At 42.9% G+C, this 142986-nt stretch overlaps 7 protein-coding genes across 14 annotated transcripts; 5 read left to right on the top strand and 2 right to left on the bottom strand.

Annotated features, from left to right (window-relative positions):
- Positions 1-15303: 15303 nt before the first annotated feature.
- Positions 15304-44608, bottom strand: LOC127602479 (transducin-like enhancer protein 1). 6 transcript variants are annotated; one of them, XM_052068620.1, is made up of 21 exons: positions 44249-44607; positions 43888-44131; positions 42157-42257; positions 38856-38919; positions 37132-37176; positions 31967-32029; positions 31747-31851; positions 28233-28449; positions 28072-28088; positions 25218-25331; positions 25021-25074; positions 24651-24800; positions 24419-24557; positions 22889-23091; positions 21091-21167; positions 20719-20968; positions 19773-20020; positions 18668-18815; positions 18413-18563; positions 17498-17574; positions 15304-17043 (listed from the first exon to the last, which is right to left on the bottom strand). In XM_052068620.1, exons 2-21 carry the CDS (start codon positions 43909-43911, stop codon positions 16936-16938), a joined length of 2355 nt encoding a protein of 784 aa, XP_051924580.1. In that variant the 5' UTR covers positions 43912-44131; positions 44249-44607; the 3' UTR covers positions 15304-16935. The 6 variants fall into 6 exon arrangements, with proteins under 6 accessions (XP_051924580.1, XP_051924582.1, XP_051924581.1 ...); XM_052068622.1 differs by having other exon boundaries at positions 43888-44137; positions 44407-44607; XM_052068621.1 differs by having other exon boundaries at positions 44407-44607.
- Positions 44609-74646: 30038 nt separating this feature from the next.
- On the top strand, positions 74647-82590 carry LOC127602489 (mothers against decapentaplegic homolog 4-like). Its single transcript, XM_052068641.1, has 10 exons — positions 74647-74883; positions 75842-76152; positions 77947-78121; positions 78206-78460; positions 78934-79041; positions 79124-79174; positions 79253-79436; positions 79985-80153; positions 80891-81029; positions 82063-82590. The coding sequence occupies exons 2-10, from the start codon at positions 75913-75915 to the stop codon at positions 82272-82274; spliced, it is 1533 nt and encodes a 510-aa protein (XP_051924601.1). The 5' UTR covers positions 74647-74883; positions 75842-75912; the 3' UTR covers positions 82275-82590.
- Positions 82591-83455: 865 nt separating this feature from the next.
- On the bottom strand, positions 83456-89926 carry LOC127602481 (RNA-binding protein MEX3B-like). Its single transcript, XM_052068626.1, has 5 exons — positions 89188-89926; positions 87657-87895; positions 87136-87181; positions 86225-86901; positions 83456-85778 (listed from the first exon to the last, which is right to left on the bottom strand). The coding sequence occupies exons 1-5, from the start codon at positions 89756-89758 to the stop codon at positions 85377-85379; spliced, it is 1935 nt and encodes a 644-aa protein (XP_051924586.1). The 5' UTR covers positions 89759-89926; the 3' UTR covers positions 83456-85376.
- Positions 89927-91880: 1954 nt separating this feature from the next.
- On the top strand, positions 91881-96136 carry tmed7 (transmembrane p24 trafficking protein 7). Of its 2 annotated transcripts, none has more exons than XM_052068658.1 (4): positions 91881-92006; positions 92268-92480; positions 94051-94296; positions 94893-96136. In XM_052068658.1, exons 2-4 carry the CDS (start codon positions 92319-92321, stop codon positions 95127-95129), a joined length of 645 nt encoding a protein of 214 aa, XP_051924618.1. In that variant the 5' UTR covers positions 91881-92006; positions 92268-92318; the 3' UTR covers positions 95130-96136. The 2 variants fall into 2 exon arrangements, with proteins under 2 accessions (XP_051924618.1, XP_051924619.1); XM_052068659.1 differs by lacking the exon at positions 91881-92006 and adding an exon at positions 92032-92055.
- Positions 96137-97896: 1760 nt separating this feature from the next.
- fem1c (fem-1 homolog c) lies at positions 97897-113214 on the top strand. The gene is made up of 6 exons (XM_052068631.1): positions 97897-99120; positions 107690-107859; positions 107949-108137; positions 110195-110706; positions 111375-111551; positions 112010-113214. Exons 1-6 carry the CDS (start codon positions 98577-98579, stop codon positions 112272-112274), a joined length of 1857 nt encoding a protein of 618 aa, XP_051924591.1. The 5' UTR covers positions 97897-98576; the 3' UTR covers positions 112275-113214.
- An 11500-nt stretch (positions 113215-124714) lies between these two features.
- On the top strand, positions 124715-130770 carry LOC127602490 (coiled-coil domain-containing protein 112). The gene is made up of 14 exons (XM_052068642.1): positions 124715-124765; positions 125247-125359; positions 125747-125868; positions 125963-126052; positions 126789-126864; positions 126977-127103; positions 127175-127294; positions 127391-127528; positions 127737-127837; positions 127924-128047; positions 128111-128245; positions 129205-129303; positions 129380-129469; positions 130072-130770. The coding sequence occupies exons 1-14, from the start codon at positions 124715-124717 to the stop codon at positions 130108-130110; spliced, it is 1425 nt and encodes a 474-aa protein (XP_051924602.1). The 3' UTR covers positions 130111-130770.
- Positions 130771-131074: 304 nt separating this feature from the next.
- pggt1b (protein geranylgeranyltransferase type I, beta subunit) lies at positions 131075-138956 on the top strand. 2 transcript variants are annotated; one of them, XM_052068648.1, is made up of 9 exons: positions 131075-131243; positions 131600-131718; positions 131932-131996; positions 132484-132635; positions 132967-133099; positions 133402-133447; positions 133879-134063; positions 135641-135749; positions 137848-138955. In XM_052068648.1, exons 1-9 carry the CDS (start codon positions 131116-131118, stop codon positions 137988-137990), a joined length of 1080 nt encoding a protein of 359 aa, XP_051924608.1. In that variant the 5' UTR covers positions 131075-131115; the 3' UTR covers positions 137991-138955. The 2 variants fall into 2 exon arrangements, with proteins under 2 accessions (XP_051924608.1, XP_051924609.1); XM_052068649.1 differs by having other exon boundaries at positions 131077-131243; positions 131653-131718; positions 137848-138956.
- The last annotated feature ends 4030 nt before the right edge of the window (positions 138957-142986 follow it).

Here is a 142986-nt window from a genome sequence, read left to right as displayed (position 1 = left end):
CGCCACTTTCGTCACATTTTATCGCCTAGCTCAGTGTGTGGTGGCGCTTCCAACCTAGAATTTAGAATCAGGAGTTCGGGTCGGAGTAAACTTGAGGGTGGCTGGGGATTAGAAATTCACATGGGGATGAAGTTGGAATCGTAGAAAAGTAAATCATCAAAAGAAGGGGTTCAGCCTGCAGGAAGCAGATGTCCAGATGGTTGTGTTGTGAGCATATGTGTTGTCATACGCTATCTTCAAGCCAGCCAAGCAGAAACTATTGAATAGAACGCGGCCTCTAACTGAAGGGTCACCGGCTCACAACCCCAACCAAATGATCCCCTTTGTAGCAGCGTGCCTCTCATGAGCACATAATACTTGTAAAATGGAACAGTAAAACTAAAACAGGAGTGAATGGTGAAAAGTGCGTGTGAATTTGAAATGTCTTTCAGTGCATTGAAAAGACAAATGAACACATCATCTTTTTTTTCTCCCTGACTGCTTTCTTGTTAGCATCATCAAGGCTTTTTTTTTCAATAACATATGTTCTTCATATTACACCAGTAGATGAAGATGCGAGGGTGTCTGCGTGAGTGTGTGTGTGTGTGTGTGTGCGTGTGCGTGTGCGTGTGTGTGTGCGTGTGTATGTGTGTGTGTGTGTGTGTGTGTGTGTGCCCGCCTGTCCCCCATCTGTTGACATTGTCACGCGAGCGGTGAGGCGAGACCGTTCATTTGTCAGACAACAGGTGGGGCAGCAGAATGGTGGCAAGTGGGGGGGTAGTAATTAGATAAACGGAGGACGCTGCAGCACGAAGGTTAATGACAGTCATGAATATATTAGTGTACGGTAATGAATATATTAGTGTGAGGGATGAGGAGTTTCGCAAGACCATCAAGACACTTCTCTGAATTGAAACATTTTGAACCATTTTCACAAAAAGATGGATCATGGATGGATGGATGTCTACAAATCTACTCAAGTAAAATATATCCATTTTACTCGTTATTCATTTTTTTTAACCAAAAGTAAAATGTCTGCATTTTAGCCACAGGAGGCGGATTTTTTTCAACTCCTAACATTTAAATATACTGTAATTTATATGGTTTTGTTGTAAAGTGAGAAAATGTGTATCTGTGGGTAACAAAGCGGTGATGCCCACATGATATCCAAAATGAAAAAAAAGTAAAATAATAAGACAATAAGCCTACGAAATGAAATCAACAAAATGACTGTGTAAAGTGACAACATCAAAAATGTTTTCCCTTCAAAGTTACATAAAAATTCACAAATATTATGGAAAAATTATAATACCAAAAATTAACATCATAATTGCCTTAAGAAAAATAAATGACAACAAGATAAATTTGCAAAAAAATGCCTCACTATTATTTTGTAAAATATTAGCCAAAATCTTTTCTTCCTGTTTTAAACCACAAAATGTTGAGTTTACAGGTAAATCAGAACAATATTGTAAAATAAACCCCCAAAATATCAACTAAATTATTTTGGAAAATACCAACCAAAACAGATTTAATATCAGCATTTTAAAAACACGAACCAAGTAAATTAACATCCCAAAAATAAATACAGTAAAAAAAACATTTTTGTGTGAGTGTTCACATAATTGTATATGGTTTTTCAATGCAAACATAGTTATATGGTACATAATGTGTGATCAACTCAATTGTGATTGTGTGTTAAGCAAAGTACACCATAGAAATAAAGACGTAAAAGCTCATTTGCATTTGTTTACTGTATGAAGCATTGCACGCAATTCCCCCTTCTAACGCTAGAGGGCAGCATCTGCCACTTTCTCGACGTGACAAGTCTTACTGCTTGACTTTAAACACGTGCCACAGCTACAGAGGGGAAACCAAAGCATTACATTTTGTTCAAAAACAAGGTTGCGGCGACAGTTAGCTTCCCACGGTTCGTTGTAACGAAGGACTGGTCGTTATCATGAAGTTTACGTCACCACAAATTAGGCATTTTGGTCACCTGCTCTCATCACATCAATGCAAATGAATCTGCCCAAGGCAGCATTGAATGTTCTATTTTCTTCACATCATTTTATTTTTTGATTTTTTGTTTTTGTTTTTAAAAAAAATATTTTAAAATAATAAATTTGTAATATTAAAATAAAGCAAATTGTCACTCCAACAGAAAAAGTAATCACGTGCACACACACACACACACACACACACACACACACACACAAGCATAAGTGTTATCATTGCTTCTCTCATTATTTGGTAACTTTGAGTTTTTCTATACCGAATGGCACTAAATGACCAACAATAGATGCATATACACATGAAGATTTGGGTGTGCGAGCACGCACGCACACACACACACACACAAAGACAGACAGACTCATGATCACCATGGTAACACCAAGTGCTCATGCACACACAACAGCAGCACACACACACACACACACACGCTCCTAATAGGACTCTCCATCTGTCTATGTAAATCAATAGCAACCTCTGAAGACCTCTTGGGCTGTGCAGTTTGACAGTTAATCACTTCATAACTCGTGTGTGTGTGTTATGTGTGTGTGTGTGTGTGTGTGTGTGTACGCAATGTGCGAAAATTCCAAAGTTGGATGCAAGCAATTTGATGCAATGGACTAGAAGTAATATGGCAGCATGTATCGCTAGAAGCAACACTCAGCAGCAACAATTCTTTAAGGCTTCAAGCCCCAGGTGTAGTTTGCTGTCAATGTAAACATAAAACAAAAATAATTATGCATTGTTTATTTAAAACAAACACATAGGTTTGCTTTAAAAAAAAACATTTATCTTAATGCTAACAAACTGTCAAAGATGGGCTAATGAATAGCATCATGGTTGTAGGGTCAACCCTTCAAGGTATGGATGTTGAGAGACTATTCGACATTACCGACAAGCAGGTTTTCTTTATCTAATGCAAAGCATAACTCATTTTACTGTGGTTTACTTATTAACCACCTTCATTTGTATCTGTATGCATGTATTACACGGCCCCAAGTTGGCCAAGCTGCACAAACCAGAAGAAGCAGCACAATATCCATTGAATAGAAGTTTAAAAAAGATGCGGCACAAACTTATAAAGCCTTGATTAAACCATGTTTAGACAACCAGTTTTTATGTTCATAAATCATCCCTCTGCATCTAATTGTTTGCTGACAATCCCTGACATGTACACGTATGCTAATGAGTAACTTAATTAGGCCAATCAGGTGTGTCAGACTGGCAGTCATTAGCGCTAATTGCCCTGCTAATAACTTAACACAAGTGTGTGTATGTCTACTTATACAAGGCATGTGTGACCTACTTGTTCAAGTCCCCCCCAACCCAAGAATGAGTGTGTGTGCGTATGTGTGTGTGTGTCACTTGTTGTCCATCACATCCATTAGCGTCCTCCCTGAGCGGGAGCCTTGCCAACCAATCAGGCGGAGGCGTGCTTGTCAGCAGGTGTCGTCAAATGGCGGGCCAGATTTATCAAAGTGACAGAGCTCGCCGCACAGCGTGACAGCGGCATTTATCTCTCTCCATCTCACTCTCTCACATACGCACACACACGCACGCACACACACACACACACACACACACACGCCACATGAAAGTCACATCAGCTTGACTTTATTTAGCGCAGGATGCAAAGGATGCTCTCGCCTCAGGACAGAGTGTGATGGGGAGAGAGAGAGAGAGGGCGAGAGATGTGGGATTGGGGGGGGGCTGCTTGAATTACGTTAAAATACTGAAATAAAAGCCAAAGATATAAATAGGTAGACACGAACGACATGCTCGAGCTGTGGTGATGCTAAGCTAATGTTGTGGCTTTCCATTGCTTTCCTTTGATGGGATTGTCGCCCCTGCCAACATGGCCGCCACCGAGACATTAACTGTGAGCCTGTTCCAGTCTGGAGCTGTATACCCGTGACCACAGCGTAACCAGTATTGAATAGGCCACACTTGGCTGCAAATCTTTAACGAACTGACTTTGACAGCTACTGTACAAACGGGCATTTTGAGAGGAGTGGACACCATTTTCTCTCCGTGAAATCCGGAATCCATTGGTTCCAGCTCCATGAAATTGAGATTTCTCTGAAAATACTGTGTTGGAAGTCTGTCTTTAATGGTGGAGGCAATGGGAGCTGAATTCGGGGTCACTCCTTGTAAGCGTTCACGTTTTGTATTCAGGAATTGGAATTTTTTTCCCATTCACTCAACGTTGCATTAATGACAATGGCTCCTTTTTTGCATTGCAGTACCTTACAGGGAGCAACAAAAAATTATTATTATTATTATTATTTTTAAGTCTGGTTCCAAATTCTGTTGTTTGGCAGAAAAACAACGACTGAGTGATTATTTTTGCTGATTATTTTCGAATACTGTATACATGTCATGAATAAAATGAATTCTTTTTTCGGTTTACTCATGCTATGCTAGACATGCCGACCAAATTTCACGTGAAGGGGCTGGGGGTGAATTTTCAAATTTGAAGCAATTTGGCAAAATTTCACTTTGAAGCAAAATGGGAACGCTACACTACGACTTCCTGTGTCTTTTTTTTTTTTGGGCCGTGGTCTGGTGATACTTAACACTCTGATAGCCACCCAAGTTTAATGTTGCCAAGTGATAAATTCTTGTTTTGGGATGGGAATAATGTTGATCCTCCTCTCTATGTAGTGCATGTGTATGGTGCTATCTTGCATTTTTTTTCTGTGTGTGTGTGTTTTTGTGCATTCAGAAGAGACAGTGATATACGATTTGCTGCGACTCCAGCTGTCAGACAACATCACATCACACACTCGTGTCACTGCCCACATACACACACACACACACACACACACACACACACACACACACACACACACACACACACACACACACAAGGAGTCTGAGGCGATAAGCGAGTCTTTGAAGGTGGAAATGAGTTTTGGCGCCTGGCTGCTCCTGTCTTGCGGGTCATGTGACTAAATCCTCCGACATAACATGATAAGACAGCTACTCCTGTCCATCTCACTGTATGACTAACTAGGTCTCAGAATACTCTTTTTTTTTTTTTTTTTTTTTTTTTACAAAATTGAGTTTTATCAGCATTAAGTCATAATAAAGTGGGGTAAATAAATGTTCTTTTAGAATAAGTTCACCAATATTTCCATTTAAAAAATTACACTTCAGAGCTGATGACATTAACTCCCTGCCTACAAAGGTATTATACAAATAGTCTTGCACACAATACTGCAACACTAACTGCATTTGTTTTGCTCACATACTGCACACTACTAAAATACTTCCATGCGCACGACTGAAACGATCTTATGACATAACTCCTCATACCTTACACACACACATACATATGCACAACAAAACGAGTGTGTGAGAATGTCTTAGTAATGCGTATGAGAGCGTTTGAGTAGTGTGTGTGAGTGCTTCAGTACCGTGTATAAGAGCGTTTCAGTTGTGTGTGAGAGGCAATCCTGAATTATGTCCCTGACAGCCACTCATAGGAATGAGGTTATTATTTTTTTTTTCCGGATTGCCTCTCTTGTGGCACGGAAATGTGTGGCAGATAAACAGCCTTTAGCGTGAACGCTCACCCACCCCCACACACACACACACACACACACGCTTGTATGCATACACAGACACACGGTAATCAGGGGATTTACAATGTGTAGTTTGGACCCTAATTGCTCTTCAGGTCCCTGTGAGAACGTTGCCAAAGCCATTAGCTGCTGCTCTTCTCAGTGTGTGTGTGTGTGTCCTATAAATGCTAATGCACGCGCATGAATGTGTGTGTATCTCGGTTAGTTTGGCTCCCCTCCAAGCCTTAAGAGCTAATTGGAATTAGAATAACATTCCTCAAAGGCTTCGCTGGCTTTCGTGCTAACGACTGAGGGGGAGAGAAGTGGCTCGGGGTGTGGATGAGGGAAAGGAGGGAGAAGAGCGCGCCCTAACGATCGGCGCTAACAATGTTTGATTGGGATTTTTAATGAGGGGTAATCACTCAGTTGGAGAAGGGGAAATAGGGGCGGGGGGGGGGGGGAGGGGTGGTCGTGAGAAGGAGAAGGGTGAGGGAAACAGGAATTATCTCCTCTTTGAGCTATGAGTCACACAAAGTGCTTTCGTGTGTGTGTGTGTGTGTGTGTCTGTATTGATGATGTTGTGAGGACAGAATAGAAATGTTTCCACATTCAGTCATGTCGACCTCTCATGGCAAAGGAATCATACAAGGGAACCCGCATCATGGTTTATCATACTGGTTTCAAAACGACAAAAAAAGGAAAATCCATATATATATACTGTATATACAGTATATATCCATCCATTTTCCAAACCGCTTGATCCTCACTAGGGTCGCGGGGGGCGCTGGAGCCTATCCCAGCTGTCTTCGGGCAGTAGGCGGGGGACACCCTGAATCGGTTGCCAGCCAATCGCAGGGCACACAGAGACGAACAACCATCCACGCTCACATTTACACCTAGGGACAATTTAGAGTGTATATAGTATATATATATATTTTTTTCCAGATGTATTAGCAAATTTAAAGTGTTGACATTAAATGAAGTAGTGTAGCTCCTTTGGACTCTTGAAATGTTTGACAAGTGCCAAACTCAGTCCTTTGTTCACTCTGTGGGAGCTACGGGGCATTATGTCGCCTCAAGATGGAAAGTTTGGATGTTTTTGGACAGTAGTGAGTGAAATTATAGTGAGTTATGATAATTCATTCAGTCATTTTGTTAATCCGTTTTCCCCAGGAGGGTCGTGGGCAGTTCTGATAATAAGGGATTATATGATAATAAAAAATTAAAACAAAAATGGCATCCCATGGACACCAAACGTTTTCACGTGCCTGTAATTGGTTGTTGAACATTTCAGAGTGCAGCCTGTCCGAGGATAAGCGGGACAGAAAATGGATGCATGGCCAATAAAGTTTAGGAAGGTTAACTTCTTTTAAGGCAGAAATGAGAACATCTTTTGGCATCTTTGAGGGTTGGACAAAGAGCAAAAAAAAACCAGTCAATATGAGAGTTATTCAATTATTGGCTAAAATAAATAACAATTGAAGAATGTATATGTAAAAAGATTCATCCATCCATTTTCCGATCCGCTTACCCTCACAAGGGTCGCGGGGGGTGCTGGAACCACTGGGCCACCCTATGTAAAAAGATTCCTAACTAATTTGTAAATGTATTCACAGTTTGAAAGTGGGAAAGATGATTTCAACAATGTTGAAATCGGATTGTGTGTCTCTCTTCCTCCTCATCATTATAAGTGGACTAGATTAGCCAGTACGTGACCTACTAGGCTCGCAACAAGCCGACAATCAATACGGTCCGTTTGGGTTTTTTTTATTCCCCACCCAATCGATTCAAACTGAGCAGCAATCAATAACAAGACAACAGCCACGGAGAAAAGTCAGTGTGGGAGGTATCAGGCCAATGGAGCTTGGAGAATGCTTATACGGGGTTGTGTCTGTGTGTGTGGGTGTGTGAGGAGTGGAAAAAACGATGGAGGAGTTTAGTGATGGTGTCAGGGGAGAAATAGCTGTGGAGACGGATCGACAGAGAGATGGAGACTGATTACAGCCCACCACTGACACAGTCAAGGCCCTGGGGAGGAGGTGCTACAACCCCCCTGCCCCCATGAACTGGTTGTCAGCCAATCGCAGGGCACACATGGACAAAACACCGTCCGCGCTCACACTCACACCAAGGGACACATTTTAAGTGTTCAATCAGCCTGCCATGCATGTTTTTGGAATGTGGGAGGAAGCTGGAGTACCCGGAGAAAACCCACTCAGGCCCGAGAGAACATGCAAACTCCACACAGGAAGGCCGGAGCTGGAGTCGAACCCAGTACCTCAGCACTGTGAGGTCGACGCGCTACCCCCTAGCTCACCGGGCCGCCCTAAATGAAATAATGATTCAATGAAATTATGTTGCACATAAAAGTTAAAAATTGCACAACCCTTTCAGGCACCAATAATGATAACCTGGAACCTGACAACATGATCAGCTCCTCCACTGTAGTGACCGCTATACCTGAAAGGGTTCATGGTTAGAAATGAATCGTTCGTAAAGATTAAACGAAACTGAAAAACACGTTAGACTACAAACAAAAACAAAAGTTGAAGCCACTGCAACATTTTGTTGAGTTTGAACATTCATTTGTTGAGTGAGTCTCGTGCGCACCACTAGACGCAGCCTGCAGACCACTTGTGGTATTGCATGCGTCCCACGCTTTCAGTATCCTTGCATCATGAAATAGACGAGCACAAATACTTTTGCAATCTGACATTTAGACTCGGTTGTTATTATTATTATGATTACTTTTATACTATTATATTGAGCGGCTTAGCATATGTTGACCAACAGCATATTTCCCCAAACACGACTACCCTTTTCTTTCCATTTTCTGGTAGGTGGCCCCTGGTGGAACTTTCAACCATCACCCTGCGGGTTGACAGCAAATTTCGTGACACTTGGAAGCAGTACGCATCCAAAAGAATTTTTTAAAAACAATAATTCCAATTAAAAACGATAAAGAAACCCAAAACCATTTGTGTTTGTCTTTTTTTTGTTGTTGTCATATTTAAAATATTTCCTGTCCCGACAGTAGTACTGTGATTATTATCCTGTTTTTCATTGTCACTATAATGTTCTGACTGCAATGGTTTAAAGGTTTGATGAAAATAAAAAGTCAAATAAGATTTCTAACCTTTTTTTATTTATTTTTTGCCCTGGGTTGAATGTGCCCCTCTATCAAAACCCCTGGCCCTAGCCAAGCCCCCTCAGTGAAATTGATCCAGAACCGCCACTGTGTATAAGCTTTGATGATGTTGATTTCTTCTGTTTACTATGTGGAGCAAAAAAAATAATAATTGTGTTGAACTTTGGTCTTCTTCTTTCCCCCTTTTCCATCCCCCCCCCTAACCCCAAAATACATATTCTCCTTCTGCTCGTGTCCAAGCTATACACTTTATCATAGCTTCTTCCCCATGAGGGGATTCTCCGGACCCTTGGAGCAGAAAATGGAGACTGGTGGACAGGCAAAGTGAGTTGGAGGGGGTGGGTGGGAAAATGGAAGGGGAAAGAAATTGTATGCATTCTCAGGTCAGAATATTAGGTATACCTGCCCAATCCCATGACCACAACATTTTTTAAAACATAACATGCATTTTAACAGCTATTAAAAAACAAAGTTGCGACTGCGACACAAGCAATGGAACCAAATATGGGGGACAAACAGAGGATTATGGATTATGGAAATCAGGTTGTGATCTGTGAGGCGCTAATCCTCGCCGCAGTGAACAAACCATAAACCATAAAAATAAAAAAGAAATAAATAAGAGTGTTAGCCAGATTAACCAGCAGATTAGCCACGTAGCCACGCTCAGATATATTTTTTTAACCCTTTGCAAAAATTAAATTCATACTCTCGGGCAGAAAAACGTCGGCCTAAAGTGTACCTAATATTAGTGTGTGTGTGTGTGTGTGTGTGTGTGTGTGTGTGTGTGTGTGTGTGTGTGTGTGTGTGTGTGTGTGTGTGTGTGTGTAAGACAGGAGATTAGCATGATGACCCAGAGTGTTCAAAACACTTTTAGTTGCCTTTTTTCAGCCCATTTCTTCGCCAATAAGAGAAATTCAATATAAATGAATTAAGTGAGAACATTTTAATCGTAGCACAGAAAACAAATCTAGTCAACATGATATGAATCATAACATTTCATTTCTTTTCTTTTTTTTTTCACTTACTAGCATTCCTATTCACAGTCAAATTGTTGTCCAAGTGGGCAAAAATATCACACAAATATCCGTTTTGTTGCTTTACTCAACTGCAGGGGGTACAAAGTGTCAAGTCTATTTGGCGTCAGAGATTTACTAGAAAGGAGGCTTCAAATTTGGCATCATGAAAGTCTGAGAAACGGTTCCTGTACCTCCGTGGGTGCTGCTGTTTTGATTCGCAACAGTGTTCAAATGGCCTCAGCAGTGAAGTCTTGTCCATGTGTGAACAAATGAGATAACTATGATTCCGATTTCTTTTTTAAATGTATTTTCGTGACAGGGAAAGGGAAAGGGGAGGCATTTGCAGTGTGTGAGCAATTCATTACATGCTCCAATAGGTGCTGCTGTTCTGGTTAGCAACAAGGTTTAAAGAGGCTCAGCGGTTAAATCTTTCACGTGTGCGTGAAAATGATAAAGTCGATGAACTGAGATAATTGCGCGTGATAATCTCTCTTTCCTTTTGCGTTAAACACCGTCGTATAGCGTCAGCTCTTCTGAATTTCGGGCATTACAAAAGTATTTCTCGCAGGAAATACGGCGTAACGGGGTGCGGCGGGAGAGGGGGGGGTTATTATGAAATGGAATTAATCAGGTGACATTCTTATTGCTGCTCCCACTTAACGAGGCGTCTAGCGTTAACGAAGCGGAGGGTATCTGTGCGAGCGGCCGCATGTCTTCACTATGTGACAGTCAGCCTCAGGTGAAGATGTTAAAGATGGAAAATCCTCAGTGACACACGCACGCGCACGCCCATTTATCTCCATCCTATTGAATAACTCTGTGATGCTTTCCATATTCCATGTGAAGGATTATTACAGCTTACCCACAATCCCCAGCAGCTGATTATCCTCCGTGTTGACAGGACAGAGCTGCGCTATCGGCGTTGTGCAGCAGCCTGTGCCTGCCCGCGCGTGTGCGCGTGCACGTGTGTGTGTGTGTGTGTGTGTGTGTGTGTGTGTGTGTGTGTGTGTGTGTGTGTGTGTGTGTGTGTGTGTGTGTGTGTGTGTTGTATGTTAATGCGGCAAACGGGCAGGTGTTTGCAGTTGATACCTGCAGCTCCAGCGGGGCTTGATCACCTCAGCATGGGAGCTCACCTTGGGGAGGGGGAAACACAGCACACAAAGCTCATTAGTTAGTGCCTGTGCACACACACACACACACACACACACACACACACACACACACACACACACACACAAACTCTACGTGCACAGCAGAGTAGCCTGTCTGGGGTGAATTTTCGGCTACAGATTGCTAAGAGAAAATTGGGCCAATAAAGAAGACACAGATGATGCAGAAAGTCACGGCCAATAATTGTTGGTCATTTAAGATTTGAGACTTTATCATCTAAGTCGGAGTGCGACAAAAGTATGGCCCAATCATTTACATTATCAAGAGCAGTGTCATAAAATTGTTATTTATTTAGTATTTTTTTTAGCCTGTTAATGAATTTGAAATCTAAATTTGACCTTTATATGTATATTCATTCATTCATTCATTCATCTTCCGAGCCGCTTGATCCTCACTAGGGTCGCGGAGGGTGCTGCAGCCTATCCCAGCTGTCTTCGGGCAGTAGGCGGGGGACAACCTGAATCGGTTGCCAGCCAATCACAGGGCACACAGAAACAAACAACCATTCACACTCACACTCACACCTAGGGACATGGTAGAGCAGGCATGTCCAAAGTCAGGCCCGGGGGCCAAATCCGGCCCGCGGCCGAATTTCATCCGGCCCTCGGCCCCTGTCATAAAATCAGTGCCGTCTGGCCCGCAGTTTGGGTGCAATGGAACACGTGTTGCATTGACTGAGGTCTCGTAGACTGGTGAGTGATGTTTCATAGAGTACTGCTTCCCTCTAGTGGCTAAATGAGTAATAGCATTCACTAAATGAGTAGCATTTAGACACTAGAGGGCATCACTCACAAGTTAACAAGACATCACTCCGTGTTTATTCATTCATTCATTCATCTTCCGAACCGCTTGATCCTCACTAGGGTGGCGGGGGGTGCTGGAGCCTATCCCAGCTGTCTCCGGGCAGTAGGCGGGGGACACCCTGAATCAGTTGCCAGCCAATCGCAGGGCACACAGAAACGAACAACCACTCACACTCACACCCAGGGACAATTTGGACTGTTCAATCAGCCTGCCACGCATGTTTTTGGAATGTGGGAGGAAACCGGAGCACCCGGGGAAAACCCACGCAGGCCTTGGGGGAAAACATGCGAACTCCACCCAGGGAGGCCGGAGCTGGAATCGAACCCGGTACCTCTGCACTGTGAAGCCGACGTGCTAACCACTGGACTACCGGGCCGCCCCATTATATCTATAAAACTAACAAATTTTCGTATGAAGTGGACCTCAACGTGTTTGTGGTTTGGCACTCACAGACTCGTAGTTGCAGATTTTTTTTCTCTATATATATATAATTCTTTAATTATAATTTTGGGAACCGACCCAGATTTTTCATGAAAATCGCATATTGCCCGTAGACATCCCCATTTATTCAAGAATTATTTAGGTTAAACAAACAAAAATAAATGTTCAATGCAATTGTAATGGGTGTCAGTGCTAAGCAGATTTTCGCTATTTGCGGCTATTTGCCTATCCCCCACAAATAATGGGCATAGACTGCACATGTAACATTAATTATTTATTCATTGATTCCACTGCCGGTGATACCAGTCAACCAGTGATGGCAAAAAAACAAAACAAAGATAACACGTGATGATAACCTGAGAACAGGAAGTTGGAGACTTAAATCAAAAACCTGTGTCAGTGCTTTGTGCGTTCTGTCCTGCATGCCTATTCAGTATAACAGGACTAAAATTACAATAAATTGACGATATTCAGAATTGGAAAAAAATAACTGACAAAAAATAAATAAACAAAGTGATTTAACACAAAGTGAGTCATCTCTGAGGCGTCCACATGCTTCATGATTTTGTTGTGCTTTATTTAACATTCATTCATTCATTCATCTTCCAAGCCGCTTGATCCTCATTAGGGTCGCGGGGGGTGCTGGAGCCTATCCCAGCTGTCTTCGGGCAGTAGGCGGGGGACACCCTGAATCGGTTGCCAGCCAATCGCAGCTTTATTTAACATTTTGTTGTTTTTTTTTTTGCTTGATTTTTGTGGATTTTTTTTTAGAACCATATATCTGAAAACTGCAAAAGGGTCTACCTGCTCAGAACAATAAGAGCAATACAAGTAATTATTGGTTGGTGAATAGACTCATGACACACTACAGTGATATCTATGAAAGGCTATCTTCCTCTTCTCTTTTACAGGTCTTCAAAGTGTGACTAATGTTACTGTATTTTAGTTTTAATGTATTTTTAATCACCCAAAGGTCAACCTATTGCAATACTACTTTAAAACATTGCCTGTACAGTTAATTAAGCTTTTATCATGTCCACAGTTGGACCCAGGAACGGATTTCTATTTCCAATGCTTGTGATGAGAAAAACGTTTGAGGATGTTTTCCTTTTCATAACGTTACATAGCCCTTAATCGTTTAATACCGCGTTAAGTATAACCATTCCAAGCCTTTAATATTTACAATGGGGCAATTGGGGGGGGGGGGGGGGGGGACGTGCACCCACGTCCCACTTTGTGCATAGTCGTGGGAGAGCTTTTTTTTGTTATTGTTTTTTGTTTTTGTGTGTGTGTGTTTTTTTAATATATTTTTTTTACACGTGGTGCTGAGTTAAATAGGATTAGGGATTTGGGAGATTTAGGGGGGAATAATCCGCCACTGTATCAGGGAGAGAGGGTGGGGTGGAGGGGGGGAGAAAGAGCGCGAGGAGATGATGATGAAAAGAGAACGCTGTCATTCACTGCGCCCCATTCTGAGCGTGCAATGACATTGTCTCCCTTTTTTTTCCTCCTAGGGATCAGCTTTCATTTTGTCACCGCCGCTGCTGTAATTGCCTCCTAATCGCCTCATACTGCCTGTGCGTGCGCGTGGGTGTGTGCGTGCCTACGCGCGTGCATATATGAGACCGGGGATGGAGAATTAAACATTCACCGTAATTGATCAGATTTACAGTTTACACGGGAGGGAGCGGGATCTGAGAGTCTGTTTGTTGTGGGTGTTAGTATTCAACAGCGGATTGGGCTCGTGTGTTATTTAACACGCGGTTGATTTGAACAGCTGCTGCAATGTGGTTTTATCGACACGCATCGTGTGCGTGCCACGTGTACATGCGCCAAAAGAATAAAACCAGCAAACAATTCAGAGAGTAACACTGCCGGACTGGCCAACAAAAGACCTGAGAAGTGGTACAGTGATCCCTCGCTACTTCGTGGTTGGTTTATCGTGGGTTCAGTTCGTCATGGATTTTTTCAGACATATTAAAAAAATAATAATTTAAAAAATTGTATAATTTTTTAACATATACATGGAGTACAGTACTGTATATGGTGCTCTATGTGCCTTGCTGTTGTTTTGCAGCTTCTCGCGGACCGTTTGTGGACTTTAACACACACAAAAAAATTACCTGTTTATGTTAATTGGACGCTACTTCACGGATTTTCGTTTATCGCGGGTGGTTTTGGTCCCCATTCACCGCGATAAACGAGGGATTAGTGTATTGTTTTTCTAAAGCCAAACGAGACTTCAAGAGACAAATCTCGTGAGGCTTCAGTTCGGCAATTAACTCCTCCAGTCTGGTTTACTAGCATAAAAGTTTACATTTGCTAGTCGTCTTAATCCACCTGTTAAAGCTGCCCACCAGATATGCTGATTATTAAAAGTGTTAGTGTGTACACATTACTCAAGATGCGTTTTACTGGTGGTCTCATTTGTCTTTAAACATTTTGCTCTGACGGACTAAATAAGAGAATGGAAAAATGCGGACATCAGCAACGATAGCCTTGAGCATCCAAATAACTAGCTGTGCCCCTGGACTGAGTCAGCCGAAGTTTGCTCATTCGCTCTCGTGCATTGATGACAAACATTTCATGTGAGAAAAACAAACTAACAGAAAAAACTGATTGCGGTTTCACTGTAGTTGTGATTCACGTTTGTTGATGTTTATGAGCGGTGAAAAGGGATATGACATTGAGGTGAATATATGTAGAGAGAGAGAGGCCTATTTTACAAGCTAAACAGCTAAAATAAAAAAAATACAAGCATTATAATAAAAATACAGCATCATCAATATGGAATAAAAAATAATAGTCAAGTCAAGTCAATAGTATTTATAGAGTAATGAATATATCTTTAAAAAAGATGCTACCAACTGTTTTTTTTTTTTGTGAGAACACATCTGAGAATAAACACTGACAAAGTGTTGTCCGTGCCAATATTAACACGAGAGGTGCCTTGGCTAGTTGAACACTGTAAAAAAATAAAATCACTTAATTATGTGAAAACTGCAACAACGGGCTGCTATTCTCTTTATTACAATTTTGGGCTGCTGCTGCATTAAAGGATAGTTTGTAACTTGAAAGTTTAAACCAAAACTATCTATAAGGTATAGTGTATTCTAATCATTTTTGGTGTCCCCCCCAAAAAAAGATCAATAACAACAGAAAGTCATTTACAAAAAAAACACAATTTATTATCTAAACATGTCAGATTAGCTGTTAAGACCATTTAGTCGTTCTTCAAGATTTCTTTTCCATGTAAAAGATGTACAAAAAAACACTTTCTTTCTAAACAACATTCCATAAGAAACCAACCAAAAAAAAGGAAAGACTTATATACATTTTTACAAACATTCAACGGACAAAAATAGATTTAAAAAAACAACAACAAAAGCGTACAGTCAGGAATTCTTGTGATTTTAAATGATGCACAAATATAACAAACACTGATGCTATGATTCTTCGTGTGGGGATGCAGTTTGAGCCTTGTTCATCCAGACCGATTATCAATCATCCATCGATCGCTAAGACTTGTTGATTAACTAGCATCTTGAAGCAACTGAGTTGTCACTATGGCAGGCAGCTTGGAAACGGAAGTTCGGAACATTCAGACTCTTTCATCCTACTATTTTTGTGAATAAAGGATGAATTAATTGACTTCAGATGCCCGTCTCTAATGAAAAAAAAAGCTTTAAAAAGAAGGGTTTAGGTAAGGTCCTGCATAAATAAAGGGTCTGTTATGGATTCTTATTTGGTTTGCTATTTAGTTTCTTTCATTTAGTGTAAGATCAGTGGTGGACGAACCTTTGGAAAAAGGCCCCCCCAAGTCATCGATTCATCCATCCATTTATTTTCTGTAGGGTTTGTTCTCATTAAGCCGAATTGATCTTGACTGACTTTGGGCGAGAGCCTGTGGTTCACCCTGGACTGGATGCTAGTAAGTTGCAGGACAAATACAGACTTACATCAATCTGTCTTTTTTTTTGTTTTGTTTGAATAGAATTTGTCGTCATTTGTGTCACGGGCGACCTAGAGCTTATTTTAGTTGACTGAGGGTAAGAGGTGACGGAAACAACTCTCATTCCCACTGGTGGACAATTTACATTTGGAATAAAAAGCATCTGTTAGGAATGTTGCAAGAAGCACCTGGAGAAACTCAACAGGAGCCTGAGAGCCGAGATGTGAACGGGGAACCTCTCGACTGTGAGATGTTGTGAAACTTAAAATATTTTTCCTCACAAATGCTCATCATATATATTTGTTCCATTATTTTCTTTTTCAAGGCTCGATAGAAAGTGGAATAAGGTCCCCCGCCCTGCTATTAAATGGTAAAATGTTGCATGTGCCTCAGGACAATCGATGGCAGGAATGGATCCGATTGTGTCAATGCAGCGTGTGTGTGTGTGTGTGTGTGTAGGTGGACTCGCTGTAAGGATAGCAGAGGTCACGGTGAGATAGCGTGGGCGTCCCCGAGCAGGGAGCTGAGGTTCAGAGGGCAGAAGAGCCAACAGGCTGTGAGCACTCTCCGCCTGCAAGATTCTTCTTGGCTCACGTCCACCTTTTTCGTTAGCGGTCGGCATTTTCCAGCAATGCTTGTTGGCTTCAGTGTTTACTCCGTTTCGTTTTCATAAAAAAATCTGTGGTTCCCGTTGCCCGTTCAATGATCCAGCGAAAATAGGGCAAAGAAACGCTTCTGCCTGTCTTGTTCTCTTTTTCCAAGTTGCGACAAAGAAGGGGGGGGGGGGGGGGTGCGCGTTTTCAAGCTCTAAAAATGGACGGTACAGACAAGCCTTTCATCGCAGTGTTAGTAGATGACCTCATAGACAGTGGCCTTCTTGTCCCCGGAACCAGTGACGATGTACTTGTCGTCCACAGATATGTCACAGCTGAGCACCGAAGATGATTCTTTAGACTGCAGGGGGGGGGAACGAAAAAAGGCACAGACAGCTTTTGAAAAATGAAGAGAAAAGGAGGTGAAAAGCCACAAAAGAGAAAGACCATATACGGACCTCACGCACCGTTTTGACACCTTGTAAAAGTATTTGAACGGTCACAAAAATGCAAGGAGGAAATACTGTATGTATTATAGTATCTGTGCCTTTAAGAGGTGGAGCCTGGTGGGTTGGTATGTGATGTGATGAGCTAGAGGGGCATTTGTCCTGCATGCTGCCCGAGTGTCAGATACAGTCGTCTGCAGCTCTTGCGGTTGCGTGTTCGCTGTATTCATTCACAATGTAGTGGGGGCTGGGGGCGGGGGGCGCGGCATGTTAGCGAGGGGCACGTCACATGTTATAAGCAGTATCTGTTCTGCGGTCACGTTTCATGCATTGATTAACTCGGGTACGCAAAGTACGAGTAGCGCCTACCTGGAATATGCTGGCGCCATAGGGAGTTCTCCATGCGTTTAGCAAGTTGTCTTTCCCGGTGCTCACGAACCATTTACCTGCATAGCAAAAACGGACAGCCCATCAATATGGTGCATTAGGGCCACCAAATTGTCACAGCAATTTTTTAAATGAGATATTGTGTTCCGAAAAGTAGATGATTTAACACAGAAGACTGGTTCCCGATCAAGTCTAATGCACTTTTGTTATCCTAACAGCATGGCAATCGCCAGACATTGCTTTGAGTCATTTTTAACGGTCAAAATATCAATGAGTTAGCAATGGGATTGAAAGTCATCCAAGTCATGGTAATCGGCAACGGGACTGTAATTAAGCAAAACCACATTCTCAGTTGAGCACTGAACAGGTGGCAGATGCTAAGTTTTTGATAACTTGAGCGAGTTTTGGGAGTCCATGTTGGGGAACCTTCAAATGTGCACATTTTCCCTCGGATATGCATTCTTGTTTTTTGACACGCTGAGGCCCACCAGAAAGGGGCTTCATTCGTCAGAAAAATAAACGCAACAATTCCCTAATTAAAGAGAGACCATGTTTTTCCACGCGGTGATTCCCGACACCATGACGATCATCCACTTTCACTTAAGTGGACCGACAATTTTTCCTTCATGCTTTCTTTCAAGTAATGCATATCTTTCTTCATCTATCTTTACTAGTCAGCACAATGATAGATTCCGTTTGATGGCAGAAGGCACAATCAACCTGCACCGTCATCTGCTGCCATTCATACAACGCTATGATGCAGAATAGCTTTGTCAGTCCGGCATCACGTGAGCTTTGTTTCCAATCATTTGTGTTCAGAGCAAGTCTTTCGAGATATTGCTTCACGCGAAACCGACCTGACCTATAGTAGCGGAAGAGAAACAGCTCGTCTCTTACCGCAATAGGCAAACTGCAGGGAGAGCACGCAGCTCTCATGGAGATGCAGCTGGTATTTGTCCGGCTTGGTCACGTGGAGAACCTCCACATTGCTGCTCTCCATGCCCACGGCCAGCCACTCTCCGGTGGGACAGTAGCCAAGAGAGAAGATCTGGACAGAGAAAGGAGAGCTGGCGTTACTGGCGAGTATGCGAGCGAGTGCGTTGGAGGGCGGCCCCTGGTCTGCAGTGCATGTTTTGGAGCCACGGCGCGCACCTGCGACGTGAAGTCGTGCTGCTGCAGTTGACGTCCCTCTCGCAGGTCCCACGAGCGGACGGTGTTATCCAGGCCTCCGGTCCACAGCTTGGTGCCATCGTTGGAAATGTCAATACAGCTGGCTCCATCTGTGTGGCCCTGGAACTGCCTGCGGTGAGGTTTTCAACACACGCATAGCTTAAATGTGGACACCGACTAGTGGATGCAAAAAAAAAAATCAGTATGGACATCCGCCTGTGCCTTTGATATATCTTCAAAGGCGGAATATTGATAATCGCCCATTCCATGTTCTGTCCGTTTAAACAGAACAGAGACTTGGGGAGGGGGGGTTCCATGTTTTTCATCCTGTTTTTTTTTGTCTTTGCTATTACTAGTACATTTTCTTTCACCACAGAAGTGGAAAACGGGTGGTGAAATGCATGAATTAATGAGGTGTTTACAAGGTGCCACTAAGTTTTATGTAGTTACGTTTGGACTACCTATTTTTGACAAATGATCTCCCAATGAGAAGTCCTGAAAATAGACTGACAACTTTAATTACACAATATAAGGGTTATCTTAATAACTCCAAAAAGGTACAATTTCCTGAAAAACGATGGCTTTGGAGATGCAAGGATTCCACCCCACAGCGACAATGTTTTGTCTTTGCCACCATTGGTACTAAAGGCTCTCGACAATTTTTTTTTTACTGGTTGCACTGGTGCGTCAAACTTTATTTCTTGGTTGCACTGGTGCTAGAATTTGTTGTACGAACATTTTGACCACCTCACATTCACAAAGCTGCCAACCTAAAGGCGTTTATTTCCAGAACACTTTATTTTCATGTTCCTAATTTGAAAATTATGTCAAGGACACTATCACAGGGCTGTGCAAACGCCAATATGGTGACACCGTGTGACATTTGTGGCCCTGACTGACGTGGCATACTGTTGCGTTACATAGTAGTCCAGTGAATGTGCACACTAAGGATAAGCCTAAAAATCGGAAATCCAGCCGGCCGCACAAATAATAAATCGTCAGACTAGATGCATTGTTCCCACAACGTCAAAACGCCGTAAATGTTATGACCCAATGATGCAATGTGGGTACGTGTGCGTGGTCTTACCTGACCAGTGTCTGATTGTGCAAGTCCCACACAGCGATGTTGCCGTCGCTGCAGCACGAGAAGCACACCTTGGAATCCGGGCTGATGGCCAGAGCGTAGCACGCCGGCGCCGATGACGTGAGCTCAGCCTTGATCCTGGGGGTGGGCGTGGCCAAGTCCCAGATGGACAGCGTGCTGGCCTCGCCGCCCACGATCAGCGTGCGGCCGTCGGGAAGGAGGCGGCAGGAGCGGATGTAGTTGTCCCGGTTCTGAGGGGCAGGTGAATAAATCGTAATTTTGTCACTTTGTTTAAACTACTTCCTGTCTTTATGTTCCACGCGCCTGTCGCAATGCCAGGGTCCAACTGAAAAGCAGCCTGGAGGTATTTGCGGCAGTGTGGAAGGAGTTCAAATTACCCTAACTGACATGATGTCCATTTTTCGAATGGAAACGAGTTGAATGGCCCAAATGCTCCTCCGCTGAAACTTGGTCCACAAATTTGGACAATTTGGCCAAATTTTCTAGTTTTCGGACAACCATTTAAGGATGCTCGCACCGTTGCCAGACAAAAATAGTGGAGCACCTGGTTGTATTGCGTGTTTGTATCACGTGTCTCATTCACACCAATAAAAATAACAAGGAGAACAGTTTGAAACTACATAGTAATTATCAGATAAGCTAACAGTCTCTGATTCTTTCATATTATGCTGCCTCTCACATGTTAGTCTGAGTTCTAGGACAGACACTGTTATGTGTGTAGTGTATTGTATTGCTCATCTAGAGTACACCACACAATACAAGCATGTGTGAGGTCTCCCACATCTCTCACATCTTAAAAATAGGTTTGTTAAATCAAGTTAGGAAAATGTGTGTGTGTGTGTGTGTGTGTGTGTGTGTGTGTGTGTGTGTGTCCCGCTTTTACCAAGTAGTGCACTCCATTTTGTCTCAATGGCCTCAATATGCTCACCAAACAGTCAAGCTGCGACACCGGGCTCTTGTTGCCGGGGTGACTGATGTCCCACACCTTGACGCAGCCCTTCCCGCCCGTGTAGACGTGCCGCGTGGGGTTACTGATTGTGACGGCGCAGACCACCTCGCCGTGGTTGAGCGTGTTGATTTGGCGGGCGTGGCGGGGGATACCTGGGCCCACCAGGGCGTCGGGAGGGAACGGAACCGGCTGCATCTGACCATCGGCCGCTACGTGGAAAGAATAGGCACTGGGCAACAAAAGCCAGGAAAAAAAGAAGCACACCATTGATTGTTGATAAATAACAGACATGCGACCAACGACTTCATATGTTCTCGCCCTAATCCAACAAGCTGCTGCAAAGTCACTTACGGCTTGCCACCAGGGATTCCGGTCAGACTGGGAGGCATTCCGGGAACCCGCATGTGAGGGTGCGGATCAAAGCCGACCTTGATGAGAGACAGCACACACTTTATGAGCACAGTGCAAACACACGCAGGCACTGACAATATTTTGGGACATAATAGAGTGCATTAGTAAGTCTGGTGAGCACTAAGCAAACAAGCGCACACAATCTGAAAATGAACGACAAGTGTTCAGAGTCTGGCGACACACACACACACACACACACACACACACACACACTAACTACCCTCCCAATATACACGCACACACAACCGCATGCCTCCCAACCTGACACACAAACAGCTGCTGAGTACACAGTTAGGGCAAACTGTTGCTCAGACGCAGGCGCCACTTGACTGAACCTATTTAAACAGCGTAATGAACACTACGCAAATACAGCAATGAGTGATGAGCTCGTTGGAAAATAAACGTCCTCACCCCCCGATACTGACTGAACAAATACAGCGAGTTCTCATTGAACAATGTAACCAAATTTGTACACGAGTCAAAATACGGTGTACTTTCTCTTTAAGTTACGCTAACGTAGTAGTGAAGACATCTTTTTTTTTTAACTCTGTTGTCTACTGCCAGCCTGGCATTGCAAATGAGAATCTGTTCTCAATTGTATTACCTGGATAAATTAAGATGGAGTGAATTTAAAAAGTAATCATAATTACGGTAAATATTTGTATGAAAAACACTTTCAGGCCGTAAATATTTAACAATCAAATAAAAAGTATGAGCTTGGCAGTAAGTAAACACGCCTTCATGCAGCGTTAACATATTCTTACACCACTGCTAGTTAGGTTGAAGAGTTTTGCTTATTTTAGGGGGCAGGAGGGTTTGTCCTGATAAATGTTACTTGCAACACTTTCCTAATTCTCCTAAAATGGGACAACTTGGAGGTCAAACAGCCTTACGGAACAGATTGCCTTTTACTTTGAAGGTTCCACACTACGGCAGCACCATGTTCGAGTCTGCCGTTACGACCCTTCCACACGGTGGCAACAGAGGAGGGCTCTAGCATGACACAAGACAACAGGATGAGGATGGAGTAAACACTCCCAGGTCCCACTGCCTTAAGCACAACATGAATGAATAAAGTGGCAAAATCAATGACCCAAAAGTAATTATGGCGACTTTTCCTAAATAACAAATAAAGGCCATGAAATATTGAGGACCGTAACGCATCCCCCTAAAAAAAATACAAACCAAAAAGAGTTTGTACAAACAAATAAAACCACAAAAGAAAACATGTGCTCGACATACCAAGAAAACAATCACAGTTGACTCCGCAAAAAAACAAAACGAAAAACAAAACTGTGCTATCTTCAAGGACTTGCCGAACTCAAGGCCTGCGGCCCTCACCAGAGACTCCACTCTGCCCAGGATTTGTCCCCCAAAACAGACGAAAATAAGAAAGTGGCAACCGGTGGAATGGCTACAAAGGCAGCCAAGACGGACACCGCCGACATTAAACTGGAAAAGCAAAAAGTTAGCACCCAAAAAATAAAATAAAATACAACTTCACATCGAATAGACCAAGCCACAGCACACCGCTAAAAACTCTCACCAATGCGCACGCGCACACTCAAATTGCGGAGCAATCCCCAATTATGTTACGACCCTTCCACATGATGGCAACACAGGAAGGGTCTAGAATAGGGGTCGGGAACCTATGGCTCGCGAGCTGTATGTGGCTCTTTTGATGATTGCATCTGGCTCGCAGATAAAACTTGAGCTAGTCACAACAGTCCTTACTCACCATTGGCGAGCGGCCATAAGCTGCCACTGCCGCCGCGGCGGCGGCGGCACTCATCTGAGGCGAAATGTTGTGCAGTCCGGCAGCGTAGGCGGCGGCGCTGGCTGCCCCGGCCAGCTCGCCGTTCATCCCCGCCGCGTGAGGCAACATGCTGAATGCCCCCGGGTATGGGCCGGGCACCGCCAGAGGAGTCCTGAGACCTGCAGCTGAGAGGAGGCCAAGAACGCTGAGATGTGAAATTAAAGGGCCGGATATTTAAAGTCAAATGTCATGTGACACGATTGAAAGGTTGGCTATTGACACGTTTCCTTTTCACTGTATCAGCAGGGAGGTACAAGCTCAATAAATATTCCTAATGCTTCAGTGGGAAGCCTTTCGTCCATCCATTTTCTATTGCGCATAAGGGTCGAGTTTGGGGGTGGGGCCCAAGGCAATGGACAATTTAGAGTCTTCAGTGAACCGAACACGCATGTGTTCAGGATGTGGGGAGGAAGTCGGAGTACCAGGAGGAAACATACACACAAGACGACCCAGAACTGAGATTTGAACCCTGAATCTCAGAACAGCGAGACGCATGCTACCCTCTAGTACCGAGGTGCCAACAAGGTGAGGCCTTGATCTGGATAAACACATTTTTATATTCATATGCAATTATATTAAAACTATTTTGGGGCATAAACATCAGCTTTACTGATGCCGCCTCTGCTGCAAAGACGCTGCGGTCCTGCTGTTTTATCACCATGCATGGTAGCTGGTGAATCAGTGTTACCTGGTAACGCCACCTGTTAGTTGCAGGTGTTTATTCCAGGGACGGCGTGCATTTTATTCAAGCGTACCCGACAAACGATTGGAGTCAAGTTATACAGTCAAACCTCGGTTTTCGAAGGTCTCTGTTCTCGACCTAATCGGTTTTCGAACAAAAATGTCGAGTTTTTCATGCCTCGGATTACGACCGAAAATCGGTTCTCGACCAAACTGAGCGCACTTGAATGCGCCACTTGACTCCTCTCACCTTCCTTACACGAAGAAGTGACCCTTCCACGTGTAGCGTTCCATTGTGAGCAGACGTTTTCAATAAAGATTTGTTTGTTTTTTTTTAAAAAAGAGAGTGGTTTCGGTTTTTGAACAAATCGGTTTTCGAACAGCCTTCTGGAACGGATTATGGTCGAAAACCGAGGTATGACTGTAGCTGTAAAGTGTGAAGGTGTTGGGTTTAAGGTTGAAGACCTATGGCAGTTTTGAAAGATCGGCTTGACCAAATTTAAGACCTCTCATTCACTCAACATGACTACTCAGGATGGGCGACATAGATATTGTGATGACATTTAAGCAGACTGCTACCTAAATTTAGACTTAAAACCTAATTAACAAATTTAAAAGATTACACGTGTTGTATTTTTAAGCCCTTTGAACAGCAACGTAAAAGTTTAAATGCCATTATTTAATGGTATCTTCATTGAGTGAAACCTAATACAAGACTATTGAAGCATTCGCAGACACTGAGTAATAGCTTAGCTTTAAGGAGAGACATACTAGGTGGATGGGGGATCTCCATGGAGGGGGGTTTTGACAGACTGGGTCGCACACCAGGTGTGGAGCTCGGCCCTGGGGTGGAATCCCCTCGCGGCGTGGGCGTGCTTGACTTGAGCCCCGGGGTGCCTGCTTTGTCTCGCTGCCGCACAGACAAAACACAAACGTTCCGTTAACCTTCGCGGGTTGTGATAACTGACCCCCAAAACAAGAAGAATGAAAACAAGTTCCGAACCATTGCCATCTCTTTGGATTTGAGGGAGGAGGAGCTAGCCGACGATGCGGTGGAAGCGGGACTGCAGGGGTCCTTCTTGAGCAGGCGCGCTTTATCCAAGCCGTTCTCTCTTGGGGAGGGGAGGGGCGTTCCGCGAGGCGAGGGCTGCTCCTGCCCGAGAGATAACCATCCGGGTAATTAATTACCGGCGAGCAGAATTCCTGTAATAAACCTGTTAGCATTCAAGGAAGATTCCCACGTGGGCCTCAATGAATGTCAGTCAAGCAAGGGCCATGTCTCCACAGGCTTGTAATGAAGTTTTGCATAAATCGACTTTAGGAGAAAAAAAAAAAAGAGCTTTGATGAAATGGAGTCGTGCAGACGAGCTGACCTCATTTGAGACATCCACCACTAAATTGTCATCGCTTTTCTCCCCGTCGCTATCCTGCAAGGATAAACAATCCATTAGCACTTCATTTAATAATCCAAGGATAAAATGATGAATTTGGTTTTCATGAGGATTAGGGTGAGGTAAGTGAACAGAGGAAAGGCGTCATTGTGTCCCATTCAATGACAAGTGCGTCTTACATAGTGGCTTGAATCCTTGTCCTCCAATTTGCGCTTCTTGCTGTCGTTTGAAAAGTCGGGACCGTTCCGTCGCTTATCTGAGTTGCGGAGGCTTTCGGGCAGCAGCGAGTTACTCTGCACCGGAGGAGAAAAATCTGAGGTTAAGACAACACGGGCATTGAAGGCGACTTCGCATTTCAACTCACCAATATCATGTTTGGTATTCATAACATTTTATCAACTCATTTTGAAGCGTTAAAACAAATCCTTCGGATCGCTATGCTCAAGCGCACACTCTCGTCATACGCAAAGCACTACACATAATGCCTACTGTGCAACCTTGAAGTTGAAAATAATCGAGCGGGCTCGCTTCCATTTTGGTTTTATTTTATTCAGTACGGTGTGTTGATTTTGTTTTCGCTCATATTTGGATGCTTAACTCATTCAACTCCCAAAGATGTTTTTAAGCGTCTTTTCAGACTTGGTCTAGAATTGGCTGGTACTGAATTTAATATGCGCTGCTTCTATTTTTTTAGTGGGTGCGGCTTGTTTTCCAAATTGTACCTGCTTTTACCAGGAAGTGTCAACAAAAAGCAGTTGTGTTGAGCTGAACTGTAACTGTGCCTTGAAAATAACTTGCGAGTCCCCTAGCCCCCAGAAGCACAAGAAAAATAACAAAAGACTTGCGTTTTAAAGGATAAATTACTCACGTCTTCGATATTTGTGATGTTTTTCAGCAGAACTCGCCATTCAATGGTCACTTTGGGACTCTGTGTTTTGAAGGGCTCCTGCAACCCTGTCAAATTGCGCAACCCCCACTCCCTTTTTTTAAGGATTTCCCACCATAACCTGGAGGGAATACGTCGTAGTAGACCACACTTTCCTTCTAATGACAGCCACTCTGCTCGTGTGTGTGGAGCAGGTTAGAAAAACAGAGCTGACTTATTAGCAAATAGGTTAAGAGCTCACAGGAGCGCAAATTAAGCGGCCGCACTCGCACGCACACCTCTGAAGTTGATGATTATATTAAGTGGCTCTTAAAATCTAACCGCGTAGCTTCTCCTGCCGTGTGTGCGTGTGTGTATGTGTGTTGAGATGTTTGCGCAATGTGTAATTGACTGTGAAAGCCTATGTGTGTATTGCTTGCATAGCACTTGTGTGTCACTAACGCGTGCACACACACACACACACACACGCACACACACGCACACACACGCACACACACGCACACACTAGGCACCGCCCCCCCCACCACCAACTGCCTCCTGACCAACAGCTCCTATTGTTAATGGATTAAAGCTTCATGTCGAGTCCATTATAGTCTCAGCTTGTCAATGAAATGTGCATCCAGCATACACAAACACACATGCGCGTGCACACATCGAGCAGCACGGTGTAACCGCTGACAGAGAGGGGCGAGGTGCGGGGGAGGGGGATAAATGAAAGAGGAAGGGAGGGGGGTGAGAAAAAAACGGGGGGGGAGTGGATGAGGAGATTAGAGGACAGAGAAGATGGAGGAAGGGTGTGAGTGTGTGGAGGAGAAAAAAACCGTGACAAGGGGAGGGGGATGATGGGCAGAAAATCTGCATTCGACCAAAGCCCCCAGTAGTACCCCCACTCCTGTCCCGCCTACACCTTTATAATAGAGCCTTAGTGGGCTGAGCACAGAGCGCTGACCCGCAAAACATCAGAGACCCCCCTCCCACCCTTTTTTTCCCCTCTTTTCCTTTAGCATGACAGACAAACACACACACACACACGCACGCTCATGCTCAAGTGTCATATGACTGCTGCACCGTCACCCCTCCCCTTGCCCAAGCCCTCCCCTATGAGCGGTGGCAATATTAAACACAATGAGAGTCTTTAAGGTCGGGATCAGGGGCGGTGGGGAGAGGGACAGAGGGAGGAGGGTGGGGGGTGTTATGAGGCGGGGGTAATCTGCTCACTGAGGTGTTAAATAGGCACAACAATGCAGGCTAGTCTGGGTTTAGGGAGTGAGTGTGTGTGTGTGTGTGTGTGTGAGGGAGAGAGAATGAGAGAGAGTGGGGGGGAGACAGAGCAAGAGAGAGGGAGCGAGAGAGTGTGTGCTAAAAGGCTCATTTGGCAGAGAAAGGAGTTCAGAGTGGCTCCAGGGCAGAACTAAGCAAGCAACCAACCCCCCACCCCCAATTCCCTCTCCTTCCCCAAGAGAATACATAAATGCTAACACGTGTGTTTATACACACACACACACACACACACACACACACACACACACACACACACACACACACACACACACACACACACACAAGGTTTGGATGTCAAGCATAGCCACAGATGCCATTTAGGTGTGAACGTGTGGTTAAAACAATTACGAGGCATTGGCATGCTTATTGTCACAGTGAGGCGAGCTTCAATAATCTCACGAGGGGAAAAATGAGGAGGAGGAAGTTAAAACCTGACAAAGCAACAGGTGCACTTCAGCTAGAGTGCTCGAAAGTCCCAGTTTTCACTTGGAAAAGGGATGTTTGGAATTTTGTTCTTTAATTACCGGTAGTTGGATCGCTGGAGTCCTTGGTCACCCATCAAATGTGAAATTAAACAAACAAGGCATCTGTTTTGACATATATTTTTGTGAGCTGCCAAGGCAAATTGACACATTTGAGTTGCTTCTCCCACGACCAGCTATTTCCATGTAGCAGCTGGATATCACAGCACCACCATCATGACAAAGCCACAAGGTAAGCACCAATTGCATGGTCATTAAGGTCACTGCAATTCTTCATCCACTGCGTATTCTGACCAACGAACTTTTAATATAGAGACCAGAGAACTTATTTTCTCACATTGGTTGTCGAATTATTTTTAAAGGATCGTGAGCAAAAGTACTTACTGTGCCAGGTTCCCGATCTGCCGAATATGCGATGTCATGGAGTAAAAAAAAAAAAAAAAAAAGAGAAAACGAGTTAAAGATGAATAACAGTGAAACATACACATATTCCCAATTAATCCACAGTGGACCTTATGTAACATTAAGGAATAATCAAGTAAGACCTCTCGAGTTCTCCGGTCCTCCGGGGTGCGAGTCAGGCCCGGAAAGGTGTGGCTTTTTATCAGAACCGTCTTTCCCCGAAAGATGTGGCGGCATGGCGCCGAGCGCACCCGAGAGCGCCAGCAGGCTGGCCGAACCGCCCAGCTGAGACGGGTGCAGGCCAGCAGGGTGAGGTGTCAGGGGCACGGGGGTGCCACCGTGGTTGTGGGATAGATGCTGCTGTTGACAGAGACGGACAGAGACGAAGAAATAGTATGCATATATAAGTGTTTATTTATAATTGTTTCATGAAACGCGAAAAACGGAAGTGAGAAAGCCACACATTTGTTGACATGACACTGTTGGAATCCGACTCACTGACTTACAGTGTGTTTCGATCACACTTGGTAGAATTTTGTGATGAAATCAGAATGAACACTTCGAAGCTTACAAGTCAGGGTAATTTGTGGTTCATTGGCCTTTATTTTAGTGGAAGGCCTAACCTCTAACAACAAAATGTTTATGTATAATAAAGCTCGGATTTGGTTTTGAAATACAGGTTAATTCATTGCTTGCTTGTTAAAAAAAAAAATCAATAAGTGGGAAGTGGACCGTGGAAAAAGAATTATCGCACGTTAAATTGCAATTGCAATATTGAAAAGGCGGGGGGGACAATTAGATTCTGTTTCAAAATTGTGCAGCTCTCGTAGATATGCCAGGCCAGCAGCTGCTGATGGCGACGATAGCTTGGAAGCCAAAGCATTGCATTCATACTGTACAAGAAATCGGTGTAATGAAAGCGCCGATGGCCTTTTTTTTGCCACATGATTTTAATCCGTGTGAAATCAATCCGCTTTGGTTGAGTGAAATTACAACGTTAGTGTCCGTTGTCAGCTCAAAACAATCAGATCATTAAAAAACTTGGCTTGATAAAACAAGATAATTATAATCCGCTTTTGTTTCAACCGAGTCATTGCCGTCTTAAAAAATAAATAAATAAATAAACAACAACAACAAATTGATTTTCTAAATTGAACATAACCAAATAGAAACAGATATGTGTTTGCAGCCTTCTACATAGAACCCCTTAAAACTGGGTTTGCGTGCAGTGGACGCTTTCAAACGGCAACCCCCAGCCAGGCAATCATCAGGTGTGATATACTAAAAGCTTGCCGCTGTTAACACAAAAGCACAAGATATGCGAGTGTCAGGGTGCTACACTTCACACAAGCTCTGATATGATCTCCAAAGGTGGGAAACTGCCAAAGTGACTTCAATCCAATCACTCCATTCCGCGCTAATTTCTTTCAGACGGAAAAAGATACATGTGCAAACTCCGCACAGGAAGCACAGAGCGAAGTGTGACAGCACGAAGCTCAGAACGGTGAGGAGGATGTGTTAACCACTACCGCACTGCCGTACTTGTTAAATACGTGCCTCAATAAAAAGGAGAACGACATTCGCACATTTGCATGGTTTTCATTGCTCTGCCCGAAAAACAAAATCTCGGTTAGCCACGAGGTAAAAATCAATCAATCAATCAATGGGACTGTGTCACCTAATCAACAGCCCTTTTGTAGCCCAGAACAGATGGCACTGTTTCTTGTGTGTCTGGACTTACAGCATCTCAACAAGCTGCTGCAGTCGACAAGGAGGTGAACACATTCTCTACCCCCACCCTGCTCCTTCCTCCTCTATCAACCCCCTTCCTCCTCCTCCTCCTCATCATCATCATCCCTCTGGGGTCAAACACTAAACAATACTGACAGCTGGGATCAGAGTCTCTGAGCAGGAGGATGTGGTGGGGGCAAGGAAGGAATGATGGAGGGGCGGGGGGGAAAGGTGGTGGAGAAGCAGGGCGGGGGTGGGGGGGGGGGGGTCGCAGCTGCTGCTTACACTGTCAGGTCTTGTGAGGGAGTGATGGTGGAAGGGGGGAACTGAAGGAGAAGAGTTTGGCTGGCAGCGCAGCTCCTCTCTTTCACACCAAATCAGGCGCTCGTCTGAGCGTGAAATTCCTTTGTGTTCCAAAACATCATTATTGCCTCCTCAGACAGTAGCCGCGAGAATCCAAGCTCACTGATTCGCCGCGGGGGAGGCGGGGTGGGATGAGGAAGGGTAGAGAGGGTTTAGGGTTTGGGGTCGGGGGACTTCGGGGACGACACAGGAGGTTGCTTTGTAGGGGTGGAAGGAGAGCTGAAGGTCAAACCGACTTTTGTCTCACCTAATTGACTAAACTACCCTCCCACACAGAACCACGACATCAACTGCTGTACTTCTTCTCTATTCTGTGCCCAAAATAACGAAATGGTATTTTTACCCTCCACCCCCATCCACACACACACGTGCACGCAGAGAATGCCAAACAACCCGACACAAGCGCACACACACGTCACACTTGATCAGCCAAACGTCCACACACACAGCGAGTCTTGATAAACAAGGCAGGCACACATCTAACCCCCCCAGTGCCTGTTGTTTCCACAAACACACGCACACACATGCACAGATGCAAAAACACAGTGACGCAGGAAAACAAATAGGACCCCTGATGGGCGCAAATGGAGGGGAAGCACTGTCGTTTTGTCATGGGATGTTAGCGTGAGCATATGCACGTATGTGTCTCCCTCTTTATGTGTGTGCATGTGAGGGGGAGGGTTGATGGGGGGGAGGCAGAGCCAACACGCTTCATTACACACATTTAACTCGCAAACAGGGTGAATGACAGGCTGGCGTGGGAGACGAAAGGAGGGGAAGAAGGGAGCGCGGGAGGGAGGAGAGCATGACCCCTCCCGCAAACGCCCCCCCCCCTTTTACAAACACTAAAATCCTACAATTAAGACTCAAAGAGCAACTGCCCGATCTAGCTCCAACCCCCTCAGCCCTCCATTTCACCTCTTTAGGTACTCATACATCTATCAGTCCACACTAACTCGCAAGCCAACACACGTATCTTAGTATCAGAAGACAACCTTTGTTAAGCTAAAGCTTGGACGACCTGTCACTTCAGCACATTTCCCTGAATGTCAACACCCCTGGCTGCCCCCACCCGGTCCTTCAGTAGGTTCCCCCCCCCTCTCCCCATGAAGCTGAGAGTCCTCTCCCTCCGAGACGAAAGCTGGAGTTTCTTCACAACTGGTTAAACGCAGAATTTATGCGGAAAGGGGGTTCCAATGTTCATTCCCCGCGCCCCAAAAATTAAGGCTGTGGATAATAAATTAGTTATTGTGTTTGGGGAATGGATTGTTGATTTTTACATTGCTGATTCACGTCGCAAAGATTTTGCAAAGAAATGCTTCCCCTCACAATAATGGAAGATTTAAATGAGATTTAAAAAAATGTCTTGAGGAGAGGGCATCGGGATAAGAACAAGACGATTATAAAACTGAGTTGGAGCATACAAAGGTCTGTAAGTGGTCATGTCTTTAAGATTGTTGAGTAACAATGGTCAAAAAATATGGTCCATTCAATTGGAGATTTTTGGGGTGTAAGGACATGTATGGAGATGGAGTTGAAGCAAGCAAGGAAATGGAGACACACCGTAGGTGGAAGGCCGGGCAGTCCCCGCACCCCGATGACAGCATTGAGCTCGGCCATGGTCACCTGCTTGGCCCGCTCCACCGCTTGGACAACCTGCTGCTGATGCTGCAAAGCAGATCCGCACGGCACGCACACAAAATACGGTGTTTACCTTCGAGGACTGTTGGACAGCAGCCTTGCAGACATACGGTAGGACGAGAAACGGGGGAGGCGGGATTACCTCCTGCGAGAGGAAGGGGATGACTTGTGCACAGATTGTGTTGAGTCTCTTGGCGATCTCGGTCTGTGGGAAAGGAAGAGGCGCGACAAGAATTTAATAACATAATCAGGAGATGTCGCTAACAATAGTAAAGCCACACAACATGAGGGATGACTACAATCTTTTACGTCAAACATGGGTAGCTTTTCACCTTTTTATCCGCATACAAACTTACTGAAACATTTGTGCGGGAAAAAAAATGTTGAAACTATAGTTCCCTGTGGGTTTGTACTCTTACTCAACTGCGGAGAGTACCTGGAATCTATTAGGGGGAAGCATGATTGTTATAGAAACTTTGATATCATGGAAAATGTCATTTATTTTGTTACTTCAATGCCTAAAAAATAAAACTGCTCTCGTAAAAAGATTTACTGCAGAACACAGAGTAAAATGCATGCTTGAACTGCGACTAAATTGGTCACATTTGTGAGACTTTTTGTTCTAGGAAAAAGCACTGGCCCTGTTGCAACAAGTGCATGTGTTTTAATGCTCCCACCAACACAGGCACAACATTCGACATTGCAGTTAAAAGGCACCCTTCGACAGTTTAAGCACTGCGCGTGTGCCGGCCGGTTTGGACTTGCACGCGGGCCACAGACTTACACACTGTTCCAGTCATAAAACATTTCAGGACATAAATATACATTCCACGCATGCACAAAATATATCTCGGTCAAAAAAATAAGGGGGGGGGGGGGGAAGACTAACTGAGACCAACTAAGTTGGCAACACCAGCCAGTGTTACCAGGTAAAAAGTTATTCTTCAGAACAAAATATTTCATGATTGCATCTTAATTACCTTGATCATTCTGATGATTACAGCGACTGAAAACTCCAAATTCACCATTTCAATCAATTCGAATAGCTTTCTCATCGGTACACTTTATCAGTTCAACTACTGAATAAACCAAAAAAAATAAATAAATGAATTTGCAATATTCTAATTCATGCGAATGCACCTGTGGATTTATCGAGATGCAAAAAAACTCTGCAAAATTGTTTTATGAGATTTTTTTAAAAATAATATCCATGCAGCAGTTTCAAGGCGGCGAAAGCACACAAACCCGAGAGCTTTTCTCTCCAATTATCAAGAGGCGGCTTGGGTTTCTCATGCTTCCCTCCATCCATTCGGCTCTTGTCCCCCCTGCCCCCACCCGTTCGCTAACAGCACTTAAACATAATCTCATCAGCTCCTAACTTTATTTGCTGGGCCCCGAGTATCCATGCCAACACATCCGCCCTCTGCGCCCTGATCCCCCCCCCCCCTACCCCCTCTTCACCCGGAGGCGGCTACAATCGTCTGAAAGCAGATATCCCCTGAGCAGCGTCGAATCAGATAAGTGGGCTCGTATTACACGTCATCCAATCAAAGCGATATGAAGGAGGTCGGGTTGAAGAGGGAATCGTCGGGGCCATGACACACCACCATGGCTCACCGCTACACGCCAGTAGTCGCATACGCAAAAGCTGCATGTCACATTCAGGGCCTATGGAAGCTTCTGCCGTTTTTCCACTGTATGGTAGCCAAATCGGACCACGACATTCGTGTGAAACTTAAAAGTCACATTTTACTGAACACAAATACGACACGCCCAACAGCAATAAACGATAATGAAAGTCGCTCCTGGATTCGCTTCTCCTTTTCCCTGGCAAACGTAACTAATGTTAAGTTTTCGTCAGGGCCCGTAAAAATGTTGCAAAGATGTTAGCAAACAGTTTTTACTCGTCGCAAACAATTTTTCTTGTCACAAAGAAATGTTGACGATGTTTGCATTTCAGAGATCAAAACAATGTCAATATTAATGTTTGTGTATCAGTACGGTGCCATAAGCGACAATGATCCAGACTATATATTGATATTTTGTCCCACCAATAAATCATCGGTTAGCTCAACTGATGCCGCAAGAAACTTTGACTCACTTTCTTTAGCGCTTACCCTCATTAGCATCACGCCTGGGCTGGAGGCAAGCCAGCCAAGTTTGGTTGAGGGGCAGGGTGCATCCTGGGCTGGTTGCAAGTCAATCTCAGTTGGCACAATTAAACAAATAAACACTCACATTCGTACCTATAAACAATTTAGGGTGTTAACGTAACATAAATGTTTTTGACTGAGGCAGGCGTGCTGCTACTTAAACACAACAACAAGAAAAAAAAACGTAAAGCCACAAATGTAAAACCTCAAGTCCATTGTGTTTGTTCTGGAGCTTATTTGGGTGTGATAATAACACCACTGAGCTCACGAGGACACGCATATCGGCTCGCCAAAGCCCTAACCCCGCCGCCATTCAGCCAATTATGCACTTGGGCGAGCTAAATAAAGTGTGAGCCTGGTTGGGACAACCTCTGAACTATGCTAAATGATTATCTGCAACTCCAACTGTATTTTTTTTTAATGGAGGTGTGGGGGGGGAGTGAATACGTAATATGAGCCAAGAGACTTGCATGCAAAATGACGCAGAAGCAGTGAAAAAAAATGGGAGTCACTATGAACTACAGCAGTACGCACACGAGATGATGGTAAATAATTGACAATGAACGCGATGCAAGATGAGAGACAATGACAGGCTGTTTGCCAAAAGCTATCTGGATACGGTTCGCAGCGGGAACAATCCAAGCAACATCAGTAAACGCAACATGACGCCGTCTGGGTAGTTCAGAACGTATACTTGCCAGTTCTGCATTTACAAGCAATATGCAAATTAAACACACCCCAGCTCAATTTAGCCTGCCTTTTCCTGCAAACTTCAGTGATGCTGTTCTGTAAGAATGACAATAACATAGAATGACAGAGGTTTCTTATTACTTTAGAGGATTAGAAGTACATGCTGTCTATTGCGCACCATTTTTGTGCACTTCAGTTCGATATAAACAGCATGGGAGGACGAAGTACACCAATTTCTTGCCCTCAGAGAAGGAAAAAAATGCCCTCTACAAAATATTTTGTGAAAGAAACTATTTCCATGTTATTGTTGTGTCTAAATCGCGCCGACACGGAATCGGGGAGGGACACAGCCAACATGGCAAGTTCCAACTTCTTCGTTGTATGAAAGCCCCCCTTTTTACAATGCATGTTACAAAAAAAGTTCCTTTGCTCTTTTACTGCGCTGCAGCCAATTTGTTATTGCCAAGATTGGAAGTGTTGACTCTGTCTGACAAGTACTTTGTCACACCTGATAGTCATGTGATGGTGGGCTGCCACCTCCCAGTGTGAAAGTGCTCGGGTGCGTCAAAATCACGCCTTCCCGGGAGTTGAAGTCAAAAGCAGCTGCATCGCCTGTATGGGCTGCGAGACAACAATTTTGAAGGCTCTCTGCGTGAAAGAGGCCGTAAACAACATTCCTCCCCTCAAAACAGCTTGCAAGCAGCTGACCTCGGCGTGCTGTAAATCGGTCTTACGGCTAATTGGCGGCGTGTCGTGAAAGCTCAGAGAGAGCTAATTTTAGGCCGGCTATACCTGCGCAGCCCTTTCTCAGAAACCCGTGCTACGCGCCTATAATTAGCATCGTATCACGGCTCCCCCGATTAGGCCGACTGAGAATAGTCTTACTAAAGACTATCAGGGCATCTTACCTTAATGAGGATCAAACAAACCGGGTTACCTGCATTCCCTCATGTAAAAGGGTAATTGCACACGAGGAAACATGTGCACGGTGAGTCGAAGAGTCACGGGACGTTTGGCTGGGGTCGTTATTGACTCGATATTTGTCAACAAAGGCCTTTTAATGTGGCTCTTCTGTGACTGGAACAGCCATCCAAGCAATCTCATTACTGCTGCTCATCGGAGAGCCCAAACGGACTGAGGTTGGTAAACCCTAGACTGGTCGCAGAGTCAATCGCAGGACATAGACAAACAACCATTCACGCTCATTTACAGCGATGGCCAATTTAGAGCCCTCAATGGTTTTGGAATTTGGAAGGAAGCCCACGCAAGCACGGTTGTGGGGGGAACACAAGAGGGCACAAAGCGAGATTCACAGTCGGTCGGGCCTTCTCAACTAAGCCGCTGTGCTGACCTGATTGGAACAAAACACTTTCATCTCCAACCGGTCTTAATGAGAAACTGAGTTCTGAAGTTCGACCAGCGAAGCACCACAATGCACTAACTATGAACAGACATCCTGCCACACACACACGTTCGTACACAGCGGGGAGTGGTTTGTTAATCTGTATACCCCACGCCACCCGCCTACAGAAGCCTGTTGCTCCGACAACTAAAGCCCCAAGCTAATGACCTCCCCTGGAGCTGTGTGCGCGTGTGCGTGTGCTCGTGTGTGTCTGTGTGTATAATTGGCAGAAATGCATCTCCTCGCAAGGAAGGAACAGGAGCTTCAAATGGACAAAATGAAAGCCGACCCGGTTGGAAAGGAGGGGTGCGTGTTTGGTGGGGGTGCGGGGGGATTGTTTGTAAAAGGCCTCACCAAAGAGTAGCAAGAAGTTGGGGTGTAAAATGGGAGAAAAGCCCTCGAGGTGGATAAGGAAGAGGTAGGAAGAGGAGACAACAAGAAGGTGAGACTCTTCATGGAAGCAGCCCCGGCCAATCCGCCTCCAATTTCCTCAGGTGTGACTGATCGATAGCCGGGGTAATTACTGCTAAACGCCGCGAGCTTCCCAACACTCCGCTGGGGGAACCCCCCCCCTCCCTTGTGATTGTGTCTGCGCACTCTACAATTTTAAGCCTTTTGTTTGTGCATTCATTTGCCTCTTCGTTTGTTTTTTGGCGGCACGCAAATGTCCGCAAGGGGCCCGTTTGGCATGTCTGCCTTCCCAAGGTTTGCGTCAAAGCACACTTCTTTGCCTGCAAAAAGTGGAGCCGGCTGTCTCTAACTCTGCTGATGATCGATTCCTCTGACCCCCCCCCCCCCCCCCCACCACCCACTCCTTCCCACAGCCCCTCCTCTCTAATGTAATAAAGCAGGCCGCTCCCCTAGACAGCACCAATCAATCTACAGAGCCATTCATCCTGCCTCCGGGCTCAGCCGGCCGACGCTAACGCAGGAATTGGAGACAGAGCTCCATCGATCACGGATAAACACACGTGCGCGCGCACACAAACATAAACGGACACACACAGAGAAGGTAACAGTAAGGCAGTCGCGCGGACGAAATACAACGTACACAACTATTACCTGTTTGTGCATTTCGATGTTGAGGCCGTAAGACATCTCGTAGTACTGAAAAGGGACACGAAGCACAATGGTTAAATGACATCACAAATAAGACTCAGTTCACATGCATAACGCAATTACAACTAAGGCAGTGAAAGCCTTCCTAAATACACGGTCAAATGTCCTTTTCCCAACAAAGCTGCTGCTTTGTCCTCCATTGTTTGTTTACCGTGTCACCCAAGTTGCTTCCGAGAAACAGAACCCACGTGAAAACAATCCAGATCAATGTTTGCCATTCTAACTCTGAACCAAAGTGGAAACACCGAATTAATGCAGTAGATCCCATTCCTACTCTCTATCCAGAAAAGGACTCAGAAATGAACAAAGACTTTTGTGAAAAGATGCACGCAATCAGAAATTTGTTATACATGAGCGCTTGGATCTGAACTGGAAACGGTTCAAATCGGTGTTGTTTTGGAGCCAGACAAAGGCTCTCAAAGGCTTTGCTAACAACAGTGTCACTGTTTCCATGTAGAAGCTGAAAACGGCGGCCTGCGAAAACGGAAAACAGAAGCGTGCCGCTTGAGCGGCCATTTGTGTCCATCACCTCACCACTGTCTCATAAACGTTCCCCTTCATCCTTGCAGACTCTTGGACCACATAACACTTTCCTCTACCCGGTCCAACCTGCCTTCTCTTCACCACCTTACTTCACACTCAAGGCTCTGCCTAGGTATGGAACCATACCGTTGCTCACAAATCATTACTTCTGTCCTGAGGTTTAACCTCCACTACCTGGCAATGTGCTGAAAAAAATGGAAAGTGAGAGAGAAGGCTGAGTAAAGGAGACAATTTTGTTAGACCAGGAAGTAACAATGATTAACAAGGGGGAAATTAGAAAGGGATTAAGATGAAAAATAGAAATTCAGTTGATCCTGATGACATCCCCGTGGTGGTGTGGAGGCATTTACTTTGTAGAGGTTGTTCAATAGAGTTCTAGGAAATGTTTTTGTCCACATTTGAAAATAGAGCGCGGGGGACTGCTGGAGCGTCTGAAACATTACCAATTTAAAAAACAAAAGTAGAGCAGAGCTGCGGTGAGTTTGTCTGGACGCACAGAGTGAACAGCATTTGCTTCTGATCAGCTGCATTTACTGGATTGCTTGTCAAGTTGTCCACGCGGTGGGCGTGTGGCGTGTTTGCTGATGTTTCCGCACACACGTGGGTCATAATAACTGACAAGTGTCATTCGGCTGTTTGGTGACAAAGTGCTGCTTCCGCGAATGAAAATATATTGTATGCTGCCAATGTCCCTCACAACGTAAGGGAGGGTGGGCTGAGCAGTGGCCTATTTGCATCAGACGGGCACCTCAAAACAGACTCATTTCAGCCCAAATATGAACAGATGGTGTAAAGTTTTCTATAATTCTTGATTCTTTGCGGGGTTTGACAAAAGAATGTCCGACATGCTATTAGGACACCTGGGAAATGTTTTGTGGGGGGGAAAAATGCATGATGCGTCTCCTATAATAACTCGTAGGTATGTGAGAACGCCTTTGAAAATGACAGCGCTGGCTCCCACTTATTCTGTTATTAACACGCACACAAAGTGAATCATCGCTCGAGGCAAGACGAAAGTTCAGCAAGATCAGAACACACAGAGGGCCGACGAGGACACGGCACCTTTCTCAAGAGCGCTCATGTTGGAGAACAAAAAAGAAAAGAACACCGTAAATGTATCTCACCATGACATAGTGTCTCTGCATCTCCGTCTTTTCGCCAGCCAACTTCTCACACTCCAGCTTGAGACTGAAACACAAGTGCCACAGGTCGTCACAGTGAGAAGAGCCTTGAGATTCTTACGGCAGTATTGATATGCACATGCAGCACATGTTTTTAACATAGCGCCAACCTCCCAAGTCAAAGGCCGCAAAAGTGAAATCATTAGGTGTTCCACCAACGTTTTCGGGAAGTATGCCAGGCAACCTTGGCGTTCATTGTTGGACTCGTGAGAACTTAATCTCAGGCAGCAACTAAAGGGTTATGCCCACAAGTGTTTGGCTTTTTCTTTGGCTTTCTGTGATGCCGCCACAGCACAGTACAGCAAAGAGGAAGAAGTGCAAACCTGAATTGTAACTTGTCTGTATGGACGTTAGCAACATGTAGCAAAAGCACAATAATAACCAGAGAAGCTTGCCAACAAAACGGCAAACTGTTATTGCGAGTTACGCATTTGTCTGGCGGCTTCAGAGGGCGAATTGTTCTACTTGCTTTATTTCCGTTTTATGTAGTTCTCCTCTCATACCTTACTGGGTGCCTAATTAAATGACTCAGCACGCTGGAGCAGTGGCGTAATATGGGGCTTTTCAAATATTTGAGCCTCCTAACCCATGAACTTGTAGTATTCCATCAGTCTTGATTTGAGCCTTTTTCCCCTTCTCAGCCATCATATTTCAAATAAATGACTTAAAAGCGTCACATTTTTGCAAGGTTCGGGCTGATTTTGATCATTTTTCTTGACAGATTTTTTTCTCGATTTTTTGGCAAGATCCCGTGAGATTTTTGTCAGGTTTTGGACAAATTTTTCTTGTGAATCCACGACGATATTTTGAATCCTATTTTTCCAACAGCACTCTGCTCCTTTGGCAGCAATATAAGCAAAATGTATATGTAATTTGGAAAGCACCGTAGTAAATTGCTAAACTACGTGAATGCACTAGTCATAGATAGATAGATAGATAGATAGATAGATAGATAGATAGATAGATAGATAGATAGATAGATAGATAGATAGATAGATAGATAGATAGATAGATAGATAGATAGATAGATAGATAGATAGATAGATAGATAGATAGATAGATAGATAGATAGATAGATAGATAGATAGATAGATAGATAGATAGATAGATAGATAATAAAATAATATTAACTGTAAAAAATAATTTTTAAAAATGTATTGATTTTTATCAGGCTTGTCAGTTTTTATGTCATATTTTTGTCATTTTGTAATTTATTGTCTAGTGTTTGAGATTTTTGTACGGTTGTTGACATTTTGGCTTGTTTGTTGTTAGATTTTTGTCAAAATGTTGTCGGTCTATTTTTTAAAAATGTATTCATATTTTTCTTCTCGTTACTTTTTGTTGACCTAAGTCAAATTATTTTGAAGTCTATTATTAATCTATGCTAATGCAGTAGTAATGTCATAATTACAGTGCATATTTGTATAAAATTCTAGGCCAATACTATTAAACAAAATACAAAAATACTACCGGTAAATACAGCACCAATCAAGCATGCCCTGACGGCAAATTCTTGTGTAACTTTGTCAACTAATTCATTGCACGGCATTTGTAATCCTCAAAAGTCAGAAGTTGGTACCTCGTAGGCCGATGAGGCCCTGTATAGGTAATGAAGACCTTTTAATCCTGGAATGAGTTAATTCTTTTTACTAGACATTATTTGCCATGTAAAAATGTGTTTCAATATATGGAACTCAACAGCCATTATGAAACTGAATCTGTTTGACAACAGTGGTTGCACTGTATGACGGTCTATTTTGATTATTGACAGATGTGTGGTTGTGTCTGCAGCCTCACAAGCCCTTTGTTGGATTAAAAAGAAGTTCTCGCAAAACAAACACGCAATTTGCGTCTCCTCTGGCAGTTGCCGCTGACGAAAGATAACAAGACGAGCAAAGGATGCAAATGTCTAATCGCAGCTTTTTTGTTTACTCCCTGATTAAGGGAATCCACAAGTTGCTGGGAGAAGCCCTGCACCGTCTGTTGAAATAGAGACCATGAATCTTCCTGTTGAGCCGTGACAACCGCGATGTGTGCGCCTGTGGGCTGTTTATATGCGTTTGCACATCAGCGTGTCTCAACTATCGACACCACCTAACGCAAATACATTAATGCAAAAGACACACACGTGTCACGGGTGAAAATAAGGCACGCTTTGCAAAAGGCCACACGCTAGCTATTACCTCGACTCGGACCTACCGCAGCTTCAGAAGAGGGGGGAAAAAAAACAGCCCGGATGTCTCAGTGTACTGCACGGTCTTGTGAACCCGATCCGTGTTTATGGGTAAGTCTGAGTCCAGTTTGTTATGCTAACAGGGGTGATTGCGGATAGCTGGGAATAGCATTGAGACCAAGGGTGGACCAAGTATGACCCGCAGGCCACATACAGCCGGCTCCATTCTTTGTTCCAGTCCACATTATCAGGAACCTTTTTTTTCACTAAAATGGGCAATAAAAAAGATTAAATTGATTTTATGTTGTTATTTATTCATCTTTCCCATTAAAAAACATATACATTCATTGTAAATGTTCTCATCTGCTTATCCTCACGAGGGTTGCAGGCTAGCTGCACCCTTAACTGGATGCGAGCCAATCGCAGGGCACACAGACAAATAACCATTCACACTCACAATCAGATCTAAGGACAATTTAGAGTGTCCCATTAACCTGTCATGCAGGTTTTTTGAATGTGGGAGGAAACCAGAGTACCCGGAAAAAAACCACAAAGGCACGGGGAGAACATGCAAACTCCACACACGAAGGCTGGAGCCGGAATCTAATCCTGCACCTCTGCACTGACCACCATGCTGCCAAATTTAGCGTCAAAGGAAAAAATAAAATAAAAACATTATTTTACATGCATTCCACTTTTGAATCGCATAATTGGCTGATTAATTCTAATTGGGTTAATAATAAATTCCAGTAATATTTTCAAATATATGACATCATCAAATAACTGGTTATTGAATTATCAAATACATTTTAAAATTAGCATGAATTAGTATTTTATTGTTGAAATAAACTGTATGTTTTTAAAAGAAACAATTTTAATCACTTTCTGCTTATCCAAGGTCAGGTTGCAGGCATATAATTATTATCAAAGTAACGATTTTACATCGAGTTTAACTGTATTTTTTTCTTACCTCCTCTACAAATGGTGCGGGTAGTTTAAGCCTTTGAGCACACAAGTTTGCCGAACCCTAATTTAGACAATACAGATGACAGCGAGACTTTAAAAATCTACCTGTGGTACTGGGCCTGCAGGAACTGAAACTCCTCCTTGATGCGGTCCAGGGATTCTGGGATGGTGAATTTAAAGGGCTGACCCGGAGCCTGATGGGGCGTCTAAAACAAAAACACACAACCATTATTATAAACGCCATGCTGCCGGCCTCAACGTGCATGGAATCCAGCCCAGACTCAAATATTAATGACCACCATTTTGTCTTGAACGCAAAAACAATGGTATGAAACCCGAGTCACCGGGTCTATAAACGGCCGGCGAGAGCAATTGATGGAGTCCGCCTTACAATTCTCAAGACAAATAAAACCTCACCAGAACAGCCTCAAAATATGTCAGGACAAAGATGAATGAATGTGTTTTTTCATTGCTTTCGTATGGCCGCCAGGACTGTGACTGCCGTGTGATGCGTTTCTGGATTAATTGCAAAATTATCATTTGTGTTCAATAAAATGTGATTGTTGCTCTCCATTTGTATGTGCATTACCAGCCAATGAAATATGAATTTTGTTCTGTATTTGTATCTGCAATTCAGCATGAGGAGTCGATGGGAAATGGGAGTCACTATTCGCAATGTCACTGTCATGTGGTTGTTGCAATTTATTTACATGAGTAGGTTAGCTTGAGTGGTCAACAAAATATAGTTCTTGCTATATGTATTAGAAATGTTGCATTATCAGTCAATGCAATACGGATGTTGCAACCTACTGCATTTTTAGCAGTTGTTTTGCATTACCAGTCAATGGAATACAGGTGTTGCCATTTGCGTGAGCAATTTGGTTTCAGCAGTCAATTGAATACGTTTGCTGCTTTTTAGCATTAGCACTTAATGAAATGTGGAGGCTTTACACAATCAGGAATTTACAGCCAATCACCGAGTAGCGAGTTATTAAAAAAAAATCAATAACCGATCACTAAGCTAATTACAAGATGGACCAATCTGTTTTAACAACCTGATTATTTGCTGTACGTTTGACCCCCTATTGACAGGGGATTGGCACGAGCTCGGCCAATGAAAAGCCAGCATTTGTGTATAACCGACCACCATTGAAATGCATTGGTAGAAAATCCATAACAATTAAACCCCAAAAGTTCTCTCCAGAGCACAGATAAACAGTCAATACAGAGAAAATGGGAGAGTGGTCGTCACCCCCCCCAAATATATATAATTGTTAAAGATTTTAAAATTTTGAAAAAAGAATCGACTATCTACTGAGAAACCTGAGATTGTTGACGATGGAAGCACAGAACATGTTTGAACGAGATTTTGCTTGCTATATGTTCTATTTTGCGGATCCGATCAAATGTGTCATTGATTGATGAGTGAATTATGACATTACAACCGAACACCAATTTTGCATTCAATGCAAAATACCTGCAGATAAGAGCCAGACAATCAGATTTGAGTAAAGTCTAGAAATGTGGCTGCTGCAATTTGTAGTAACCGGTTTGCATTAGAAGTCAATGAAATGTGACTCTTGTTATTCATCCATCAATCTTGCAATTTAGCATTAAGATGTAAGATAATTAAATATGGTCGTAGCTATGGACTGTACATTAGCAATTTAACATTGGCAGTCAATTAAATAGGGTTGCAACTATTTCTATTAGCAATTTAGCATGAGTAGTCAATGAAATATGGTTGCAATCTATGTCAGGATGTTACAGGCAAGTGATGAACTGCAATGTCACAAAGGGAGCGGGGGAGGGTTGGGGGAGTTATAGGGGTCTTACCGGGTGTCGCCCCTGGGGGAACATCGTTATCTCCGGACGAGGAGTGGGGCGGGGGTTCTTCCCGCTTCCGTCACGATGCTTCCCTTGAGAAGCACCAAACCGGAGGGGGGTGGGGGTGAGATTGGTGCTGCCGATGTGCTGCTCCGGTTCACCAAGCCATCCGTCGGTCCTTTCCACACGACGACCGGCACTTGGGAGCCAACCAAGCCGTTAAACGCGCACCTCCTGCGGCCGTTTCGAGCCCCTAAAACTCCCGCGGGCAGTGGGGCCGTAAATCAGGCAGAGAAGCACGGGGGAGCGGCTCATTAAGCTCCAGGCGGTAAAAGAACCAGGTGAGCAATGAAAAGAGATGGGTAGTCACCGCGCTTTGTTGTTGTCGTTTTTTGCTCCGATATATTCCGAGTCAAGGAGGAAAAAGTATCCGTAAATTTCAAAATCCTCGCCGAGTTAATTGCTCTGAAGAAGAACCACTTGACTCAATCCGGCCGTCCGGCAAATTGTTAATTTTGATATATTTACCTCTGCGTGACTTATGGTGAACACATTGCAGTGAAGCCAAAAAAAGAGGAAATATGATGTCAGTTTGGATAACTACTTCCAAAGAGGCAGTGGTGGTGGCGGCGGCCGGAGTAGTCCACCGTCCGGCTGCAGTTCCTCCTTCAATGGCAACTTTCTCACGCGGTTTCACGCACCAAGCTAACCGAAACTGGAGGACTGCCCATCGAGCGGCCACGGCAGCCAATCGGAGGTGCCGTTCCACGTGGGACTCGCGAGGGTGGACCGCGCCTGGGACCAATCGCCGCGCCGCACAGCGCCCGCCTTGTGGCCGTTGACCCGCTTGAGCTCTACCGGCGGTGGCCAATCGGAGCGCAGGCACTTCGTGCTGCGCGAGAGGCTGGCGAGAAGGGAGGGTGGAAGTCCTGGCTGTCAATCAAAGTAACGTGGCTCAACCACCTAATCGGGCCAAACAGGCGCGCGCGCGAGCACACGCACACACACACACACACACACACACACACACACTCGCACACGCACACACGTACGCGCGCACACAAGGAGACTTTCTTGAAATCTTCCTAACAAGTGTCAAGACAAATCAACTCTCCCCTTCCCATATCTATATCTATGTAATGTTCTGTTTTACACTATACATTTATTCTCGTTCAAACAGCTAATCTGCATTGGTACAAACGACAGCACTCAGTGAAATGTCACGGTCCCTTGGGAGAAGATCACCATCCTCACCTGGGAGGTCAAAGAAAAGCCGTTTTCCTCCCCCTTTATAGGAAAAAAAACAAAAACATTAAGATGGTCCAGGGTCAAACTCTCACCACCTGAAAAGCTTTTGTTGCCATGCAGGCGAGTGCTAGTACAGTGTGTTCAATTTGGGGGTAAATACAACTGAGTTCTGGTAAGAGTACAATTTTTTTTTCCTTTGGATAAACTTTTCTTTTTCCGAATAACATAAAAATATTATTAGTTGTTGTCATTATTGCAAAAACACTTAAAAAATAGGACTATTCTTGTAATATTACTCTTTTTTATTGTGAAATGATGTCTTTATTCCTCTAATATGAATCCTTTGTTTTTTAAATCGACCAATTTATTCTAATCAGTTATTGTACGACACATTTTTATTATTTTTCGAGTACTTTTCGCTTGGGGAAAAAAAGTGACTTAAATGTTTGCATTCCTATGCGATTTTATATTTATTGTTTTTCCTCAGAAAGAGACAACCGAAACTCAGAAGACAGACATTGTTTTGTTTATATTCTTGAGAGTGTGGCTAGGTTACAAACAAGAGTGGTAAAAGTGGTCACCATATGTGCATGTGTGTGACGTAAAAAAGGCGTGCCATGTTCCGCTTATCCCATCTAAGCATTTGGTGTGTGTGTGGGAGGAGGGCGAAGCCCCTCGGGCCGACTTCGACTTGTGATTGGCTCGGAGGGCCTTGACCCCTGACCTCTGCCGTGGCTGATCCAGTTCATATGAGCGACTCCTGACTGCGACCTTTTTTTCTCACAGATCTCACGACACACACACACACACAAACACACACAAACACACAGACACAGGTGCTGTGCTGTGGGTGGTAGCGTTAGACACAGCAATGACCTGCATGCAAAGCTAATGTCAGTGTGCGTGTTTTTGCATCCTTGATACCATTTTGTCTCTCTGGGTGTTCCCTAAGCAGGACGAGCTGATTCTCTTGTAATGTTATATACACTTGAGAAGTTGTGACGACTTGCTGCATTTCAAGGCTAAAGGCACACTGTTTTTTTTGTTTTATTCCAAATACAGGGAGTGGAAAATAGCCATTCCAACATAAAACAAATACAGTGATGCCTTTGCTTACAAATGTTTTTTTTTCCGTGATCAAATCGCAACTCAAAATGTTTGTATCTGAAATCATCTTTCCCCAGTGAAATGAATGGAAATGCCTTTAATTTGTTACAGCCCCACAAAAACATGGACAGTATTATGGTCTCGTATTTTTAATCTGAAAAATAGCACTCTACAGTAGTAATGTAATAAATCTACATATGATTCATCAATATGTTTGTACCACAATATGTCCGTATTTAGCAAACAAATTTAGAACCGAGCCAGATCATGCGTATATGCAAATAATTAATTTTTTTAAAAATGTCACATATCTTTTACCCAACATGCGCAGCACATGAAAATTAAGTAATTCATAAAATCGATAATAATAATTTTCACACCAGTAACTTCAAACGTAAATTTGCGTGAATATCCGAAAGGACCGCGCATAGGATACTTCTCATCACTTTTACTCTCGGTCTTTTCAAATGGTGCTCGTGTGTGTGTGTGTGTGTGTGTGTGTGTACATGTGCATGTGTGTGCCGCTGTCTGTGTGTCTGTGAGTTGTCTCTTCACAGGCAAATTGCACGATTTCATGCTGTGATCAAGCAACTGGAAAAGTGATCGCACTGCTCGCATGACTCCAAGGCTTCAGTTTTTTTATCGATCAATTCCACATGCAAGCCACAAGTCTCGAACAACATTTCCTGAAATTTACAGTTCATAAACGACTCTCAGAATGATCAAAGCTGCCTCGCTTGTGACATAACTGCGGCCGTCATGTCTTGTTTCATCTTTAAACCTGTGCACATCGCTGACATACATCAAACAAATGCCCTTTTATCAAGAAATCAAGGCATGACTTATGCATCTTTCAGGTCCGTCATGAGGACGAGATTTATGATGCATTAACAGACGCGCGGTGGTGCGATGAAAAGTGGCCCTTTCTCGCTTTCTCCACATCTGTGTAAACCGCAGTAATATTATTTCACAGAGGATTAAGAATATCTTCCGTACCGCTTGATCCTCACTAGGGTCGCGGGGGGTGCTGGAGCCTATCTCAGCCGTCTTCGGGCAGTAGGCGGGGGACACCCTGAATCGGTTGCCAGCCAATCGCAGGGCACACATAGACGAACAACCATTCGCACTCACACCTAGGGACAATTTAGAGTGTTCAATCAGCCTGCCACGCATGTTTTTGGAATGTGGGAGGAAACCGGAGCACCCGGAGAAAACCCACGCAGGCCCGGGGAGAACATGGATTAAGAATCTATGCATGCAAATATTGTTATATTGTCTCTCTACAGGTGTTGCTGTACCACCTATGTTCAAATATCCATTGCAAAAGGGGTTTTAACAACACAACATTGTGCTAGCTTCCTTAGCCAGTTTATGGCATTTTACGTTACGTGTTAGCAAAAACCTGGCGTACGTTCGCAAGTTTGGTAGTTTGGTTAACTGCACAACATGTAATTCTTTGATTTAATTAGCAGACGGAATAAACAGATCAAAGCATGCAGGGAGCTTCTTTTTTGAAGAATTGTTCACTATTTGCCACTTGCTGTGAAGGTTACTGCCACCACAGTTTGTCATTGCAATTCCAACTTCTGCTCCCAATTTGAGACCCCCCAAAAACTTTCCAAGTGATAGGTCATATCTTGAAACATGGGAAATCAAGGCGCCACTGTGCTGTAAAACAAGCAAATCATGATGCTTTTAAGTGTCTTTGCATCACTTCAGAGACGCTATTGCTTTAAAAGCAACAAGTGCTCAAACTCCACACTTGAATTCATCCAAGAGCATGTTTATGGGAGTTGGTAGATGCTCTTGTTTTGGTTTGCGACAAAGTCCTAAAGCAGGCATGTCCAAAGTCCGGCCCGCGGGCCAAATCCGGCCCGCGGTCGAATTTCATCCGGCCCTCGGCCCCTGTCATAAAATCAGTGCCGTCTGGCCCGCAGGTTGGGCGCAATGGAACACGTGTTGCATTGACTGAGGTCTCGTAGACTGGGGAGTGATGTTTCATAGAGTACTGCTTCCCTCTAGTGGCTAAATGAGTAATAGCATTCACTAAATGAGTACCGGTAATAGCATTTAGACACTACAGGGCATCACTCACGAGTTAACAAGACATCACTCCGTGTTTATATTGACTGATATGTCATATTTCAAATGATCCTTGCAGTTGTGGATATGTGTATTGCTATGTTGTTCGAGTCAAAGGTTTTGTGACTATTGAAAAGTCATGGTGATACATTTTATGTTTCAAATCAATCAATTTGCACTCAGGAGACTTCTGTTTAAGAAAAAGTCAAGTGAATAAGCAGTTGCATGTGATATACCTGTTTCAAATGAACCAAAAGAAATTCTTAAGATTGTTGAAATTAAAATAAAAATGGAAATGTGAAACAGACTGGCTTACTAAAATGTGTTGAACAATATTGTTGTTCAATGTAAAGAATGTCAGCCAAGGTCGGCCCCCCGACATTTTACCACATAAAATCTGGCCCCCTTGGCAAAAAGTTTGGACACCCCTGTCCTAAAGTGACCAGAAGTAAATAATAACCAAAAGCCCCTATGACCTGACATTAATACATGTGCTACCTGATTGTCTTTTTTTTAAGACAAATGTTTGCACACTTGGGATTCTTGAAAGGTGCTGCTGTCTAAGTTAGCAACACAGCTCCTCAGTTAACTCTCTAATATCATTGTCTGAGCATTATGGACTGAGATAATAACGCTTAATACTTGCTGTTTTTTTGACAGAAAAAACAAGCCGTCGATCAGAACGCATTTCCGAGTGCTGCGTTTGGCTGCATATGGCCGACGAGCCACAGGTTGCCCACCCGTTATGTACAGTATGCCATTCACGCTTATCTTGATGTCTTAATCCCGTAATCTTAATCGTATCGTATTTACCTCTCAGGCCATTAACGATTTAACTAAATGTGTCGCTGAGCTGACCTTAAAGAAACACCGTAGAAAGATCTTTAGCTACATAACGTCCACTAACACAGAGACCTTGCGATTCATATTTGATTGCCTCTTTTTTTTTTCCTTTTTAAAATGAATTCACAAGGTCTGGTTGCATGGCTTCGACTTAACTGGATCTCAGTGAGAGACATCAAATAAGATAGTGTCTTGTAATAATATTATGAGCACAGAATGCTTATTCTAAAGTTACAGCGCACACCACATACATAGTTTCTGTGCTCAATATCCATGTACCACAAGCAAAACGTTTGCTTTAAGATATCGCTCGATACGGTTAAATTGCACCATCCGCCTCCAGTTTAGGTCAGCTATACAAATGTCGGTCCACAAAATGTATGCATAATTTAACAGCTGGAAGCTCAACTGGTGTTTTAGGTGAGGTCATGGAGACATCCATCTGTTTTCTGTAGCGCTCGTTGGTTTGAAGGTGAGCTGGACTTGAGAATAGCAAAGTATACCCTGAACTGGTCGTCCGTCAATAGGTGAGAGGCAGACCATCTGACCACCAGGTCACTGTACTGCCTTCTTTGTCGTAGTCATATTGGTTTTGTTTTTCACACATGTGCAGTCCCATTGGCCACTGCATAGATTCAGTGAACAAAGGCAGAAAAATGCAAACAATTGACACCCTGGCTACATTGTTTCAACCATAAATATATCACAAACTACAATCCCAAAAACCATTTAATATAATTCCAAACTCATCTTATAGCATTACCTTTAACAATGAATGGCTTACAGTGGGTGTATTCATGCGGCGAAGACTCCCCGTCACTTCCACGAACAACCTGCTGAACTTCACTCTTCCCAACATACAGTATATAGGGACTGTAGTTGCACTGTATCACTTCACCAAACTTCCTTAACAGCTATTTCTATGCATACTTTCTGAAGGTGTTCTTAGAAAGGGAACAAAAAAATATCAGAAATCGCTGACATTTTCAATGAATAGCTAAGGATTGGTTCCACAGAAAAAAACAGGGATGGGTTCGCTGCCTTTTAAATCAGAATCATCTTTATTGGCTAAGTATGTAGAGCACACAAAGAATTGCTCTCCGATAGTACAAGCTACACGATTATTGCAATAACAAGCAACTACAATCAACAAAGACATGACTTTTATGTATCGAAAGACTTTCCGTAATGTAAGGGCACCATTGTGCAATACTACCCTACTACCCAATGACGGCTGCGCCGCATTGTGCAGAGTCATCTAGCAGAGATAAAATGATCAGTGGTGCAGTGCGAGACAGTGACGGTTGTGCAGTTGATGCAGATATTCATTGCACCAATAGTGACCAGTAGTAATAATTGTAGTACAACTTTAGGCTTGAAAGTGTCTGAAGTGGTTTGAATATTGATCAATGACAATCGTTCAAATATGCAAAGAGCAGGAACTACAATGATCATTGCGAGAATATTGTTCCGCAGGGGTGTGCAAAAATGCAAAGAGTCACAATAGATTTGAGTTCCTGTTTAGGGAGGTAATAGCGAGACGGAAGAAGCTATTTGAATGTGTGATGGTTTTGGTGCGCATGGTTCGGTAGCGCTTGCCTGAAGGGAGTAGCTGGAAAAGGTGGTGGGCAGGATATCGGGGGTCCAGTAGAATTTTCCATGCCCTTGTCTTGGTTTTTGAGAACCGTTGCCACAGAAAGACTATTTCCAGCCAGACAGTCACGACACTGTAGTGAATTGTGATCAAGCTTGCACAATTTCCTTCACAAACAGCTCATCCCTTTTATTCATTCCAGGAGTGTTTCGCTCTCCAGCTTTGGAGTCATTTGTTTTTGGAGTGGGAGAAGCACACAATTAGCCCCTGCTTTGGATGAGGGACAACAAGCCATACGAGCCTCATTTGGTTTGCAAATGATGCCCCCACATTTCGTTGAGATTTAGCGAGCTGAAAAATAAATGGTGGTGGGGGGGCGGGGGGGGGGGGGGGTGGGGTGGGGGCTTTTGTTTTTACAGAGGAGGAGGAGGAGAAGAAGTGTCTGATTTAACACTGACCCACTCATCGGGCCTAGAGTGGACATAAGAGGCTCTAACAGATAATGACTGAACGAGCTGCTTAGCAGAGTGATCCCAGTGTTTGAGTGTGAACCCCTCTCTGCAAATGTGTGTGTGTGTGTGTGTGTGTGTGTGTGTGTGTGTGTGTGTGTGTCAACAGACGGTGATTTGCATGGAGGGTGAAGCTGAGCCTCTTTTTGTTTTGTTGTGACTCTTGAGTTGTTTTTTTTCTTTTTTAATGGACGTCATTTGAATAGCTTAAGCTCCGCCCACATCTGCAACTCTCTTTGCATGCATGTATGCCGAGTGGGCAGGCTGGCAGCGGTGCTTTTTTTCTTGAAACTTGAGTGGCTTTGGAAGTTAATGTGCAAACTCCATCATTGTGCCACACAGGCAGTGTTAAGAAGGATCCTTCCGCCCCACCACACCATTCTGTAAGGGTGCAGAGTTAAAGAGAAAAAAAGGCAGAGTTTTACGGGAAGTCTAAAAGTTGTCGATGGGACCCTAAAGATTGAAATTAGTTGTAAGGTAAAAATGCGCCAAGATGACTTCCAGACCCCACTTCTGTGACTCAAATACGACATAAAAATTCAGATTCTGTTTTTTATGCCGTTTTTTTTTTGTTTTTGTTTTTTTAACACTACCTGCAGTGGTGTAACATTGCTTCGTTCCACCATTCAGTGTCAATGCTGTTCATACATAACAGCAACCAGGAAAATAAGGTGGAGAATCCCGTCTTTTACCGGAAGTTTTAAAAGGCTTTCTGATATTTTTTCCCAATATTATCTCCAAGGGCAGAACATTTGAAGAATAAATGAAACTTTTATAGGGAATATAAAGGGAGCTTGTGATACTCTACCACATAGTGGAAAACTGACTTATTTCACAGATCAATTCTGTGATACCAAATAAATACAAAAAAAAATGGTGGTGTAAAAGCGGCTTTTGATGACTTCAGGAGCTGGAAAAAAAGTCGAATTTGTCCCTCAGTTCTATGTCAATATTTTCTAAGAATGCAGAAATGGCGCCTGGACTTCACAGAGCGATTCCGATGCCTGCTTGGGCAGGTAGTTGACTGGTTAGCACGTCACCCTCACAATGCGGAGGTGCAGGCTTTGGATCCGGCCTCCCTGTGTGGAGTTTGCATGTTCTCCCTCTGTGCCAGCGTGGCACTCCGGTTTCCTCCCATATTCCTAAAACATGCACGGCAGGTTAATGGGACACTCTAAATTGTCCCTAGGTGTGAGTGAGCATGGATGGTTGTTCAACTATGTGTGCCCTGCGAATGTCTAGTTCAGGGTGTAACCCGAACCCGCCGACTGCCGAAGACAACTAGGATAGGCTTCTGCACGCCCCGCGACCCTTGTGAGGATAAAGCGGATCAGAGGATAGATAGATAGATAGATAGATAGATAGATAGATAGATAGATAGATAGATAGATAGATAGATAGATAGATAGATAGATAGATAGATAGATAGATAGATAGATAGATAGATAGATAGATAGATAGATAGATAGATAGATAGATAGATAGATAGATAGATAGATAGATAGATAGATAGATAGATAGATAGATAGATAGATAGATAGATAGATAGATAGATATGGCCACACCAAGGATAAAAGTCTCCTCCACTGTCCTATCATGTGAGTTACTACATCACACACTACACCCTGCAATATCTTAGCGGTAAGATGGCCGTGTCATGTGGCCATGTCTGATTTCACTGCAGTGTTACGGAGGACATCAGCTTCACGCTTTCCAGTTTCACGCAGAATCTCCTGACACGCATGAATTACACTTTGCATTACATGCTCTTGTCACGTCTCACTGTTTTCAGTAAAAATATCGCTAAATTATGTGAATAATGTGAATACTGGTACACAGCGAATGCATTCACATCGATTTGTGGTGGTCAAGCTTCTCAAAGTGGTGATGATTCTTTTTTCACCACTTTTTATGAGATACTGTGATGTCAGAGTGTAGAAATGATCCATTGCGGGGCAAACACATTTTTCTTATAATACCTCCTGATTGTGAAAAATTGGGTGATCGACTTCATAGCACCGTGTTGTGTCGTGGTATTTACAAAGAATTGTGAGGTGGACATATGGTGGATAAGGCTAGCTTTACCAGGCAATGTAAAAGGGGTTTGCGAGACTACTCCAAAAATGGAACCTGGTCGGAGCAACTACATAACCCCATTTCCATATTGGTGACATTTTCTGTACCTAGAAGAATGAGTTGGAAAAATACTTGCTTTACAGAGAATCTAAAGGGAGCTTTTGAAACCACCTCTGAAGCAATTCTGTAACAGTTTTGGAATTTTCATTTGAGTCCGTTTTTATTTCAATTTCAGTTTTGATTTTTTTTAAAGTGGTTAATTTTACTTGTTTCCTTGATTTAAAGTTTTCAAGGCAGCTTTATTAGTTTTTATGAGTTTTACTTTTATATTTTATTTATTTATTTTATGTTACATTTAAAATGAGTTTTAGTATTAGTTTCAGATTTTTCTTTTAGTTGACGTCGTTTTTACAGAATGATGTACGGTGTAAAAAAGCCGAAAATTTCCCATTTTTACAAACTGTAAAGAATAAAAGGGCACCTGACATGACCTGAGGTGGAAAAATTGCTAATTCAATGACAATTATCCATTCCGTGTTTGAGACATTTCAACAGAACAACAGAATAAGCATGAAAACAGAAAAATGGCAGCCATTGTGATGCCTACCTCCAAATGTGGCAAGTTCCTGGGTCAATTTCTTCCCCCAATCTGTGTCGACTCAATTTCTATAGAATAGCAACGACATAACAGGTGGAAAATGTCGAGTTACACAAGAGGTGTAAATGGGGCATGTGATATCAGATTTAAAGTTGTCAGGTTAACGTCATCCCGTCAATCCATGTTGGTGCAGTTCATGCAGAACTGCAACGGTGCGGGGGGGGGGGGGGGGGGGGGTGTAAAATGCTTTGTTTTACATTGCGTCTTTTTTTCCAGGCAGTGTAAAAGGACATTCTCACTTCTTCAAATGTGAAAAATTGCAGGGTTGACTTTGTCCATTCCATGTTCATACCTTTCATACAAAACAGTGAGAAGTGATAAGGTGAAAAAAAGGAATTTACAGCATGTGTTAAAGGCGCTTTTGATACACCCTCCAAAGGTGAAATAAATGCCGGCTTGAAATTTCTGGCGATGTCACATTGGAACGATTATGGCCATGCAACAAAGTGCATGTGTTATTTTTGCTAACCCCGTGGAAGTGTGACCTTAAAAAACAAATTAAATGCTTGATGTTGCTTATCTAAATCTATGCCCAATCTAATTATAATTTCAGCCCCCCCCCCACCCCCAGAAAAGGGGTGTTAAAAAATTTCAAGGAATGTGACGTTGGGTGAAATTTTTATTACTTTATTTCCATGTGAGCGAAGTGAAACCAAAGAGATTAACATTGGTTGAGAAAGGGATTCCAAATAACTACTGCCAAGCGGCTGATATTTGAAGCACATTTTAAGTAATGTGAGCCCTACAGGTTTCCAGGAAGGAAAAACAACAAGACATGTGGTTTTTATCACATGAAAACAGTCTATCACACTTTATACACACGTATGCACGCACACATACACACACACACACACACGCGCGCGCACAAGACACACAGTCTACTTTCAAACAAATGCTTTAAAATACATCAACTTTAAAGTACTTTTAATCACCTATGAAGTACCTTTTCAAAAATATTGCCGTATATTTAATGTAGACATTTTTGCAGGACTTTATCGAACTTTTTTAATCACATTTAAAAATACACTCTTGTGAGGATTTTAAAAAAAATTACTGGTTTAAATATATGTCACAGTTTAAACCTGAACTTCACCTATGGGGATATAATTTAGTTGTATATTGATAGTAAATATTTTTTTCAAATATGTTTTACTTTAAAATACTTTGAAAAGGGGATTTTAAAAAACCTATGAAATATTATTTTTTTATTTATTTTAAATGCAGCGCTTAATAGTTATACTACAGGGAATAACAGTCTAAGTCCCGTATCAGATCCCGTAGCTATGCAAAACTGGTTTTCTGATGTGGGTCGAAGGCCTGGCGTGGTTCTCATTCAAACCCAGCATGCTGAGAGTTCTTGTATAATTTATGAGACTACATTAAACAGCCTCGCACCGGGCAGCCTATCATGTAAACAGATCAGGGCTTTTACAGGCTGCTCGCCGGCTGTTTAAACAGCCGAGAGGAAGAGAGTAGAAGGAGGGAAATTAAAAAGCTTAATGGGAAACACGTGTGTGTGTGTGTGTGTGTCTGTGTGTGTCTGTGTGTGTGTGTTGGTTTTGTAAGAAGTCAACATGGAAGTGATACGGTGTGGAGCTCAAATACACACATAAAAAAGGGGCCTAACACATCTTATCACTCAGACACGCACACACACACACACACACACACACACACACACACACACACACACACACACACACATATAAACCACAAAACCTGACTTTGATCAGGTCCAGCTGTGAGCGTATCAAAGGCAACATGTGAAGCAGAACCGCTGCACACACCATCGAGTCCAGATGGAGCCTGCTGGCCGCTTTTCTTACTTGATATATTGCTCCTGATATGACATACACCCCCCGCCCCCATAGCCCCATCCTATTATCTGTTTTATTTGGGATAAGACCACGTGAGCTCTACGTGTTGGTGAAGTGTAGAAGTGTAGAATTGTAGAAATAAATTCATTGATTGAATTATAATTATAAACATTTAAAAAAACATTTTAATACCACCCCCACCCCCACTCACAATTAATTGGGAGTGCGGGGGTGGGGGGGGTGTTGTTAATGTCCACATAAATGCACGGTCCTGGGTGCCAACCGGTCTCCAACACAGGTAGACAGACACTATCACAATAATAGCAAGCATATATTATTTATCCTCTGTGAAAAGCAATTATTATGACTCAGTGCCTGAGTCAGTTTCAGTAGTGTAGTTGTGAAAGTCTTCTTCATTTGTGTCTGTATAAAGTACTAGACTGCCCCCTGGTGGCTAGGTTGTACACACCACTAGTAGCCACAAGGAATTAATCACGTGGCAAAAAATGTTGTCGTAAATGCCATTTAATGGTGTAATTACAATACTGTATGTTTTTATACAGTACAATACTATAGCTTATTATTTTCATCCGCAAAAATGTTACTTTTTGGGAAGCTGGAATAATTAAAAGTCATATCACTATTTGTTCTTCTAAGATGATTATCTTCTTCCAAACTAAATGAAAGTGGTCAATTTCTCGCAGCACATCTGGTGATCGCAACAAGTCAACACATAAGACAACAGTGTGCCACAGCACATTGGTGTTTGGAATCACTGGGATAAGATGTGAGAAAAGAACTAACCATAACTGCAAAATCCCAAATGTGGGTGAGTCAAACTTGATAACATTTTCCTTGTTTTTCTCCATTTTCATTCCCTCCATCACTCCGTTTCCTTTGAAGCGACCTCTCTTGTCCTCGCTTTCAGTGAGGATGAAACAGAAAGTAAAATGGCAGCAGCTCTCAAGCGCACTCGATGCTTCTTTTATGTTCAGAAAGTCGGTAGAAAAGTCACCCCTGATTTGTAGCTTCTGCATTTTACAGTACAACACCGCCTCTTGAAACGCATTCTCTTTGTTCTTGGTGCTTTGTATTATCTCACTTGTTGTCCAGTTGATGCGCAACTGCATGCTTTTCACAGTCATCAGAAGTGTGTGTGTGTGCACGCGTGCATGTCAAAAAAGGGGAACAAAGAGATCTGTTGGGAGCAGGGATGGGCAAAGTACAGCCTGTTCTTCAATCAGGCTCACTGAGCATGTACATTATCAGGAGTCCCATAATATTTGTTGCCTTCACTGATTTGTTTTCGTTAAATTGGTCAATTAAAATCTATTTACGGCAACTTTTTTAAATTCATCTATTCCATCAGATAAATAATGGATTTTAATTTAAAAAAAAGAAAAGAAACTCAGTGGAACTTTGGTTTTTCGATGCCTGAGTATAAATGCTATTTTTTTTCTTTATTTCATTTTTGGAATGTGTGACCCATATAATAATTTTCCAGAATCAACATGAGTGTGTCTTTGTTTCACGTTGTGTGAGCATCATCCTGTGCGGTCTTTCTAAACATTTTGTAAAAAGTGTTCAACCGACGGCAATGTGTTTCCCACAATGCAAACTTTCAGGGAATAAAAAGCAACCTGGTCTGCTCAGAAACATCTGCAATCTTTCAAAACACCTTCAAAATAAAAGTACACATAGTACAATAACAGTTTCACCACAATTTTGGGGGGGCAGCCCCGTGGTGGCTTATTTAGCAGTCACTCTCTCACTAAACACTCAGAGAAACATTTGCGTGTGACTGTTAAGCAATTTGCATCATGAAAAGATATTCTTTTACCATTTTAGTTTTACCGTACTTGTAGTTTTTTTTTAAATATTTGTTCCAAGAAGAGCTCTATGTAAAGCCACTTTATCCATACATCCATTTTCTGATTCGCTTATCCTCACAAGGGTCACAGGGGTGTGCAATTTAGAGTCCATTAGTCCATTAGTCTTCCACGCATGTTTTTGGGATGTGGGAGGAAACCAGAGTACCCGGAGAAAACCCATGCACAGAGAATATGCAACCTTTACACAGGGAGTTCGGAGCCGGAATCGAAACCCGCACCACTGCACTGTGAGGCCGATGCACTAACCAGTCAACCACAGGGCCGGCAGACTCTTATTATTACTGTAATAGTTGTTGATGATGATAATATGGTCGTTTAAAGCCCCCACTAATGATTGTGCCTATGTTTGTGCTCCAAATGTGTGTGTGCGTGCGTGTGTACATTCTCCTCAGCTGCGTTGCTAATCCAAGAGACTGGCTTAGACAGTGAGACTCTTGTGACCCCGTTGAAGTAATCACTAATGCTGTTAAATCACAACTGAGCTCCCACACGTATTCAAGATAAAGATAGACAGACACACGCGCACACGCACACACACATGAACACACACCCACACACACGTAACCATAATTAAGTAGCAAATGTAATGGGTTGACCTTCCTGCATTTGTGCACATACCTTTTAGTTGTGTGGTGGTTCCGTTATAAGGAAGTGAGTCTAATGCTCCTTTCGCAGCCGCTGGGATCCATCCAAGAGATAAAGAGTGTTTGAATGTAAATAAAAAGCATTGCCGCATTAGCACAAAAAAAAAGAAATGTGATAGCACTCCACCCTTTAATTCATCTGAGGCACTGTTTGTACTATAGGTGCTGCCAGTTTGGGTAGCAACAGAGCTCAAATGGAATATAAACATGGATGAACACAAGATTGTGGAACGACCGGACAATAATGTCTGCTGGATCGCTAATTGTCCTTCGAGACACCATCTCCATGTGGGATAAGATGATTTCTAAAACTGCACAGAAAAGTTGTTTACAACATGTGGTAAAAGCTGCAAGGCACTTTGGTTGAGCCACTGAGAATGAGATTGGGCTCACTCCATTTTTTTTTCATTTTTAAGTTACGTACAGAAAAAAGCAAGCCTTCGTTTTTCAGGGGTCACCAATATTTTTGAAATTAAGACCTCCTTCTTGACTACTGATTAATGCGGAGGACTACCGGTTTGATAGTATGCACGTTTGAAATAAAAATATTTATAATTTATATTTAATAATATTCATTTGTGAGAAGACATTTATCATATTCTGGCTCCTGAAGAGTCATATATCTTTAGTTTTATGTTTCTATATTTACAGAGCTGCTTTATTTTGTAAAGCATATTTGTTATTGTGACAACACCGGATGTTGTTTCGTGAGACACATCCTCTTTTACGTTCTATGGAGAAGTTCCGAAAAGATGGACTGCATCTTCATGTTCTAAGCCAAACAGCCCGTACTTTTGTATTATGTAAATTCATGCAATATTATTAATTAATGGGGTGTATTCATCGTGAATTTACATTTGAAATACATTGCAATTATTTACAGTTAGCATTTACTACAGCGATTAGCTCACGAACGTGAGTAATACTAGCGTCGTCACGCGTTCATCATGTACCAGACAAATGGGGCACATTATTTTGCCACGTTTTATGTTGCAACAGCATGTAAGTGTTTTCTTGCGTGTATTACAATTTTACACCGCCTCTATGGTGAATAAATTGCAAGGGATATCAACAAGAGTGTTCATTGAAGGAGTTGTCTCTGTAGCCGCAGCGGGGACGTGGCAAGGCCAAAACAGATCACATTAGCGATTTCTGAGAATAATGATGAAACAGATAAATATCAATTGGCCGCACTTAATCATAAATATCTGCCAGTGATCACATTTTGATATGATATGCTTCTACAATATTACTGGAGAGTCACATTGTCTCATTGCTGGTGAGCTAATTTTGTAATAGGCCTGCAAGCTACACATGTTGTCATTGAGGGCTCCCTGGTTCCCGCGGGTACGACGGTAGTGACCCTTGTTTTCTCTGGATACTTGTGTAAGTCAAGGTTTAGTTCCAATTTTTAAATGTCAGGGGAAGTTCTTTGAAATTTTCCTCATTCATTGGGCAAACTTCCATTTCCAGGCAAGATGGTTGCACCTTATAACGGGGCTTTATTTTGTGCAAAAAACTACCAGAAAGTGAGCTTTAGAGACTGATAAAAAATTCAGGGCCAAATTCACAAAGAATTAACTGGGGCAGCTGTGACACCTCCACTTGCACTTCATTTGCACCCACAGTTTGCTCCGTCTTAACATCCTATTCACAAAGGATATTGTGCTAATGACATTCCAGCACGTATACTGCCACAAGATATGACAGCTGAGTGCAGTTTGCATCTGACTTCTCCTTGGTTACAATAAGCTACACGTGGTAAAGTATAAATGCTGGCTTTGCACTTCGGACACCTTGGCAGAACAACGGCAGTTTAGAAGAGAAAAACGAAATCATCAAAACACGAGCTTGGGTTCCTGACCGAGGAGATGCGATCAGGAATGTCAGAAAACTATTAATAAATCCACAAACCCATGTTTTGTGAATTAGATTTGTTGTCTCCATTTTCACCCGTTAACGCCACGCAAAAGCCACACAATCCTTTCGTGAATTCGCCTCTCAGAGAGTAAATTGAGCTTTCGCGTTGGCTGCTATTAGAATTAAATGTTATTTATAATCTCTCGTGAGATCTTGACAAGGTTGATGGATATTTTGATTTTGACCACTATTACACCTTATCTCATGTCAGTTTTATTTTCCTTTTTTTTTTTTTTAAGGCGACCGAGATGATACTGACCTGGAGCCAACCTCTAAAATTGGATATATGAAAGCCTACCTCAGTTGTGGATAAAAGTGTAAGCAATATGAGCTGATATAAACATCCAATTTTTGTTTCATCCACTTCTCCCCCCCGCCCCCCCCCCCAAAAAATCATACCATTCTTAATATTATGAAAACAACAATTGCTGTTCAAACAAATATGCAGACCAAGTAATCATTGCCATATAAATCATCAAGAGGGAAATGAAAATTTTATTGCAGCCATGAAAAAATGTCAACCTCTCTCCTGCAAAATGACAAAAATGGACTTGGCCCACTTTAGTTCTTCGTGGCTAAAGTCGGCTCAGAGTTTGTGAACAATAACACCCACTTTAATACTGCTTGATAACATACAGTAATGCCACACATTCATTTCAGAGACTGTTTATGGATTGCTGTTTTGGTTAGCAACATAGATCAAATGGGCTCAGCAAGTAATCTTTATTATTATTATTATTATTTATTCTTTTTTGGGTGACCCTTCAAACCACTTGGAGGAGCTTGGTGTGTGATGGATAGCTTCCTATCTGCTCGCGGGAATCTCTGGCCGTTGAAATACGGACTTATGTGGGATTCAGCATGGGATCCCTCCCGAGCTTGAAACCCTGATGTATTTAACAAGGTCCGAGGACGCCGGCCAATCAGGATGTTCCAGGAAATGGTCGCGTGACGGCAGCGATTAGGCATGAAACGGAGCGATGCTCTTTATGGCTCAAACAGGATATTGAGCCATGCGGCAGGCGGGAATTGAAAGCAGAAAAGGGGAAGAATCCAGCATGGGCAAGCACACATGGATGCGGAAAGAGGAGAACACATTTGTTGTATACAGTGGTATAAATACTTTGTAAGTATGCTTAGTCCAATTATTCTGTACTTTAAATTATGATGATTATCATTTTATTTTTTTACTCAATACATTTGAACGTTTTTCTTCACTCTTTTCAAAACATGAAACCAAATATTTTGGGGGACTCTTTAAAAATGAAAATGAACTGTAAACAAACATTATTATTATTATTATTTTAAACAAGGCAATATCTTTTTACTACAGTGGTACCTCTACTTGGGAAATTAATTGGTTCTGGAAGACATTGCTACACTAGAAAATTTTGTAAGTAGAGACACGTTTTCCATGTAAATGCCCTAATTCGTTCCAAGGCGCCCCAAAATTCAGACAGAAATGTTTCCTAAATGTAAAAAAAACAAAGACTATAGTAAAGAATAAAAACAATGGTCATTTAACTTTTAACTGCGTCCTCATCATTTTTTTCCCCTCTTTATTCCATGTTCTCTCTCAGAAGTGGTTTTTGCCTGGAGATTTGTCAAGAACTGATCAAAGGACGTTTGCTTTTGTCAGCTTTTAACAATCCTTTGAAAATGTCCAAGGCAAACATCATCACACTTTTTCTGGGTGATTCACATTTACGTAAAACTATTGGAACGCCTCGTGGACCGAGAGGGGCGAATAACAAGGACGCAGCATTGACACACATGTATCTATTTATCTATCTGCACACATAGACACGTATAGTAGAAGTCCCTCTTAGCCAATGGAATGCCAGGATGCTGCTTGGTAATAGCCAATGGCAGAGCAGCTATAAATATGTTGCGTTCTGGGAACTCGGAGCTGTGACTAGCAGACCATACTGTATTTTTACCTTTCGTCGCTTGAAATGTTTTCGTAGCAAGAGGCAATATTTTCCTGTTAAGACATTTCGTAACTTGAACGTTTCGTATGAAGAGACATTCGTAAGTAAAGGTACCACTGTTCATGCCCACCCTGTAGCTTGCCCTCTCAAACGCTGCAAAGAGCGCCTGGCACAGGTAGAAAAAGTATCAGTAAAACTGCAACATGGCTGGGAAAGTTCTAGAAGACTTATGCAACGCAAGCGACTAAACTATCGAGGGCTGAACAAATAGCCCTCGTGTTTACCTTGAGGAGGGTGGGGGTCGGGGGGTCTTCGAGGAGAGTAACGATAAGAGCCGTGTCTGTGGCTTGCAAAATTGATTCACAATTTTCCTTTGGCCCAAGAATGTTCTTGCTCTGCTTCTTCAAACTGTGAGAATCCCAATCATGACCATAAACTAGCTGCAAATCAGCATTGAAACACATGACAGCATGTCTGATGAGTTTTACTTTCAAAGAGAGTAGCCGGTACATTAGTTCTATAACTGCCTTCTGAAATGTTTTTTGCTTCTTGTTAGTCATATTCCAGCAACTAAATCGAGTTGTGGAGTACTTTGACATTCTCGGAAATGTGTCCAATTTGCTACCCCATGCATCCTGGTGACAATTTACATATTTAAGGGTATCACGCAAGCCACTTAACCTTTCATGCACCTTGTAACCATGACAAGGGCTGAATTGGCAATATACAGCAGTTGAAAAGTCAACCTTGTCAGGAAAGTCCTGGATTTACCGACATGCCATCCTCCCACTGATTCTGTGGCCCCTACTTTGTCCACAGCCGAGGGCCAAGAAGGTCACCCGATACTTCCGCGGGTGGCTTGGTCTCCCCACAAGTCTGTGCAGCAGGGGGAAGAACAAACTTACGCTCCCATTCAACAGTGTGAAAGAGGAGTCTACCGAGCCCAAGGTGTCAGGAGTTGGAATTGAGGTGAGGACAGTGAGGAAAAGTCGTGTCAAAAGTTTGGTGGGGCAGGCAGAGTCCAACCAAAGTGGTTGTCCTGCCACAAGGAATAAGATGGAAGTGAGTCATGTATGCTGAGCAAGTGGAGGATTACCGCAGGCAGGGGTGGAAGACTTTGGTGCCTGCCTTTTGAAGTTGACTGGAGCCGGTTTGCTGGTCGGACCCTCAGCGGAGTCGACTGTCTCTTGGACATTACAGATGGCCACAAAAGGCAGGCCATTAGACATTGAGGCAACAAGAAAAGGTCTCAGCGGTTGTGGCTAAGTACGAATACTCTGGGGAGTAGTGTGACGCAGATAAGTCTTACGCCAAATATATAATTTACTTTCATGTAAAATTGTTCTACTTATGTGCCGTTTTTGCCTTCATTTAAAAAAAAAATAATGAAATTGTTTTCCTCTTAAAATAATGGCCTTTTTCTTCGCCCAAAAAATATTAAATTTTTTCCTTCAAAATTTGTTTTTTTACCAAAAAAATTGCACCATTTTTGAAAAAAGTAAACTTTTCTTGAAATATGTACCTGTTTACCTGCTTCTTAAATATATATATATTTATATATTTTTTTTAAAATATATATTATCCATTCATTCATCTTCCGAAGTGCTTGATCCTCACTAGGGTCGCGGGGGGTGCTGGGGCCTATCCCAGCTGTCTTCGGGCAGCAGGCGGGGGACACCCTGAATCGGTTGCCAGCCAATCACAGGGCACACAGAGACGAACAACCATCCACGCTCACACTCACACCTAGGGACAATTTAGAGTGTTCAATCAGCCTGCCACGCATGTTTTTGGAATGTGCGAGGAAACCCACGCAGGCCCGGGGAGAACATGCAAACTCCACACAGGGAGGCCGGAGCTGGAATCAAACCCGGTATCTCTGCACTGTGAAGCCGACGTGCTAACGACTGGAGTACCGGGCCGCCCATATATATCATTATATCTTATATAATTTTCTATTTTTTTTCATTGGTTTTCTTCAAAAACTTTTTTTTTAAAAAAGAATTCTTTCCTAAAATGGGAACAAAGCGCAACAGTGGCTACAAAATGTCTGCAAACACTGCTGACGCATTTAGTGTGCGTGTGAGCCTGTCTGTGTGTTTTGTGTCTGTGTGTGTCTGTGTGTCTGTGTCACACTTCCTCGGGAATTAGTGCCTACTGAAAGGCAGACAGACTTAAGTCCTGGCCAAACTGGCGTGGCGTGACAACGTGCCACTGACTTTTGTTACCCTTCAGTATGTTTCAAAGCTCATCCTAGGCTACAAGGATGCAGGACACTGGGACAAAATTGTCTATGTGCAATGTGTGGGGGTGGGCGAGGGTGTGGGGGGTGCATGTGTTGTGTCGAAACCCACAATTGTCAGGCCCCGGTATGGTAGCTTTAAGTGCTTTAGCAGGTAGCTGGATGCTTGAGTAGTTAGCAATGATGCATGTGGCACCAGTGGTGCAGATTTTGAAGCTCATATCAGTGAAATTGCTTTTCCACAAGCCAAAGACGAGCAGACAGGAATCCCCCGGAACAAAGCTTTAATAAAAAAACTTCAAAAAAAGTGCAGAGGTACCGGGTTCAATCCCCGCTCTCTTGCGTGTTCTCCACGGGCCTGTGTGGGTTTTCTCCGGGTAGTCCGGTTTCCTCCACATTCCAAATGTAGCATGGCAGCCTGATGGAACACTCAAAATTGTCCCGAGATGTGAGTGTGAGCATGGATGGTTGTTCGCCTCTGTGTGCCCTGCGATTGGCTGGCAACTGGTTCAGAGTGTCCCCCGTCCTCCAACTACACCACCACCATGCAAACCGTGACACTTTTTTTCCATATATCCATATAAAAAGAAACAAAAGAAACAAATACTAAAACTATTAAAAACAAACTGAAACAAAGCACTATTGAAAACAATGAGAAAATTAACAAAACAAGGTATAAGCAAAATAAAAACTATAATGAAAAATCTAAAAAAAATTAGAACTCTCGTGTGTGTGTGTGTGTGTGTGTGTGTGTAAACACAGATGGAAGCACAACATTGGTCATGATGCAGGCATGCCTGTGTGTGTGTGTGTGTGTGTGTGTGTGTGTGTGTGTGTGTGTGTGTGTGTGTGTGTGTGTGTGTGTGTGTGTGTGTGTGTGTGTGTATATTTCCTTATTGTGGGTGGGCCCATTAGCCCGACCCCCTCATAGTTTAGGGGTCAGCGGTTGGGGGGAGAAAAGAAAAATGTTCCGAACCACAACTGCCTGCCTACGCTTGAATCCAGACTCTCACCACAATGACCACAACGTAGTGCCAAACTCTCCAAGCATATATATACACACACACTCAGCAAACACCCTGCTCATGTGACACCCTTCATAACAAACATTTTTCACGTAAAACAAACACCCTGATGTGCGGGTGTGTGGCTTGCACTATTGAAACTTGACCCTAATTCAAAGCATATGATGAGACAACTGTTTGATCTCTGCATGCGTGTGTGTATGTGCGTGTGGTCAAACAATTACTTAACACATGTGATAGGTTAATGGTCACATGCACACTTTTTTTTACCGTCTTTATGAAAATATTTGAAAGAATTGGCCACCGTCTTGCAACTTAGAGAGTTTTTGAGGCGGCTCACTAACATCCAGAAAAGGATTACTCCGCCGAGGACCAAAATCTTGCCAAGTATTTCATTGTGTGCGATTGAGTGTGAGGTCAAGAGGTATTTATTTTAATCTCGGACATGACCTTTTATGTGGTCTGGGAATTTTACACTTTGTCAAGGGGGTTAGTAAATGCATCAGCATGTGACAGAACTTGATTTTTTAAGTCCAATATCACATTATTCAGTTAGACTGTATCGGTACAGTGAGGCCAATTCATTTTAGTGTTGTTGTAGGATTATTAAAAAATCATTTTCAACATGTGGTGAAAATGATTTTTTTAAAGAAATATATATGAGATGAGAAAAGTATTTGGTGCATATTACTAGAATTAAAAGGGGACTGTTTTAGATGTTTCCCTCCTCTTGATTCAAACCATCAGCTCATCAGCAAACACTGCAAAAGCATCACTTTGTAGCCAATGGAAGTGGCTTCCATCATACCATTTAAATTCAGTGCAACACAGATTACGAATGTAAAGTGGGAACTTGGAGACCGCCCTCCTACCAGCCTTCCAACGATAATCAGGATGATAATCATAATAATGTGTTCAGTGAATTGATCTCAACAATGATTCAGAGGGGTTCAACGTACGCTGTTGTCATATTTCCGAATGAATTACGATGGTACCACTTTTGGGAGCGCATTTGCAACTCATTTGAATGTACACGTTTATGGTCGTGTATGTTGTTCCTGTTGATGTCAAGACACTTTCATTTTTGGCTCACGTGAAATATTGCCATCCTCCAACAGACTTCAAACACACAGATGGAAGCACAACATCGGCCATTATGCAGGTGTGTGTGTGGGGGGTGTGGGGGGGTGTTGCATGTGGTTCGCCCTGGGCTGACCTGGGGATGCATGTGGTGGCCATTTAGAAGGATTCGAACTGTCAGAGACATCAAGCACAACTAATTATTCTGTTAGCACACTATACTGCACTGGAATGTATGTGTGTGTGTTATACATGTTATAAATAAGGGATTGAAGAAGAAAGAGGACGGAAAATCGGAAGAACAAAATTGTCAATGTCTGACGACACCCGTGAATGTCGCACCTTTTTGCCAAGCAAAAAAAAAAGAGGTTTTACGAACTCTTTCCTAATAATAATGTCAATGCATATCATCTGCATCTGTTTAATAACATCTCTCTGTGACAGTGATAATTTGAAGATTACCGGTATGTTCATTTTCCTTTTGGTTGGTTACAACGTGCTACATTACATTGATACTTCACACACTTAGAAAAAGTACTTGATTGTCGGTCGCACATAATTAAAATGTGTTGAACATAACATTTGTTGATTTTTTTAGGAAAACACAAGAATATAACATTAGGTTGCCACATTTTTGTCATGTGAAAGATAACGTTCCACCATGACATTGATATTTCGTCCACATGCATACCAGGCAAACTCATCAGACTTCAAATCTTTCATTATCCAAGCCTTACGATAATCAGCTGCTCAACCGCAACGTGAATTGGTTGTACATAATTTTGCAATCAAAACAAAATGTCAATAGTCAGCTCTGTACTCGAACACCATTGCAAGTGAAATATTTCAAAGATAACGTAATGAAACATGTTATGTGGTAATTGACATCAATTTTAATAGTCCTGACCAGGGGTGCTCATTACCTCGATCGCAATCGAGCGTGATATTAAAAAAAAATTATGAAATAGATGTCAGCCTATTATCCATCCTGTCACTTGATTGATAATATATACATCAAAAATCGACACCGCAGGCAATCATCTGCTTGAAACATTGCATTTATTATTCACGGTTGCCACTCCTATGCTTTTATTTTGGGAAAAAAAGACAGTTCTCCAACACAAAGTGAATGGAGGTGTGATTTCAAGTGGAAATACGTGATTTGAAGACAGCTCTAGCAGCCAATGGCGATACGTGTTATATACGGCACAGAACGTGATAAACACTGCTTTCATTGGTTATTTGACGACATTAGATCAGAAAATGGTTCCGTCAAAAGAATCGCAAAGCGGAGATACAAAGTTTTCATCGGACGACGACATGCAGTGAAGGTTGAGTTGATCTGGTGAAGTGCAAAGCGAGTTTAAAAGAGGAAGAGCAAAGGGAATGACCTACAGACGCTCATGTGCGCACGGATGAACGCATTTGAATCCAAACATCTCCTACATGCACTGCTCGGGTAGTCCGAGGCCGAATAAGCCTACGGCGTCCAATCAGCCGTGGCCTTTTACCAACTCGCCGCGGGCACTTCGAGTGTGCGTGTGTGTGTGTTTGCGCACACACATCTGTTTATGTGTTTACAGACAGCTCCCCTCCTCACTACACTATACTGCCACCCCGATTTAGCTTCAAACAGACAGCTCACCTCCACCATCTCCCATCTCCTCCCTTTTGCTCACCGCCTCGTCCGCCCCGTCCATTTCTCTTCCATCTGCGTTTGCTTCCCCGCCGGCTTTGACAGTTTCCCCCGACTCGCACTCGAGTGGAAAGATTTCAAGATCACGTGATGAACTCCGGTTTTAGCGGAAAAAAGCTGAGGGGTTCAGACGGTGCGATGAAAAATTTAGACGGAAGACACGCATGAATGAAGATCCTTGCACGTTTGGTTAAGCAAGTTTGGCCACGACTAGGTTTGAGTGTATGTGACTCGTGAGGGGCAAACAAGGCAAAGACTGCTGTTTGACAAGAGGAAAAGCCATACTGGTGCACAGAGATAACATGCATCCATCCATTTTTCATGTCGCTTTACCCTATTCGGTGTCACTGCAAAGCAGCTTAGGTTAGGCACTGTAAAAAAATTTTGAGGTGTTAAAGGATATATTTGATAGAAATTTCAAGCGACGGTCATACGAAACTGAAACAAGTTTGAAGCCAAAAGGGAAGCACAGGTGCGGCAAGTTTTGTTAAATGCGCATATCACGGGTGTCAAAGTCAAGCCCTGGGGGCCAAATCCGGCCCGCCATGTCATTTTATATGATCCGCGGGAGCAAGTCATGTGTGTCAACTTTCATGATCCTTGCCGAAATCTGTACCAAAATGTCAAATCGTCATGGGGAATAAATAAAGTTGCGATTTTACATCAGCCCTCCAAGGAAAACTGGAACTCCAAAGTGGCCCGTGACAAAAAACGAGTTTGACACCCTTGGTCTACACATTAACAGCGGAAGAAAATTTGTTAACATCGACAATTTTTGGGGGGTATTACGCGATTGGTTAATTTGCTGTGACAGTTCACGAAATGTATGTTGATCATTATGTAAAGTAGTGTTTGTGCTTTGATACATTTGTTTGGAAAATGTGTTGTTTAATGCTTTTCAGAATTTTTGCTTGATTTTCCACATGCAACATGATTCTTAAGAAGGCGGCTCTGGGACAATTGCAATTTTTCACGCTGCCGCCTCAAAAATGAAAGAGTGACGCATGGTTATGATTTAAAAAAAAAACTGTTACAGCCTCATAGTTAGAGCATAAAGAAAATACTAATGTTACTATTTGCATATGGTGGGCACAATTTTTTTAGCAAAATGCGGAATATCTCAAAAGCGGGAGCCAATTTTGACATCAGAAATATCCTAAAGCTGTTGAAACCTCCTTGGCACCAAACTGTGCACCGACTAGCGTAATCCATGCTGCTCAGACAATTTAGTCTTCAATGAGTCTGATGGACGTTTTGAAACCATCAAAGACGGTTTAATCGCCACTGAACTCAACAAACCATGTTTTGAAAACATATACAGTAGTAGCAATTTAGAGACATAAAATACACGATTTTGAAAAGCTTGACCTCAATTTCGTCAGCACTAAAGGTAGCATACCTCTTTTGCGAACATCAAAGACACTTTTTGTCCTCAACTAACCTGAAATACATGTTTTTGTCAACAATGAAGTACTTTAGCTGTTTTTTGGGTGAACATTAAGACAGTATTGCCGTGGGTAAACACACACGCACGTTTTTGTCATCCAAGGACACCCAACATGTTTTTTGTCAACAATTGAAACAATACTGAGAACCACTTAAATCATAGATGTCAAACTCAGGTCCTGGAGTGCCGCTGTCCTCCTTGTTTTCCAAGTCTCCCTGTTGCAACACACCTGATTCAAATGATCAGATCATCAGCAAGCTCTGCGCAAACCTAGCATTGAACCTGTTCATTTGAATCAGGTGTGTTGCAACAGGAAGACTTAGAAAACATGCAGGACAGCGGCCCTAGGACCCGAGTTTGACACCTATGAGTCTTAAATGAACCTAACATACCGGTACATCTTTTTGTAAACATAAGATGGCGGTTGAGGTTTTGCCAAGCTGCTTTATAAATAAAAAGTCAAAAGGAGGAAGCATGAGGAGGAGGCTGCGCAGAGTGGAAGAGATTAGAAGCGAGTGACCTGTATGCGCTGTCACTCTTCCAGTGTTTCCAGGCCTGATGGAGCGAGACAGTCGCATCACATCACCGACACTCCTCTCCAGCTTGTCCATTTGCATTAGCCTTTGCGACTGGCTCCACTCACGCTACGCAAAAGACATCATTGACACGCACACGCACGCACACACAAAGTGGCCATACTCACCTCTCCATCAGCAGTACTGACGCGGTGAAAACATCCTGTTTGTGTTTTCTTGTTGTGCTGCTAACACGGCATGCAGTTTTACTTGCAGGCACGCCGCCAGCTGCTCCACGTGATAAAACCTCACTGCTGTTGCTGAGATGTGCATAAACAGCTTGGCACCTGGGAGGCATCTACTTGTTAATTTGTGCCAGGTAATCATTATCAGGGGCAATCATTCCTTTTTTTCACGAAGGTAAAATGAGAACATTATGATCAATCAATATTTCAGCAATTTTAGAAAAACAGTCAGATGTTTCAAACAAAGTATTGTTTTCTTCATAAATCAGTTGCTTTTTATGTTTTTAAGCTTTTTTAAAACACGTTAAAAGCACAAATTGTGGGGAAATGCTTCCCCCTGATGGCCAATACAAGTATCTACAGTATATGATCTGATGCACACACCAGAGTGCAATTCTCATTTATTTGCTTTTTTGTTTGTTTTTCTACAGAATAAAATAACTACTTAGTGTTATTGGCATGACTTATGTTTACAATTTAGAATATGTTGTTTATTAAGGGTGGTGTTTGTAATGTTCAATATTCCTATATCAGTTGTGATTTAGTACTAAAAACACCTTAGCTTAGCATCTTGCAGTGTAGTTCTAAATAATTCTTCACACAAGTCACAACGTAAAATTACCAGAAAATCAATATGATAAAATTATTAAACATACAATGACAACACATAGCCCATCCACCCATTTTCACCCATTATTTGCTACAAAATTGCAAACTCTGTGTTTGTGCTCTTAGTTTTGCAAGGCCTGTGAGATAATAATAGTTTTAGATATTGTGCTACAACTGTATCGATTCGGTTTAGGGACCAACAGGTGGCACTGTAGAGCTCCCCTGGCAGCTGCACACCTGTTGGTCATAGGTAATCAGGCCTATAAAAGGACTCCTGCCCGCACACTCGGTGTCGGGTCATTGTTGCTTTTGCTACTGTTAGTGATGGGTCCAGCGACACCGATGCATTGACACATGCGCCGGGCTCACAGAGCAAAGCACGTGTCGATGCATGTGCTGCTACATTACGTCACGTGATTGACACGTGAACTGCATTGACACAGTCCAGGCTTCTAATTGACACACCGGCTGCGTTGACACAGTCCAGGCTGCTAATTGACACATCGACTGTGTTGACAGTCCAGGCTGCTAATTGACACATCGGCTGCGTTGACACAGTCCAGGCTGCTAATTGACACGTGAACTGCACCGGTGCAGTTTAGACCGCATCGGCTGCTTGGCACCGTACAGGCTGCGCCACTTAGTCCAGGGGGCGTCGACTCAGTGCAGAGGGCGTTGACGCAGCAAAAGCCCGCCGCACAGTGTTTATAAGGAAGTGGGTTTGGCGACACAATGCCACTTGCCGAAACAAGCCAGACCTTACTCACTCACGCTCGCTTGTCGAAGTTCGTGTCAGTGCAGACTTCGTGTTCGTGCCTTGCCTTCCTTGCCGATTATGGAGCAGAGACGCAAATCATCCGCCGTGTGGGACCATTTTGATGTCCCGGAGAATAAGGTATTATTTATTTATTTATTCAAATCGCCTTCTGTCGCCGAGAGCTTCTCGGCGAGAGGCACTCGCCGAGTGCCTCTCAGATTATTGACATGTGTTGTACCATTCTAATCCGAATACATTTCAAGGTAACTCTTAGTTACTTCTTATTCACATTTCATTACAGGTGAAATGTCGAATTTGCCGGGTCGAATTGTCATACACCAACAGAAGCACCTCCACCATGCTGAGGCATTATCGGGCCAAGCATGAGAATGAAGTTCGCCATACACCCAGTATTACGCCAGGTATACAAACGTTCACTCATCTTTTCACGGTTGCTATGTTGATGATTTAATTGACAATCAGTAATTGACTCTCCACTCCATGTTTGACAATCAAGGTTCCAGGAAGCAGCTGTACTGGAAGGACCAACACACTTCTTTCCCAAACCTCCCACCTCGCAAAGGAGTTCCTTTGTACGCCAGCCTCATCCGTCCCTTGTGAGCGTGTGTTCTCCACAGCAGGAGAAATCGCTTGTAAAAGACGCAACAGGCTGAAGTTTAAAACATTGGAGCATCTTATTTTTCTCAATAAAAATTTGTGAAATAAAAGACCGCAAGCATCATCATTCAAATGATCTTCACATTATTTGAACACATTGAATGTTGCAAAATGAATGAATGCATGGATGTGAATGATATTGTATACAATTCATCATCAAATCGATGAATGACCTTATGAAAATGTTTTGGAACAGTTGTAGATGCAAAACCGTGCTGGCAGCTACATAATAGATAATAAAAGAAAAATATCCCAAACCAGAGGGATCCTCCCAAAAATGTGCTGAATAAGAGATCCTTGTACATACTTTTATTACTTCCATATTTGACCTATTGTGTGGGAATATGGGGAAATGCCAGTAAAACACTGTTTTAAAACTACAATACAAAGCAATCGGAACAATCACTGGCTCCAAATAGACGGAACCCACAAATCCACTGTTTATCAAATTAAACAATGAAATCTCATGACCTGATTGACTTCAAATTCGCCCAATTAATGTACAAAGCACACAATAATAACCTTTGCCAAAAGATCCAGAAGCTTTTTAAAATTCGAGAAAGTTGTCATAATTTAGGGGGTACTAATCTATACAAGGGCGGCCCGTAGTCCAGTGGTTAGCACGTCGGCTTCACAGTGCAGAGGTACTGGGTTCGATTCCAGCTCCGGCCTCCCTGTGTGGAGTTTGCATGTTCTCCCCGGGCCTGCGTGGGCTTTCTCCGGGTGCTCCGGTTTCCTCCCACATTCCAAAAACATGCATGGCAGGCTGATTGAACACTCTAAATTGTCCCTAGGTGTGAGTGTGAGTGCGAATGGTTGTTTGTTTCTGTGTGCCCTGCGATTGGCTGGCAACCGATTCAGGGTGTCCCCCGCCTACTGCCCGGAGACAGCTGGGATAGGCTCCAGCACCCCCCGCGACCCTAGTGAGGATCAAGCGGCACGGAAGATGAATGAATGAATGAATAATCTATACAAAAAAATCCAAAACACGAACGAACATCACACAAAGTGTATCTGTTATAGGTGTAAATCTGTGGAATGATTCTGAAACGGACCAGTAAAATGAGTAAGTCTCTTGCTGAGATTAAAAATGAATTCGAGAGTAGTACAAGACAACTACACAAATCAGAATTAAGATGATATATTCGATACACTCATGAAATATAGCAGTACATCAGAAATACATTGATGAGATTATTTAATATATTAATGAAATGTAGCATCCATTATGAATATGAGAAAATCGACATATACATGTGCTCTAAAGAGTATGTACTGTATTTACAAACCTAATGTTGTAAAAATGTATTAGTACAGCATACATAAGGGTAAAAGCATTTGTTGATATTTAGACTTTCTTTCCTATTTTGAAAAATTATCAATTCATATATAAGAAGGGGTAGGACTCGGGGTAGGTTTTTTGCTTCTTTCTACTCCTTTGAACACATATTTGTGATGATGACTATTTTCTTTTCCTTTTTTTATATCTTACCTTCACCTTTTGCCAATTTATTACCAAATTGTATATTTTATATGTTCAATATACAAAACAATTTATCAGTCAGTTCAGTCTGTTAAGTGGGTTGGCTGCAGGGATCTTGAAGGTCCAGCAAGTGGCAGTGGTCAGTGACACAGTATCAGCACAGTATCAACACAGTGTGTCAGTGTGTCAACACGCCTCATGAGGCCTCATGGACCCATCACTAGCTACTGTCATGTTTGTTTGAGTCCTGCGTTGGTTGCTGTTTTTGTTTGCTACTTTGTTTAGGAATTAGTTTTCTGTGTTTTATCAATACACGTCTTCAAATACACCATGCTCCTCTCTCCTGCCTGCTTTTTCTGGGTCCACCACCACCATGCAACGTGACAGCAACAATCAGTACGAGAATTTATGCACGTGTGACGGAAAATTGGTTAGGACTGCACGACTGTCCGTGTTTTGTTATATGTTTTGTTTATTATTTTACTTTATGTAAAACTGTTTGGTTAAGCGCTTTGTTACAGCTGCCGCTGTTGTGAAAGCGCTATATAAATCAGCTTATATTGTATTGTACTGTATTGTAATTACAATTCAAGTTGTCATTTACCTCCTATCCACACGGGGCGCTGTTTGATTATATGCACTGACTACTAAAAGCCTAGCACAAAACAAAGACGAAGAAGTGAATGCACTGGATGAGAACTTACCAGAGGAGAGCTGTGATTTTTTTTCTCCCCCTTCTTACCATCCGGTTTAAAGGAAGGATTGTGCTTTTCCTTTTATGTTATTTTTGAACTGAGAACACTTGGTTGGCCGTGTGAATCTTAAACATCAATTCAGCCGAAGAAGGAAGCGACCTATACGACGAAAAAAAGGAGCTGCCATAGCAGCTAGCGCCAGGTTGCGGAAAGTAAGTGTTGGCCTAATGCACTGATAAAGATAACACGGTACGATCAATAAAACGGGCATCATTCAAGTGAACCAATAATGCGTTGCGTCAATGTGATGTAAAGCTTGAGCGAGCCTGAACAAGGAGTAGCTAAGCTAGTGGGGTTTTTTTTAAGCAGGCGTTGGTCAAAATATGCTAATGAATATGCCTCCTTCCGGTCAGTTACTTTTTAAAACGCTTGGAAATACATTGAGGCCGATGTTTACACAGTTTAAAATATTGTACATCTATCTTTACATTAATCTCATTAATCTTTAAATGTCAGCTGACGCCCTCTAGTATGGGGTTCGTGTTGTACGAGTGAAAGGCATTTATTTTGAAGTGTAGGAGCAAGCTTTTCCTTATAATGTTGCGGCTTTCGGCGGATGCATTTCTTCTGTAAATTCGGCTAAAACTGGCCTTCTTTTTCCAACGTTATATCCATTGGTCTTGCGTTTTTAACAACTTTGCGTTAATGTGGGATGACAAACGGGTTTTGTAACTTCTAAGACTGCTGCAAATTGTTCATATTTTCCCTCCTTAATCAACGTGGCGACGATTCATTAGAATCGGCGACGTCATAGTGTGCCCGGATGTTCGGCTTCTGCCTGTAGTTTGGTGTTTATTTTCCTGCTATTGGCACATCTGCTTCTAAGATACTTACACATACAGGTTCATATTGCAGCATAGCGACTTCATAGATAGCACCGCTGCCTCGTGGTATTGAGGTTCTGGGTTCCAATCTCAGCTCTGGCCTTCTTGTGTGTATTTCTATTTTCCAGCTTCATCCCACATACCAAAAACATGCATCTTACATTCAGTGAAGGCTTTAAAGTGTACATGGGTGTGAGTTTGAGTGTGATTGGCCTTTGTGCCCTGCAATTAGCTGGCGACCATTGGAGATGACTCATAGAATCTGATGTGTCCTATCTCCCATCAGCGTCCTGATGGTGTGTTTCTCGAGTTGAAGAAGCCCACCTGTCGCAGTGTGTCTCATCTTCCAAAGCCGACATGTCCATCGCGAACACGCCCACTAGCAACGATGCCTGCCTCAGCATCGTGCACAGCCTTATGTGCCACCGGCAGGGTGGCGAGAGTGAGAGCTTTGCCAAGAGGGCCATCGAGAGCCTGGTGAAGAAACTTAAGGAGAAGAAGGATGAGCTGGACTCGCTCATCACCGCCATCACCACCAACGGCGCCCATCCCAGCAAGTGTGTCACCATCCCTAGAACGCTGGATGGACGACTGCAGGTGGGTTCAATGGACCACGACGATAAAGTAGCTTCATATAGGTCAAATAATAAATCACAACAATTTACCCTGTAGACACACAGCAAATTTCATTCAGATTGGATAAGGTTTTAAAGTGGATAATTCATCTCTTTTTGGATACAGAGATAAATAGATACATAGATCGAATTCATATAAATTCAATTTTTAATAACTTTGCCACCTATTAAGATTTGTCTGTTTTTAAATCATGGGCGGCCCGGTAGTCCAGTGGTTAGCACGTTGGCTTCACAGTGCAGAGGTACCGGGTTCGATTCCAGCTCCGGCCTCCCTGTGTGGAGTTTGCATGTTCTCCCCGGGCCTGCGTGGGTTTTCTCCGGGTGCTCCGGTTTCCTCCCACATTCCAAAAACATGCGTGGCAGGCTGATTGAACACTCTAAATTGTCCCTAGGTGTGAGTGTGAGTGCGAATGGTTGTTCGTTTCTGTGTACCCTGCGATTGGCTGGCAACCGATTCAGGGTGTCCCCCGCCTACTGCCCGAAGACAGCTGGGATAGGCTCCGGCACCCCCCGCGACCCTAGTGAGGATCAAGCGGCTCGGAAGATGAATGAATGTTTTTAAATCAAACTTAAAAAACTTGACATTTGATTTATTGTGTGTAACATACAATACTGTATATTCATTTTGTTAGGGACATATTTCCCTTTTTTTTTGGGCCCATCAAATCATGTTTTTATGAACGGTTGCATTGGATGTTACGGCCAAGACTAATTTTTCATTTGGGTTGTGATAACTCTACTTCTAAATACCATTAGGACTTTCTTAATATAACAGGTACTGTATGTACTTGTAAATTGTATGACAATTTTTTGACAGCATTTTCCCCATGATAGTTCCAAATTGTTTTTTATGATTGAGTAATTTGGATAATAGAGGTTTATTTTTCTTTGTGTTATTATAAATATTGGTTTTAATGCATCTCAATAGTTTCTTCATATAATGGTCAGACTTTTCTAATGAGAGAGATAGAGATCACTCTTGAGCGGAGTTGGTCTCTCTTCCACTCTAGACTTGCTCAAGGGGGAAAGACGCAGAGGAGATATGGGAGTACTACTTAATTTGTCTTTGAATTGTCTTTTGCAAACACTATTTTCAATCATAAGCAGGTCCCTATGTGCACTTGGCACAAGCACACTCAAGGCCACAGTTTGATGATCGACTTTGTGGTCGTGTCATCGAATTTGCGGCCACGTGTTTTGGACACTTGGGTGAGCAGAGGGGCAGAGCTGTCAACCGATCACCACCTGGTGGTGTGTTGGCTCCAATAGTGGGGGAAGATGCTATTGTGAGGCTTCTTCAAGCCGTGATTTCCAATCCTCACTGGAGCGGTCCGCAGCCGAGTGTGAAGAAGTTGGGATAAAAATTAACGCCTCCAAATCTGAGACTATGGTCCTCAGTTGGAAATGGGTCGGTTCCCTCTCCGAGTCGGGGATGAGATTTTACCCCAAGTGGAGGAGTTCAAGTATCTTGGGGACTCGAATGAGGGCAAGATGGAGCGTGAGATGGACAGGCGGATTGGTGCAGAGTCTGTATCATCTGTCATGGTGAAGAAGGAGCTTCCTCGATTTACCAGAAGTCTAAAAAATTAAAGTCATATCATTTGATTGAAAGAAAGTGATTTTATACTAAACATGAGGCAAAAATAGCATTTATACTTGGAAGATGTCAATTCAAATGTCATCTGATGATCCCATGAATTATTATTGTTATAATTTTTTATTTATTGATGTAGTTTGTGTGTACCTTTCCTTCCAGGTGGCTGGACGCAAGGGGTTCCCACATGTGGTCTATGCCAAGCTGTGGCGCTGGCCGGACCTGCACAAGAATGAACTGAAGCATGTCAAATACTGTCAGTATGCGTTCGACCTCAAGGCCGACAGCGTCTGCGTCAATCCCTATCACTACGAGCGAGTGGTCTCACCCGGCATAGGTGAGACTGTTCATGTTTTTCAATATCATCACTTAGTCTGTGCTCTGAGTGACTCATGATTTCTTGCTAAAACTCCCCCATCAGACATATCAGGACTCAATCTAACCAGCTCCAGGCCTGGCTCAGCGCTGATGGTCAAAGATGAGCATGATTTTGATGGCCCCCAGAGCCTGCCCGCCATGGATGAGGGCCGTTCAATGCAGACCATCCAGCACCCTCCGTCAGGGGGCCGCCCGGGACCCTCCGACCTATTCGCCCCCACCAACATGCTTCCGCCCGCCGAGGCATCCACTTCTGCCTCCACGTCATCGTTTCCCACTGTCGCCACAGGATCAGCTAGTAAGGCTCTCTTTCTCCCTCAAGATACATCTCCTCTTTTGGGATCATCTCTTTAATATTTCCAACTTTGCATTTGTTCAGCAGTTTATATTAGTGCCTCAACATCAATATGTACTGTAAATGCTTTTCATACCTGGAGAAACTGATAAACCATCAATTTCGCTGAATTTATTTTATCAGATTATTTTTGAATGTTTTTTATTTTCGACTGAGTCAGCTGCAGTACATTTTTTTAAAATTCACTGTGGTCACTGTCATCATTGTTGATTTTTTTTTTTTCACCGTTCAAAATGGCATTATTATTGTTTTAGAATTTAGTTTTTTAATGAAAGAAAATAAGATTTAATTTTAACAGGTTCAATAAAGCTTCAGTATGTCATGTTGAATAAGAAGTGTTTCATAAAATACAGAATAAATATTCGTGGTATCAACAAAATATCTTTTGGGCTCTCTGTCCCCCCCCGCAACTTCAGGTGGCAACACCGTCTGGTCAAGGAACAACAGCTTCACCCCCAACACGCCGCACCACAGCAACGGTCATCTGCAGCACCACCCTCCCATGCCTCAGCCGGCACACTACTGTGAGTCGGACAACACGGAAACCGTGCACAGTACGTTTTTTCCAAAGATGGTGATAGTCCATTGCTTGGCTCTCATCCTCAGGGTCAGTCCATGACGAGTTTGCCTTTCAGCCGCCCATTTCCAACCATCCTGGTGAGAACAAAACAATGAATGTAGACTATGACTTTGGTGGCGTTAGTGCCTTAGTTAATAGGTTTATCTGTGTTGCAGCTCCAGACTACTGGTGTTCCATCGCCTACTTCGAGATGGACCTACAGGTGGGCGAGACCTTCAAGGTGCCGTCGTCGTGTCCCATCGTGACCGTGGACGGCTACGTCGACCCGTCGGGCGGGGACCGCTTCTGTCTAGGCCAGCTCAGCAATGTCCATCGCACGGAGGCCATAGAGCGAGCCAGGTAACACCCACTGGCCATCACGCAACCTTTTTTAACCGTACAGGTCATATTTGAAGTAACATTAATAGTATAGTGCTACTTTGACTTGATTCGTTCTCTGACCAAACTCAAATTATTCGCAAGTCAAATCAACTCTCCCCATTTAAATAAATGGAAATGTCAAGGAACATTGCACTCTATGGTATTGTTCTATTTGAAAGCGTACAGTTATAACATAAAAAAGAGTTTTAGCTATAATTTAATGGACTGCTCCTTCTGGCGTGTGCACCCTTCCCACCAGGGGGCAGTGTAATGCCTACATTCATGCATCCTGTTTAATGAAGATTTGATGACCGATCATGGAGACAGTTTGTGTCTACATATTAGGAGAAGTGGGCATTCCGTCAGTCTGTCACTGTTACTCTATTGCATGGACTTCTGTATATGTGCGTGGTAAATTGGATCAGGAGTTTGGTCAGGAATGAATGAAGCTGAGAGATCAAGGGTTACCACTGCACAAGTGGAAATGGACAGTTCAGACCATCAAGTAAATTTGGCTCATCTGTCAGGCTTCACATCGGCAAAGGCGTGCAGCTGGAGTGCAAAGGCGAGGGTGACGTGTGGGTGCGCTGCCTCAGCGACCACGCCGTCTTCGTGCAGAGCTATTACTTGGATCGCGAGGCCGGCCGGGCGCCCGGAGACGCCGTCCACAAGATCTACCCCAGCGCTTACATTAAGGTAAGCACTTCACAACTGATGCTTTCAATTAAAACTTTTTTTTTTACAAGCAGAGTGGGGCGATAGCATTGTGTATACATAAACCTAATTCCAATAAACTTGGGAAGTTCTGTTAAACATGAATAAAAACACAATACAGTGATTTGCAATGTAGTACAAACTGGATTTACTGATAATGTTTTTCTGAAGGGTTACTGAGCCCACGTGGTGATATCCTTTCCATATTTAGGTTGGTTTTTGATGCATTGCTGCCTGAGGGATTCTCTCACACAGCTGTTCACAAAGAGGTGAACCTCACCCCATCTTTGATTGTGAATGACTGAGCAAATTGTGATAGGCCATTCATGGCACCCGCCTGTTCTCAGTTAGCCCGTTCACTTGTGAGATGTTCCAAACCGGTGTTTAATTTTTTTTCCCTTCTCCCTCACTAAACTGCTGCGCATTCAGAAGTAGAAGACAATTCAAATAAATTATGGCGACAACCAAATTTCATTCTTTGCACTTGGTTGCAAGTGGTTTTGACTTCCCCTAAAGCGAGAAACGTGTGATTAGCAACATGACGATCTAAACATCACTGTGCTGTTGTAAAGTCACCTAGGAAAGTAATTTCATCTGTGCCATATGTTACACATAGAGCATATACGACAATAAAAGCTAACTTGACTCGTGGACTGATCATGACAACCGTTGGTGAGCATGAATCTTTTGTCTAACATTGTTGACATATATTGTGCCAGGTGTTCGACTTGCGTCAATGTCACAGGCAGATGCAGCAACAGGCGGCGACTGCTCAGGCGGCAGCTGCAGCGCAGGCAGCAGCCGTGGCGGGCAATATCCCTGGACCCGGCTCAGTCGGAGGCATTGCACCCGCCATCAGTAAGTCTGTACCAGGGTATCTGTAAAAATTCAATTTCACGATCCATCCACAAACTAAAAACATAGTTGTTTTTTTTTAATGCAGAAATAATTTCAGGTGGGTTTTTTTTGCATGTTTGCGTGCATTTATTTAAATCAATACTGATGCTCAAAATCAATACTGATGCTCAAATCAAATGTTCTGTGAAGACAAGCCACCAAATAAATACATTCAGATACCGGTCGTGGGACAGCTGTACGCTCTTAGCAGCGTCCTCGAGGGTACATGGTTGCTCGCCCAACGAGTCTCCATGTTCTTTGTGGGCTTGGAGAAAGCGTTCAACCGTGTCCCTCGGGGAGACCTCTGGAAGGGGATTCGGAAGTATGGGCTACTGAACCCTCTCTTACCGTCTTCTTCGGTCCCTATATCATCAATGTCAGAGTTTGGTTCGCATTGCCGGCAGTAAGTCGGGTTTCCGGGCATGTCCCACCGGCAGGGACGACCCAGTACACTTAAATACGGTTTTAAAGTGCAAACCAATCTGAATAACTCATGTCTTTACTGCAATTTCTGGGAAGGTTTTTATTTGAGAAAGTCTCCAATCGGGTAACTCGGGCTACAATAAAATCTGGGAGATTTATCGTTTAGAGATTTATATGGTAATGAGTAATTCTTCTAGCTACTCGTTTTTACAGATTTTTATTGATTCATGTCTTTTTTTATTCCAAGGATGATAAATAAGAAATTTATTCTTACTTGCAGATCCACTGGCACCTATGCTAAATCATGACTTAACTGTACAATACTTTCTGAAGCTCACATACGGCGTTGATGCTTTGGCGAGACGAGAGGCCTCCATTCATGAAAGTGGCCATTTTAGAAAGGGGAGCTTGCCCAGCGCTGCACTGATGAGTCAGGAAAATTGCTGAGTACAATAATGAACTACCCACTATACACCCTTCCCCACTTCATTGCAGCATTTTACATAAAAAGCTGCGCGGTTAGCCTCCCTCAATTCTCAATGGCTCAATTGTGGCGCACATTTGCCCGCAGGTCTGTCGGCGGCAGCCGGCATCGGTGTGGATGACCTCCGCCGCCTCTGCATCCTGCGTATGAGCTTTGTGAAGGGCTGGGGGCCCGACTACCCTCGGCAGAGCATCAAGGAGACGCCATGCTGGATCGAGATCCACCTGCACCGCGCCCTGCAGCTGCTGGACGAGGTGCTGCACACCATGCCCATCGCTGACCCCCAGCCACTCGACTGAACTCCTCACAACCGAGGGACTCATTTTGCTTGTTGGTGTTCTCGTCGTTCTCGTCAGGTGGGTTTTGACGGTGCTGTAGTGTGAACCCAAAATGACACATTTCATTTGAAAGGACAAACAGGATCGGTCAGACTACTGGACTAGACCAGAGTGCTGTGTTTTCCACATGATGAACATTCGTGCCCCCGCCCCCTTGTATTTACCAGCCACTTCATTAGGTACACATGCATAAATAGCTAATATAGTTTAAAGATATTTTCACAAGTATTGGGGAGTATTAGGGCCACATTGTAAAGAGAAGAAAAACATTTTTTTTTACAAAAGGTGGATATTCCCCTCCCAAGATGTTTGTCCAAGTATGACGTGATTTTAATTAAGTCGATAAAGTAATATGAGGATAAAGTTTGACTTTTAATGGAACAAAGACGCAACTTTAGATCCTCTAAACTTTATCCCGATGAAATGCGTCAGCAGTAGTGAAATACGGCTTAACACTGAAAAGGAGAAAAAAAAAGAGTGCTGTATTCTACACGAATAAAGTTTAATTTATTGCCCAAGAAATAAAGCAACAATATGTAAATTTTACAAGAGAAATATAATCTGATTTTTTTTTTAAAGGTGGGAAAATTGTATCTTCATGGGGACAAAATGGGACTATTGAGAGAAAAATGTTTGCATTTTATGTGGAAAAAGATGTATTTTCGAGTACCGATAGTTTGAATTTTATCTGGAAAGCATTATGGAAAACAACAAACTGGTACTATGACGATGTTTTTAATTTTCCGAGAATAAGACGGAAATATTACAAAATTAATGGAGTGACATGACAAGAAGTGAATATTTTACTCAGTCAGTTTTGAAAAAAAGTCAGATGTACAAGGAAAAAAATGTGATGAAAATATCAGACTTTCACTGAATCCCCCATCACACCATCACCAGCTCCTCAGGAACTCGCCAGACTTGATGAATCAATAGTTAAAAGTATTCTGAGAATTACAGGTAGGTGACTGTTTAAAATGGAAAGCCAGAAAGTTTAATATCTCATGAGATTGTGTGTACCTAATGTTGTGGCCAGTGACGTATCATTTTGTATATTATCCGTTCACAATACCAGCTGTAAATCTACATTTCGCTGCAGTTTTGATACACTATTGATTTTTTTTCTTCAACTTTTTATCAAATTTTTGTTTGTTTTAGCACTTTACTTACTTAGCTGTGCATTTGTATTGGAACACTAAGGATGCCATTTTGTTTCCCACTTTTTCACCCACATAACGCCTGTTGTTTCTGTTGCAGCTCGTTGGACGTGTTTTTTTTTTAATCGGGTGTATGTAAATAGAAATATGTATCATCTTTGTAGTGCATGCTCATGTCAGTGGTCCCGCATTTAAACTCACTCACGTTACATGAATAAATCATCAATGATACAATCAAGAGACTCAATGTGGCTTTAAATGAAACCGTCTTTATTAAGTAACTTTAATATCAGAAAATAAAACTCTTAAAATTCTCTTTACAGCAAATATATAATAATATCAGTGCTTTGGCCGCAATAACTTAAAAGGCCAGTTTATAAAATATAGTCCTACTTTTTTTAAACTCCTTACTCCACCCCATTTTGATTTGAGATTTATATATAGGTATGCCATAAGACTTGCCCCCTACATATACATAAAGTAGTAAAATTAGCACAAAAAACTGCTACTAAAAAAATGTACACTTTCTTAAACACGCATTAGCAGGCAGCTCATATCTTTAACGGTTTAATTGTACTTTATTACATTTCTTTTTAATCAAACGCAGACATGCTTGTGCACGCACATTCCATATTTCCAGTGGTGGCGTTCCGACAAATCTAACTACGAAGCGGAGAAAGCATTGCAAATTCGTTTATCGCCCGCGCAAAAAAAGGTAGAAAAATTAAAATCTTATTGTAAACATTGGAATATAGATACTTTGTCAGGATACGTATATATTTAGAATATGAAATGTAACAAAATAAAAATTAACTTCTGTATATCTCAGTCCTTAATACAATAAACCGAGGGTTGACCGTGTATATTGCATTCACCCTCATCGAAATAACATAAAAAAAGGACGGATAAAGATTGGAGGGGAGAGAACCTGGAGGTTTATTTTGTGCGGCTTAGTTATGAAGCAAAAACTAAAAAGTCGAGCCCCTCCCAAAAAAATAAAACGGAAACCAAATAATTTAGTTGTGTAGTGTCTACATTCCAGGCACTTTCCCCTCATAAATGTCCGACAACAGTCCCATGCGTCCAAAAAAAAAAAAAAAAAAGATTTTGGGGGTGTAAGGAATGGATAAACATAGTCCCCCCCCGCCCCTGAGTCCCAATGAAAAAGTACCATCAAATCCCTCGTTTTATTTCCTCGCTCTGGTTTTCCCAACCCAGGCGGACTCTTGCATAGGCCTGGTGGCAGAACGAGGAAATTGTTCGTACGATTAATTTTAAAAATAAAATCTGAACACTGGAGAACATTCGAGGAGTTGTTCCTACATTTACAGCAGTTTTTGTAAAAGGAATGTTAATACTAAGTATGCACACAAAAAAAAAGTGGAAGCAAAAAAAAAAAGTGTTAAGACTTTAAACCTGATGTATACATTACATCAGTCGAAACGCAAACAAAAAAAGGCCACGCTTTAGGTTGTTTTTGAAGCAATCTGATTTTTCTTTCGGAACCTAATTTCAGGCACGAGTTTTAACTGTAAACGACTTTGATCCTGGCGTAGTGACTCCCAGCAACCTGGGAACTACCGGTAGCTAAAAAAAAAAAGGGCAACGAGTTGACACCCAGTGGAGTGTAAAGAAAGAAAAGGCGGGTTTTCATGCCGCTTCAGTATAAGATGTGTGAATAGATAATACGACTGGTTAATACGATACGGTCGGGAGTCTTGCCGTTTGTAAACATGCTCACTTGCACCCCCTACGGAGGGTGACGGTTATGAGAGTCGGCTGCAAATTCCGCCCCCTCCAAAAAAATCAAAATAAAAAAAATAAACCAACAACAAAAAATCAAAGGTGGCTAAAACGTTTGAAACATTTTCTGGTCGCTACATTTGAAGATTTGGCCGTTCGCCAGTCACATGTTGCGGAGCCGGAGGGCCCGTGTGACGGGCGACAGGCACACGGGGCAGGTGGCATCGGGACACTGGCAGATTTGGGCGGCACATTTGACGCAAAAGAGGTTGTGGCCGCAGGGGACCAGGGTGGCCACAGCCCGGCCATCCAGGCAGCGAATGCACGCATCAGGGCCCGGGCGGCGGCCCTGACCCACTGAAGCACCCGCCACAAAGGCCTGGGAGGGCTCGGGCGGCGACGAGGACGAGCTGTCACCAGAGGAGGAAGAGAAGGCTGAGCAGTAGGAGGGAGGGCGGTGGCCACCGCCGAAGGGAGCGCGGAGCATGTGCAGCGCCTGGGGGTGCTCCAGGGCGTCGGCCCCGGGGAAGGTGGGGGAGAGGCGGGGCGTCCCGGGCTGACTCGTCTGGAAAGGTCAATGACAACAACACAAGGTAAAACAAAAACATCCTTCCTTCCTTCTACATGGCCCGATTTCAAGGCTCAATTTCGGTTTTCAAGGTTCAGTGTTTCAAGTCTGGGCAATGGTTTGAAATGGCGGTCATGGTTAAGGCTCCAAATCCTGGTTTTGATTTTTAAATTGTGAATTCAAGCCTCAGTTTGCATTTAGGGTTGTAAACAAATTAAGGTTGTAAACAAGGGTTATCGTTTCAAACCAAGGTGAGGGTTCTAAACAAGTAGCAGGGGTTCAAATTCGGCTCTCATGCCATAATTAGGGTTTCACATGGTCACCTCGACAGGAAGTGAACAAGGACAAAAACTACGGAGAAAGTGTTTGGACAAGGTTGAGTTCAGGGCTCTGTGGTGCTCCCACTCTAAATTCATCCAAGCTTTAATTCAACCACCACCTACCTGTACAGGCCGTCCGTCCAAGGCCTGAAGACTTTGGTGGTCCACAAAGGGGCTCCAGTTGTGCGTCGGCGCGCCACCCGTGGAGACTGTAAGTGGTTCGAATCCCGATGAAGAGCTCCCGCCCGCCGCCGCGTTAAGCTCAGAGTCTCCGAACCAGAAGCTCGTGGCCCCTGGGTTGTCGTCGTTGCTGCTGTTGTTGTTGTTGTTGGAATTCGCATTGAATGAGCAAGTGGGACTGAAGTCAGCCATGCGGTTGGCGGCGCCGCCGCTTCCTCCATAGAAGGAGTCGGTGGAGCTGGAGCCGCTGCCCAGGGAGCTGGAACTGTCGTTGCGATAGGTGGAAGAGATGCGACCACCGCCGGCCGCATTAGCCCGCTGGGTGCTGCCGCCGCTCAGGTTCGTCTGGAGGAGGCCGCCGGCGAGGAACCAGCCGGCTTCGCCGCTGTTATCGAAGCTGACGTCCGTGCCGTTGAATTGGAAGTCGTTGTTGTCCGCACCGGGTGCCTCTACGCCACCCCCGCAGTTGCCCGTGCGCAGGGCGATGTGCGCCTCAATCTCCTCGCGGGCACGGTCGACATTCTCCGGCATCCCCGTCACCTCAAACACCGGCTCCTTGTCGCGACTCGGTGTTACGATGTAGGTGTGCGTCTGCTGCTGGATGCGCTTGATGGTCGCCCCTGAAACGCAATTCACATTTTTTTACAGTGGTACTTGCAAGTGCCCCGATTTAGATTTACATGACTAGCTGCCGCTTGGTTTATGTGCTATTATCAATGGGGACAAGGTGAACGGCTTTGAGCAAACTGCTCTCGAGAGCAGGGCCTGTTTCGGTCACCATCATAACCATCACATTCAATACAATGACAAGTCTTACTGCAGGTTACTAATAATAGAAACTTGTAAATACGTACCTTTTGGACCCACAACCAGTCCGACGACACGGTATGGCACCCTCACCTGCAGAAAAATAACTGTTTTTTTCCCATCCATACATTTCCAGAGACAGAACAATTCATGTTCTTCCACGACACGGCAGAAGCTACAAATAGCCTTAAACAACTGCAATTTCAATTCAGAGGTTGCGTACAACCAAAGCATGCCCAGATCTGACGCCGAGTAGCTTAACGTGAAAGGAAATTCAGAAATCATTACTTCAGTCATCTCCTAAATATATATATAAATGACTAATTCTTAAGTACAGATCCACTGGCACCTAAGTGTGTGCACGATCGCGTAAATAAGGGTCTCAAAATGGCTGGTCGGGAACGAGTTAATGGCATTTCAACTGGTGTAAACTGAATGTAGTTTTTGTCAAATTTGTTTGGTGGTGTGTTATGAGATTTTTTCTATGCGTGTACTCTGGCTCATTCAAGGTTGTAAAACACAGCTGGAATGAGATTCTAAACAAGAAGGATGCACTATCGTCCACTACCTGAATGGTGGTCTGTCCGGGCAAAGTGGGGATCCCCGGCCCGGACGCCACAGACAGAGAGCCCGCTTTGTTCCGGGATGCCCGGATGAGGGAGAAGTGCTCGGCGGCTGACAAAATCTCCCGCTTGGCCATGCATACGTCTTCCTTGCGTCCAGTCACAACGAAAACCGGCTGCTCGCCCCTCACCGGCGTCTTGATGTACGTATTGGTCTTGGCTCGGAGTGCTTTAATCTTACAACCTGGGTGAGAGAATTTTTTAAAAGGGCTTGATTAGTGGTAATTAAATGTTCAAGAGTGAAGAAAACTGTCTGCCGGCTGCACATGTTCATTCAGTAAACACGGAAGTGGCCATACATTGATTACAGATGTTACAAATATGGTTTTAAAATTATAAATTATAATTTCGACTCGAGGCAGAAATTTTTGCTGACTTAGCTTTTTTTTCCCCCAGCCCTACATTTAATATTTCACAACAGTTTTGTTTCAAATATTTGTTTGGGCACACTTTTTTTTATCTAACTCTACAACATTTTAATTAAAACATCCTAAGAACAGTTTTTCATTTCAACATGTTTTACTGCAGCGCTGATCTTGGCCGACTGCACGACTGTACATCGTGCTAAATCTTTGAGAACCTGTAGGTTTGAGTGATACAGTCATGATTTTTCCATGATGGTAATAAGTCAAAGTTGACTTGCAAGTTGTAGCTCTCAAACACTAATGCCATTTCAAGTGGATTAAATATTCCTTTCAAGCTGTGGTTGAGTCCAGCCATTTCCTGTTGTTGTGTTAACACAGTGTGCACCCTCCCCCATCAGCAGGCGCACCAACAGAGCCCTTTAATCATATGCACACAAAAAAACAACACAAAACTCACCAAAAGACAGACGTAGAAGCAAACTATATGGTCAAGAATACGTGTGTTCTATGTTGAATTGAACGTGGCAAATGATAGATCTGCCCACGCAGAACTACAATGAAAAACTATACATGGGGCTGATATGGCAGAGCAACTTGCGGTCTTTGAAGACAAAAGAAAACACACAATATATGGATAAAAACATCGAGAAGAGACACAAGAGAGCAGGGAAAGAAAATGACGACTCCACTGGGAGTGTCTGGTGGTTCATCAACAACTTTCTTTGAAAGCTTTTCAGTCGATGTTGGTTCGAGTCGGGCGGCGCTGAGTTGACCCATTTTGGAGCCAAGCTAACTAGGCTCGCCGCAGTCCTGCAAGCATCAACGTCAAAAAACAGCAGAAAACAAAAGGTGTCAAGTCTGAGAAGTATGTCATAGGGGCATTCGAGTGGTGGCAACTTGTCTGTGATGATGAAAAACAATTTCGATTCAAATAAAGACATTAAACATGTGTTGTAACATGCTAATTACAACAATAAGTTACGAGCTAAAAGTTAGCTTGATTGATAGCACCAACACGGCCCAATTCCAAGATCATCGCACGGCTCGTTTTGTAGAATTTGTTTGCTCCATTATAAGCACGCTTCCTTTAAAGTCTTTGAGAAACACTCACCCTGTCGGCCCACGATCTCCGCGACGTGCTCGGAACTGGGCACGGCCACGCATTCAGTCGTGTTGACACTTTTCCGGCGAGCTAGGAGCGACGCCTCGGCCTCGAAGCAGCCACCGCCCGGCTCTCCGCAGTACACGCTGGTATCATCCCCCCCTTCGTCTCCATTGTATAGCAACACTGTCTCCACATGCTCCAAAGCTGACGGCATCGCCGAGCCAGCCTGCCCCGAAGAATGCAGATATTGATGGGCCTGCGAAAGCAACGGGCTACCCGACGTGGTTGGAACTTGTGGGTCTTCGTCCTCGGGCGTGACGTTTCCTTCGTCTCCCGAACTTGGTCGATGCTGCAGTGGCTTCAAGTCGAGGACCGTACCGATTAGGTTAAAGCGGGACGCCGGGATGAGGTGGTGGTGGTATAAGGCTGAACTTTCATCCGATTGCTCGGATGCCATCTGACTTTGGGGGCCAAGGTGCTCGTCGAGGCCCATGCCGGCGAAAGCGTGCACTAGCGGCGGCGGCGGGACCTCGGATTCTCCCTCGTCGGCCTCCAGCAAAGACGTGCTGCTCGGCATCGTTGAACAATTTCGTCAAGAATATGAAATCCGTGAAAGGAGGAACAAACAAACAAAATGCGAACAACAAGCGACCAGCGCCAGGTGGCTGAAATGTGTGTACTGTGTGGCTTTTGTTTTGTCTCGACAGTTTCCCCACGAGCACGTTAATCTCGCTCAGTTTTGCTCTCGCGAGAGTTGAATTCTGGGTCAAACGACGCGTTCCTGTCACCAGCTCCACACAGACACTTCAGGTCACGTCGTCTTGAATGGATTAAGTACTTGTAGCGATACAGTATACTGTTTTGGTTAAACAGCGATGCCATAAGTACGCACAGTCTGAACATAAGTACACGGTCATGTAAAAAGACTTAAAATGTAGCCTATTTAAGTACCAAAGTAAAGATTTGCTATAAAAAAAATTATAAGAGCGTTTATTTTGATGACTTCGAGAGAGGAAAAAAGCTTTTCTGCACACAAAATGTCCTTCTTTTATTAACCTATTAGTACTCAGAAGAAACAATGAATGTTTTCAACCAATAGCATAACAAAAAAAGAACTAAATATATTATACTGTAATGCCCTTCAATGCGGAAAGACAGATGCACGCAATCGCTGATGTAAATCTGTTTTTTTTTAATAAACAAAGAGAGCAATACAAGTTATTCTCGATTATACAGTGTGTTTTTTTTGTGCAAAGATGGTGGTATTTAGGCTGGCACAAGACGCAACACATTGGCCACAAATAATTCTTGTAGCCGACAATATCAAACACAACTAAATAAGGCCATGGATGGGGAATACCTTGCTTTTCCAAAGCCATTGCTTTTTGTCATTAATGCTCTCTGGTTCACAATCCCCGCGACCCTAGTGAGGATCAAGCGGTACGGAAGATGAATGAATGAATGATGAATGGTTCACAATCCTCATTGTTGATGCCCTCTCAGTTTTGTTGTTGTTTTTTTTTTTTTTTGCCTAAAAGGTCCTCAAGACCTTAGCCACGGTTGACTTTATGTTCCTCAAGTCAATTTTGTTGACATCTGTGGAGGTCGGGAAGGAAAGTTATGAGCCTACTTCGACAAACTAGTAGGTGTCGGGAGTACAGATATCTGCTCTCAAATGAAGTAAGAGACGTAAGAAGTTATCCATCCATCCATCATTTGAGTTGCTGTCTTGTCCAGGAAAACCAAGACAACGAAAGTGTTTGTATAATGAGATTTATTTCAGCTATAATTAATGGGGAAACAGCATTTACAAATCTGTGATGGAATGACTCCCCGAGCATCAGGGTGCTCCCCAATACAGTAATTGATTCCCAATCCTGGGGTATGATATTTTAAAGTACATAAAAACATAGCTAATAAATTGGTTAATAGACGTTTGTTCCTTAGGATCTTAGAGCACTTGCTTAATTCATTTGTTGCAACAATGTGATATATTGGTTCCGTATGATGGTAACTGACAACTGTACTAAGTCGATGTTTTAAAATTGTTCAAAATTAGTTCATGAACCAAGAGAAATCCTTTACGGTTGTGCGTACACTTAATTGGCGGCCACAAATTATACAATACAATACAATACAATACATGCTGATTTATATAGCGCTTTCACAACAGCGGCAGCTGTAACAAAGCGCTTTACAAAACAGTTAACATAAAGTAAAATAATAAACAACACATAACATAAAACACGGACAGTCGTGCAGTCCTAACCAGTTTTCCTTCACACGCTTTGTTGTTTGAAGCAGCTTGAGATGAAAGAGGAGAGAATCAAAGTGTCCTTTAACCAGTGGATCAGAGATGTCATGCTCAAAATGTGCACACGTCGGCTACAAGCTACGTTTCAGAGTCAACAAGAAGCTGTAGCATCCATTGACGAAAAAAGAGATTGGTTCACTTCTCCTGTCCCATGGAAATCCATTTCAAAATTATAATTTTGTGTTCCCGTTATAGTGCTGAGGCCACAATTTCGACTCCACCCCCCCTCCACCCCAAAACAAACAAATAAAGAAAAAGCAAATCACATACATTTGACGGTCATATAAGAAATGTTACTCCGTTGGTCCATTGAGCTTTATCGCTTAAGATCTAACCGGCCACGTTGGTGCGGAGGCGTCAAATTATGTCATGTAATGGGGGCGTCCCCATATGTATTTCTGACCAATGAGAGAGAGGTAGAGGCGGGCTTTTAGTAAACGCAAGCCAATAGGCATGTCCGGGTTGTAATAACGTTTCATAGAATTAGTCGCATCCGGGTGAGACACCAGAGGTGAGTGGATAACGGCATTAGAAAGAAAGTATTGATAAATAACTGCAAGGTTGTAATTTTGCTTGTGGTAAATTCTAAGTGCGTACAAACTGTGGCGTTGAATGTCCGCCGGTTTTCGTGCTCATGCGCTCTCGTTTCTATGACGCCGAGGCCAGACAGTAGCATGTTAGCATTGAGCTAATTCACCGCTAATGATTAGATCCGGGTTTGCTCTTTTTTTGGTCTTATTTCCTCCATTCACGACTTCTCTTTTCCTCGCAGGCCCCTCGCCCATTTTCCTATTTGACTTGGGTTCTAGCCCTTTAAAAGACAATGTACAGCTCGTTGCAAGTGATGTTACAGGTGGCGTGGGCCCAGCTCCTCCTGTGCGGCTGGGCGCTGGGCACCGAGCTCACGTTCGAGCTGCCCGACAACGCTAAACAGTGCTTCTACGAGGACATCACCACTGGAACAAAGTGTACGCTGGAATTCCAGGTGAGTAGGTTCGTTTATTACGCGGTTGACTCTACAAACGGAGGGGGGGGGGGGGACTATCGTGGTTTACGACACAATTACCTTCTTATGGCAGCGACGTAGCCGAAGAATTAGTACGTTAGTCTGAACGCAGTCTATCTGTCCAATCGCAATTATTGGCGGTTCACCCTTTTGAACGCGCATATTCATATTTGATTTCCAAGATGCTAGGTTAGCAGAGGAATAGCGAAAGTTATTCACTGGTTGATAGATTCCAGGATATGTCTGCGGAAAGGCAGGCGAGGTTCCTTGTGGGGTTGATGTCCGAGAAAGCAGGGCGGCAAACTTATTTGCGCAGAAAAAGGTCCGGACCACTATTGGTGGAAGTTACGAGCTGATCCGCTGCTAATGTATAGGTGCACTATGGTAGGGCTAAAGTCAAGTTAAAAAAAATATTTGCAGTACTTTGTTCCACATCCTCCCACTTGTGTAAACATCGTGTTTCAAGTCACACTTAAGCGTTTGTTAAAAAAAAAGAAGCTGCATCCACACCAGAATTTCATCAGTGTGGTTTTTTTAAAACCCATTTACAAATACGTGCAGTCGCACCTCTCACTGTGCATTGTTCCCACCGATTGGATCCCCCATCTGCATCCTCATTGCCTTGCTGTGTTTCGACACTGACTACATTTACATACAATACGATACAATACAAAATGCGTTCCAAATACGCATTCCATATGCGCATCTGCACTCCGCGCCAACGCTCCTTTCCTCATCCTCAACTTCCGCAGCCATCCATCCAGCCGCACCAACGCTGACTGACAAACAGCGCCGACATCTCCATTTAAGTCTTGTGTGACATGCAGTCACTGTTCTGGTTTAGGTCAAAATTTTGTTTTTAAAAACCTGAATAAGAACATAATTGGGATTTTGGCCGCATGTACATGGCCTTAAAAAAATCAGATTACTGCAAATGTTCAGGTTTTAAAGAGATTTCTTAACTGCATGTAAACGTAGGGTCACATAAAAATCAATAGGTGAACTGATAAATTATAAAACTAAATAACAAATGTTGCTGGTGTGTGGGAAGAGGTGTGGAGAACCACATGTCCCTCGCTTTCATAATAAATATTTTGCAGCACTTAAAACGCTACTTTTCTGTGCTATCACAAGAGTGGAGAGCTGGGCACGCCAAATGCAGATCCAGAGAGAACCGCAAATCCCTTTGGCCGGCGTTTTCAGAAAGCTTAGTTTTTAATGAAAAAAATCTGAGGACAGGTGAATAACAGCCCAAACAGCAGAAAAATATCTCCTGTGAAAAGACAAGTCCTGATTAAAAACTAGCGTACATGTTACCATGTCTGCGTCCTATAATACAGTGCGTGTTATGTATGTGTTAAATACAGAAAGGGCACCCGTAACTGAAACTGCGCCTCCTAATGCGGTGCACTGTAGGGTCGTGAATATACAGTAATGCAAAAAATGGCAATTAAAAAGCATAAAGTTACTACTTCGGTGCTTTTCTGACAGTCATCACTCACCATCACAAACTGTAGTTGTGGTTATTGCCACTCCCTTCTTTCTATAGGTTGTGACTGGCGGCCATTATGACGTGGACTGCCGCCTGGAAGATCCGGAAGGCACAACGCTCTTCAAGGAGATAAAGAAGCAGTACGACAGCTTCACCTTCACCGCTGCCAAGGACGGTGCATACAAGTTCTGCTTCAGCAACGAGTTCTCTACGTTCACCCACAAGACGGTCTACTTCGACTTTCAGGTCGGAGATGACCCACCACTCTTCCCCAACGAGAACAGGGCCACCGCCCTCACGCATGTGAGTTAATGATAACTATCCGTCCAGTTTCACACTTGTCTTTGTTTGGGTGCTGGATGAGCGAGATCCGATTGCAGCCGACTGTGGGCGATGGGCATGGCATTGCACCAATGCAAAGTGATTCCTGTTTTTTTTTTTCATCTAAAAGGCCATCAAACATTCTGTTAATTCGCATTCAGATAATTTCAGTTTTGAACTTCCGCAAAAGATGAGTACATCTATTTTCTACATGCTCCTCTGCTTTCTGTGTCGAGGCTTAAAATCACGTATTGTCTTTGCAAGCTGTATTGCTAATCAATGAGGAGCAACTTTCTAATTTTAAGCAGCAGTTTTTTTACAAGTTGATGCTAGGAACTTGAAGCAGGTTCCCATCGTATTCCGACTTCTTCCCAAATTCCTAAAACATGCATGTAAGTTCCCATGAAGAATTGTGGTTTGCATGGGCCCTGCGATTGGATGGCACCCAATCCAAAGTGTACATCCACTTTCAAAATCAGCTGGGATAGGATCAAAATTCTACCATATCTTGCTCCACTCGAGATATTGTGTTTGAAATGATAAATTCCCATCTGAAATATCCCGTCTGCATCTTTCAGTTGGAGTCAGCCTGTGTGTCCATTCACGAGGCACTCAAGTCCATCATCGACTACCAGACGCACTTCCGCTTGCGCGAGGCGCAGGGACGTAGCCGCGCAGAGGATTTGAACATGCGTGTGGCCTTTTGGTCCATCGGCGAGGCCTTGGTCCTGCTGGTGGTCAGCATCAGCCAGGTGGTCCTGCTCCGAAGCTTCTTTTCCGATAAGAAGACCACCTGCACCCGCGTTGGATCGTAACCGCCTGTTGTCTTTTTTTTTGGCTTGTCTTCATACAGCGGCTTAGAACAGCAAAGAGATTTGGATCATTTCACACATTTGTTCAGATGCTGTTTAAAGATGCTGTATGCAAATAAGTCTTCTTAATAGAGATTTGAGTGGTGGACGTACACAAAAATGATTGTGCTTTTAAAATCTACTACTGAACACTGGTGGCAAAAGTATGCCCCTTCAGTATTTGAAATCATTCGTTTTTTGTGTGTGTGTTCCTCTTTTAACGTTGTCCTCTGTTTCTGATTTATAAGTCGCTTTCAGTTAAACTACCTGGGGAATTTAAGAAAAAAAGGGAGGGTTCAGGTCATGCCAGCTGCACTCGCACATATGGACGTCCGATCCCCAAATACTTTCTCTTTCTCAAAGGCTGTAAAAGTACCGGTAGTAATCTGTAAATCTTAATGCAACGCAAAGTAGAAATCACAGCGTCAAATTGCTCTACAGCTTGTGTTGGAATTTAGTCGCATGTGATTCCAGTACTTTTGTGACGATTTGTGTTACTGTTACATAGTCTGCCTTTGCTGTTCACAAATATAAACTGCTTTAAAGCTTCAGCTGAACAGTTCAGTCACAATTGTGGTAATATTTTCAGCAGAAAATGACTTATAATGATGCTCCCAACATCCCAAGTTGGTTTATAATGCATTTTAAAACGGCTCATGTGTGCCTGTACAATGAATTTTGAAGTCCATTGCATTTTTGTTTTTTAAATCCAGTCTAGTCAAAATCAGATGATTTGCAAACTACCGATAATGCATTTATTTCAAACCGATGATCAAACTTAGTAGTTAGTCGTCTTTATGATGCAGTCCTGCAAAGCTAACCTTTCCTTGTGATTTCATAAACTTCCTGTTTCATGTCGGTTTTACATTTTTTTTCCTCTCTTTTAAATAATGAAAACATTATGTTCCGTGGGCACTCTGGGGACGTGTTAAGTTATTCGAATGACTGAATAAACGCTCAGTTTAAGTGTATTTACTGTGAATGTCGTTTCTTACATAAACTACACATTTTTCATATCGGAGGCCATTTGGTCTTATAAAGTCCTCCGAGAGCAATGCCAAATATGTGACAAAAAATCCCTTGAGTGTTTTAATCTCTCTATGCTGTAGCTGTCTATGGCCCTCATGCTGTAACTTACCCCATCGTGGTGGGACCATGCGCCTTGGTTTACAATGCAGTCTGGCCGAATTTGTGCTCAAGCCGAAACGTAGTCATAATTAAAGTAAATATTTGTATGAGAAAGACTCCTTGCCCATAAATACAAAACACTGAAATTAAAACTGGATAAGTGGTTCAGATAATGGCTGGATGGTATGTTGCGAACTGTTTTCTTTCTGACGTCTTTGCCGCCTTCCTTCCCCTCAAACCTATTTATTTCCCAACAGCTTTACCTTCCTGACCTGTTTCCTTCCTTCTTTCCTTCCTGACCCCTTATCTCCCTCAGACCTGCATTTTATTCATTCATCCTTACATCCTTTGTTCCTTTTCTGTCATCCTCCATTCCCTCCTTCCTTCAGTCACATCTGTTTTCATTCATTCGCCCTCACATCCCTTTGTCCCTTAAAATTGCTTTTTCTATATTTCTTCCTGACCTACATTGCATTCTGCCTTCCTCTGTACTTCTAATGGGAATGAAATGTGCATGGGTGGGCGGGTGTCTCATTACTGTTTATTATTAAACACCTTCCTCTCAGAAAAAAATGGAACTTAGTGTGGTGACATGTCTGTCATTTTAATTTATTTTATTTATATCAGTAATACCAAATAGTTCTTGGACAACAGTAAAGAAAGTAGATTCGGCAAAGGAAATGAACCAAAAACGTAGTTTTAATAAAACCATCAAAAATTAAAAGTGAGTCCGAGTGAGGGTTGGATGGAAGAAGAAAACTAGGGGGGAAGAAAAGAACAAAAGCAGGCCTAAGGTGGAGTCGGGTAAAGAAGAAAAGCAGAAAGGAAGTTATCGTATTAATGGGAAAAGGAGGTCAAGAAGGAAAAGGGATAATCGGGTTAAAAAGGAAAGTTCTGGAAGGAAGACTGTTTAACTGCTGCTTTGTGTGGTTTTTGATTTGCATGTATGTGCTTATCTGTTTTGCAGTTTTTAGTTTGTGTACAGCATTTATGCGTCTACAGTGCTCGGCCTTTTGCAGCGCGTTTGCCCCTGTCGGCCACCGTATTTGACAATTTTAATATAATTTGCAACCCGTGATTAAATATGTATTGCGTAAACTTTTATAGGTCAAACGAATCATCAAAAAATGTCTAAAACCTGATGTGTTCGAAAAAAGTGAAGACATTTTTTAAAATCGGCCTCAAAACATATACGTCTACTGTATTGACACCTGTTTCAAATTTGCTGATGACCAGCGTATTTAAAATTGGTAACCTCAAAATGTCGTGTATCGGGGCGTACCGAAGACCCACCGTACAATATTTCTCTTGCGATGCTTTGTTTGTCCTGTAGAGGACGAAATAATCCCATTATCCACATCATTCTACAAAACACAAGAGACGGTGATTTATGATCTGACTTAAATGGTACAAAACAGGCATAAACGGATTTAACTGTGAATTAAATTGTTTGTCTTGTCTTTGGAACACTTAATTAAATTATTTCGGTTCGTAGTATTTGTTGGTCTTCTATTGGTTTATGTGCTGGATGATTGCCGCCCTGTGATTTGGCGTGTGGCACGCCAATCACCTGACCGAAAGGGAGAAAAGGAGGAGCGCTGATCCCAGCGCTGCTATTCGACACAACCCGCGTCGTGATCGTTTGGTAGAGTTGTGGGTGGACATCCGCCTCCCCCAGTTTACCTCACCGTCATCCACCCCCCTGCTCGGCGCTGAGATCATTGTCCAGCTCTCCACAGGTCACTCACGACCACTTTCGTTATTCCTGACTGATCGACCAGCTGGTTTTCGTTTCGTCGAGTAAAACGGACGCCGAAAGACGTCGACAGTGTATCACCGAGAAGGTTAGACGAGGCGGGTGCTGTTGTTGTTGGTGGTGGTGGGGGTGGATTTTCCTTTTTTTTCTTCCGTTCCTGGCCCCGGGGAAATACCGTGCACGACGTCACGTGAGTAATGTATCGGAACTATGACCCGCGTGGGAAGTAGCTCGGACGGAGGCAGTGCTTCCAGGTGGCGGAGGCATTTCTCCGGGTGAGAGCGAGAAACAACGAAAGGAAGCCGGAGAGAGGCTAGGTTAGGCCAAGCTAGTTGGGTTAGCTTGTTAGTTCGAGGAAGTTGGGCGAGTCGGGACACAGAGTTTAAAAATAGAGTCCGAGACGAGTGATTCTCCGACGTTTGGACTCTGAGGAAGAGAAGTAACATTAAGCAGCTTTGTTGAGCCGAGCTGTCAACAAAAGGCTCCCCTCCGCTTGTTCTGGTTCGGAAGCTCTTCCGTACCTCAACATGGATTTAAAGACGGCGGTGTTCAACGCGGCCAGAGACGGGAAACTCCGCTTGCTCGAAAAGCTCCTGGAGAACAAAGATGTACGCGAGGTGACCAAATTGATGGGCGAGAAGACGAACGGTGCCACGCCGCTCCTCATGGCCTCACGTTACGGCCACCTGGACCTGGTGGAGTACCTGCTCGAGTGCTGCCGGGCGCCCGTCGAGGTCGGAGGCTCGGTCAACTTCGACGGGGAGACCATCGAGGGCGCTCCGCCGCTGTGGGCCGCGTCGGCGGCCGGCCACCTGAAGGTAGTGCAATCGCTGCTCGGCCACGGAGCCTCGGTGAACAGCACAACGCTTACCAACTCGACCCCGCTGCGGGCGGCTTGCTTCGACGGCCACCTGGACATTGTCAAGTACCTGGTGGAGCACAAGGCCGACCTGGAGGTGGCCAACAGGCACGGCCACACTTGCCTCATGATATCCTGCTACAAGGGACACAAGGAGATAGCGCAGTACCTGCTGGAGAGAGGAGCCGACGTCAATAGGAAGAGTGTCAAAGGTAAGCCCGCGGCAGTTAACTGAGTATGCCGAACGTTCATGTGCCGTTGAGAAGAAGCTCGCAAACCAAGAATCCCCTTTGCTGATACTATACAGTTCCATTTACAGAAATGTAATGAGTAGGCTTTACACGACCAGGACTTTGGAGCTGATCAGAGCTTTTGAAAATCACCTAACCGATCAGAAGATTATCCAGCCTATTTAAAACAACTTGTTTGCAGGTGTTTGGCACTAGCCCGGCCCACCTACCAATAGCTGAAATTTGCACAGTACTGTCGGCTATTTAAATACACTGGGGAAGGAATAAGATCCATCCATCCATTTTCTGGTCCGCTTAACCTCACACCGGGTCATGGGGCGTGCTGGAGCCGATCCCAGCTGTCTTCAGGCAGTAGGTGCGGTACACCCTGAACTGGTTGCCAGCCAATCGGATGACACACACAGACAAACAAACCATCCACGCTCACACTCTCACCTTAGGACAATTTAGAGTGTTCCATTAACCTGCCACACACGTTTTTGGAATGTGGGCGGAAACCAGAGTACCATAAGAAAACCCACGCTTCACGGGGAGAACATACAATCTCCACACAGGAAGGCCGGAGCCGTAATCGAACCCTGTGCTTCTGCACTGTAAGGCCAACGCGCTAACCAGCCGTCCACTGGGCCGCCCGGGAAGGAATTCATCTCTAAAAAATTCACCCAAAAATGTTGATAAAAATTTAATATGGAACCCCCCCCCCACAAAAAAAAATTTCTAAATAATAGAATTGTATTCATTTATTAATTTATACTGACGGTATACGACAAGAAATCTTGGATTATTAACAATGGCAGCATAGAACATCCCTCGAGTGAATGAGATTTTTTGCAGTGTTTTATTTTGCATGTCTGATCAATGACATATTGACCGATTGACAAATTATGACTTTACATCTGATCCCAGATCTTGCATAAATGCCAAATATCTGCTGATCTGCTGTGTGATCTCTGGTATTATACTGTACAGGGGTCGTCTGTTCTCTCCGGTGCTTGAGAGCCCCTATCCAGTCTGTTTTAGATGTCTCCCTCTTACAATAGCCGTTTCAAATGATCAGCTATCAGCTGATCAGCAAGCTTTGCAGATTCCTGATCATTTGGATCCTTTGAGGTGGAAGAGGGACACACCTAAAACGGGTTGGATAGAGGCTCTCGAGGACCTGACTTGGGCACCCCTGGTCGATGTCAACTTCGTTTTAACACGGTAGTAAAGTAGCCATTGAGGTAAGAATTTGTTTGACCAAGACCATGGGTATCAAAATTATTTTTCTTGCGGGCCACATTGTAGTTACTCTTTCCCTTGGAGGACCGTTATGACCAAAACTATATAAAGAAGTCAAGAATAACGATTTATTCAACTCTTGTTTAAGTTATTATTATGAGGGGTTTGGAAACAAGAAAAATGCTTCAAATATCTCTTATTTACTACATATGAAAAATTGAGATTTTGGTCCAGATTTTAGCAAGCATCACGGAAGTTGATGTGTTTGATTTGCTTTTACGGGGCACATAAAACAATGTGGCGGGCCAGATCTGGCCCCCGGGCCGTGAGTTTCACACCTGTGATATAGAACCAAAAATATTCAATGATGTAATACAATTGGTAAGTGCCCCAGGCACTAAAAGCAGGCCTCCATGTGCTGGTTGAGGTGAAGCGTGCAAACCAAATCCCCCTCTACTTATATGTATACGTTACAGTGATTAAAAACGTACCGGTACTTATACATCTTGTGCAGTGGTAATTTGACTTGCGTGCCGAATATGTTCCGTGACTGTGCTCCTAACACAAATGGCTTGCCTGCAATCCCAATGACACCAGGCAATACAGAAAAATTGTGAAAGTATTTATGAAAGACACTTCATCAATAAAGTGATGTGCAATCAATTAATAGACATGCCAATTTCTCATGCTGCCGTCAAACCGGGGTGTAACTGAACTCGTGGCGTTCACGCAGATGAGTGCGAATCCATATCAGGTGGGACGATTGATGCGTTTAATGCAGTCTGTCTATCTAATGTGTATTTAATAAGAAAAAGGGGACACTGAACTGCATAAAAACCGTAATAACACAATTGGGAATCTAAATTTTTATTCCCTAAATTTCGAGGCCCAACCCAATGCACGACCGGTCGCAGTCTTTTGGCATGCAAAACGGCAATGGTTAATTAAGATGCATTGCAGATGGACCTGTGCTTGCCAACCGCAGTCGTTGGGCAGAATCTCACTCGTTAATATTCCATTTAGTAGTACAAATGCTTGTGGAACCACCTGAAAGCCAAATGAATCCGTGCCATTTGTTCAAGGCAAATTTATTGAGTCTCTTTGGGAGCTATGAGAAGATGGAATTGATTGTGGGAGATGGGCCGTGTCGTAGGCAGTTTCTAGCTGGTTTTGCAGCCGAAACATACTCTTTCAAACCCTAGTTTTTCCCAGTCCCGACGGTGTTTTTGAATGAATGAGAATATTCACAGGCTTTTCTAGACCCCTCCTGCAATCCTCCTCTTCAGTATAATGCATAGCTTCCCAGTAATGTTGATGCGCCGACTTGGAGATCCCCTTGGAATTTCGGGCCCGCATGAGCTTATTGGTGGATATTTTTATCTGAAACGTGTCAACTAACCAGGGAAGGTCTTCCCCAAGTAGCAGACAAACAAAGCTGTCCAGGAAATGAAATGAAAAAAAATCTAGTTGTATTGTTTTCTTCTGTCAGTAAACAGCCTGAAGCACTCGCGAATCACGTAGACGTCACCCGCTTGCTTCACAACCAACACGGTGCATTCGGGGTATTTTCACAACACTGTGCTGTTTTGCATGTCGTTTTTCTTTGCTTATAATATTTGAATTTGTGCGTGAAGTCAGAATCCTAATTCCCGGCACGTTTCCAAATAATTGCCCAGCCCCAATTGTTCCTAGTTCATGACACGCCGCTCATAACCTCAAACGACGTACGTTGGGAATTTTGATAACAAAGGACCTAATGTTCTTGTACACCCTAATTAGAAATGTTCTCCGACTGGGTGTTGCGCCATTCATGACAGCGCTCCCTTCCTGCGCCTTCTCGGCCATCAGTGTAGAACAAAAAATAAGAAAGGTGAGAACTCGTGGGTGGTGGTGTTCACAACCTTAAAACGTCACCAATTGCATGTTATAAGCCACGAACCCCCTTGTCCTCTAATAATGCCTTTTGAAATTTTCAACAACAACAAAAATTCCGTTACACCGTCAGAGAGGTGATGAGGGAATGCTCGTTGAACATTATTGTAATCAAGAACAGTTAGAAATATTTACCCCTCTCATATCATTAAAAATGATGTTGGAAAAAAATACCCCTCAGCTCGTATGATGATGAATAGACGGATGGCATGACTAACTCAAATAAAAAGAGGCAGTCATGGTAGAAAGTATGTCATTCTGAAGTCTCGGCGTGTCTGAAAGCACTTCATACGTCGACTCAAGTTCAGGCAAAACTGGCAATGACTGGTATTCTTTCGCCGTGCAAAAATGTCATGTGCTTTCCGGAAAGCATCGCTTGATGTGAAATAAGCAACCCATATGCGATTTTTATTTACAGAACACCCAAAACACTGGACAAACGACCACATGGCCATCAATAATTAGGTTTTAGAAATTCTGAGAATTGACAATGTTAAGAATTTATGGGAATGAGCAGGAATAAACCAGTAAATTAAAAATGATTTCTTTAATCAAGATCCTAATTATTGTTGTGGACAATATTTTTGCATTACCCTTACTAAACAAAACAAAAACGATTTAATGCGACTCAGAGCTGTTGCAGGGTTTTGTGTGTGTGTTGCGAGTCAAACTTCGAGTTTGCGTGTAAGCTTCTGAGACTCCGGCGCTATCTAATTTTGCAAGCTCCATCTACTTACGTGTGATTGTGATACCTTTGAATTTATTAACCATTAATTTCCAAGGAAGGTTTCAAAGTTGGAAGAGTTTAAAATTCCCCAGCTTTTTTACTTTTTTTTTTTTTTTACTCAGAATTTTCCACCCTTTAACAACTCTGCCAATGACACACACATTGATACAGGCATCATCTACCTTTCCAAGTGTCACTCTGCCAAAAAATCATTTTGTTGGAATGTCTGGGCACCGTCATTGATCAAAGATGTTTGTGTGCGTGATGACAACATATTTTTATTTCATACTGCAAGGGCAGTATGTATGAATTGCTTGAGGGTTATTTTTACTTTCTCTGTTTTAAATCAGTCCCAAGATTGGTCCATTTACCTCCTTTGTATGGTGTCACGCCGTACGAAAATCATGCGAAGGAACCAAACCGCATTATGACACGTCGAGTAGGTCGCAGGAATGGGAACGGAAAGAAGACTCAGGGAGTGAAATTACCACTACGAAATGCAAAATGGAGGACAGTTTGTCCATTTAAGAACAACAACACCCTACACACACATTCCCAATTGTTGTTAGCTTTTAAATGTAATCCAAAACAAGCCTTTTTTTTTTCTTTTCTTTTTTTTTTTGCATGACAGACCCCACATTTGACGACGGTCGAAAAATGACAAATATGTGCCTATTGTGTAGTCGATCGCGATCGACCGGTAGATCGCGGACTGATCCTAAATCGATCGTGAGGGGTTTAGAGGAGAAAAAACAAACGCACAACCATTTGTGTGTCTTTGTGCATGTGAATAATTACTTGTTTTTTTTTTGTTAATGTACACTGCATCCTAATCATTCTATCAGTATCAAAATAAAGTGGGTAAACCTTTAACCTACGGCGGCGTGTGACCTGCATAACCGGAAGTTGTTAGCGCTCAGCAGTCTGCAATTGCAGCTTGTGATCAGAGCTTTGGCGCTATGTCTTTTATTGTTATCGTTATTTTCTTTCAGAGTTTGTTTCGTGTACAATTCACCGAGGGCACGGGCAAAGAATGTCAATCTAGACGGCCGAGAGAAGCATTTTAAAACGGTACGCGTCGTGTGCCTCATAGTCAGGCTGTTGCTCATCATGGCGTGCATGTGTATGTGCGTGCGCGTCGGCTGGAACGGGTCCATCACGGGACGTTGGTTGATCGAAAAGCCGATCTTCGGTCCAAAATGTTTGGGCACCCCTGCTGTAGTGTGTGTGGTTGATTTGATGTAGCTACATTACAGTTGTAAATGCCTCTTGTTTGTTATTTCAATTGTGGTGAATGACTCGTAATATTTTTTTTCTTCTTGGAAAAGGCTTCAGCTGGCTTTGTCAATGGTTGATGGTCACTTTCATGCCACACTCACAGTGACCCTTGCTCCAGAGCGCTCCAGATTTTGAACTGCCTTAGATTCATTATATGAGGAGATAAAATCATTCTTGACCACCCCACACAACAGGACAACTGGGAAGTATAATTTAAGAATTAATTGGACTGTGAAAGGACATTTGAAGGATTGTCAAATTTGGCCTATTAATCTGTCTGTGGGTACCTCACATGCTAGCGTGCTCGAGTTTGGTTTGCCACATATCGTTTAGAATGGGAGGTTTTTCATCATTCATGATTCGACTAGTTTTCTTTTTCATTTGGGGGCGCCAAGTCCGTCACCCAAATGAGCACACCATACTGCACAATATAAAGAGCTCACGGGAAGGCAAAAACCCGTGTTGTTGATGCATAAGCATGTGTCAGCGATTAGGACTGTGAATGTACAAAACGGACCGGCCGGTAAGCATGTTCGGGATGTAATGAATGAGATTTTTGCTCTTATACATCATCATGTTGGCTTTAAATGTAATTAGTTTTATAGATTGACAAAAGCTTTCGGGCTCTTCCGGTTTCCTCAATTATTTGCTGTCCCTTCAATTGAAACCGTGACATTTAGTCGTCTGGTGTGTCAACCACGTAAGACAAGGAAATGCCTCAAATAAAAGCCTCCTCTCACCATCAGTCCACGAAAACGTTTCGCTCCTGTTTTGCTCACACGCTTAAAGGTGTCAAATAGTGAACCAGTGAGGCCATCTAAACTGTCTCTTAGATGGATTGGTGCAGAGTCGTAATGAATTTCCGAAATAAGTTCACTGCCCAGTTTCAAACATATGTAATGATAATTGGTGTACCTACCCCTTTGACTGGTTCTGGATGTAATCGCTCCACAAGTTCATGCACGTCCATGATAATCGGCCCTTTTGTGTTTTCAACGCAACTTTTAACTTGATGTAAATTGTCACATATTGGAAATGCTATTTAATGTTATTCCCAAAATGCAGTTTGTACCACTAAAGGCCTTCTGCTATCAGTATGTCCAATTAGATGTGTGTGTGTGTGGGGGGGGGGGGGGGGGGATATCAATTTTTTGTGAAACTACCGGTACTTAAAGTTGAAAGACTCCACTTTAATGACACCTCAGTTCTATGTAAAATCAATTGTATTGTCTTATCAGGCAAAATCGTAAAAACAGACTAAATTCGTATCGTGTGTGTGTGTGTGTGTGTGTGTGTGCGCGCGCATATATAGGTGAGATTTGATTGTAAGCCACATTTGATCGTTACCATGGTTACAGGTGTTATCCCGTGAAGTGGATTTGGAGGGGGCGAGGTGGTATTTCATGTTCCCATTTCAGCACACTGAGTTACTGCTTCTGCCTTCTCAAATGGGAAGTGTTGGCTGTCCTAAGATTGTTTGTTTGTTTGTTTGTTTTTCATGCTGAGACGTCCAACAATACTGCAAATGGTCCTTGGTATATGGGTCAGATCCAAGTAGGAAATGTAATCATATTCCTGCTGGAAGCAACTGTTCCAGTTTCTCACGTGGAGCCTGTGAAAAATGAATTGACCATTTATGCTGTTATACCTTCATATGGGAACAAAAGTCCCAGATAAATGACTACTGGCAAATAATAAATACATTAAAAATTTAACCCAAAAAATAAACAAATGCACTTTAATATATTCTTAAATGTATTAACCTTTATGTAGCCAGGTAAGACAATTTCTCATTTGTAATGGCGACCTGCCTGCTGATAGCAGAGAAAAACCAGGCAAAATAAATACGAAACAGGATGAATACAACACGTTGTACAGTACTATGTGAGGGACACAACATATAAAACAAAACAATCATAATAAAGTAAAGGTATAAATGGGAAAACAATTGCTGTCACTTCATTTGTTTGTACTTCTCAGTGGTGTTTTACGAATATTTAGTGGAGCTAATTAGTTCCACTCCAGTCCAAATTATATGCATAAAAAAATAGAATGTCTATCTTTCTGTCTCTCCTCCGCAACACGCTGTCGTGCTTGTTGCCACTTGCTCCGAATACCACACAGTCTTAAATCCCCGGCTCACCAGGTTTGACGTGTTGATGCGACCTGGCTGCCATGCAACTCAACTCAACTGTATTTATAGAGCACTTTCAAAAGCAAATCTTGTTCACTCTTCGGTTAAACGTCCTAACTGTGCCGTTGCCCGTTGGAGTGAGAATTTCCCGCTGTGACAAGTCTTGTAAATGAGAATCATCTTCCCTGTGAACCAAGACTGAGAACATCAATGCCGAAATAAAAAGGGGTAGCTTCTCCGTTTTCAACAAAGCTCCATGGCGACAGTGGCGATGTAACCCAAATTTCTATGGAAGGTGGAACACGGTATCCTCATGTCATCTCAGTAAAGTAAAACACTTTAAGCTATAATTAAAAAAAAAAAAACAATCAAATGAAAAAGGTGGTGAACGCGTTTTGTCAAGCATGCGCAAAATGGGTGCCGGTCGTTCTTTGCGCGTCAGGCAAACATCATTTTATTGTAAAGCAAACACCACATCACGAAAGGCACTTTGCGACTATATTACGGAACACAAACCGTGAGCAACTTTTTTGTGATGTGCATCAGGTGTCGAAAAAGAAATGCATTTGAAATGAGAGGTGCTTCGATCAGGGTTATTTCTTGCTAATTCCATCAGTGAGATCAACTGATACTGATTCTAATATCGATCACATGGATCAGTGTCACATTTTTTTCAATTTTAGAGCTGCTCACTAACCATAATTTTTATTGATCCATTTTTTGATGAATTGATCCAATTTGATTTAAAAAAAAAACATTCTATCCAAGTTTCCATCCTTTCATGATACAAAAACAGGACATTATATTAAATTGACAGAGTATAGAGACACCAATGGCACAATCAGAAGGACTTGCAGCGCTTCAAATGCGAGCTGGCAGGCGAATCGGAATGTCCTGAACTCATCTTTCACTGCCAGTGAAACATACAGCCGGCAACCGTTGAAGCACAGTGGTGGTCTGCGCGGATGTAGCCCAGCTTCCCCGAGCTGACTTCAGACTAGTTTAGACCGAATCGACTATGCCATCCAATTGCAAACACCAGACAGAATTAAGATATCCTTTATTTGTCCCGCACTGGGGAAATTTACATTTTGAATAATTGCTACCTGTAAATTCACGGATTATCGTGCCGTCCGTAAAAACCAGAGAAAACAAAAAATTCTTCCTTTTATTATCGAAGTTTTCAATTCACTTCCCTTGAAATTTCATCTCTTTTTGTTTTGGGATCGTCTTTTCAGGCAACACGGCACTTCACGACTGCGCCGAGTCAGGCAGTCTGGAGATCATGCGGATGTTGCTGCAGTTCAGGGCGTCCATGGAGCAAGACGGCTACGGTATGACGCCGCTACTTTCCGCCAGCGTCACGGGTCACACCAACATTGTCGACTACTTGACCGCGCACCACCAGGTGAGGGTTTCCAACCGGGCCTATGCAGTGTCCTGCTTTTGATGCTGTCTTGGAAAAGAAAAAAAAATTGACTCCTCGCTCTCGCTTAGACGAGCCACAAGGAGCGCATCGACGCCCTTGAGCTCCTGGGGGCCACGTTTGTGGATAAAAAGCGAGACCTGTTGGGAGCCTTGAAATACTGGAAAAAAGCCATGGACTTAAGATACATAGACAGCAACAGCGTGGTCCATAAACCCGAACCCAAGCAGCTGATCATGGCATACGACTATGCCCGGGAGGTGAGTCGGTCAAACTTTCGCAACAGTGGCGAACGTGATTTAATGCACCCGAAATATTTCTTCTGTATTTTATGGCAAGTCACCACATTTGTCTTCAATGCCCCCCCCCCCCTCCACGCACACACACATGAAGCAAACTCTTATGTTTCTACTAACCCAAATCCAATGGATGATGTGTTAAACATAATTAAAAACGGAATCAATCAATCCATCCATTTTCTGAACCGCTTTATCTTCACAAGGGTCGCGGTGGGTGCAGGAGCCTATGCCAGCTGTCTTTGGGCAGAAGGCGGGGGACACCTTGAACTGGTTGCCAGCCAATCGCAGGGCGCACAGATACGAACAACCATCCGTGCTCACACTCACACCTAGGGACAATTTAGAGTGTTCAATAAGCCTGCCATGCATGTTTTTGGAATGTGGGAGGAAACCGGAGTACCCGGAGAAAACCCGCGAAGGCACGGAGAGGACATGCAAACACAGGAAGGCCGGAGCCCGAATTGAACCCTGCACCTCGCATATCTTGCTTTTGTAGTATGTTCAATTAAATGGAGGTTGACCACGATTTACAAATAATTGTGTTTTTATTTATGTTGAACACACTCTCCTGACTTCATTGGAATTGGGTTTGTACCATCCGTCATATTATTGAGGTTTTTAATTTTGGAGCAATCGAAGCAAAGTCATATGACTTGTTCCTCTTGTCCCAAATTTTAACAAACTGCAGACTCCCAGTGCATTTTCAGTCATGGGTCCTCATGACTTTTTTTGTTTTTTTGAGTGAGTTTACTCATTTATTGGCATGGCTACCAAATTTCATGATGAGAAATGAAACCCGAATTTCCTGTTTAATGGGGAATCATCAAACTTCACCCCCGGGCTCTGTCCACACCCAATGATGACGGCGCACATCTTTTGCATATATGCGTCACTCCTCTGTCTAGTATATTTGTTTTCATTTAGTCAGTGAATTCCCTAGCATGAGTTGAAAATTTGGACTTCATAGACTAACCTCAAACCAAAATCACGCTCTAAGCCACCGGTGAGCAAACTACGGCCCGCGGGCCGGATCCGGCCCGTTGGTCTTTTTAATCCGGCCTGCCGAAGATTAGTGCACAATTAAGGTTTGCTTGCCTTCATTTCGTTTGGACTTGTAATGACAGGCATTTCAACACCTGGTGGCGCAGTTACTTCAAGTTGCAGAGCACAGGGAGGGAGGGGAAGACGAAGAAAGAGGGAGAGAGTAATGACCATGGAAGGGAAAGTGATACGTACAGTATCCGATTAAACGAAGCGGGTAACAAAGTACGAAACATTCAGGAGGCGCCTGGAGTCTGAAATACTCAAATCTACGAGAATTTGAAAAACAAGTAAGCGATTCTTACTCAGTCCGTTGGCAATTTCCATGCTCAGAGTGAATTGCTTGTGGCTTGAATAAATGAACATTTCCTAGAATGGTTTGATTGTTATCATGTTAAAAACTTTCCACAAACTGGACCGCTAATAAGAGTCGGACAGCAGTCAAATGTGTAGAGCGTGAACAACAGGGCGCTCGGTACACATCCTTGAGGAGAACCGGTGCTGAGTGTGATGGTGGAGGAGAATGTTACATTATTACTGGCATACAAAGACATTGTGCTATCTTCTGTATTTTCTGTTTCTATTTCTAACTTTTGGCCCAGCCCTCCGCAATATTTTCTGCTTCTCATTAGGCCCCCCGGGAAAATAATTGCCCACCACTGCTCTAATTGAGCGAAGGCTGTCACTAATGAATCTTGGTGCAATTGATTATACTATCAATTATTCTATCGATGATTCAGGGAATCCAAAAGGTGATTTAAGTTGTAAATGTAGATCTGTGCTTTTGACAGTGTTTGGGCCTGTAAGAAAAGGCTTTTGGAGGCCCTGACGGAACACCCCTAAAACCAAGCGATTTCACTCTGGTCCTCTGGCCGCCATACTAGGGACCCAAACTACGCAATCAGTTTCGGGAGGGTCTTCAATGATCCATGGGTGCTTTGGAAATTGGGGAGTAACCCTGCCGTCCATTTCCCCAGGTGACAAATGGAGAGGAACTGGATGGACTCATCTCGGATCCCGATGAGATGCGCATGCAGGCCCTGCTCATCCGCGAGCGAATCCTGGGCCCGCAGCACCCGGACACGTCTTACTACATCCGATACCGTGGCGCCGTCTACGCCGACTCGGGCAACTTTGAGCGCTGCATCAACCTATGGAAGTACGCCCTGGATATGCAGCAGAGCAACCTGGACCCCCTGAGCCCCATGACGGCGTCCAGCCTGCTGTCGTTCGCCGAGCTCTTCTCCTTCATGCTGCAGGACCGTGCCAAGGGCCTACTGGGCACGTCCGTTTCCTTTGAGGACCTGATGGGCATCCTGTCCAAAAGCGTGCTGGAGATCGACCGCGCCATCAGCCAGATGCGTTCGCTGCCGCCGGACCCCGGGCAACTCAGCAAGGCACTGTCCATCATCCTGCACCTCATCTGTCTTTTGGAGAAGGTGCCGTGCACTACGGAGCAGGACCACTTCAAAAAGGAGACAATCTATAGGTACGCTCCAGGGTTATAGTATGCACGGACTGTACCAAGACGAATGAGGTTTTGCACAAGATACTATTTTAATTTTAGGATGTGGAAATTGATCAAATCGATTTAAATGTATTAATTGATGGAGAAATACATTACAATTTAAAACGCATGTTATATCTGTTAAAAAAAAGCAGGTCAGACAGAAAGTATATTTGAAATTTGCTTCAAATAAAATAGTTCATTCTATCAAGAAATTCTTCAATTATTGAAAAAAAATCCTCCAACAATTTAAGTGATTTGAAAAAAAATCAATTCATACATAAAGTGCTTAAAATATATTTTAAAAAAGAGAATGTATTAACTAAGTAAGAAATGTATTACAAATGTCCCTCTTTAAAAACAATTTGAGTTACACGCAGAATTTTAATAGAAAAAATTGCATACTACTAAAATTGACATCCTATTTTTCTGGAGCCTACGAGAAGTCCGAAAATAGTAGAACCGGTTGAAATTTGTATTTTGAGTAATTATTAAATTACAGCACCTCTTTTAATATGCATTCAAAAATTATGATTTGTTTTCAATCCATTAGGTCAGTGATACATTATGGTACACCACAACCCAAGATTGTTTTTGTTTATTATTTAACTTTTTTTTTTCTTTTGCTTCCTCCTTTTGCATGTGTGCAGGTTTCTGAAACTGCAGCCACGGGGCAAGAACGGCTTCAGTCCGCTCCACCTGGCCGCCGACCGCAACACCACCTGCGTGGGTCGCTACCCGGTCTGCAAATTCCCATCGCTCACCGTCACCGCCATCCTGCTCGAGTGCGGCGCCGACGTCGACAGTCGAGATGATGACCACAACAGGTTTGTCTTAACTGACCTCTTCTCTTTCCTCAGTTAGTTTTTATCATAATAATACGGTACTTGAATTTCATGTTAAGTTGCTGAAATTGTAGCAAGCATACAAGTTAAAAAATGTTCCCTAAATGTTTTTTAAAAATGTCTAAAAGATTAAAAGTTATTTAAAAGTTAAATATATGTGAGTTGTATTGAACAAGTTCAAAAGAGTTTTAGCTGCTCGAACATTTTGCTGAGTTCATTTCATTCAGTAATTCTGTTGGCTACCACTAGAGGGAGCATGGGTATCGTCGGGGATCACCAGTTATCGATGGTGAAAAAAAAAAATCTATGACTTAAAATGTGCTTGAAAATTGCTCGCCGGTGGGTAAGAAAGAGGTTTGGACCACATTGTGTTTTACCACTGTTACTTTTGTTTGTTTGTTTTGTTTTTTTTTAACCCGCTGACCACTTCGGCCCGCCAGCCCACTGCACATAGCCGCGTCCAACGGCCACGCCGACATCATGAACATGCTGGTGTCGGGCGGCGCTCACTTCGACAGCACCAACGCCTTCCAACAGACGGCCTGCGAGCTCCTGGACGAAAAGGAGCTAGCGCGCAACGTCGTCCAGCCCATCAACCACACCACGCTGCAGTGCCTGGCCGCCCGTGTCATCATCAAGCATGGCCTCCGCTACCAGGGGAACATCCCGGAAAAACTGGAGGCCTTCGTGTTGCTACACAGATAATGACTGGAAATGGTTGCGTGGAAAACCAAATGGCGGCTTGAACTCCAAATCAATGCAACAAACAGGATTGGATTCATGACATGGATTTATACTTTTTTTATTTTATTTTTTGCAGGGGGGGGCTCCAGGAAAAAAAATCGGCACACTATTTATTACTACAGAACAACACTTGAGAGATTTTTCTCCATGCAACAAAAACAAATGGTGGGTTTGTTTTGTTTTAATTTTTTATTTTGCGGGAACTTTTCAGGTCTTTAATTTTTTTTCCTTGTCCCATCATGGTTGTCAAAGTTCTCAATCATGTTCGTTTTCTTTTTTTTTTTGTTTACAAAGTTGGTGTGCATTCTACAGAAGAAGCCATTAAAAAAGAAGCTTTACATTTAGAAGGCAAGGCTGGCTGGGGGTTGTGGGGGTCCGCTAACACCAAAAGTGCTTTATTCACTTCCTTCTATGCACAGGCTAGGCTGTTGGAAAGTGTCAGTTTTTCATTTACTCGTCTGTGCAATATATCTCATTTGTTTACCTCATCGCCACAGTCAGGACTCACATTTTGTCCAATCCCAAAATGGCCGTCTTTCGAAGACAGCATTCCAAGATGGCAGCCACCGCTGGTTTTTCGTTTTGCAACAGTGAAGCTTTGCGAATGATCAAGTCTGCACGTTCTCGCTTTTTTTTTTTAATTGTATGTGTGGCTTTTGAATGGCTGAAAGAAGAAAAAAAAGGGCTTTTCCATCATGTCACAGTGGATAATTTTTTCCCCACCCTGTTTTTCTTCAACCGGACAGTGTGAAATGGGGGGGGGGGGGGAAATATGATGACTCATGGGGGCAACTTGGTCTGAATCAGCACTTTACTTAGGGCGGAGTTTAAGATTGGACACAGCATTAATCCTGTTCGCATCTTAATGAATCAGTTTGAAAATAAACCCATGTTGCACTTGTGCGTGCCTCTGCTCCTTTTCTGTGCAAGTTCCCGTTGACAGTTTTTAAACCTCGATCAGAAACTATTTTCCAAAGATGTCCTCACACAGCCACACAACGCTTTTTTTGCTTGTGTGTTAAACGCTCTATGCGAAATTGCTCGAATTTAAACAAATGTCACACTTTTTTGTATTACCGTACTTTCATTTTTAAAATGCTTTAAATTGCTGTTTTTAACCAATGAATCGAAAGCACTTTTGAAATCTTCTCATATGTAAAAAAAAAGTGACAATTTAATATTTGTATAAAATGAAAGCTATTCGTAGTTTGTAATCTTCTCAAATAGATTAAATGCTCATAAAAATTAGCCCTTCTGTTGAAAAGGGTTTCCAGATAGTTTTGTTTTTTTCAAATACATTGGAGAAATTTCAATATGATTTTTTTTTAATTCTTACTGGCAGTTTTTAAACTACCGGTACCTATCAAATGCATCGGAAAATAAACCCCAAAAGCTTTTTTTTTTCAATTAATAATGCATTAATGTGCTCAAATTTATAAATGTGCTCTGATGTTAAAAAGTGTTTCAAACATTTGTCCTGAATGTTTTCAAACACTCAGAAATGTTCAGATACACCGCGATGTCAGCAAATCTGAAAGGCAAAATTTACCATTCCCTGTCAAGTTTTGATCAAGAAATCTATAATGTTGAAATGTTATCAAATGTATCACAAAATCTTAAACATGAAAATATTGGTATTAATCCTGAGACGACCTCAGATAAGTTCATTTCAATCTCAATATGACAATTGAACATTTTTTACATTGATAATAGGGTTTAAAATTTTTGATTGGCAAAATATGATACGATGATACAAAGGTATTAAACTGCGAATTTAAATGTGTGTGGGGGAGGGGTTAAGTGAGGCAGGGGTGGAGTGTCTTGCTTGAAAGTGTCTGAGCATAATTTTCTAATCATCTGCTGTGACATTTACACTTCTGCTGATGACACATTTTAGCAGAGAGCCCCACCTCAAAACATTTTCAACTCAATTCTTGTCTCGTCTCTGGAGAAACCCTTTAACCTGTACACCTCACATGGTTTACTTGTCTTGTGTGTCCACTTGGTTCCAAGAAGCGACGCAGATAGAAACATGATCTCCATCTTGCCTGTTGCAGTTCAACTAACCCGCAAGCCAAGACCTCCACAGTGATTCCTGGCTGCTGACTTCCTCCATTCAAAGTCACTCTTAACTGTTTGGAAAATGACCCTTTGGTGTGTCTTTTACGTCACGTGGCGGTTCGTTAACCACGCCCGTGGTATAAATAAACCCTGCAAGATGTCACGTGGTTATGATTCATAGCCAGTCAGCTGTGAACTTCGTGACTCATCAAAACATAAACACGCATTATCGTGAGATAAGCTACGTATATGCGTTGGCTTTGTGTGGGGTTGTTTTGTCAAGTCAAAGTTTTCGTCAAGTGCCGTGGCAAAAGGGCAAAGTTGAAAGGGCAGTTTTTATGTGGCTGTAGCAGAAACTCCTTTTAGACTGCCTGGAAAAACTGGTCTTTTTTCTCTTATTGTTACAAACAAAATAAAATAAGAGAATGATCTCAACCCAGACAAATTTTCACCTTCGAAGGTAACATCAGCCGTAATAAATGCTGTTCTGTAAAATGACAATGACACTGAACGAAGAGTCAGTCAAACTGGCAACTTTCTGCCTTTGGAGGTGGCATCCTGATGTTCTGTTTTTGTACACGTGCATCTGGATTTTCCACTTGTTGAAAATAGTTTTGACTTCACTGGGACAAAAATCAAGACGTGGTGCAGGGTTCGATTCCGGCTCCGGCCTTCCTGTGTGGAGTTTGCATGTTCCCCTGTCCATGCCTGCGTGGCTTTTCTCCGCGTACTCCGGTTTCCTCCCAGATTCCAAAAACATGCGTGGCGGATTAATGGAACACTCTAAATCCTCCGTAGGTGTGAGTGTGAGCGCGCATGGTTGTTCGTCTATGTGTGCTGTGCGATTAGCAGGCAACCGGTTCAGGTTGTCCCCCACCTACTGCCCAAGGACCGCTGGGATAGGCTCCAGCACGCTCGTGACCCTTTAGGATAAATGGATCAGAAAATAGATGGATGGAAATTTGTATGTTCGTCTTCCACTCACACTTCCGATTCCATCACTTCAAACTTTGTACTGTGCTTTAAAAATGAAATACAGCGGTTTCCACCACTTTACCACCTGTTGCCACCATCAGACGCATTTGTGAGTGAGTAAGCAATTTGGCATCTCGATAAATCAGGTCCTCACTCTTCAACTGGTTGTAGCTTCCGTGGCTTTTTGCCACTGATCTGAGCTCAGCTTATGTCTGTGGCTTTGTCTATATTTAGTGGAGAATAAATTCCCAGTTGGGAAGGTGCCCTACATTAAGCCTAGGCCGCCACGTGTGGGTACCTGCTGGGACTCAGTCACCAGACTCGGTTTATGTCTTTACACTGTCTCCAAGTGACATCCATTGTATTTAGAGCACTCCAGGCGAAGAGCGACAACACAATCACAACAGTAATGCGGTCGTGTCAGCCTGTTAAAGCCGCGAGAGCGGATCAAAGATGAACTCTACTGGTATGCCGTGAAAAAAATAAGGGCAGATTTGGAATCAGTGGGGGGGCGGGGGGGGCATCTCAAAGTTTACTTGCATCTCTTTAAAAAAAAAAGGATACATTTATACAAATGTGTTGACCACTGTAATTACTGCAGATCAAGTATTTAAAAGTATTTTTGGGGAAAACTGTCAAATATAAATGATAAAGTCAATATTTTAAAGGAAAATAGTAAAATCTAATGCACAATGTGGCTAAAGTTTTGAGAATGATCACGTTCCACATCCGCTTTGCAATGTCAATTGTGTCATTAAATTCCTCATATTTATTCAAAGTTATCGGTTACTAAAATTGATGTGGCTCAAAATGGCTGAAAATACATTCTTAATTAAAATGAGTATGACCACAAAACCCTTTGATGCACCCTGTAACCCAATAAGGTGTCCCTGAAAGGGTTAAAAAAAACTTTAATCCAACAAATGAATTGCAAGCCATGTTTGTTTGTTTGTTTATTGAACATAAAACATATAATAGTAATAATTTGACAGAAAATAAGGTAGATAAAAAAGTAATGGACCTTTAAAATATCTATATAATCTAAACAATAGCGTAATCTATTCATGATATAAATTTTACACGGTATAATTCATTCATAGCAATGTAAAATAAAATACTCTGACAATCAGCAAACAAATCCAAGTATCCTTATTTTCGGCCCGCAACCCCCAGTTTGGAAAAGGCTGAACCAAGCAGCGAGTGTGCATCCTAAAGACAATTTGAGAACGTAGCGTGCTCAGTGTCCCCTTCCAGGCGCTGCAGCAAATAAGTATTTATAGCTCGGGATAGACTCATGCACACAAACTGAAATGACTCCTGGGTGTTTCCTTTCCCTTATGAAACGTATTGGCTGATCAAGGAACGCGCTAGGGGGATATTTTCAGCGTGTGCGAAGGGCGCTTTTGTTGACTTTGCTCACGTGTGGGAGATTCCTCGTCTGTTCCCAGGGTCTGGGCTCGTCTATTCAATTTCCCTGAGCGGTCTCGGATTTTTGTAAGAATTTCTTGCAAATAGAAAGACAAATGTGTTGCGGTGAAACATTGTGATGCTCAGCTCCTGCTGTGTCCAACGTCTTTTCATTTTCGACACGCCAACGTTCTCGCGTGAACTTGACACGGATGTGTGTGACAGCGTCGTGTCTGACATTGTTTTAATACGAGATATTATTTTCTATGTAGGTTGTTGGTTGAGTAACTGGATTGGTTGGGAGAAAAAAACAAAACTAAGGGATACCCTATTGTATTTTTTTTGCATACCAATATCATGAAAATATACTGTATATTCGCGAGATTCGATACCAGTTTTATTTCAGACCGATACCAGTACGATTGTTCACTCTTGAGTATGCAACGATACGAGGACTGATAGTGTTATTGATATGTAAAATTTAACACAATGATAACACATAAAACAAAAAAACAAACAAACCCCCCCCCCCCATTTTTTTTTACAACAGCCAACATGCTGAGAAGTAAAGTAAGAGGATCTTGTTGCCCCTCAATGCTGTTTGTTCAGCGTGCTTCATCTCAACTGACACGCGGCGTGGCGTATTCCACCTCTGAAGTCGGAAACTGTCCCTAACTGCTGTGAAAGCGGCCAAACGTGTCACCGTTTTCCCGAAAAAAAACCAATCGGGTGGCAGCACCTGCTGTGTGTAAAACAAGAAGGCTGGGTGGACTCAGCGTGGAGCGAGCGAGTGCAGATGGCGAAACGTGACACGTTACATAAGAGCTAAAATAGATGGTTCGAGTATTAACGTGCCGATCACTGGGCTGCGAATCTGATATGCGTCTGGAGCGCGGCTCCACTCATCCCGTCAAATCAACAGGTGTGTATATTATGTATGTGTTTAGAGCGAGAGAGTGGGTGATTTCATGCTTTCATCAAGACCCTCTGCTTTTTGAGTCAGCTGTCAAAACAAGACGTTTTATAAATAGTCCGAGAATTAGCTGGCGCAACGAATCCAAGTTCAACACGGGGCCATGTATTGTCGGCGTCCAGAATATGACCCCTCCAAAACTCACTCGAGAAAGTTCAAAAGAAATCATCAGTTTCTCACATGGACAGAAAAATTGCTGGACGTGTCTATCAAGACAAGATGCACTGAAAAGTCACAAGAACCGTTGTCTGAAATTTGAACTGTAAGTCAGACATTTTGATTTGAAGCAATGCTGTCACGGTTGTTATATGTTGAGTCCTTAAGCTTCCACTTTAACTACTTTGTACATTGGAAAGTAGAACAGGAAGTTCAAGTTTAACTTTAAATTATGTCACGTTATGAACATGTTTGAAAAACACGACGGCTGCATAGTTTACACGTCGAGCATGGTGTCCGTTTTAATTGGGAACAGTCGCACAATAAAATCAATGGATATGATTTTTTTTATGATAGTTGCATGCACTATTGTGTGTGTGTGTGTGTGTGTGTATTTTCTTGCATGAGTCAGCATGATTTAAGTTCAGCTCCAGGCATGTTGTATATTGCCAAGCCCACAGCTAAATTTCTGCTTCCGTGCACGTGATCTCTAAAATAACAACGAAGCATGCCCGCCTCAATGCTGGTCCCAGGTGTTATCTCCTTTTCCCTGGATATGAAGCGTAAAAAAACCCAACTGATGATGACATTAAATTATGTTCCGTTTTAGTTCTATGTTCCATGCCATCCATTTTCTGATCCGTTTATCCTCACAAGGGTTGCGGGGCATGCAGGAGCCTATCCCAGCTGTCTTTGGGCAGTATGTGTGGGGGGGCCTGAACAAGTTGCCATCTAATCGCAGGCCACGCATAGATGAACGACCATTTGCGCTTACACTCGCACATCGGGACAATTTAGTGTTCCATGAACCAGCCATGGATGTTTTTGGAATGTGGGAGGAAACCAAAATACCCGGAGAAAATCCACGCAGGCACAGGAAATCCATTCAGTCCTGCATGTATGGTGCCACAGCCTAACTGGTCAAATTCTCTACTGTTTTTTTGACATGAATTGGTTTGTTAGATATGTCAGAAATATGATATCACACAACTAGGTCATTTCAGGTTTTATTCAAAATTTTACGCTTTCATGTGAAATTTCAAAAAGAGAGATCTCCAAAAAAAAAAAGAACAACTAATCAACACTGGACATGACGTTTCAGATTGTTGAACAGTGTGGAATTGAAACCTAATTAAAAACTTTGAAAACAAATCCTGAAAATATGTTTCAATGAAGCGCAAAATTGAATTCAAGGCCAATCTTCTATTTTTGGGTTTGTACTTTTCTATCCGACTCCAGAGAAGTAACGCCTTACCAGGCATGAATCTGATCTGAGGAGCTGTTTCTGTCCTACGGTGCTGCTGTTTTGGTTAGCAACCGAGTTCAAATGGCCATGTGCTGCAAAATGAAGCGAAGGATTTGAATGACAGAAGCCTCCCGATGAGGCTTTAAATAAGTCTTCATAGTCCAGGCTGTGCTTCCAGTCGCGGCTGCTCTTTTATTCCAGCACCTTTTTACAAAATATTGACGCCCACATCCTCGGCTGTGAGTCACAGCAGTGAAATACTTAGAAGAGACTGGACAGTACGTGGCGATTCGACAGACAAAAAAGGAATACCCCATCTGAGGCAACAGAATTCTCAGAGGAATGTAGGCAGACCCGATGAGTCACCCGTTCAGCTCTGTGGCAGGTGCTTTGGTGTCGGCAGCCAACGTCAGCTCCACCTGCATCGTCTCATTTGGCCTTTGCAGGAAAAAAACAAAACACTGGTCATCAGCAAATTTTATTCAGGGATGGCTTTATGTATCCTTAAACATTTTTGTGACTATTTAAAAACGTGTCAAATTAGTTAATCCAGTTTTGGGTGAAAGGTACCTAATCTGCTCAAAATCCACAGCTACACAGTGTGCGGGTTAGAAAAACACCCAAGCATTTTATTATGTGTACATAGTAGAATTGGGTTGTCAATCAAGTATGTAGTTAAACAAGCAAAGCATTCATTCATTCATTCATTCATCTTCCGAGCCGCTTGATCCTCACTAGGGTCGCGGGGGGTGCTGGAGCCTATCCCAGCTGTCTTCGGGCAATAGGCGGGGGACACCCTGAATCGGTTGCCAGCCAATCGCAGGGCACATAGAAACGAACAACCATTCGAACTCACACTCACACCTAGGGACAATGTAGAGTGTTCAATCAGCCTGCCACGCATGTTTTTGGAATGTGGGAGGAAACCGGAGCACCCGGAGAAAACCCACGCAGGCCCGGGGAGAACATGCAAAGTCCTCACAGGGAGGCCGGAGCTGGAATCGAACCCGGTACCTATAGTGAAGAAAATGGTTTAAAAAATGAATTGTAACATAATTGCGCTGCTGCACGGATCTGGCAGGATTTTATTGATTTTATGTCATTAGGTGGCTTAATGAATTTTTGGCTCCATGAGTGAAAATACAATTTTTATGGGTTCTAGATTGTTGAATTAACCGCAGCTGACCATTCTTCTGCAGTGCAGAAGCCAAGAGGTGAACATGTTCTCTGGAAGGAGTCTTGGCATCTTTACAAGTCTCCAATAACGCCACAAATAGTCACTCAATTTTATTGCTTTTCAAAGTGACTTGCTCTGGGCTTGTGAAAGTCACCAAACAGACCAGAAAACTCAATTGATCACACTGAATATCCACTTCTTTTGTTTCTTTTATTGTAATGGAAAAAAATAAAACCTGAGCAGTTTCAGACATCAGCTTTGATCGACACGAACACCTGAAGCACATGAATTCACACCTCCAAATCCAAGCTGGAACCTTAATACATTGTAGATGACCTACCCGAGCTATCTCCAGGAAACAAATCCACAATTTAATCCGACGGTGTCGCTTCCCGCACCACCTGCGTTTGATTTAACGCAGCTTCTGCTATGTTTGCGCAGCACCGGTGTTACTCAACTGGGAAAGCCAGCAGGCACATTTGAAGTGATGACATTCAGTCCAGCCACTGTCGTTGAAAGCATGAATGAGACACTGTGGATGACCCCAGGTTGTAATTTTAAAATTACAACAGCCTTGTCCATAATGAGATGATTATATGAACCGCTGACATCATTATGCGGTCAAAGGTCACGTCAGACAACCGGGTTATTGAATCCAGGAAAATATGTTTTTTGCTATTGAAGTTGGAGGCAGTAGCGCAGTGGTAGCCCGCATACTTTTTCATCTTTATTGATTATGTCATCTCCAGAATAATGATTTTCAATTCATGCGTTGACTGTGAAAGGGCGAGACAAAATAAAGACGTCTTGTATAGTATTTGACTTCACTAATGTGATTATCGACGGCCGTTAAAATCAAAGGCCACTCCACATCTTTGATGTTGAAAACATTTCAGCTTCTCTCAAAAGGCTTCTTCAGTTGTCTCTGGAGCTACATCAAGCCGCACGACAGCAAGCAGGCCGAATTTGGAGAATTTTTTCCCTCCCTTGTGATCAAAGTCGGCAATTTTTAAGATTGAAAGAACAATTCTAATAGTTTTCGTTTTATTTATTTTTTTATATTGTCTCAACTACAGCTAGAATGCAAACATCTAAAGCAGACTAACTTGCTTTTTTTATATGTCCCTGTCATCGTTCAAATAGGTTGGACGGACGGACGGGCGGGCAGGCGGACTGATAGATAGACAGATGGATGGATAGAAAGCCCTCGGCACTTGATAGATAGATGGCAGGTAATTGAATCGCCGTGCCCCAGCCGCACTTACACAAGGAATGACTTGGTTGACCCCACACTGCACTGTGCTAAGTGCAGTGTGAAAAGGCCTTGACCCTGTAATTCAGATGGGACAGACTCCAGCTCAACCACAACTTAAATGTTGAAAAGTGCTACAAAAAGGATGCATGAATGTTGGCTCCCCCATCTTTATTGAATATCAAGTACTTCTAAGCATGTGCCCAATACATTCTCATTTATGTTTAAAACCTAATACTGAGGGGAGTGCAGTTGGTTCATGTTAAAAAAAGCTTGTCATGGTCATGACGCACATGCACATATCCAGTGTCCAGAGAGACTATGATGGATGTTCCAACCCGCTGCTGGTGTCCGTCACCGGCGAGCATGATCCTGCCGCAAATGACAGCTCACAATAAACATTGCTTTGCTTTGACTCTCCTTTTGGGTAAATTGTGCAAATGATAGCACTGCATCTGTCATCTCCCAACATCACTTCGAAAATATTCTATCCATCCATCCATTTTCCGATCCGCTTATCCTCACAAGGATCGCGGGGGCGAGCTGGAGCCTATCCCAGTCGACTTTGGGCAGTAGGCAGAGGACACCCTGAATCGGTTGCCAGCCAATCGCAGAGTACACACAGATGAACCACCATCCGCGCTCACCCTCACACCAAGGGACAATTTAAAGTGTTCAATCAGCTTGCCATGCATGTTTTTGGAATGTGGGAGGAATCCGGAGTACCCGGAGAAAACCCACGGAGAAAAAACATGCAAACTCCACACAGGAAATCTGGAAGCTGGAATTGATTCTAAAATATTGTATTCATAAAAATGATGTACAATGTACAGTATGTAAATCCCATCTATTTTTAATCCACTTATCCTCAAGAGGATCACGGGCATCCCTGCATTGTAAGGCAGACACGCTAACCACATGGCAACCACATAGGGGCGGCCATGTGTTTTATCATATGTATTTCTAAATCCAATGTACCGGTAATTGCAACAGATGTAGTTGGTGGCTAAATGAAGAAAGTTGGCTAAGTAGTGAGAGAGTGGTGGTTCGGTTTGTAATCTGTCGGTCGTTAGAGACGTGTGTCAGTAGTGAGGGGGAGTGTCTTGCCAAGACTCGCCAGTGGTCCTTTGAAAGCAGTTGAAAATCTGTCAGCCTAAGAGCACTTGTCACCACACGGGTGGCGCCAGTGTCGCTTCCTTTCATATGACAGCAGGGGTAGAGTGGCAGCACCTGTGCACTACCGAGTGTCGACTCGGCGCGTACGCAAACACAAACAGCCCGGCGGACACGCCTGCTGTCGCCTCTGCTGCTTTGCACACTCCTATCACCTCTGTTCCCACGAGTTTTCACTCATTGTCTTTTCTGTCTGACGCCGCAACCTCTCAAAGATGAAACAGGGCCGCAACCGCGGCTTGTTTTTGAACACAGAAACACACAACATATCCTCAGTGAACATTCACATTATATAAGTCACGTTGCTGTGACTGAACAAATGATGTGCTTTAATGAGGCTTCAAACAACCAAGTCATGACATGCAGAATTTTTTTTAAATCACTTTTGATGTTCTGCAGGCTCGTTAGCACAGGCCTGAAGTTAAAGCACTTAGTGTTCTGAATTTGGGACAAATTATTGCGTAGATGTGACATGAGGCATCACTGAACTCCTGAGTTGATCTTCGCCCGCTTGTGATGTTTTTTTTTTTTTCAAGCAAGGGCTTTAAACATGATATATGACACAATGTGGTTTCTTGCTTTTTGGTTTTTTGTTTTGTTTGTTTGTTGCAAATTTCAAAATAAAAGACCAAAATGAACATTTTGAGGACTAATTCAAACCGTTCTGACATTAAACTGTTCTGCTCATTCATATTCCAATGGGGTATTTTTTTCAACATTTCCTAATAAAAGCCCTGAATTAACATTTTAGGGGCAAAGACCTTTAGTTGCGACACTTTTCGAGCCACTTAAATCTATTCAACTCAATTCCTATTCAATTTCTTTTCCCAAAATTTACATTTGGGGGGATTTACCTCTAAGTTCCTCATTTTTTGACCAATTTCATCCATTCCATCTTGAAACTGTTCAGCTCATTTCTATTCCAAAATGTTCCAAAAGTACAGGTAATAGCCCAGAATGAACATCTCAGGGATCTACTTCTAGTTTCCACACCTTTTTGACCAATTCAAGATTTCAAATTAAAAGACCCAAATTAAAATTTTGGTAGTACTTTCCTAATTTTTGGACCAATTCAATACTTTCGTTTTTTCATGTTCAGTGCATTCTCAATCCATTTTTTAATTTTCAAAAAAAAAAACCCCCAGAATCCAAGGCACTTTTTCTTCAGGAATAGAAAAGTTAGTGGCTCTAGTACCCTTTGATCTCGATGTATGTATGCACGTGCCTGTCCCCAAGTGTCAAGACACTTTCCCAGTTAATGAGTAGCATGTGTTTTCACACTGTAGAAGAGTGGCATATATGAATTTGGTTTAGCCAAGGACAAGGACAGGAAATGGTCGTTGTCGAGGAGGAGCGGCTGCTATTTGCAGCAACGTGACAGCTCCCGTGGGAGACACCACATCCTCGATATGTGCACTCAATAATGGAATCTGGTGTCTATATATACTCTTGGTGCCTGTCACTTGACTTTTATTATAGCTCCTGGCCCTGATACATTGAAAGGCTGCCGCAAGAAGCCTGGTGTAATTCTATCTATAGAGGTTAATTTGCTGTTTAATTGTTATTTTATTTTTTTACTTTGACAGACTTCTCAACATCGTTGTAGAGCAAGAAGGTCCTCCTCGAGGGCTTTAATTTGCTATATTCCTTGATGTAGGTTGTGTCAAATGGATTGTTCACCTTGACACAACCGTAACATCCATTGTTTAGCTTGATAACACATGGAGATCCATTTGAGCTGTGCCTCCCTCAAAAATCTCAATGAAATACTTCAAAAAATAGAAAAACTCAACGATTATTATTTGTAGAGATCAAATTAATTGAGAAATAAAAAAATAATCGTCCTCTCCACACTATATATAACAGAGAGGGCTACTGAGCACTCCTACAGTACTGTGCAATCAGCGCCCTCTGCTGGATATTAGGCGTAAAACTTCTTAGTTTCCTCTTCTGCAAAGCGCTTTCCTTTTGTGTCGTTCCAATGCCCCAATTCAACATGGCAGCCATAGCAACCGCCCGTCAACATTTCTCGGTAACTATCACAGTTAAATCACCAATATACATTACTTTAATATATTATTTAACTTATTTTGTGGCAGTTAAGATGTGCGCACAAAGCAGCAGAGGGTATTATTTTTGTTTTTTCTAGTTTGTAATTCTTAAAGGGTGCGTACAATGTAAGGAGTAATTTCTCAACCCGCCGGTTGGTTAACGTTAACGCTAAAAATTCAACCAGACTAAAATTTACCAGTCATCGACGATAGGCTTTTCAAATACACTAGTGCATAATATTTATACTTTTAAAATTAAGTTCTTGTTATATACACGGTTAAAACATTGTATGGTTGTCGTTAGTTGCTTTTGTTTTGATGTCGCTTATGTGACGTCATATTGTTAGTAGTAATATTATTAGTATGATTACAGTGAGTTATATGTGTGTGTGTATGTGTGCGTGTGTGAGAAACGACTGAAATAAAGCTTACTGAGATGCGCCTGCACATTATTGCATAAAGCAGGGGGATTCGGACCCTCCGCTCTCCCCTGCTGACACAGGCGATGTGGAACAGAGACAGTCCAGACTGAAAGCCACGCAGTTTCTCAAGGAAGCCAAAACCACCAGGAGGCTGTAAGTTTAATGCTTTAGGATCCCAGCGCAACTAACATAGAAAATAATTTGTTTGGAGATGCTTTTCTAGACAATTTGTTCATATGTAGAATACGTTTTTCCCCCATTGCAAATATAAATACGCACGGCTGAAATCTGTACATAGCATCCTGGAGAGAGTCACATGTAGCGCTTTGCTATGCCATAATACTATTTTGTATCTGTGGTTGTCTTACTCTTCTTTGCATCACTGGTATCCTTCTCAAAAAAGGCATTGAAAACACAAAGTACAATTGTAGAGTTGGACACTCACTAAAACTGAAGTTACAGGAGATTTTTGTGCGACTTTCGAGGAAAACAAATGAAACTGTGGTTTATTATTTTTTTTTTATGTCCTTTTACTCCCAGGGTTGACAAGTTGGAAAAAGACAGGTCACTGATTTTCCAGTGGAAGAAAAATGGATGGACTGACATGGCAACAGAGCTGGATGAGTATGAGAAAGCACTGATTGAACAGAGAAGTGCAGAAAGTGAGTCACAGTATGTCCATCACGCCACTTCTAACATGCCCTCGGGGATGTGATTGTGTTTCTATTCATTTGGTTTTGTTGCTTTGTCCTTCAGAGATGCAACTGCAGAAGCAGCTGGCCAAGATTAAAGATGGTGTCAGACAGTTTCAGCAACAACTGATAGACATGAAACCAAGTACAGAATGTAAGTCACACCGTTTAACCTCTTATGAGCAGAATGGAACCTCCAACGATGGACACAATCCTTTCTGCGATACAAAAATATTTATGGCCAACATTAAAATACAGCAGCGAGGGAGAATGTTCATCAAATGTTATTTGATAACACTGTATTGAAAGCCACAGTATGTTGTCTGGTTGTCTGAGAGGTAAGAAATTTCATCTGTGCACATACAGCGCATTTGACAATAAAGTTGTACTTGACTTGCCTTAACACTGTGCTTAAATGTCGGGGGGAAATGTACTTACGCTGTTATTCAATTGAAATGTATTGCAAAAACAAATGTGATGAAAATGTTACTTAAATGACTGCAAAACAAACAAACACTTCTTAAAAATTAAATTACTGGATTTAGGCAGTCTCACATACCACCAGAGGCACGTTCACTGAAGAATTTTTGGACTGTATGTTATTGATATTTAATGAATGACATTGCTCACATTTTCCTGCATGGCAAATCGTGATCTTAACTTCCCAATAAGTTCCATATCCTGTTCTACGAATATGATCACTTTTTGTCCTTGAATTGATTTGTGGCATAGAATACAAGCTATATTTATTTTTGTTTATTTATTTTTTTAACCTAGACCAAAAAAATTAACCGTTGTTTATTTTGCAGTGATTGAGAAGCTGAAGGAATTTATTTTTGTTTATTTTTTTTTAACCTAGACCAAAAAATTAACCGTTGTTTATTTTGCAGTGATTGAGAAGCTGAAGGAAATAATGGCTGAGGTGGAATGTTCAATCAACAATTTCAAGGAAAATCAGCGCTTATGGTAAAAACACTTCAGTCCTTTTACTCGCATGAATTTTTTATGCCTAAAATGACAGACACTGAAAATATATGTACTGTTCATAATAAATTCAATTGTATTTCTCCTCTTCAAGCTTCGGAGAGTTGCTGAAGAAGGAGAGCATGTCCGCACAGGAGATGGAGGCCTATGAGAGGAAGGTCGAAAGTTGGAGTCAGTCCAGCAAGTCAGACTCGAAAGTCTCCCCCGCTTCATCTGTGAAGGTTTACGTCTCCCCGTCTTCCTCCTTCTCTTCTCTGTCAAATTTTGTTGAGCTCTGCTGTTGTCTTGACAGCAGAGCAAAGCCTTGGACCAAGACCTCCCCGCCGAGGTGCGAGCACTGGAAGCTTTCCTTCAAAGGACGGGAGGCGTCTGTGGCGGTTGGGAGGAATTTGATCACCAGGCCTTCCTCAAGGTACAGAACATCCGTGAGACCACTTTTTGCTCGGTGCCTTTTTTCGTAACTCAATTGCATCGCGGATCATGTATGAGTCATCGGCTTGATTGACAGGTGTGGACAAAGTGTGGTGGGCGGGCGGGCTTCAGGAAAGAGGCTAAACTGTATCTACCCAGTAAGAGTCAGGAGGAAATGGAGGAACACGAACGCTGGTACCAGGAGCTGATCCACCTGCAGGACGAGAGGAGAGAGGTCATGACTGAATGTGATGCCAAATAGCAAAATGCCCCCTTGTTCTTAAAGTAAATGTTTGTTATTGGTAGCAGAAATTAGCACGTTATAATAATGGAGTCCTTCCATAATAATTTAAATAAATAAGTCAGAACAATTCAAATCTATTTTTGACACTTCTAAATGTTTCAAAATTGATTCTGATTCTTCGTATGCTTATAATATGTAGGCCATCCGAAGGTGGAAAAGCAGGAAGCAACTGGAACGCCAAAGGCACTTGCAGAAGCAGGTGAAAATGGTGGAAGACGAGAAGAGGAAAAAAGATGCAAGGTGCCAGCAGAACAAGCAAGGAAGTAGAAGTCCAAACAGAAAAGCCAAATGCTTATGACAGATTGTTATGTTGTACTTTTTACAAGTGAGGAGGATGAGAGGTTGTTGGCTCAGCGACTGAAGGCGCGGAAAGAGGCCAAGAGAAGGAAAGAGGAGCAGGCGGGGAAGCAGAGACAAGCACGGGAGAGCCGCAAGAACAGAATGGCCAAGGTACGGAACGAGCACCAAATCCATGTTGAAGCATCACATTGTGGAATGGATTCATTTGAGCAGCAGGAGCGTTCTGGTCAGCGGGAGGCCAAGATGAGCCCCGGGGAGGAACTGCAAGAGGGGAGAGGAGAGGAAGAGGACCACAGGCGGAAAAAGAGGAAAAAGGCAACAAAAACCATCAAATACTTGATGCAAAGGGTACTGAACACAGTCTGTCTTGACATCCTGGAATCATGGGATCTGTATTTGTAACAATCCAAATGCTACTTTGAGCAGGGCACCAGCGGTCATTTCAGCCTTTACAAGGGGAGGGCCATACAAAATTTATGAGAAAAATATGTTACATTATGTGCGTGAGTGCTGGGATACACTATGGAACTATTTGAAAAAAAATCTGATGAGATAGATTTTTATGCACCCTGTAACCTAAGAAAATGAGACGCTGTCGACCGTAGTAACCGCTGTCCCTCAAAGGGTTAAAATAGGCAGGCTGATTCCAAAATTGGAGTCCGTTTTTTTTTCTAGACATACCACCAGCCAAGGGGACGTTTTAAAACAAAGCTCTATCTTCTCTAAGTCTAAAATTATTAAAATGTTATTTATTTATTTATTCAACAAGCATGCTTCATGTCATTTCAACAAAGTTGAAAGTTGGAGTTGGTATTTTCCTTTCATTGTGGTGCCAATATTTCCACTTTTACTGCAAAATTAATATCAGCTCCAAAAAATGAGTTAGCCCTGCGATTGGCTGGCAACCGGTTCAAGGTGTCCCCCGCCTACTGCCTGAAGACGGCTGGGATAGGCTCTGGCACGCCTCGCGACCCTTGTGAGGATAAAGCGGATCAGAAAATTGATGGATGGATGGAATATGAGTTATTGGCTTCCCCGACTACTCATAATCTGTATCGGTATTGGCCCTGAAAGAAGAAAAACGGGCATGAGGGTTAATTAGTTAGCACATCTACAAATCTGAACTCCTGACTGCACTGTGTGGAGCGTGCCTGTTTTTCTCATGCTTGTATTGCTCATAGGTGTGAATGGGAGTGTGAATAGTTGTTTGTTGTTAAAATACACATACTGCCTGACAACCAGTCCACGGTGCCACCCAAGATTGGTCGCCAATGCAATTGCATTCTATTTTGTCTTACGAACTGCAGGATCTCGCGCGAGTGCACGCCAAACGCCAGGAGAAGCTTCTGAGGCAAAAAGAGGATGAAGAGCGTCAGGAGAGGATCATGGCTAAGATCAAGGAGAAAGTGAGCACTGTGGATAAAAACAAAAGTCTGTATTCTGTATTACTTTTTTCAAAATGTCGTTTTATTCCTGGCACAGGTGGACGGTCACATAGTCAGAGACCCGTCGAGGTTGACACGGCCCACGAAGGGATGGGAGGAGCGCCTGAAGAGCATGAGACCATCAGGAGTAGGACATACAGTATATTTCACATGTCTCAGAGGTCGATTGTAAGACTTTGATTATGATGACTTATAATTATTACACTTCAGCACTTGCTTAATGGCATTTTTTAAAATCCAGTAATCCCTGAATATGTTTACGTTTTTCTTTAGAACAGCGGTTCTTAACCTTTTTAGAGGTACCAAACCCAACCAGTTAATATGTACATTCACCGAACCCTTCATACGTGAAAATAAATAAATATATATTTTTTAATAAATTCAAGATATAAAAAAACGCATTTATTAAAAACAGAAAAAAGTAAGTAAAATTTCAAGAGCCAAGTATACTTTTGTACGACTATCGCGACAGTCACACGTTGACTACTATGTGAACTAAATTTCCCACAGCACTGATTGGACAAGCAATGTCATGTGATCATCTGCAGCCAGTGATGGCCAAGCGGGCGTGTCATAACTTATTAACATGTTGAGTCGCGTCTTACCCTCCATGGCAGAGGCTCCGTTGAACCCCTGAGACTGACTCACCGAACCCCTGAGGTTCAATCGAACCCAGGTTAAAAAACACTGCTTTAGAACCTACATTTTATTTATTTGTATCTTTTTCAGAGCTTTTCCCATCTGGAATCTGGAGCTCTGAAGACTTGAAGCATTCACACAGCTTTTACAATGATTATTCCTTTCTGTATTCAGTCATTATTCCAAAATGTTCTTTTTGTGTTTGTCAATTTGACCTCATTCAAGTGCATTGTTTTTTTTTGTCCCGCTGTTGTATCACATGACCCATTGCTGCTTTCATTTAATAATTAAAAAATGTGTCTCACAAGTGGTTAGCATGTCTGCGCAGAGCGCAGATGCGTATTTGTAACTGAGAATCACCGCTTGGAATTGAAGCGAATTTACATGGAATGAGAGAAGTTCACAAATCTTTTTTTTAAATCAGTGGACTACAGCTTTGTTACTTTCAAACTTGGCTTGTAGCACATGTGTGCACATTTTGAGCATGACGTTTCTGATCCACCGGTGAAAGGATTCTCTTTCATCTAACTGCTTCAAACAAACTGTATGCATGAATAGTGGTTAACGATTGCATGACTGGCCGTGCCTTATGTTATGTCCATCCATCCATTTTCCGATCCGCTTTATCCTCACAAGGGTTGAGGAAGGTGCTGGAGCCTATTTCAGCCATCTTCGGGCAGTAGGCGGGGGACACCCTGAACCGGTTGCCAGCCAATGTTATGTGTTATGATATATTATTTTGTTATAGCTGTTGTGAAAGCGAGATAAAAATAAAAGATTGTTTCTCTATTTGTGCCCTCCAATCAGATGGCGTGCAGTCCCGGCTGGACACTTCCTCTTACCTCCCGCCTAAAGTTACTTGACAAAAAAGGCAAAGAACTGACATAAGTTTCACAAATATTGGTAAATTGTCCTGGCTAAAACAAAATCGAAAATTTAGGCGTGGTAGGACAGTTTTATCGTAAACCAAAGACAACCTGTACGGCCTCCTACGGGATACAATACAAAACCTTCACAGTGTGACACTCTTATTTAGAAAATTAATTCTGCCTCTGCGACGTATGCTTTTATTTTAACAACAAAACCACACTGGAAGTTGTCCCCGTGTAACGGATATGAGGCTGTGAAACAAAGATGGCGGAAGAGGAGCGTCTGTCGGAGGAACTAGAGCAACTCGAATTTCTGCGAGACCGACACGTACGTTTCTTTCAGAGGACTATGCAGGTTTTGCCCGAGATGTATGCCTCTCTGGAGACCACCAGGTGAGTTCCGAGCAACGCTGTGGCTTTCACGCGACAGCCTTCTCTGTTAAGTAAAAGGAACACCCTCGCTAGTTAGCCTGCAAGCTAACATCTGCTAATGAAGTTATGACAGCAACAGGAACTTGTTACACCAGTAATCCAACTGTCATCAATTCCAGTAGTATGTTTTATTACTACACGACTACAAAGTTAGTTTAGCATTAATACATGGACATTTTTTCCCTGAGTTGTGCACGGTCTCCCCGTTGAAGAACATAACAAGCGGATAAATATTTTTGTAGGATAATTATCTTTGTCTCACCATATGTTGCTTGCACACCGGGTCTTCAACTTGTCAATGTGACATGTATTTCCAGGTTGACGATCTTATTTTTCGCTCTGTCCGGCTTGGATGTGCTCGATGCTCTAGATGTCATTGACAGCAACGACATGATCGAGTGGATCTACTCATTGCAGGTTCTTCCAACGGAAGACCGTAAGTAAAACCCACTGCATCACGATGCATTCATTTTCGAATTCTAATTTGGAGTAAGGTAGGAACTTTTTGGCTGTAACGTTCTAGTTACAGTCAGTAGATGGCAGCAGTGCTCTGGCGATACCCAGATTTGCTGCTGAACATTGGCTTTAGAAGACGGGATGATTTATTCCAGTCTTAAATGTATAATATTTCACTCCTTGTCTTCCCCAGAATCCAACCTCAGCCGTTGTGGTTTTCGAGGATCGTCACACATCGGAATTCCTTACAGCACCAAGGTAGCTTCTCTTGCAATTGATGCCAACAATCTTAAAGTGACCAGCAGAGATGAATGGGCTCCTGCAAACCCGTTTTTTTGCTTTAATTTAATTTATTTTATGAAATTTTCAAGTGAAAGGAACTCTCCTGGAATGGGCTGCTTCAAAGCAAAATGACTGACATACTGTTCAAATTCTTGCATGGGTCCTTGAACATTTTTAGTGTGCGCTCTGTTATGACAAACATGTGCAGCCAATTTCATATCAATGGTGTAACCTGTGAATTTTTTTCAAACTCTTCGGAGGTTGCTACTAGTATTAGGGAATTGGGGGGGGGGGGGGCAACCGCCATTCCCGAAATGCAAGGATGTCTTTGTCTCTACCTCCAACCATGCCTTGTTGCTTGATGTTTACACAGAACATGAGCTGTGTTACAGCTACAACTAATGCCGAGTGTTTTCTTATTCCAGCGTCTTGGCGCTTAACTGACTGTCACCTTTGTATTCAGGGTCTTGGTGTGCGACATCCATACGACAGTGGCCATGTCGCTATGACCTACACTGGACTCTGTTCCCTTCTCATACTGGGAGATGACCTTAGTCGGGTCAACAAGCAGGCATGCCTGGCTGGCCTCAGGGCCCTGCAGCTAGATGATGGCAGGTTGGCATGCACACGCATACATGTACATGCAATTAGGGATTATGGGCACTCGGCCCCCCCCCCCCCCCCCGCCCCCGCCCCCCAAATGCTCTACAAACTTTCCAAGAAGCTGTATGACCAAATTCACCATAGTTTAATATGTCATGAGACCGTGATTTCATTGCCAACAAATGATTCAGTGGTTTACTTTGGGCTCAGAAGTTAACGCTTTAATGCTTGTATGTGAAGAGTGGTGTTCTTGATTTTTTTTCTGGAGGGAAAGGGGTGATTTTGTGTATGTTGCAAATGGCAATTCATGCAATCTACCACCCCTACGTCTTGTTCCTTGTAGTTTCTATGCCGTGCCAGAAGGCAGCGAAAACGACATCCGTTTTATCTACTGCGCAGCCAGTATCTGTTACATGCTAGACGACTGGTCCGGCATGGATGTCCAAAAGGCCATCGAGTACATTCGAGGAAGCCTGGTGAGTATATGAGCAGTCGAGTCCATAGTCCGATCGGTGAAAGGCGAAACGCTGTATAGGCTCTGATTGTTTCCATTCATCACATCTCGGTTTAAATAAGGCCACCTACCGTGGGTGGCACTCTGCCATGAAAAACCTCCATTGATAATGAATGTAGGGTGTCACAGTGCTTAAACATCTGCAGAGAATTTTCTTGTTCCCCAGTAAAGTACTATTGAGCAAGATCTGTTTTTCAGTCAACCTCAGAGGTAGGCAAAATGTTTTTGTCACTGAATGTTGTCTCTTCTGTTTCCCACTAATAGTCGTACGATAGCGGTTTTGGTCAGGGAGCCGGGCGAGAGTCACATGGTGAGTAAAAGCTTCACGCATAGTTTTTGTTTGACACTGTCAGGCGGTTCATGCTAGCCTTGTTGTATTTCTGAAGCAACCCCAATTTACAATTTGCCTTTTTGTGTGTGCAATATTACTTTCACCGGGGACAGGAGAACATTTCAAATAAGCTTAGGAACCACAGTCTATATGGACTTGTCATTTAAAATGAAAGTGTGTTGGACATATAAAGTATCAACGTGACTCACGGTACTAGTAACTGGTTGATGGGATTATCAATTAATACCCGTCACTGTTGTCTTTATTAATCCCCTGCTCAAAAGAAATCTTATTAGTACAGTGTGCAAATATTGCAACGGCACTGACACAATCTGTTTATATTCATCTCTCATTAAAAGATTTGAGAGATGTCTCCAACATGTCATGCCTCTCTGTCTTGCTGCATGAAGGCGGCTGGACGTACTGCGCCATCGCCTCCTTGTGTCTGACGGGTCGATTGGAGGGGGCGCTGAGTCGGCGGGAGTTGGACAGGATCCGCCGCTGGTGCATCATGAGGCAGCAAAGCGGCTTCCAGGGGCGCCCAAACAAGCCCGTTGACACCTGCTACTCTTTTTGGGTCGGCGCAACACTAGAGGTATGCACAAATGGTTTTGCGGTTCTTTGATTCAAGCATTCAAATGTGCACAGGTGTTCATAGAACATATTTCCACACTTGAAATACGGGTACACATTTGGTTAGAAAATAAATGAATGAATCCATATGGAACCGATTAATAACACTAAACAAATAGAAAACCACACTCTTGTTTGTGCCTCTCACAAGTGATTATAGCGCAATTAAGGCCACTTCTGAATGTTGGAATTGCCAAAGATGAAACTATAATGCTATAACAATGGTGGCTTCCTCTTCTGAATCAGTTGTCTTGCTGGACAGCAGAAAAAATCAGCTCTAGAGCCTATTCAATGTCATAACGCACACGCATGGCGTCAGCCAAGAGAGAATTCAGAGTCCTGTCATCTAACACCTTTATAACCCCTTGAAATCCACAAAAAAGAGTTCTGCCTTCTACGAGAACGCCACCAATCTTGTCTTATTTATGTCTGCCACTGTCTTGTTCACATATTCTACTAATTGATCTGAGACACAACTAAAACATTGAAACATTCTATGGTGTGTAAATAACTTTGTGACCTTGATTTCAACCCTATTGGCCTGATGGGTCATTTTGACCCGAAGACCACCTTTGTACTTTTTTTGTACAGCTTCCATAGTAATGTGAATAAAAACATTTCAAATTTTCTGCAGTTGGGGCCAATCTAGGAAAAGTCATAAAATTTCAAGTTAAAAAATTCATTTAGGGTGTTTTTGGGGCGTTTTTAACACAGTGACGGGTCATTTTGACCCAGGGACAACAGGAGGGTTAAAGAATAAAGCAAATGGATCTGAAAAACACATTTCTGGCGATGGCGCAATATAATAATGCCATATTGAGTGCGGTGAAGGCCATCATCGATTAATGTGAAGTGAACAAGCATTTAAAAAATGAGTACAGTACAAAGAACCCCCAAAATACTAGCAAGTCAGTTTCCATTTTTTTCCAATCCACACCCACTGCTGAAAACATACAACTAAAATAAAAAGGAAAACCACTTTTCTCCCTTCAAAAACGGCTGGCAAAGTAATGGAGAGGGAAAATGAAGGTGTTTACAAAGTGATTTATTCGCTGAGTAAAATGTTTAGGGCCGTTTCTGGAATGTGAATGACTTCTACTTTGCAGTGAGTACCTTTTCCTTTTCTGTGGTTGTCATGACACGTTGCCACTACCCTTCTGTGCTCACAAACCACACGTCGCTCATGGTTAACAGTCCAAGTTTTGTTGGACTTATTTGGCTCTCGTTCCCGGAAAAAATGGTTGAACCAAATAGTTCCACATTTGGAGGATGTGCCGAACATGTATGTGGGTCAGAACTACGCCGGCGGTTTACACATAATCCAAAAATAAAAGAGATTTCGACTTAAAAGCGGCAATGAGTAAGCCATGGATGCATCGAGGCGCCATCAAGCCAATGTAGCTAATGTATGAAGATTTAGGTCACAACAATGCCAGAGGTGCAATGACTTTATTTGTATCGAAATGGCCAAAGTGTTAGGCGTCTTTTGTGCTCTGAAAATGTACGTCCTACTGATTATTTCATATCTTGCTCTTCCAGCTATTAGATGTGTTTCAGTACACCAACTTTGACAAGAACCGGACCTTCATTCTGTCCACACAAGATCGATTGGTTGGTGGCTTTGCTAAGTGGCCCGAATGCTCTCCAGGTACGTGATTGCGCTGTAACATTATCTGCTATGGAAAAGCTCGAATCATTTTCTCCAAGTTCCCTTTTAAAACCACCTCCTGTGATCCTATACTTTGATCAGGCCAGGCAGGCTTGTGTTTCTGTGTGTGTGTGTGTGCGTGTGTGTGTGTGTGTGTGTGTGTGTGTGTGTGTGCGTGTGCGTGTGCGCGCGCGCCCAGGCGTCCTTCAAACGTGTAATTGATGAAGCCGGAGATGGAACAGCTCACGTTACAAAGGCCAATTGGGTCAAGCGGCTACTGTATTCGCTAACCTCATAAATATCACCAAAGGCGATGGTTTAAAAAGTTTAAGGGGCTTGTAGCTTTGACTGCTCCACACAAAAAAGAGTTAAGCATATCTGAGGCGCAAAGAAAAAAAATTATGACTGATGGAAGCGGATTTGTCCAGCTTGTGATTGTTTTCTTGGGGAGGTGGAGGTGGGGTTATTGGTCAGAGATTACTCTTTTGATGGTTCTATTGCATAGTATAATGAAGATTACAATTGCTTTTGTACATGTTAAAAATGGACAAATTCTAAATTGTCCAAACATTTTTACCTTGGTGATAATCGTGAAATTGGTCAAAAGGTGAATACATTTACCTGTACTTTGTTTTTTCATGCGTCTTTATTTCACAGTAGTTTACTTATTTCAAACAGTTATTGACTTATTTTACAAAACGTCACTGTAAACAGCATCTGTATGTGAAGTAAAGCCATTATGATAACCTGGAATGAATTCTTCCACTTTACATCACACGGCACATTTTTATTTATGTGTTGTTTGATTGTGGAGTACCCTTGGTTGCTTTTATTGCTCCAGTGACAGTTGCAGGTCCAATGCATTCATCTTGTGGACTAGACGCTATAAATCCTGACTGATGCACTGGTTGATTCTGATGTAGCCTTCCAATCGTCTGTCATTTCATTATAATTCAATTACCAGTCCTTTTATGGACCTGTTCGGCTTTTACTCAAATCCCAGAGGACCAGGGTCACACGGCTACCACTTTTGAATTATTCATTGCCCCTCAAAGATGAGTCACAACAAAAGAAGGCTCCTCCTGTTTGGGCGGCTACTGGGTGTTTCGATGGTTGTTTAATTGAGTAAATGCAGAGTAGGGTGACTTAACTCAATTCTCAACTGTATTTATAGAGCACTTTAAAACAAACACCGCTGTACATGGAGCAAAAATAATTGGCACAACAACAAACAATAAATGAATGACAAAAACTGTAGAAAGCACAAAAACAGTGCTTAGTTCTTGGCACCTCGAATCATGTCTGGTCCACAGACCTAAATCACCAGGCAGATACGTGGAGGCACAAGAGCCCAGAGAGCTACGGTGGTGTGAAGCCATTTAAAGAATTGAAAACAAATCAAAGGATCTTAAAAAGAACTCTAAAATGTTTCGGGAGCTGGTGAAGGGATGCCAGAGTGCGAGTTATAGTGCTCCCTCCTATTAGTACCATTAAAGAGGTGAGCAGCAGCATTCTGGACCAACTGGAGACGCTGAATGGAGGATTGCATTACAGTAATCCAGCCGATATGTGACAACGGCATTACTGTTTCATAGTGTTCTTGAGGAAGGAGAGGCTTTACTTTAGCCAGCTGCCCGAGAAGAAAGTTGCTGGAGTTAACAACGGTGGTTTGGTGCTCGACTGCAGAAGAGCCCATATTTCAAATTAATAAATAAATACTAAAAATCTTAAATAGATATTACCAAGGTTCAGGTTAATGTAATGGTGGTTGCCAAAGTTGTGATCAGGATGAAAATTCGATTAATTGTCCTGCCCCACACCAAAGTGGTGCCAGTGCCGGTGGCCCAAACTAACAGGGTTCTTCGTGTTTCGATCACTGAAAGAAAAGCTGCTTGTGAGAAACCTTGCTTATCGCCGTTGGCATCGATGCTGAATTCCTCGAGCTATTCTTATTAGAATCAACAGGGAACTGGCTCTACTACCAGAACTAGTCTAGCTCTGTTAAACAATTTGTTCTACTGACATGACATAAGCAGGCGTCTCCACTTAGTTACAGTACGCTGACCCCGTTTCATCCCTCTCTTTCTTCCACACATAGACCCACTGCACGCTTACTTGGGCCTGTGCGGTCTGTCTCTGATCGGAGAGCCCAGCCTGAGGAAAGTCCACCCGGCGCTCAACATCACCCAGCGGGCCTTCGAGCACCTCCGCCAGCTGCAGCAGACATGGAGGGTACAATAGCAGCAACTGTGGCTGACAGGAGCATCCGGAGGTCAAATCCAAGACAAATGGAGCCTTCTTTTATTTGAGGACTCTGAGTGTTCGGCTCCTTAGCAACTTTGCAAAGAGGCCTTGCTGTTGAGTGACCGTTGAGCTGCCTTTTGGTCAACAGACTGCAGTCAGTGTTAAGTGTGAAGAACAATATGTGCCAGAAATCATGAAAGATCAGAAGACACTTCAGGGCCCAAACTTTCTCACATTGTTAAGATCGAGTAAAGGAGAAACGTCTGGTATGGTTTCTTGCCAAGCAGCAGCAATTTTTCCGTTATGCACCACGCAGGATCAGTATCATTTAGAATGGACCTGAAACATTATAAAAACAGCTTAAGTAGAGCATTTGAAGATCATCAAAGAACACCAAGTCATCATCTTTTTCCACAAGAGCAGTTATCCTCATCCAGTAACACCCTTACGAGACCTCTGGGGTCTCTTCAAAGCTCACTACTTTGCTTCTAGCCCATCAATTTTGATCCCCCGAGTCTGAACCCTTCAAACTCCCACTGGCTCCTACCCCTCATGCTCCCTGAGGCTAAGTTTACCGATGTGCAGGATTGATCAGGTGTAGCATCATAGCAGCAGTATACCCGGTGGAATTGAGGCCAAGAACCACCTGCAGGGGGCCAGTCTTTGACTTTTGAAAACAAGGTGGAAACAAAGAACTTGGGCAAGTAACAATAAAACGTAACCTATTGTAGATAACGTTTAATGCTTCTGTTTGAACTCAACTAGGAGTCATGAACTACTGTAAGTGCCGACCTGGCCTTGGAGGCAGTTACTATTCCACACAACTGCTTGCTTGATGCTGGAAGATATGCATGTTGGCTCAAAATCCTGCTCAATTTGGTGCTGTTCTGATCAGTGTTACTGATAATTTCTGCAAACAACTTGCCCCCCATTTTTGGGCCTAGTGAGGATCAAGCGGCTCGGAAGATGAATGAATGAATGAAATCCCTAAAATCCTGAATCACTTGACTATTTATACCTGGTGCACCTCATCATGATTGAACCACTTTGAAGACCTTGCATCGTACCAACTTTGTTTGCCAAACCAGGGGGCACTGGGTACTAATTTGAGGACTTAATCAGCCTGGCTTCCAAGCAGATGCCATACGATTTGATGAAAACCATTGGTTTCTCATTAGCCAAACAGATTCAGAACTATCATTTGTAATGTTTGGGGCTATATGGCTAGAAATGACCAAAAATAAGCATACATGCCAACATTAGCTTACGTTGTTGCTGTGACTTAGCTCGGGAAGCTGTCGTAATACTTCAGTCTCCACTTTGCTGCGATGGCCCTTCTGAAATAAAAGTCCCCCCTGTCATAGAGTAAATACACATGACCCTCATTCTGCTCTCTTATTAGCTTGTCCCTTTCTGACTGATGGATTTAGTGTAGTGTGGTTGTCATAGATTTCCTCGAAGTGGAAAATCTATGACAAAATCTCCGTCACAAGTGGCTGTGGGCAGAGACAAGCCGGTACTGTGCAGTGGAAAAGCATCAGAAATGTCCATTCTCAGCTTTTTCAACACGAGTCCCACAGGGCTCATTCCTAGAACCCTTGCTGTAATCATATGCTGTCTACCCCACTTCCATATGTTCTTTGTCTTATAAAGTAGCAAGCTGCCTATGTCCATTTGTCGCTAGCTTTCTGCTGAACAATTTTGCCAAGTTAATCAGAGACACTGCAAGATAAGATATCATTCTGTGAATGAAGCCATACTGACCAGTTTTGCCAAACTGTGGTCAACTTAACTTCAACTTGCTAAATCCTCACTAACAAGGGATTGTTGGATGATTTCGCAGTTTCTTCTGGAGCAGGCTTTGTGAAGGAAGAGAGTGGAGCGGGATGAATAAGTAATTGGATGCATCCATTATTCACGGATACTGGGGGGCAAGTGCCTCACTGCTCAACCAGACTCATAGCCTTATGATTGGAGGAATGATAACAATGGCCTTCTTTTAAAAAAAATGGAGATCCCACAAAATTTCCGCCTCAGAGGCGTGAAATAAGTTTTAATATTTGCCTGCTTAAAAATGCTGCAAAGGTGTGATATTACTGCAAATGTGTGGTATTATTACACAGTCAGATACCTAACCTTTATTGTAACATGGCTCATAATGAAACGAATGAAAAGAAATGTCACTGCACACCACCAAACCAAAATATAACAAACTGTGCATAGACTGGTTAATTCTTTAGTGGCACCATTTAATTGTCCTGATGTCACTTTACATTACTGGAGTAGGTATCTGAACTAAGATACGAGATACTGCATGTGATGAACACATAATTTTAGAACAGATTAATTGAAATTGGAGAATTTCACCGAGCACATAGGTGAGGAATCGCTGTTTTATTGTCGTTGGGATTGTGGAATCCTTCAGACACATGCGGTTACAGCTCTGATACTTGCTTTCAACATCAAATGTTGACGGAACGATGTAGTCCCTTTATACCATGTTAGTGTCCTTTTTTGTGTCTGAGAATAGCGTTACAAGGGAGAAAAGAAGCTGGAAATGAAATTGAATAAAGTTAAGTTGTAGTAAGAGCTTGAGCTGCCCCTGGTTCAAAACAATTGCAGTAGCAGACACCAAACTGTAAACCCACCATTTATCCACGTCTGCTTTTTGTTGGGTTACAGAACCCAGCTGATTTTGCCGCAATCAGGTGCCGAGAAGACGTCCGAAATACTTGTCAGACAAGTCACAATTGTTTTCAATTGTGAAGGGATGAGTGTAAAACAGCAACCCAGCAGAATGACCTTAATGCTACCAGCTCTAATGCTACCTCTGAAGGCATAAAACTGATGGTAGGACTTGGGCCCAGAATTCTTTGTCGGTTATTTTCAAACAGAACGGCGACCCACGAAAGAAGGCGGAAAAATACCGTCTTTGCTAGCTATGTCCAACAGGCTAAATGATCCATCATTGCATTAACAGTTTTTGCCTTAGACCTCAAGCCTTTTCTTTCATATTCTTCTGAAAATAAGTTTCTCATCAGCAAGTTTCTCAAATACAACAATGTTGTAAAAACCTCAACACATAGATTTTGTGTGTGTCTGTGTGTGTGTTCTGAATCTGCATTGTTCTGCTTTTCCAACTCTGTGCTGCTGCTTTCTAATGGAATGATGCCACGTTCCATGTGCCCTCCAAAGGCCGAGTCTACATTCATTTAGTGCGTGTCCTCGGGGCTGAAGACCACTTTGAACTGTGCCTCACTTTACTCGCGGTCTTCTAATTAGCCCGTGCACGAGTGGAGCTCGCTGATTCTGTCTGATAAATAGGCTTCCTTTCGCTCCGCTCCACCAACTTCGATGCATTTTCTCTGCAATGCCAGTAGTCCGGGATATAAAGCATTTCTTGAAGGGGGTGGGGGGTACTGACTCAGATCCCTTCAATACATACGCCACTTAACTGCAGATGGACCTTCTGCTGACATTAAGCGACTCTATGCCATACAGCCACTTATATACATGATGTAACAATATAACATGAAATGCCATTTATTTTCTTTTTCTATGCTGTGTAAAGAAATGTCGATAAACTGTAAATATGCGTAAGCAAAGAGGCAGAATGGAAATGCAAATGAATGTCGTGCATTTCCAAGCCCAGCTGCAAATACACGATGAGAAATAAAATACGTCAAGGTGACTGTCCCGTCTGTTTGGTGTTTGCTGGTTTGTTTTGAATATTCACATATGCACATTGTGTGCAGTTGACCAATTTGCATTAAGCCTTGAGATAAGCAAATGGTTTGACGTAATTCCTCAAATAAGGCCCTTTTAATAGACTCCATATCCAAATTTGAAAAATAAAACCCTGCCGCAAATAGACCCCTGACTTTTCCGCACCTCCTACAACAACAAGTCTTGTTGTCTCCTGCTAGCGTGTTTCACGATTCATAAAAGTAATCCTTTTGCTCTATTTTTACTCTCAACCATGACAAACCTTGTTCCTCATTAGACGACCTCATTTTAAAGTCCTTAGAGATTTTGACAAACGTAAGATCAAAACCGCTGTTGCACTGCGGCAAACAACATGCAGATGGACCGATACTGAATTATGAAGCCAAAATGCGTGGCCACTTCCATTACGCGTCCCAAAGGAAATTGAGCGCGACCCAGGTTGAAATCGTCAAGACACAGCTGTGTTCGGGCGCGGCCAGACATCCTTTTGTGACACGTGCAACCCAATACGGCCTCTATGACTACTACGGGAGATGAAAGGGCAAAAAAGGGATGGAGTATGGAGGGTTGGAGTGGAACCTGTTAAAAAAAACACTCAAGTGTTGTACTAGACTTTGTAGTCTTTAACATTGTTGACTATGGTCCAGTTTTTAGAAAACGAAACCTTCTTCCTCCAGATTTCCTCTCCAATGACACTAAAAATCTTTTACCAACACAATGTTTGGTGTGTCCGTCTTTCCTACAAAATCCTTCATTCCTTTGCAGTTGTGCAACCCGTATCCACCCTACAGTGAAACACAATGCAATACGTTACTTGTTTATTTAGTGCCGTAGGAGGCCACTGCGGGTTTGTCAAGTGTCAGTTCCACAGGACTCTTAGCTCCTGTGTGGCTTAAGAATCTTTTGATCGTTGTCGTAATTGGTTTGAACACACCCAAGAGCTAAGGAAGATCCCAATCGAACTTTTTTTCTGTGTATTTATTATAATCGCACACACATTCCGACTCTGTTATGGCTGTGGTATTCTTTCCCTGAATATGGAAAACCACTATCTCAGCTTTGGACAACAATGTCTGTGTCAGTGCCATTTATTTTTGCAGGCAATGTGAAAGGTGTTTCAGAGTGTACAATTTCGAACAACGGTGTTCCTCATGGCTCATTTCTTCAGATCTTGCTTTTTGGAGCTTTTTGCGAACAGGGATGATCAGAAATATATTTGTCATTGATCACTAAAGAAATATTACATTTATTATCACTACAATGTGTG

Source organism: Hippocampus zosterae, chromosome 6 (assembly GCF_025434085.1).
Source record: "Hippocampus zosterae strain Florida chromosome 6, ASM2543408v3, whole genome shotgun sequence".
NCBI classification, from domain to species: Eukaryota; Metazoa; Chordata; class Actinopteri; order Syngnathiformes; family Syngnathidae; genus Hippocampus; species Hippocampus zosterae.
This window is presented reverse-complemented; position numbering and strand designations above follow the sequence as displayed.

What these genes read in the sequence shown, in the direction of transcription:
- LOC127602479 (XM_052068619.1), bottom strand. Translation starts at nt 43,911, where the DNA reads ATGTTCCCCCAGGGGCGACACCCG. An exon ending in TCCCCCAGGGGCGACACCCG is followed by an intron (nt 42,258 to 43,887) that starts GTAAGACCCCTA and finishes TTTTTGTTTTAG; the next exon opens with ACGCCCCATCAGGCTCCGGG. An exon ending in CTTATGGCCGCTCGCCAATG is followed by an intron (nt 21,168 to 22,888) that starts GTGAGTAAGGAC and finishes TCTCTCATCAAG; the next exon opens with GTCGGCTTTGATCCGCACCC.
- LOC127602489 (XM_052068641.1), top strand. Translation starts at nt 75,913, where the DNA reads ATGTCCATCGCGAACACGCCCACTAGCAACGATGCCTGCCTCAGCATC. An exon ending in AGTGGTCTCACCCGGCATAG is followed by an intron (nt 78,122 to 78,205) that starts GTGAGACTGTTC and finishes CTCCCCCATCAG; the next exon opens with ACATATCAGGACTCAATCTA. An exon ending in ACCCCAGCGCTTACATTAAG is followed by an intron (nt 80,154 to 80,890) that starts GTAAGCACTTCA and finishes ATATTGTGCCAG; the next exon opens with GTGTTCGACTTGCGTCAATG.
- LOC127602481 (XM_052068626.1), bottom strand. Translation starts at nt 89,758, where the DNA reads ATGCCGAGCAGCACGTCTTTGCTGGAGGCCGACGAGGGAGAATCCGAG. An exon ending in GGAGATCGTGGGCCGACAGG is followed by an intron (nt 87,896 to 89,187) that starts GTGAGTGTTTCT and finishes TCTCTCACCCAG; the next exon opens with GTTGTAAGATTAAAGCACTC. An exon ending in ACTGGTTGTGGGTCCAAAAG is followed by an intron (nt 86,902 to 87,135) that starts GTACGTATTTAC and finishes ATTGCGTTTCAG; the next exon opens with GGGCGACCATCAAGCGCATC.
- tmed7 (XM_052068658.1), top strand. Translation starts at nt 92,319, where the DNA reads ATGTACAGCTCGTTGCAAGTGATGTTACAGGTGGCGTGGGCCCAGCTC. An exon ending in AGTGTACGCTGGAATTCCAG is followed by an intron (nt 92,481 to 94,050) that starts GTGAGTAGGTTC and finishes TTCTTTCTATAG; the next exon opens with GTTGTGACTGGCGGCCATTA. An exon ending in GGGCCACCGCCCTCACGCAT is followed by an intron (nt 94,297 to 94,892) that starts GTGAGTTAATGA and finishes TGCATCTTTCAG; the next exon opens with TTGGAGTCAGCCTGTGTGTC.
- fem1c (XM_052068631.1), top strand. Translation starts at nt 98,577, where the DNA reads ATGGATTTAAAGACGGCGGTGTTCAACGCGGCCAGAGACGGGAAACTC. An exon ending in CAATAGGAAGAGTGTCAAAG is followed by an intron (nt 99,121 to 107,689) that starts GTAAGCCCGCGG and finishes TCGTCTTTTCAG; the next exon opens with GCAACACGGCACTTCACGAC. An exon ending in CGAGATGATGACCACAACAG is followed by an intron (nt 111,552 to 112,009) that starts GTTTGTCTTAAC and finishes TCGGCCCGCCAG; the next exon opens with CCCACTGCACATAGCCGCGT.
- LOC127602490 (XM_052068642.1), top strand. Translation starts at nt 124,715, where the DNA reads ATGCCCCAATTCAACATGGCAGCCATAGCAACCGCCCGTCAACATTTC. An exon ending in TGAACAGAGAAGTGCAGAAA is followed by an intron (nt 125,869 to 125,962) that starts GTGAGTCACAGT and finishes TTTGTCCTTCAG; the next exon opens with AGATGCAACTGCAGAAGCAG. An exon ending in AAGAGGAAAAAAGATGCAAG is followed by an intron (nt 127,838 to 127,923) that starts GTGCCAGCAGAA and finishes ACTTTTTACAAG; the next exon opens with TGAGGAGGATGAGAGGTTGT.
- pggt1b (XM_052068648.1), top strand. Translation starts at nt 131,116, where the DNA reads ATGGCGGAAGAGGAGCGTCTGTCGGAGGAACTAGAGCAACTCGAATTT. An exon ending in GCCTCTCTGGAGACCACCAG is followed by an intron (nt 131,244 to 131,599) that starts GTGAGTTCCGAG and finishes ATGTATTTCCAG; the next exon opens with GTTGACGATCTTATTTTTCG. An exon ending in GTGGCCCGAATGCTCTCCAG is followed by an intron (nt 135,750 to 137,847) that starts GTACGTGATTGC and finishes TTCCACACATAG; the next exon opens with ACCCACTGCACGCTTACTTG.